The 144179-nt window shown below is 39.7% G+C and overlaps 3 protein-coding genes across 5 annotated transcripts; all 3 read left to right on the top strand.

Moving 5' to 3' along the window:
• The first annotated feature begins 8991 nt into the window (after positions 1 to 8991).
• Positions 8992 to 22584, top strand: RAB21 (RAB21, member RAS oncogene family). The gene is made up of 7 exons (XM_080612473.1): positions 8992 to 9399; positions 16588 to 16647; positions 16812 to 16919; positions 18396 to 18459; positions 19395 to 19449; positions 19875 to 19963; positions 20870 to 22584. Exons 1-7 carry the CDS (start codon positions 9253 to 9255, stop codon positions 21007 to 21009), a joined length of 663 nt encoding a protein of 220 aa, XP_080468599.1. The 5' UTR covers positions 8992 to 9252; the 3' UTR covers positions 21010 to 22584.
• A 10400-nt stretch (positions 22585 to 32984) lies between these two features.
• Positions 32985 to 67221, top strand: TBC1D15 (TBC1 domain family member 15). Of its 3 annotated transcripts, none has more exons than XM_080609574.1 (17): positions 32985 to 33121; positions 43003 to 43101; positions 43333 to 43407; positions 44148 to 44286; positions 45891 to 46101; positions 50569 to 50671; positions 51671 to 51868; positions 53398 to 53526; positions 54617 to 54720; positions 55020 to 55114; positions 56722 to 56838; positions 59559 to 59659; positions 60928 to 61027; positions 61403 to 61500; positions 64404 to 64520; positions 65083 to 65169; positions 65857 to 67221. In XM_080609574.1, exons 1-17 carry the CDS (start codon positions 33098 to 33100, stop codon positions 66061 to 66063), a joined length of 2004 nt encoding a protein of 667 aa, XP_080465700.1. In that variant the 5' UTR covers positions 32985 to 33097; the 3' UTR covers positions 66064 to 67221. The 3 variants fall into 3 exon arrangements, with proteins under 3 accessions (XP_080465700.1, XP_080465702.1, XP_080465701.1); XM_080609576.1 differs by lacking the exon at positions 32985 to 33121 and adding an exon at positions 33134 to 33667; XM_080609575.1 differs by lacking the exon at positions 32985 to 33121 and adding an exon at positions 42866 to 42918.
• An 8801-nt stretch (positions 67222 to 76022) lies between these two features.
• TPH2 (tryptophan hydroxylase 2) lies at positions 76023 to 128265 on the top strand (the record flags this gene model as incomplete). The annotated part of the gene is made up of 11 exons (XM_080635541.1): positions 76023 to 76127; positions 79573 to 79725; positions 80906 to 81089; positions 81198 to 81298; positions 84079 to 84146; positions 89394 to 89590; positions 91349 to 91484; positions 96966 to 97092; positions 120411 to 120506; positions 127867 to 128000; positions 128091 to 128265. 11 exons carry the CDS (start codon positions 76023 to 76025, stop codon positions 128263 to 128265), a joined length of 1476 nt encoding a protein of 491 aa, XP_080491667.1.
• Positions 128266 to 144179: the final 15914 nt, after the last annotated feature.

Raw genomic sequence — 144179 nt, 5'->3', positions numbered from 1 at the left:
TTTATATCAATGGTAGGAACAGAATGATATTATTAAAAATGGCTTCTAATTCCCCCCCTCCCCCCTTGTTCTGAAGGTTACTTTAAGATAAATCACTTCAGTTTAAACCATACAATGTGGTCCTAGGATCGCTTCACTCATTCCCATGAAGTATATGTTTAGAATGCAAGTTTTTCTCCAAATTTTAAAAGTCTGAGATGAATGCACTGCATTTTAGTGAGATGTGAGTCCCATTTGGGCCATTCATAATTCTAACTGGCCTTTTTCAGCAATAAATATGATTAATACAATACTAAAAATAAATTACCTTAAAATTATTATTTAGTGTCAGAGCTGGCAGAGATGGTCAATATCGTGTGAACTGGGCCTGCTGACTGTCTGAAATACAATCTGTATCCTGCCAAAGTCATGTCATCAGGCTCCCCATCAATGCATTTGGCTTTGGATTCCTGCTATTAGTTCCTTCCTTGTGCCTGTGCCTGCTACAGTATTGATGAACTGACCAAAGGGAGCTCTTCCCTGCTCTCTGCCCTGTTTTAAAACTCTGTGCCAAATTTCAGTATCAGTTTTATCAGTGCTATACACTGAGATAAACTCATCTCTTTGGTATTTCATCATTTCATATCCAGGAATTACCTCCACCCTTCTGCTGCAGTCATGTACTGAGATACTTGTTAGGTTTTTGACTCTCATACTCTTCATATTGCCTAAGAGTTCTCTCTTATATATACTTTACAACGTTCCTACTTTTCAGGAAATAGCTTTTCATACAATTGTTACTAGCTGCCTTAATCTTATCATCGTTTATCACATTGACAGTGACACATCACATGAACTTTGATTAACACTGATTTTATATTTACTTTCCAGGCCATTCAGGAAACCCAAGCTTCAAAGAAAACATCAGTTTTCAAAGAGGATTGTCACCAACAACTACTTTGAAGCACTCATCCAGTTCTTGATGCGCTGAATCTGTGCTTTATTGCATTACAAAGCACTTTTTTCCTGATCATTAACCTGCAGTGCTAAGTCAACCACCTTAAAAAATTAGTACAACTATGACATTACTTTATAACAATAAAGCCTGTAATCTTATCTCAGGTTTCTCTGTGAGACATATTTTCCCATTAGTCTTTGTTGACTGGCACACATAATATCCAAATGTTTCATTTAATTGCTAGCCATTCTTTTGTGTCATTACTTTTCTTCATGTCATCATCTGCTCCTCCCCACAGCTGAAGGTATGAATGGCATGGTGAGGCTGGGTGTATCAAGGCTTGTGTGTACAGTGTGCTGTACAGACCTATATGCAACAGGCAATTATCATTACCAAAGAGCTGGACTGCAAACAGGCTGGTTGCTGTTATATAGATGATGATTTGGAGGAAGATACATACTGGATTAAGTAAGCTTTCCATGATCCAAAGGAGATTGGTTTTGCTCAGAGAAGCTCTTTTCTTTCCTTACTCATGCAATTATCATTGCTTAACTGCAGCTCAGCAGCACTGAACTAGGTGGATTGTAGGATATCCTTGAGGAACTCTCTTAGCACCTACACTTCCTTGCCATGTTCTCATTCCCACTATAGGACCTCTTGGAAAATTTACTGGCTGATCAACCAGTAAATACAAAACCTTTCTTCTATTATTACAACCATGACTGACCCACAGTCAGCACGCTGCAAGATATCACTGGGGATCAGCTTGCACATCACTGTCAGAGGGAACCCTACGGTGCTCCTGACTTTCCCATCTTCTGCTGCACCACGCAGCACCAAGTTAATTGGGTAGAAAGTTTCATCCTTCATACACCCCAGGAAGTACTGGCATGATTGCTTAAACAAGGCTTGCCAGGGACTGATGTAGTCTAGGTAGTTTGTGATTGTATTGGTCCCACTTTTACTTTTTTAATTTTGACATAATCTTACCAGTTCTGACTTCCTCTGGAATTTCCTTGGTCTGCCAGTTTGTGTTAAAAATGAGCACTTCTGCTTTCTTTATACACTTGCATTCTTAACGCTGTGATAGCATGTATCTACAGAACAGACTTTGGGGGAAAGGAGGTATTGGCTTTTGTAATTATGACACCTTAAATCCTATTAACTTTATAGGCACTTGGGTTTACTGTCTACTGTTTGGCTGCCCTGCTCATATTCTGCCTGTCATTATCTTTCACTGCTACTAATTTATTTCTACTTCCCCTGTCTTCCGTCTCTTTTTTCCCTCTCTGTTCTGAACAATCTGATCTAGCTGAAAGTGTCCCTGCAAGAGGGCTGGACTAGATGACTTTTAAATATCACTTCCAACCCAAACAATTTATGGCACGGGGGTTGGAACTGGATGATCTTAAGGTCCTTTCCAACCCAAACCGTTCTATGATTCTATGATTCTAAATCCAAACTATGATCCTACTAACTGTTAGTGTTCTTCTTCTGCCCCCGTTAATGTCGCTGATGCCTAGAAAACCATCTTCAGTGCCATGATTCTTTTTAAGCCTGAAGTCCATCACTTCAGGATTGCCTCATGCTGTGTGCTCTACTGTTTGTTTTAAGAAATGAAAGATGAGGCATTCGTGAAATTCAGCTGAGAGTTCATAGCTGGTCCCCAGGTCCTTCCATACAGATTTTCTAAGTGGACTGCCACACCATTTCCTCTCATTCCCAACTGTACAGGTAGAATACAAGACAGACAAGTTTCTACGAAGAAATTAAAACTAATTTTCTGTTTTATTTGGTGGTCTTTAATTGATCAGGTCGAAGGAGGTGATCCTGCCCTTCCACTCTGCTCTCGTGAGACCTCACTTGGAGTATTGTGTGCAGTTCTGGTGTCCACAACATAAAAAGGACATGGAACTGTTGGAACAAGTCCAGAGGAGGGCCACGAGGATGATCAGGGGACTGGAGCACCTCCCATATGGAGATAGGCTGAGAAAGTTGGGGCTGTTCAGCCTGGAGAGGAGAAGGCTGCGTGGAGACCTCATAGCAGCCTTCCAGTATCTGAAGGGGGCCTACAAGGATGCTGGGGAGGGACTATTCATTAGGGACTGTAGTGATAGGACAAGGGGTAATGGGTTCAAACTTAAACAGGGGAAGTTTAGATTGGATATAAGGAAGAAATTCTTTACTGTGAGGTTGGTGAGGCACTGGAATGGGTTGCCCAGGGAAGTTGTGAATGCTCCATCCCTGGTGCTCAAGGCCAGGTTGGAGAGAGCCTTGGGTGGCATGGTTTAGTGTGAGGTGTCCCTGCCCATGGCAGGGAGGCTGGAACTAGATGATCTTAAGGTCCTTCCCAACCCTAACTATTCTATGATTCTATGATTCTATTACCCCCAGCAATGTCCCTTGATTGGGTTTTAATAGTTGAAATGCTGCATTCAAGGTTCTCTGTGTCCGAGTTGTTACTAATTTTGATACCAGTTACAATGTGTCCAAAACAAGTTATAGGGCCCTGTGTGTAACTTTTCACTATTTTATGCTTGTTGAATAGATTATAGGCTGCTGTTATTTTTATATTCCATCCATTCAAACTGATCATGCAAGCTTCAGAAGCACCATTCATAGCACGTTTCTTCTTACAAGTAATTTTTCTTTTTATTCCTCTTGCTCGTTTCTTGCTGCTATACAAAACAGTGAGGATGTCGTTGTAATGTATTTATTCTATCAGAACCCTCTTCTGATTTCACCTTGGTTGCCAACCAGGAGGACTTATCCTTATATATGAAAACTTCCGACCAGCCCAAGTGCTGGAATGCTGACAAATGCTCCACAAAGCCCCAGCCTCGCACTTCTAGCAGCCAAGGACCCAACAATTCATGTTGTATGTCTTCTTCTGGCGCCTCTCCCCAGATTAAAAGTGCTGCCACCACAGTGCTCTATACTGGCTCTGTGCCTCAGCAGCCAAACCTCCCGGAGCATGGCTGCTCTCAGGGCCCCCACACAGGGCTGAAGAGTGGGATCATGAATTAATGCTGGAAGGAGTTACACTGCCATTTATCTCCTCCTCATTGCTTTGAGATTCTGTGTAGTTTTCATGTGATACCAGTATTTAAAGCATGGCTTCAAAGAAGACAGAGACTCCCTTTTCGCAAGGAGTCACACAGGAAAAACAAGGGGCAATGGGCCCAAGTTACTCCTGGGGAGATTCTGACCGGACTTCAGAGGAAAAATTTTCACAATGAGAACAATCAGCTACTGGAATGATCTCCCCAGGAAGATCATATATATTTCATAATATATATTTCCTATAATAAATAAAACATATCCACAGATAATTTTGAGTAATGTTGTCAGAGAACACATGGATTATTATTATTACAGCTTAATTATTAATACAGCAAGAACTGCAGCGACTTAGATGGATGGCTTCAAAAACATACACTAATCACAGAAGCATATTCAAGGTAATGGCCAAATTTGCCAAAACTGAGGCACCTGGAGAAAAACTGTAGGTATGACTAGGAGAGCAAGAATGTAAAACAGAGAGGGGGGAGAAAACGAGGGGGGTTTACTTCCTTCTCATTCTTAGCCCAGATCATTATTCCCTCTCCTTTCCTTCTTATCCTAGGGAATAGCAGAACTGCAATAAATTAATAAACCATTTACCTGACTACTTTTGAGTCCCTCCTTTTTTCTTACTCTCTCCCCTCACTCCTCGCCCACCCTCCCCCCCTTCAGATCTCCAACGTCTTTCTCTGAGCTTACTCTAAGCATGCTGATTGCTCCACCTTGCCATCAAGATTTGCTCTTGCTTTCACCCCAGTGTTCCTTTGCTAAAGAGTTCAAGGGATGTTCATTTCAGGGAGAGCAGGAGAAGAAACAATGAACAGAATATTTAGAGCTGGAGCAGAGCCTTTGTTCCTGCAAGGGAAAATGCCAAGAGCAGGGGAGAAATGAATGGTGAAGCAGCATGCTGCTTGCTGTTCCCAGCACGTGTCCAGGATGCTGCCTGTCAGTGAGGGGATCTATCAGGATCGCATGGGGATGGTATTTGGCATTGCCATCTGTGCTGCTGTGAATGCACGAAAAAGATAATCTGAAGTGGCAAAGGGCTTAAAACTACTTATGCCAAGGGCGATGACATTTACAATTCCTTTTCAACACAGAGAACTGAACTTTTAAAAAATAACCACCATTTTCATGACCAGAAAAAATAACAGTTGTCCCTTGCTGGCACTGATTTCTAGCCAGAAATCAGATTCTCTGATTTACTTGTTTCTACAAATTAGAAACAAATTTTATGCCACATTAAAGCCTCTAAGGACATTACTGAACCTGTCAAGAACACCCTCACAGGCACATGGAGGCTGTCAGCGGTGAGTGGATAAAGCATGTTCAGAAAAGTCCCTCTGGGTCAAGGTTCTTCTTGAATTAATTGTTCTTTTCAGGTTCATATGCTTTGCTCTTCATCTTTATTCTTCATTTTCAGAACACGAAAAGTCATTTTTATTTTTGGATGAAACTGCATCTTTGCATTACATTGAATTTTCTTCACATGTGCTTACTGAATTATCACAGATTTACACAACCCAAAGTACTGATCTCACCCTAGATACCTACTGTTATTTTTGATTGATAGGTTGATGTTACCTGTGATTACCATTTGGCAGAACAGTGTTCACTGTCTGTCTAGACAGATGTTTTTATCAGTCATGTCAGAAGGGCAAATGCACACATTTCATTCTGAGCATCTCTCTTTCCAGAGAGAACTGCGTCAGTATTGCTAACTTTTTTAAGTGTTCTGAGGTTTTGTTCTTGTTGTTGCTATTTTTTTGTGCGTGTTTTTTTCTTTTTGTTTGTTTGGGTTTTTTGTTTATTTGATTGGTTTTTGTTTGTTTTTTGATTTTCCTGATTTCTTGCTTTTATGGACATCTATGCAGTTTCAAGGAATCATTTATCTTATGCAACTATACATTATTTGGCCGAGATTTCATTCTATCTTTTCCAAGTAAATCTGACAAAATCAGAGGATTTTACTGAAAAAATATTATGCTCAGAACTACACTCCAAGGAAAAAAATGCAAATACAAGAGTGACATTATCTGCAAAAGAACTGCCACCTTTGTAATTTACAGGAAACTTGTAATTATCCCAGAAATCAGTTGTGTGTTGCCAATGGCACAGGAGGTGTTCAAGTTGTAGATTTGACCAACTACGGTATCCCCTCCATACAGCTACTACAAGCACTTAAGTTTACAGTGGAATTAAAACATCTCATACTTTTATAAGGACACCTAATAAAGCAGGCTGAAAGAAGCATATGATTTTCACTTTCAGAGATGGTGCTGCCTGTGAAGTAAAAAGCTGGAGTAGAGTCTTACCAAGAATGATAAAAAGTAATGGCAATGGATACAATGGCGCAATTTGTTTTGGTATAATAACATATGGGGTATTGTAGTTTATTTGTGAAATAGAAAATATGCCTCAAAAGGCATTTTTCATGCAGATATCATCAGCAACATATTTAAAACAGAAGGTTTGTAAAAGTATTTTTAGGAAGCTATGTAAAAAGAGGAAGCACACAAAGTTAAATGAAAGAGGCATCATCTTCTCAAATACGTTGAAATAATACGCACACTTCACAGTGTTTACTTAATTGTAAACACTATTAAAATAAAGCAACTTGATATCTTCCACAGATGATTAAACCTGCAGATTTTAATAAGTCATAGGTATCAGATTACAGTGAAATGCGATGCTTCAGGTAGCTCTGACGCAATTTTCTGCTCTCAGACAGATGGGCCTTTTAATTTCATTTAGTATTGACAGCTGAAGTTTTGGAAGGCACAGGACTTCTCATACAACAAAACAGTAATCACAGGCGCCCAGTGAGAGAGAGGAAAACAGAAATGATGGAATACAGCAGTTATTCAAAGCAGCCAACTGTCAGTGGGATGAGGCATCCTCTGGCTGCACCACAGCAGAAGATCCTTGGAGAAACAGTCTGCAGGATAGAGCTTCAGTTGGTGCCTCACACTTTGCTGTGCTCTCTCTTAGGAAAACAGTGTTTACAGGCGCATTCAGCATATGGACTTCACAGATGGTGTCTCTCCTGTTCCCTTTTTTAAGCTTCAGCTTTTTTCTCTCTGGAAGATATGTAAAGAACCTGCTTTTGTTGAAAACAGTAAAAAGCTACAAGAACAGGAAGTTGTTTTGCTAGCAGTTTTCCAGACTTCCTTCCATACAGCCCTGTGTCTCAGCAGATGCACTTGTCACCGGCTATCCAGGAAAGCCTCAACCTGCTGGGCCCTGCAAGCACCTCCTCCTCATGAGCAATGATTTCCATTATCTCTGGCAATCTTAATCCGAGCCCGATTTTACCTTCTCCTTCCATTCAGCCTGAAAGAAGAATAACTAAAGTGCCAGTCAGTTTTACTGCCTATACACAGAAGGCGTGACTGGCAGACACAAGCATTGCTTTCCAGCAAGACAGTTTTATAGTAACTTGTTGAAACCCCCTAAAACTGGGAATTTATTTAAAGAGAAGATAATCCTGAGGGGTTTGGTTTTTTTTTGTTTTTTTTTTTTTTTTTTTCCCATTGTCCTATTCTCTTTATTTACAACTGGATAAAATAGAAAGATTTACTTTATTTATGTCTCAAGAAAATAAAACCAATCCACTTTGTATGTGAACATAACGCTATCCAGTAATGAGGCTTCTTGCTTCAGGAAATTTGATCTTTGTTCTCTGTATTTTTCTCTACTCTTTCTCACACAACAGACAAGATAAAAAGGAAATTCCACTATGGTGCCTTTCCATTAGCATTATTTTTCATACCACTAAATGATCTGTAAATAGAAGCTGCAGCACTTTGGTTTGTGAGGACTGCTTTTAACTAAGGAACGATATCCAGTTTTACAAGGCAATTACCTAGCTCTTGAATGAATGAAACACTACCAGACCCTTATAGTCACGGAACTCAACAGAGCATTTTTTCTTGTGCCTTATTCATCACCTGCTCCTACATCTCTGTTTTTAAGCACTTAATCATGGGCTAGGTTCTTTGCAAACATTTAGAGACTCATATAACTTAGTTCACATGAATAGGGCCACTGAAGTTGGAACAAAACCTGTGCTTGTTAAGTTTATAATCTGTTTTTAGAGGCTTTGGCCTCTGCCCACAGGGAGATGCTTGGTAGATATACTTCATGCATTAGAAAGCCTCAATATGACATGTAAAAGCAAATTCACGTGCACCTGTAAATCTTGCATGGGTTTCCATCTCTACCAACAGGATTTATATTAGATATTAGCAAGAAATTCTTCCCTGTGAGGTTGGTGAGGCGCTGGCACAGGTTGCCCAGAGAAGCTGTGGCTGCCCCATCCCTGGCAGTGTTCAAGGCCAGGCTGGACGGGGTTTGGAGCAATCTGGTCTAGTGGAAGGTGTCCCTGCCTACGGCAGGGGATTGGAACTGGATGAGCTTTAACGTCCCTTCCAATCCAAACTGTCCTATTATTCTATGGTATGGCACAGCTCGGGCTTGCAGTGTTCTCCCCTCGGCACTCCGCCCATCGCTTGCTTCCCTCACGGCGCTTCCTGACACAGGCCTGAAGAACAGCTCCCCCCACCCAGCCCGGCCTCTGCCAGCAGCTGCCTTCTCCCCAGCCGCCGTTCAGGCTGCGCTTTACGCGCAATGGAAAAAATCCAGCCGCTGCCGGAAGGTGATTCACCCGCCGCGTCCGCGCCGGACGGCCTGCCCCTCCAGCGAGAAGGCCGCCGCCCGCAGAGCTGCCGCCAGGCACGTACACTTACTCGCACCGCTGCTCCCGCGGCCGTGCAAGCACCCACGCAGCAGCGCAGAAACGAACCGAGCCCAGCCCGGCCACCCGGGCCGCCTGAGAAGGAGGAGCTGCCGCCCGGCTCCACCTCGCTCTGCCGGAGGCCCCGCCCCTCCCCGCTCCTCGGCCCTCTCCCCAGCGGCCCTTGGGCGGGGCCTTTCCCCGACGTCGCGTCCATCCCTTCCATTGGCGGGCGGGGTGGTGCGCGTGACCGGGCGGCGCGTGACGTAGGAGGAAGAAGACGCCATTAGGGGGAGCGGGGCCGTCGGTTGGGTGCACCGTGGTGGTTCTCGGAAGTCTCCCCCCCCTCCGCCGCCTTCCCTGGGGTTTGTCGGTTCCTTCCCATCGCTCCTTATCTCGCTCACGTTCCTCAGGCCCTACTTCTGTTCCGTCGCGGTTTCCCCGTCCCGGTGGGCGGCGGTGAGGGCGGTTGATGTGAGGCGGCGGCGGCCCGGCTGGACGAGGCGGCGGGGCGCGGATGGCGGCGGGGGCCGGCGCGGCGGCCGGGGGCCGCAGCTTCTCTTTCAAGGTGGTGCTGCTTGGGGAGGGCTGCGTGGGGAAAACCTCTCTGGTGCTGCGCTACTGCGAGAACAAGTTCAACGACAAGCACATCACCACCCTGCAGGTGCGGGCCGAGCTGGGGGCGGGCGGGGGCCCCGGCCCGCAGCCACCAGGCTGAGGCGAGGCAAGGCGGGGGGGGGAGGAACTCATTGCTTTTCTCCTCTTGCCCTGCGCACCTTCTAGGGCTGCTGGCCGGTGCCAGCCGCCCCTACGTCGCTGTGTTTGGCGCTCACTGGCCTGCCCCTTCCGCCCTAGTGCGCGGGGAGGGTTGGTCCGTAAACACGCACTAGGGTTTCGGTGTTTGCCGTCTTGTTTACCGCTTAACGGTGGGCAGAGTGATCACTGCTGCGCTTTAAATGATGGCTGTCTCCTGCTGAGTTTGCTGGAATCTAATTTCCTGGTGCTGTTTACTCTTCAGACTTAAGCTTTCGATACTTACAGGCCGTGTTTCTGTTCTGAATACTAGCTGCTCGGGTTTTTTCCAGTTATGTATGTGAATGTCTTCGTTTGAATCTTGGGAAGTATGATTTGAAAGTAGTGTTATTGTAGTCATTGGTATAGAGCTGATGACTAAGTGCTTCATATGTACTGCGTTTCTGTTAATTACAGTCTTCTTCATGTTCTCGGATCTGAATACTTGGGCTACTTAAATACTACTGTTTAAAGAGAACAGCTTTTACAAAATGGGTTATGAGATCAAGGCTTATGATCTAGTAATAGAAAAGATTCTTAAAGCTTGCTTGTCACGTTAGCTCCACGAATTTGGCCTGATTCTCAGTCTGCTAATTTATAAAGAACTAAAAATGTGGTGGGGTGTCTGCTTGAAAGTAGTGTTTTTTCATTACCTACTAATGCTGAATGGTGTGTATGCCATGATACAGAATAAAATGCTTATATTGTACATGGTCTCAGAAAACATGTTTTAACATAGTACCCACAGTGTGAAGTTTAAGTCTTTCAGGATGTCTCTGCTGTAGTTCTTTATTTGTAGTTACACTAGTGGTACAGCATCTTTCTTAGCAGTTGTATGTATATGAAAGTGTGGTTTTAGCACTATAATGTTTATTGCTCTTGGTACGTTTTTGTTTTGTAAATAAAGAAACAAGCCCTGCCACTGTGTGGGCCACTAGTGGCTTCTGAACACTTTCGGGGATCTGTGAAGTAGAGAATAAATAGTAGGTAATGCCAAAAGAGCCTTAGGGTAGTTGTGTGCTATTCCTGTATACTTGGGGAAACTCGTGGGTATTTAATAGTGAAACTTTCCCTTAAAAAGCAAAGGAACATTAGAGATGTGCTAGAAACAATACAGCAAATGTTTCATAAACACATACCCATTTTTGCTATAAAGAGCTAAAAAATTAATGTGTTTTGAAGCTTTGTTACCCTATGTTCATACTTCACTGTTGGATGAATCTGTTCATAGGTTTAGTAGGCATGGTGTGGCATTTATGGAAAGCTGATTGTAGCTCTGATTGCCATAGAGGTAACTGAGATTTGTTATGCTATAGAAATGACTGGTAGCCCGTAGGAATTACAGCTACTGCTGAAGTGTAGCATGAAGCAAACAGTTGCTTAAAGGCCATAAAAATGATTGGGTATAGCTGAATTCTCTTATTCCGTATAAAAAGAGAAGAGCTGAGTAGTTTGTCATGTTAATGCAAGTCTGTAGTTTGTGGGTGGTTTTGTGTGTCTTTTGGGGGGGGTTGTTTGTTAATCATGTTCTTTAAATCTGTAGTGGAAAATCTAAAATTGGAATACAGACTTGGGTCACAAATGTCAGAAAACAGACCTTAAGTATCTCCAAAGTGCAGACAGGAAAACATCTCTAGATAACTGTGGCTGTAAAGCTTTTGGTTTCGACTCTCTGGAGAGAGGGGTGTGTGCTTGTAGAGGAGTGGAAGCACATGCCCACACCTGATACAGAAATGTTGGTTCTCCACTGTGATTAGGTTTCTCATTGCTACCTGTATCTTTTAACTGACTGCACTGTGTTTCTCAGCTCATTTGCTTTTTTTATTCTTGGCTTCCTTAGCCACATATACTTCTTAATAATTGTAAAACACAGTGTCAGTTGCTGTTGAATCTTGCCTTACATAACATAGAGTTGTGAAATATCTTAATTATTCTTGTTTTCCTACATCTTACAGTTCCAGGAAAAAGTTGGACTAAGTTCTTTCACTAGCAAATTAAAGCAGTCTTTTTTTCAGATATCCTAGTTTCTCATTTTTTAAGCAGTGAAGTGATATTTTTGCAAAACATCCTTTTTCTTAAGATAAAAGTCTTAATCTGATAAGGTGGCTTTGTTTCATGGCATCAGTTCAGAGTTCTGCACCAAATTATTTTGTTCCGCTAAAGCCAAAATTAGATAAATACTTAGCTCCTGATTCAGCAAAGGAGCCACAGTGATGAATCATATGAAAAGATCACTAAATATTGAGACAAGAGGCTCTCCATATACAGTGTTCTCTCTTTTAGAATAAGAGAAACTATTGTACAGTGCTTAGTTCCAATATGACCACAACAAAAAGGGTGGTGAGAGTGTAGCCTTCTGGAAATTTTATTTAGTGATGCTGGTTGGTGCTTCCTGCAGTGTGAGCCCAGTGATGGGGGTGAGCACAAGAAGCCTTTAAATTGGTCAGTGTGAATCTTTAATGTATATCTGTACTTTCATATCTGAATTCTAACACTTAAGTATTATTCTGTTGTGAAGTGAACCTGTGTACCTGTGAAACTCACCAAATAGGAGAGTTTCTTTCTATGCTGGTTACAGATGGCTTTTAGTGAAAGGGAGCTGTTTCTCTTTTTCTCTGTGTCCCCCTTCCCTAAATGCTAGCTAGAGGGAAATGCTGAGCTGGAACTTCTTTTGAGGTTAGGAGGCTGTTGGGATGTGTTAGCATCAAGTCATGTGCTTAGGTATTGATGACCTGCATATTGAAATTAAAATTAAGGTAGCTACTGATTCACATAAGCTGATATTCTTTTATTTAGAATAATGTGAACAAACTGATTCAGAAAAGGTAGGGGTTTGTGCAGGCAACTAATGCAATCCATAATGTGTTTTCAGATCTGATGGGCCAGTTAAAATTGGTTCCCATTGACTGAAATACTGAGATCAGTGCTCTTGTTTTGATAAAATAATTCTGAGCTATAAATTAGTATCAAGTGAACTATGCTGGAATTGCTCCAATAAACCTACTGGCAATTTTTTTTATTTGGGTAGACACTGTGTTAATTATTCAAGATAAATAGGGCTTCTGTGTGCTAATCTTTCAAATGTGTGGTGCACTGTGAAATATCCAACCCAAGAGAACCACTGATGGTATATGGATTCTGATTGCTGTGATGGACTTGCATAACCTGGAAAAGCTGTCTTGGCTGTCTAAAAGAGCTGGGGCTGGAAGCAAAGGGATGACAGTGCAAGGAGGTTCAGTGCTGTATGTAGTGTTTGTATGCCTTGGTTGCCTCTGCTGAAGATGAAGCAGTCAAGGGGCAGGTGACATACAACTGCTTTGTTTAGTGACTTTCAAGAGAATCTTTACCAGCTGGGTCTTCCTTATGTTCTACTCAGGCTCCTTTATCAGCTCCTAACAGGGCCTGATGGACATGTGAAACTGAGCTCTTAGAAGAAAAAATGAAAATAAAAAAAAAAGTCTTTCTACAGGCACATGAAGACAATGGAATTTTAGCTCTTATAATTGCATTATCCTTTTCTTTTAAATGTGTAAGTAGTCTTCAGACTAGTCATAACACACAAGAGCCAAATACCAAAATTAGTACCTTGCTTCAAAGAGCTGTTTGAGTTTACTTATCTTTGAATTAAGTGTGGTCTGATATATTTGTGGAGTTTTGAAAGTCCTAGCAAAAATGAATTGTCATAGTAATGAAAATAATATGGAATTTTATTTATGACTTACTGATTGTAAGTCAAGACACAACTTGGACTTCAATCTGTAGGCACTCAATTTAGTAAATTCTTGGGAGATTAGGAAAAATGTTGAATCCTCCTCTATATGTAATAACCTAATGCTGTCTAGACTGTCTGGGCTTCAAAGGCTTTGACCTCTTGGCAGCTGGCTTTTTTTTTTTTTTTTTTTCCTCCCAGACTAGCTCCTAAGCTATCCCTAAACAGTTGTTAGGCTTTTCCTTCCTTTTTGGGTTCCCCCCCAGTGGTTTCAATCAGTTTGCCCGATTCAGTTATTCGGATTGAATAGTCAGGTGAACTGACTATTCAATCAGAGTTATCAGTCCACCTGATTATTTTTTCCTTTCTAACTTTCTAGTAAGTAAAGTAGTGGTAACCTTGCTCTTCTGTGAGACAAAAGGAAGTTGGGGAGCGGGGTGTTAGCAAGTAAATATTAGTTTGTTACTGTGGCTGTAAAACCCACTTTACTGATGGTAAATACAACAAACTTGCCCATACCTGTTAATTCAAGAAGAGAATCTGATGACAGTATTCAAGTATATGAACACAGTAAAGAAGAATGAAACATGTGATCTGTAATGTAGTATTGACTGTTTCTTGCAACATGTTCACAAAGCCTTCTGTTCGTTACTAACCATGACTACTTCAAGCTGGGTTCCAGTCCTGTTGTCTGGCAAACTTTTTAGACAAACTTGCTTGTAATCTGGTTAATTGATACAGGATAGTCACTCCTTATTTTTTTAAGGGCCTAAGACTTAGTCTAAACTTAATTGATACAAATTCATCAAGTTTTAATACAAAGAGCAACTACAATAGCCCAGTGCTAAATACTCTTGCCCTAGTCTCTTTAGTTTTGTTTTTTGTTTTGTTCAGAAGATACTAAAAAGCCTTACTTGAATGTATGGGTCTTCTAATACTTGGGTATATAGCAAAGGAAATACTTAGTGCTAAAAAGACAGTATTGCTATCAAAACCTGTGATGACCTGAAGGACTGGTGATACCGTTATCTGACAGAGCAAATGTTGAAGTAGTCTTATCTCCATAGATATTTGTGATATTAATTGGGCTAATGTGTAAAGCCATGATGATGTAACTTTATGGATATGGAGTTCTGTGTGGGTTTGTGTTTGTTTGTTGGTTTTTTTTTTTTTTTTTTTTTTTTTTTTTTTTTTTTTTTTGTATAAACTCTGTTCCTCTGAAGGATTTTTCTGCCTTTTGGTCCAGAAATATGATTCTTGGTCATTTAGGTAAAATTCATATCAACTGAAAAGATTTCATTGTCAGTGTTGTGACAAAAGCAAACAGTGCTCAAATGAGTTTTTTGTTTGAGATTCGCAATAGAATATCAAGTAGTGCGGTACAGCAGTGTTAGGTAAGCTGGATTCATTGTGTCTAACCGTATCTTCTCTTAATACGGCCCAAGAGTTGATGGATCAAAACTTCTGAAGTCACCTCTAAGCTTTTGGCTTTTAAACTGTGATGTAGTAGAACAAATTATGATATGAAGACTAGGCACTGATCAGATAATCCTTAAAGACAGCTAGCTGAAAGCCATAAACTTCTCAGAGTTACTGATTAAAGAACTAAAGCTTTCCTGATGTGTAAGATCTGTTTAACTTTGCTGTTAAGATGCTTGTTACGAGTTGGCTGGAGTGTTAAATACCTTTAACATGCTGTCTAGAGCTTTTTCTGAACCTGACTTATGCCTCCTCGCTGTAGGGGTAGCATTAATGCTTTAGTTATGTCTAATACAGTGGCTATAATGATTAGTTCTTTGCTGTCTGCTTTTGGAAAGTTGAAGTGTTTTTTGTTCTTCTAGTCTATCTTTATCTGTTCTGTTTATCGAACTTCATGGAAAGCTTTAGAGGAATGTACAATTTACTTTGAAAAGAGAAGTTTTGTGAATCGTCTCACCTTAGGTCTTACAGATGCCAGACTTGATGTTGGGGAAGTAGCTGAAGACCAGGACCTCCTCTAGCAGCTGCGTGTTGGATGACTTTAACTGTAATACAGGCTGCACTCCAGAGAGCCACTTTGATAGCAGTTTGGGCTGGTGTGAATGAACTGCCATGTAAAATGAACTACTAGTATGTGTGTGTACTGGTTGCTTGTGTAGTTAAGCAGTAAGCTGGATCAAGCAGTTGATGTGGCCTATGACGCTTGCTACATGCACATGAGTTAGATCAGTGTCTGGTCAATGCTGATACAGAGAGCTCATGTTGAGCTGTTACAGTCCAGCCTAAAATCATCTGGGATGAATGTTCTGTAAAATACCCTGAGCTCTTGTTTGTATCCAAATGCAAGTTGAGGTGAAGCTGAAAGGAAAACTGGGTATGATTTAAGTCAAAAGTTAGAAACCCTTGGCAACTGAATTGTATGATGATAACCTGCCACTGCTAGTCTGCAGAACAATGGGAGCAGGTTCCAAATGCATTGACTCCTTCAGACCCTGTTCTAGCCTATTAAACTTGTATTAAATTATGCCCCTTTTTAGCCACTGAATTATACATTTGGTAACAGAGGTGGTATTTAGAAATGTAGATTATGCAGGCTTGGAGAACAGATATACTCTTGGGTTGCTGAAATTGGACAAACCTTATAATATGCTCTGGTCCTTTAAAACATTTTCAGAAGGTAATGTAGTAGAACTCTTAGCGAAGTCTGAATGCTTATTCTGGAGCTTTTCTTATCCTGCAGTTTGCTTTTGAGAAGCATATTGCTGAGCCTGCATGAACAGTTGAGGGCCGGGGGGGGGAGGGAACATGACCCATACCACACCACTGCTTCCAAAAAAGCTCCCCAAAACAGATGGGGAGAGCTGTGGGCTCACTTCAGCAAAAGGAACAGATACAGACAAGGAAATGTGCAGAATGCCAGTGTTCTGAGACTTTTAGTGAAAAACTTCTATTTTGGTTTAGTAGCTTACTAATAGTGAATTACTTGGTCTGATTCCTCCAAATCAAAAATCCAGTTGGGCTGGTTCCTACCCAAAGTTTGTGCACTCTTGTGAAATGCTTTGAGGTCAGCTTGGACTTATCAGTGTTTTGAATTCACAGTCTTTACCCACAACTCTTATCCTCCCCAAATCATTCAAAACAACAGCAAAAAGTTGTAGTAAATCATTGGCTTAAGACAAATTTATTTAGAATAGACTCTTGGCAAACTATAGTAAAATGACTAACTGGCTTAGTATTGCCTCAGCCTTCTGGCTTAAAGAGTATTTTGATCTAGAAATCTCTTATTGATTCAGATGCTTTTATTAGTAAATTAATCTGAAGTCAAATGAGGCATTTGTGTGTAAAACTTACCTCATCTGTTTTGCTTTCCAGGCATCTTTTCTTACAAAGAAGCTAAATATTGGTGGGAAAAGAGTAAACCTTGCAATATGGGTATGTTTACTTTCCTGTTTTCCCTCCCCTAGCTAAATACTCTTATTTTCCTGAAAAATTACTTGTGCTTATTAGAACTCAAATGCTAGGCACTTCTTAATAAAAGTAAAATTTCAAAGTATTTGGAGTTTCTTGAAGTATTGTTTGCTTTGTATTAAATGCAGGATACAGCTGGTCAAGAAAGATTTCATGCTTTGGGGCCAATCTACTACAGGGATTCTAATGGTGCCATTCTAGTATATGATATAACAGATGAAGACTCTTTTCAAAAGGTACTGTACAGTTCTCACCTCCGTGGGAGTTGTAAATGGCAAGATAATCTGTGATATGTGTGTGTAAATGGGAATCTTCTGTTTTCAGCAAGAGCATTATATATTTGTGAATTTATTAGAAGTGTATGTCTTACTAGCCATCTTTTGAAGGCTGACTTTATCAGTTTACTGAAGTTCTAGCAAGGTTATTCAAAGGCCACCAGAAAATTAGATGTGAGCTACCTCCCATCTAATGTGACAGGCTACAAACATACACCAGAACTGTTGTGGTAGTACACAGTACTGATCTCTACTGTATAAACCAAATTACTGAAAGATATTAAGTGACATGACCTTGTTCAGATCTGAACTCTGAAATTGTAATACATGATTGTGGGAACATTACTTTTTCAGTGATAATAGGTGTTTGGACTTCAAATCCTCATCAAACCCTTAAATTTGATGGCTAATTATAGCAATATTAGTTGATCATTCTGAGCAGGTGAGGTTTTTACCAACCTTGTGTCAAATCTGTGCTGTTACTGTAAGATGTTCCAGCTGAAAACTGGTGACAGTTTCTTAAGTGAGTTTGTCTCTGATTAACTTGTGGCAAAACTAGTAGGGCTTCTGTATAGAGGAGTAAGAAATTGTGGTTGTATGGGCAAGGCTTGGGTTAGCAGTGATAGAAGTAGTGTAAGGCAACAGCTTAAGTAATTCAGATAGTGTTATGCAGGGCAAGTAAAGTGTTTGTGCTGAAAGTTAAACTCTTGCCTTCCATCTGCAGAATTGCAATGACTTGAGTACTACTTCAACATGTACCTTTTCATGCAGAGCCCTACTTAATAAAATTCTGCGGTTCTTGGAAAAAAAGAGGGAAGGTTAATTGGCAGAAGTTATTGCATACCTCTGTACTGTATATCCTAACTATTTTTAGGTTTTTGATCACCTCTTGTCATGATTAAATTCCTTAAAATAACAGTCCCTAAGTCAATGCGCTGATCATACAACCTCAGAGCATGACAACAGAATTGATAACAGATAACTTAGCATCACCTAACTTGACACTCTTGTCCCATCTGTTTTCTTGGGAGACAAACATCTGTTATAATCTAGCCTGAGCTACTCAGTTCAGGTACCTCTACCTTTAAAGTACCATTTGTGATCTGTCAGTAAGTGCCTGTTGATAAAAGATCTCATGCCTGACCTAAAGTGGCCAGTGCAGTGAACTTGTTCTTTGGAGTGGGTCTAGCACACGTGTGGTGAGTTGTATTTCTGGAGTAATTGAACTGTTTTATTTAAGTCATTTGCTCTTAATTTCAGCTGCTTAACAAGAGCCATGCATAGCTATATAAAGAATATTTTGTCCATCTTTGTTGCTCTAAACACATTTGTTTCAAGTTTAGAGTAAATGATTAATGAAGGAAATCTGTCAGTTCCACAATATCTAAGCCAGTAGTAAGTATATCAAGTGAGAATGAACTTTTGTTCTTTTTGCAGGTAAAAAATTGGGTTAAGGAATTAAGAAAAATGTTGGGAAATGAAATCTGTTTATGTATAGTAGGTAAGTCTTTTTTTTTTAACATGAGTCTAATGGCTGAATCAAAAATGTTTCTTTTAATTAATAGCATCTTCCAAACACTGCTTTGACAGCTTGTACATGTGAAGGGATGAAGTTTATGTTAATTTGATATTTAAAGTTCAGTTGGAGCTAGAAGTTTCTGCAGATCACATTGAGGAATGTAAGAGTTAATTTGAGAAAAAATTAGCTGTTTAATGATACACCATGTCAGAAGCGCATGGTACAGACACCTTGTCCTGGGTTCAGCAGTAGCAGTCATTTTTTCTCCTCATTAGTAGCTGGTGCAGTGCTGTGTTTCTGACTTTCGGCCTGAGAACAGCACTGATAACCCCAATGGTTTTAGTTACCAGCTTTAGACTGTAGTCCAACAGAGAAACATGAACCTCAAATGTGTATGATCATTTTTGTAGGTACTCAAATGTCATGTTTTCTACTGTTTTCAGTGGCATAGTGGATGTTTGTCCTCTTTCATGATCAGGTGGTTGGGGAGTGTAGTAAGTCTTAAAACTTGAGTATTTCAGCTCAAACAGAATGCAACAGAAATATTGATTTAGGTTTAAAATCATATTTAGTCATTAAAATACTTTCAGGAGGATAGTTTTTGTAGGATATCCTTACATCTATCTCTGTAGCATGGATAAGCTGCTAATAAATAATAAAAGAAAAGCAGAAGGCTGAATCGGTGGTTTATATGGAGTTACTTAGCTATCTTGATCTCTATAGAACTTCCTCTTCATTGCCTGTAAATGCTTTAGTGAAGGGAGATTTTTAAATCTTATCATTGTGTTCCAAATTGAGACCTGTGTAAGAGTTAATCTTTACTGGGATAGCTTGTAAGAAGATGATGGGGTACAGTGATTACCTGATTACTTCCTTTTGAAGTACAAAGACTTGAAAGATTGAATTGTTTCCAACAGGTAACAAAATAGACTTGGAAAAAGAGAGACATGTTTCAGTGCAAGAAGCAGAAACGTAAGTCACACCAATTACTCACAGAAACAGTCATTGTAGAATTATGCTGGAGTAATAAACTTGTGATGCTGTCAACAACCAGCAATATAAACCAGCAGTGCCTAGCTGGCTGCTGTGTTAAATGTTCTGTTTGTATCAGTCCTGGAATGTCCTTATTGACCAAAGCATCATTTGAGAGTTGTATATGGTTAAAGTCAACGCTTTTAGTTTAAATACATTTCTAAACATGATTTTTTTCTTTATTTCAGCTGGTGTTTTTCATCAATCACGGCAGTTTTAACCACATAATTCCCTTTTTACAACACATGTAGATTAACTCTGAACTTGGAATAAAACCTTTTGTGATCATCTCCTTGCTTCATGCGAAATAGCTTAGAAAGTTTTAGTCCTTTTAGTACAATCAAGTTCTGTATCTGTTCCTACAGGTATGCTGAATCTGTTGGAGCAAAACATTATCATACTTCAGCTAAACAGAACAAAGGAATTGAAGAACTGTTCCTTGACCTTTGTAAAAGTAGGTATTATGTAGTTTGCTGGTAAAGAGCTCATTCACAAAATGCTCAAGGCTTTGGAATGCTTAAAACCATACAGAAGAGCTTTAATGTAAACTATTCTGAAGAACTTACTTCATCTCAGTCTACTTCAAGCCACTTGTGTACTGTAACTGCTCTGGGAGCTTGATGTATGAGGTGCTTACAATATTGCAAATTCATGCTCTACTCCAAAAATGTCTTTGTCATTTGTTGGAGCACTAACTGATGTTTCACTTGTGTTAAATAGTAACCTCAAATCAGACTTTATGTGATGGGTCTCACTATTGCCTGCTTCAAACCCTCAGCTTCAGCTTCTTTCAAGGACTTTCTCAAGTGATGTCAATTACAAATCATAAACTTGGAAGTTGTGGTGATCCAAATTTTACATAGCAGTCTAAGCAAATGGTAAAAATCACAGTGTAGGGTAATGTTGTAATGCAAGGAAGTTGTCATATTGATTGTTGTCTTATACAAGAGTTTAAGCAAAACTTCACCTGAATGTCTGAAGAGTAGGTTGAAGGTTTATTCTTTTGGGGTGGGGTGCTATGTGGATTGGGTTTCCTGTTTTCTTTCTTAACAGGATGTTTCTGATATGGGTGGGTAAATCTAGCTTTTGAAGTTGTTTGCTCTAGAGCATCTGAGCATCTAAGGTGTCCCTAGTCAACATCAGCTGTGACGTTTGGTGCTTTAGGAAAAAGATTTAAGTATGTTCTTGCAGCTATGCCATGTGATACCAGAGTATCACTTTAAGAAATACTTACTTCCACATAATAAGTAGGAGAACTGGTCTTGCAGAACTTTGTGCATGCAAGTCAAATGGATTAAGATCTCAAAGTCTTGGGTCAAAATGCAGTGGAATATCATCTAATACATTTCTTCCTTTACAGGAATGATAGAAACTGCTCAAGTGGATGAAAGAGCAAGAGGCAATGGCTCCAGCCAGTCAGGAATAGCAAGGCGAGGTGTACAGATCATTGATGATGAGCCACAAGTACAGAGCAGTGGAGGGTGCTGTTCTTCTGGATAATTATAAAACTGTGCATCACTGCCCTCTCAATATGAAGACTGCCATATTCCAAGTCACGTGTTCTTTACCAATGGAGTAATAGAATTAACAGTATTTAAAAGTAATCACATGTAACACTGCAGAGACCTTAAGTGCTAAACTAGTGGCATCTGTGACCAGAGAATTGGCATTTTCTACAGTGGTTAACAAAGCAATTACCAATGGCCTTTTTACATATTTTTCTTTAATGAGGAATAATATGCATGTAGAAAAGACCTACTTAAAGGCTTCATTTATATTCTTTTAAATCAGATCATTATTTAATAACTTATATACATTGTTGTTGGAATGGTATGTTTTGCAGCTCTTTGTATTTTTGTGGTAGATTGAATTGTATCACTTCTAAAATGCAAACTGATTTTTTTTTTAAATTAGCAGATATCTGAAGTCATATTTTTGCAGGGCCTCCACAAGCCTATAACTGTCAACTACTTTGATATATTCTGTTCATCCTGTATGCCAAGCTGGTAAAATACATTGTAAATTACATATTAAATATTTTATCTGCTTTTACAATTGCAGGTGCGGAAATATGTACGTCAGTCTTGTCAGTAGTTGTGAAGTGAGTAAGTCAGTGAAAGATGCAAGCTTTTCATGTGTATTGTTGAATTGTTCATTTTATTCCCCTACCTGAAAAAAACCAGCTTTTCTTCTTGGTACATCCATAGCTACAGTTTTGTTTGTTTTTTTTTTTTTTTAAGCCTTTTCTGGCAAGCAGCAGTATTTAGAGTATCGCCTTAGTGGGAAGAGAATGCTTCCATAGACTGCTGTTTATCATTGAGGTGTTTGACTCCCAGCTAAAACACTTGGTGCATGCATATATCTTGCCTCTGAAGTTACTTTGGCCTCTCAGAATATCACCCAAAGTCAAAGCAACTTTAGTCCTCATCATCTGGTAGCCAGTAAACCAGATGCATGGGAAGTTCTGAAGCTTCACTAATGCATTTGTCCTCAACACAGCATTACTTATTATTAATGAGCATATTTCCCCCACACACCTTTTATTGCAGGGCTTGAGTGAACTAAAGAATTGGAATTAACTAGGACTGCTTCTGATTTGGAGTGGTTAAATGGAAGATATGAAACTTGCAAGATGTAACTCTGAGCATACTAGATGGCACTGAACTTACTCCTGACTTGCTGTTTCTCTTGTAAAGTGTTTTGAAGCCAACTTAAGTTTTGGGAGGAGGGTTTTCAGAAAAGGTGTACAAAGTACTCTCACAAGGGACACAGATAGTAGTAGCTGGAACTTCAAAATGTTTTGTGCTGACTTTTTTTACTTAAGTTGTCATGCTTGGAAAAACAGTAAAGGTGATGTCTGTGACAAAGTAGAATATTCCTTGGCCTTCCTTTCTCTGAAGGGTAGAATTATTATTGCAAGTGAATGCGTTGAGTGTTGTGGGTATGTTCTGATGCACAAAAGGGGTAGTAGTAACTAATCAGTTTGTGTAAGAGAAGTGTGCTGTCTTCAACCTGATTTTTTTTTTTAATTTTTTTTTTTATTTTCTCTGAAATAATAGATGGCTTTGATACAGACTTCTCCTGGTGCATTTTTTCACTTTCTGCCTAAACTGTGGTGTAGATACTTTCTATTAAGCCACCATTGTTGTGCTCTTTGGCATGATTGTGTGCATGATGGACAAAGGTGGTATGTTCACACTAGTGAAGATAGTTTCTTGACTGCACAAAGCTTTGGTGTGAATCTAAAATTCATGTGTGCATATGTAGCAACCCTGTTAACATTCTTGTGTCTAACTTATTGGTGAGCCTTGCCAAAACTGAAAACCAGGTCAGTTTCATCAAAAACTGGTACCTTCAAATCAATACAGACACTGATAGGAGGAGTGAAATTGGCAAGACTTGATGTGCACAACTAGAATCTCCTCATAATAAGAGTTCCAGATTTTCTGATTAAAATATTCCTTTTTTCCAGTGATGGAAGGGGAAAAAAAAAAAAAACCAAACCAAAACCCAAACAACAAAACAAGCAACCCAACCTTACCTAGACTTGATAAGTGGATGAGTCAGAAAGGCTTAGGTGCACCAGAGCATATGTGCTCTCTCCAGAGCAGAGCTTTTTCCACTTCATTGAAGTGGGCAGATGCGGTTCTGGTCTGGAAAGCAATACTAGGTATTTACCCAAGAGAATGTTATGTTTGACTGCTTTGGAGTAGAAGCAGTGTGTAGAATATATTTTGTCCTGCAGCTAGTGTTTCCTATGGTGTATTTTGTGGTAGGGGCATTCTTTGTGACTTTTGTCAATTACAAAACTAACAAAGCCATGTTGATACTAACTCTTAAGTCTGTTGCAAAACTAAAACTATTACTGCTGAATATTTAAGTGGGGATAAGAAAGCTTACAATTTTGTATGATTTCATTTGTATTAGCAAAATATTTTTTAAATAAATTCTCGTGAGTTACTTACAGCATGAAGAATACTCCCTAGTAACCTTCCTTTATTCATGGAACTTAAAACCTGTGCTTAGCAGGGTATCATTATATTAGCTCACAGAAGAAATACAACTTCATGAAGACAGGGAATTTGGTTTTCAAGACTCAAAACCATGGATTGATTAAACTGATTAACACAAGACTTCAGGTAGTCATTGTTAGATAAAAAAGACAGTTACAGGAAAAAGCATCTTTACTGAACATATCTAGAGTGTTCTTTGCATTAAATTTATAGGAAAGCACAGATAGCTTGGTTTGCTGTATTTGAGGAGGTTCTTAACTCAAGTAACCTGGTATTACTGCTGTGAGGCTTGAGTTTCAAGAATCTTGCATTTGCTGGGAACTGTCTAGATTGTATGTCTGTCTAGATCATATGGCTTGTATGTCTTAAGGAAAATTTGTTGTTGCTAACTTCTGTTGCTAGAAACAAGTAAGCTAATTTTCTTCTGAGAGTGCAAGAGAATAATTGTATCTGTCTTTAGAAAGTGCCTCTATTGTGGGATAGATAAAACCAGCCACATTTACTACAGCTCTTGAAGAATGTGGTAATTCAATTTCTACTTCAGAGTCCAAGCCAGATGAAGAAAACTTTGGAAAAAGGTATGAGGTCATGGAAGGTGGCGGAGCTCAGATGGAGTTTTCTGAAGTGTTGGATGATGTCAGGAAAGAACAGTTTAAAGAAGCTAAGAGGAATGGGAGTCCTGCTTGAGGACAGATGGAGGTTAGGAATCCCCACAAGCAGTAAGTGATCTGAATGATGGAGTATGGGAATAAGGTGGAGCCAGCAATCTCTGTTACTTCTCTACACTTCCTTGTGGAAGGAGAAAGAACTAGAAAGAAAAGCAAGTAGGAAAAACTGAAGGTGTTGCTTCACTAACAAGATACAACTAACTTGGAACAGGCTTTCAGACACAATACCAACCTACTTAAAACTTCATTAGAATATGCTAATTTATGAGCTATTTACAGTTAACTGACAATCTTAGTTTGCATAAAAGTTTAGGATTTTGTTTTCCTTGACATGTCAGGAAAGGTATCTTACAGTGAGTTTAACCTTTATTACAGTTGCATCAAGGAGTTGCAGATGAAGACCAAGATCCTTGGCCCTAGTTGCTGCACAAGTTTGACAAAGGCAGCCCCAGAACTAGTTTGCTTTTAACTGTGCTGGGCACTGTCCCTCATGCTACTCTTTGAGGGATTCTGCTCAACACCAGGACTTTCCCTCTGTTTAGGACAAAACTGTACGTCTCGATGTACCAGTCTACTGAATTTGGGCTTTTTTTGTCAAATAATGACTATGTATAATCTTCCTGCTTGCATTTTCTGGAGTTGTCATTGCCCACTGTATTGAACAGAATAGATATTGGAAGTGACTTAGAAGAAATTGAAGTATAGAGGGTTGGAGAGTGTAAGAACTACTTTTTTGTCTGTTGCCAGGTAATTGATATGCTGTGAGAGATCCAAATTCATGTAACAGACCTTTTTTGAGCTGTTGGGACTGTTAAATTATAGACCCTTTAAGTTTAACCATCACTCCTTTCTGAAAGGCCAAAAAGTCTGGGACTTTGTGTAAAAGAACAAATAGTTTCTCATTTTCAGAACAGGAAACTTGAACTGCCTCATCAGGCTTTCCTTAGTGGAAAGAGAAGAGGAAAGCACTTGATACCTAAAGATTTAAGTGGTGTCAGTGCTATTTGATCATACAAGCATTACAATGATTGTGTTCCTGGATTTTTTTTCATTTGATAAGCTCATTTAGCTTACCAGGCTCAATCAAATAGAATCCTTTCTTTGAACCTAGAGAAAATGTTAGCAGGGCAAAAGCCAGTACTGAAAAGGACATGGCATTTTTAACATCAGGTACCTTGATGTTGTCAAATGTTGTAGGAATATTCTATTTGGCATTTGTGGATAAAAAAATATGGAGGAAAAAAGTATCTAACAGAGGCTTCACAAACCTTAACTTTTCTAGTGCATTGCTGCAGTTCTTACAGTTCTAGAGTTCTTAAGTACATGTTGGAGATTTTATGCATTAGTACATTTACATGAAGATAATTCTGTGATGTTATTTCCCCAGTTGAATGATCATTTGGAATTGACCTTCTTTAGCATGACTGCTGTTCTATCAATGCCTAATATTAAAAGTGAAAAATGCATGTGAGTGGAAATGGATCAACAGAAAGGGGGCAAAATGTGTACTATAAATGTGTACTAAAATCAACACAAGAGAAGAGAGCTGGTAATTCTTGTTACTGTCATATCTGAAAATTATATCTTTCAGTTTGGGAAGTCACACCATTTGAAAGTTGATGAACAGTCTGTAATGTCCCTGAAAAATGCTGGTGGTTGTTGGCAGTGGCCTGGCTTAAAAAGATTTGGTAACAATTGAGACCATGGCTTGTTTTTTTTTTACAAATACAGTAACAAATTTCTGAACCCGTCTGAGTGTGATGTGATGAAAGGTGGCTTTAAAATGCCAAACCAGGCTCAGCAAAGTTGCTTTATGTTATGCTAGTGCCTATCCCAGAGGCTGTAGTGTGAGCAGAGACCCATCAAAATGCAGCTTTGATTCTCCAGACTGGTATTATACAGCCCAGATTGGGAGGAAGAAGCAGTTGCTGTTAAACTATATTTGCCAGTTCAGTGATAGCCCCAGACACACTGCCTGTATGCTAAGGGAGTGGCAAAACCAGGTCAAACATGGAACCAAAAGCTCAAGAATGGGAATTTTTCACCCGTTATGTTTGTATTGTACTGGTGTCTCACTTCCACAATGAGTGCTTGAGCACACTTTCTAGTGAAAATTGCTGATCAGCTGATGCTCTGGATTTGAACTGGATGGGCACTGCAAGTGAAAATAGGAAGCAACAGGAAAGGCAGGGCAAGATAAAAGGAGTTTGCGTAATTCCTGATTTGGCTGTTATTAGCCCTTTCACTTGCGCTTTTAAAAAGTCAGTATCTATATCGTACTAGTTTTGTGTCAGTGTATTATTTTTGTTTGTTAATTTTTTAGTCAAGAAACTAAATTCCTAAAGCGCTTTTTTAGGGTAAATGTATTTCCTTTATCGATTTAGTCTTTCCAAAGGCTGTCCAGTATCTCACTAAAGTGGCTGTATTAAACAGTGAAGAGCAAGTGTGCTGCCTGTAGTTACACCCTGCAGTCAGAGTCCTATGGTGAATGTTTCAAACAGCAAGAAGCAATAGAGTAACCAATACATGCCTCTTGTTGCCAATATACTCTTCCATTGTTTTTTGATGTAGAGCAATTGCAAAACAATCCTCAGCCATAAGATGTGCCCATACTGGTTAGAAAAGTTGGCTTGAGGCTTAAAATTACACTAAATTTTACTTTGATTTGAGCCTTCAAGGAATCTTGACCATCCTTCAGTATGTGAATAATGCAGTGGTTGGCACCATGGGACACCAAATCTTTTTCAGGGCCTTAGGGATTTAAGCTTGTATAGGAAATGGAGCCATCTCTGAAGTGGATTATGATGGCAAGTGAAGAGAAGGAAGTCTTGTATTAGAAACACAGACCCATCCTTAGCATTGCTTTTTGAACAGCTGGGATGAAATACAGCATTGACTACTCCATCCTAAAACAATTGTTCTGTTAGTTTCCTGCTCTTTCCAGGAAATGTTGCCTGTTGGGGGTGTTGTAATACATATGTAGAAGTGGTGGGGTTATTACTATTTGTCTCTGCTTGTTCCTAGCTCTGGCAATACTGTGACAATTGCATGCAACAGATCAGTTTCTGTTTAGTCATCACTCTTGGATATCTTCCAGTTAGCCTTTGTGGAGGCTGGTGTGGTCATGAATTTCCCTTGCACTGCCAAATGCAGAGCATTTCATGTTGATATCTGCTCTGTTTCTTTTATATTTTAAAAGTTTCTTGTTCCACTTGGAGAACAAAGCTATTGTAAACTTGTGATCAGTTGTACCAACCATAACGTTATGGCAAATCTTGTATGTTTTGGGTTGTTTCATGTTCTGGAATTCTATTTAATACTTGATATGCATAGAGTAAAAAAATACCAGGTTCACAAACAGGAACTCACAGCTGTGGTTATGGATACACAAAATGTGACACAGTGCAAACACTTGAAGAAAGTTCATCATTCACTGTACTGCCTACATGTCTTGTTGCATCTCCATGCCTTCACACTCTGAATACAAATAAATGCTGCTGGGGAATGGGATTTCCTTCCTTTTACTGTCAGTCTGTGCATACCTAATTTCTTTGTCCCTGTCCTTGTCTAACTGTGGCAGAAGGCAGCCAAGCATGGAAAATCGTGATACTTGCAAGATCCACTTGTGCAGGTTAGGTTTTTTTATGTTTTCTTAGAGGTACAGGCTAAGGCTATCGTATCTTCATTTCTCAGTTTCTGCATTGTGGTAGAGACAAGATGCTAACTGGTCACAGAGATTATGTTCTTACTGGCAAATAAATTTGGCCAGGGTGCATAAGGAGTTCTGGCCTTGAGAGCAAATAGCACAGTACAGTCTTCTTTCAGGTGGTTAAGTCCTCTACTATGTTTTAAATCATATTTACATGCTGCCTGCTTGGATTGGCTGTGTTGTTCCCCATGCTGTATCAAGACATCAGTCTGAAGAACCTTAAGTGGTATAATTATACAGAAGAGCATGCTCGTGACTAAACAGCAGCAAGGCTAACAACAAGTGCTAACAGCAAGTGCTAACAGCACCCCAGGCTTACTTGGTTGACTTGAGTGATGTAGCCACAGCCCAATCTCTCTCCTGCTCTCCTAATTGTGGAGTAGGGCACAACGTTTATCTTTTCCTCTTGCATGTGGAGAAGAGTGTGACATCTAAATCCTTGGGTATCTCCTTTATTGTCTAAAATGTAATTCACACTGAGGACTGGTACCTCCTCAGATATGAGGAACTCAAGAGAAGCCTGATCTGCAGCTTCCGCCTGGGTGTCTTGCTGCACCCAGAGTCCAGCACAGCACCCCATTTACTCGCTGGTTGTTAATCTGTGACAAGCTGGAGTAGCCTGCAAAAATTGTAGACTGCATCTGTCAACAAAAGGCTTGGAATATATCTGTTTCCTGTGTGCAGGAAAAAAGGTCAAAGGGAAAGATTTTTTTTGGCACTGTTTGTTACTCTGCTGTGCAGGTTTTGTTTGTACAAATTAAGCCTGTGATGGAAGGACTTGACAGAATCCACACTTGTCTTGTGTGGGCCAGCTTTTAATGTGGTTGAGCATGTGGGCAGCTGACACTGAATACGGGAATGGATCTTGAAACTCTTGAAATAGCTGTGTGAACAACAATAGCAGCTGCTGTAGCTCTTGGCATGGCATAGCAGTAATAGCTACCATTTGCAGCTGTGATGGCAACAGAAGCGATGGGAAAGCCTGGAACACTTTCTGGCTTTGCACTTGGTGCTAGCTCAGGTGTTGTGACTACCTTTATGTGGCAGAAGGTTCCTTATTAGAGTAGTTGGGTACTTAAAATCCAATCAAGAGTGAGCCATTAAGCTGAAGACGCCATTCTCCTTAGGCTCCCACCTGTGTAGAGTGTGAACAGTTGGACTTAAGTATAAGAGCTACAGCCTGCCCTATTGTTTTTTTAACAAGCTCATGGAAAAGACAGAGGAACCTCCTAGCACAACATCAGCCTATGGAACTTGGAGTTGTGAAGGATTCAGGTCTATAAACTGAAATGCTGTAATACACCACTACTGACTGGGAATGGACTGGCTGGAAAGCAGCTTTGCGTAGAACAATTTCAGTGTCATGGTGCACAAGCAGTTGGTGATGAGCCAGTAAAGACTGCCAGCAGTATCCTGGCCTGCATCATGAAGAGCATTGCCTGCAGGCTGAGGGAGGTGATCCTTCCCCTCAGCCCTAGTGAGAGACTTCTGGAGTCTAGTGCTGGGCACCCCAGTACAACAGAGCCATTGGCTTCCTGGAGTGAGGCCTGTGAAAAGTTATCAAAGGTGATTAGGAGATTGGACCATCTGTCATACAAAGCCCCAGCTGCTGCTTTGCTTAGGGAATAACAGAAGCTAGTTTTGTCTCTGGTCAGGTTTTGAGCTGCAACTCCCTAGTACAAGCACTGATCACCTTAGCACAGGTCTGGCAACAATAACCAGTCCTAACAAATTAAATAATCTTTATCTAGATTAAAATGTTTAAGGAAATCAGTCTAGACACAGCTCCCTTTTTCAAAAAAATGTCCTGAGTTTCTCTGTATTAGCCTGTTCCCTGCTAAGTGATCCTCTTCTCCCATCTTTCTTCTGAAGAGTACTTTTGTCATTATCTTGAGTCATAGTTCCATGTTTGGCAAAGCAACTCTGATTTTGTGCAGAGATACGTAAACCCACTGTGTTAAGCCCCTTTTCCCCTCATGATGGGTGTACAGTAGCTGTTCCTTGCTGTGGAGCCTCTGTTTTTTCCAATTCCCACTCTGTTTTGATTCTTCTTGACTGGCTGTACAAATGAATATGAGAATGCTGGAAGCTTAAGGGAAAATGTATGGAGAAGCACAGGTTAGCATTCAGTGAACCTAGAGACACTGTTAATTTAATTAGCATGTTTTTAGTAATGGGAACACTGACAGAATAAACTTCTAGTAGAAGTACTATTACCATAGTTCCATTAAATCTCAAAAAGGAACAAGATCCTGCTGTGACACATTCTTTAGCTTGGTCCCTAACTTAGGTAAGTAAGTTAACTTGAATGGCAGTATCCTGAACTGGCTTTCCCTTAAGTAGCCAGATTTGTTGAGAAGCAGCCATTAATGCTGTCAGGAATAAACAAAGTTTTTCACCATCCTCAGTGGATAAAATGAAAAACACTTGTCTTGTTCAGAGCAGGACATGTAAGTGTCACACAGAGCATGTCTAACCCCCACACACTGGTGTTGGTCCCTCTTTCAGTCCTTCATCTGAGAATCATGCTTCTCAGCTGATTGCAGGGTGCCTCTGCAGCTGTGTTCCTGAATCTGCCAAGAGGTCATATGGTCTGTCACAAAGCAAAAGTGACCCTGAGCAACCTGACCCAACTACTAAATTTGTCCTGCTTTGAGTAGTGAGGCAGACCAGATGACGTATAAAAGATTTTTCCAACCTAAATTATTGTATGATCATATGAAAAAAAAGGACCCTGTCCAGTCCCACTACCAATCAAAGAATAGTTAAGAAACAATACATGGATGCAGACAGACAGAACAGACAAGGAAACAATGAGAGTGTAACAGTCAGCACCATCAGTGGGGGTTTTAGGTCATCAGCCATCTACTTGATACCAATTTTATTCCCTAATCTAGGACAAGAAGAATAATAAGACAACTTGGTGCACTTCTAAGTGAGTTTTTGCTCCAGGAAGGTCAGCTTGAGGAAAAAGCTGTCCACACAACTTGCATGAAAATTTTACAAATAATAGGCATAGTCTAGCACTGTTGACTTGATGTGGAAGCTGGACTTTGACAGTGAATAAGAGTGGGAGGTAATCATCCTCAAAACAAGGAAGGGCATTTTATGTTGGGCCCTAAAGAGCAGTGAGAGTTGGTAGATGTACAAAAGGAGCTAGATGAGAGGGTTAAAGTGATAATGGGCTAGATGAATTACTTCTGCAAAAACATTCTGCAGGAGTCCAAACAGATCAAAATGGTGTCAGCTGCTGTCAGTGAACAGAATGTTACCAGTTAAAAAATGTTTAGCTGTGTGGACAGACAGGAAAAGGTACACTTTGGTGCTGTTGTACAAGAAAAAGTCTGCAAGGGAGCTAGCTATGTGAAAGAGAGAATCCAGAAAGATATCTAAGGCTGAAGCATCAACCAAGCAATATGCCTCACAGACAGAAAGATATTATAGAGAGAGATGGGTACCAAGAGAGTCTGGAGGAAGATAAAACCATCTTTTCCGTTAGCTACCTGCAGATGATAAAAGAAGATTTTAATTTGGATCAGGATTAATGGCTGTAGTAGAAATAAAGCAGTGAGTCATGGGATAAATATACACTTACTGACACAATTAACAAAGAGAGGGAGGCTTTGATTCAATATGCTAATGGTCAAGTCCAAGAAACTGGAGAACTAGAAGATGGCAGTCACACTAGTGGAGAAAGCAGACTTCAAGGAGTCCGTTGCAGACATAGGCTAATGAAGCTGATGGGAATCTTAGTTCTGAGCTTTTCCTGGGAAAGGAACTTTGAAAGAAACCTTGACAAAAGAGGTTTCCTCCAGAGAGTTACAATAGGCTCTCACAACTTTGAAGCAAGTCTTGAGAATTGCAAACCTGGGTTTCCATGGTACAAAATACAGTACGGGTGTTCATCTAGGTAAAGGAGTTTTTAATTTGAGAAGTCAGAAGCAAATTATAATGATATTTTATGACAGCGACAAAAAAAACCCGAACAGCCCAAACCCAAATTACCTTTGCTCCCTCACAGTAACAAATCACTTCCCTGTGCGCATCTCATTCATCTGCTTCAAATAAACAGTATCTGGGGATATCCTGTTTGCTAAAAATATTTCATGATAAGATGTTGACAAATGTCTTAAAAAAAATCTTTATTTATAGCTCTCAGGAGGATCAAATGTTGCAGATGTTAACTGAAAGCTAATTAAAGAAATACCACATATTATATGGTTTTCCAGGTAAAGACCAACCAAAAGCTCTTGACATCTTAAGAATTCTTCCAGACTTTATAAATCTGGGCACCTATGAAGGCTGAGTAATTGTTAGCATTGATGAGATTACCATAATTAAGATTTGGCTTTATCCTGTGATGAATATGAATGTGTCATGTGTTGAAAGCCATCATCGTCAAAGTGGTGTAGTTTTCATTAATGGTAAAAAAGTGGTCTATGTGCAGCTTAATAGTGCCTACGGGCCGCTATTTCCTTCATATTTAAATCGTGCAACTGCAGGAACAGAAATAAAACAACGACAGAAAACACCATGTGTGTTTTTACATCAATTTTTCAACAGGTTGTAATTACAATCGCCGGTGGCTCAGAAAAACTTTAAGGATGACAAAAACTCGCCTCGTTTCCCCTCACCGCCATACGCGGGATCCAGCGGGGCAGATTCTTCTCTCTCCGCGGCGGAGCCCGGCCTGCACGGGCAGGAGCACTGCTGTTACAGGGAGCCCCGGCTGGATACGCCTGTCGCTGCTGCCTTGTCCTTCACTGTCCCCGTACCATCCCCCCCGCTATCCTGTTAAATTTATGTGGAGAAGAACCAGCGGGACACCAGGCCAAAGGTGGGCCCACCAGGGCCAGTCTCGCAGACAGCTACGAAAAGAGCAAGGAAGAAAGAACCCCATCATCTCCCCTTCACCCCGGCGGCGCTCCCCAATGGACACGGGCCACAGCCGCCCGCACACTGCCCTCACACCCGGGGCGCGGCCTTCCCGCCCCGTACCCGGAGCCCCCCCTCCCCACGGCTGACGCCCGGCCGCTGCGCGCGTGGCCACGGCGCCTTTCCCCGCCCGGGCGGGGGCGCCTCAGTACGCACGCGCGTGCGCCGGAGGCGCGGCCGCGGCGGGAGTGACGGGGCTTGTTGTGGAGCGGCGGGGGAAGCACGTGAAGAGCGCAACGTCATCATAAACACTCGTAGGCAACATGGCGGCGCCTCCGAGCGGCAAGGTAACGGTGGTGCGCTGGGCCCGGCCTCCGCGAGGATGGCCCCGCCGGGGCTGGGGTCGTCCTGGTTGGCGGGAGCCGTGGGAAGGGGTGGCTGGGCCCATGCGTGGCTTGGCGAGGGCCTGTCCTACCTGTGGGGCGGCAGGGTCTTCTTACGGGGCCCGGGATCACTCCTCCGCACGCGGGCGGTCCCGCCCTCGGGCTGGCCTGGCGCTGACGGGAGACCTGGGGTCGCGGCCTTCGGGTGGGACTCGGGCCATGCCTGGGGCCTGTCGCAGCTGCTGCCGCCCCAGCTCGCCCCCGGGCTGCGTGGAGAGGCAGCCCCGGTGTACGAAGAGGCCGCTCTCCGGCGGAGGCGGACAGTCCTGGGACCGAGGATTGGTCTCGTCAGAGCAGGCTCTGAGGCCGGGGTGGGGGAACGAGGCTTGTCCCGTCTACGTGGCCGCGTGTCCCGGAGGTGCTCGTAGACGTTCCTGACGTTTCTCGTGGCCTGCGCGCTGTTAGTGTGCGGGTGTTCTCCCCGGGTGGATACAAAGCCATGTCCGTAAGGTAGTTTGGGAATGTAAAGATTTTTGCATGCCGCCGCTCCTTGCCGAGTGTTCCTGAATGAAGCAGTAAAGCTTGAGAAGGATTCAGGTGGCAGTCCTGGTTTGAGGTCACAGGAGAAGGTATTAGCAACTTTCTCTGCCTCCGTGCTCTCCCACCAGCAGGTCCGAGTTGTGTCCGTGTGGTTTTATTGTAGGAATATTTTTATTCCATAAGTCCATCTCCTGAAAGTGTCACTTTGCAGTGCTGGCCTCCCGAGCGTGTGGATCTTCTATCTGGGATTAAAAATCTCAGTGTAACATCTGACTGTATGTAGGCAGGGTTAGAGTGTGTCAGTCTTCAGTTTCACTTGTCCAGCATGTGGCAGCAACTGATAATTTCAGCTTGTGCTGATTTCGGCATAGGAGAACATGTCTGTGCTTCTTTGAGAGTGCTGAGGAGTGCATTTTGCTAGCAGCAAAATTCAGTAGAGATCTTGCTTGTGCCAGTTTGCCATCCCCACTCCAACCAGAACTGGTGGAGCAGGCACTTTGTTCAGCTGGAGTTGTTACAACTTTACTTTTAATTTCTTTGCTGCTGTTAGGTGCAATTAGTGTAAAGGTAGCCATACTGTTCTTCCAGCTGTTTCTACCTGTGCATGTCCAGTTTTTATGTGTACAGGGAAAAGTTACTCTTCTGGTTTTGCCCATTTTAATCTCAATCCAGCAGTTTATTGGATGATGGTAAATATTTTCATTTTGCAGCTTCCCTTCCTCCTGTAGTTTATCAGGATCTTCTTCAGGAAGTTTCTCCTGAAAGCAGCTATATTAGGATAGTTTATATCAGAGGCTAAACCAATTGTGGATTAGTTGTGTGTGAATTTGGTATGTACTCTTTGTTCCTTTAAAAAAAAAAAGTCTGTTTGCCTGAGGCTGAATCTCCAAGACATTGCAAAACTCCGTTTCAGTTATTCCACGTCCACAATATGAATGCAGCTTGTTAACACAACTTCTAATTCAGTAACATTCTTTGCCATATGTCTTTTGATACAGAGAAAAAAATGACAGTTCTGTTTTCTCAGGCTTTATGGAGTGGCTGGGCTGGTTTGAAGTTTCACTGCTCTCAGTAGGAGCAGTTCCATCCTCCTCCCCACCTGTGTGTTGCACTTCTGCTCGCTTGGGTGCTGTTCTCATTTGATCTCTCAGTGATTTGATTTAGCAAGCTGAAATAATACATAAAGCTGTGTATGCCTATTTTTGGCTGGATTGGTTTTCTGTTGGTCTAGGGAGCACATTGGATCACAAATTGTTCCTTTGGATGGCAGCAGGATTTTAGAAGCTCACAAATTAGCGAAACTTCAGTGCAGGTGGAATAAACACAATGTAAATTGGTACAGACCTGGCATTCTCACTTAAGGCATTTTGCAGCTCTGTGTGTTTCCAAGCTACGGGTGTCCTAAATTAATAACACTTTTCTTTCTGACTGCGCAGTGTTGTATAGGGAGGTGTTTCAGGTGACAGTTTTCTGAAAGAGTATCAGGCATCGGTTTGTGGGGTGCTTTAATCTCATTTGGCAGATCTTACCACCTGAAAGTAATCTATTTTAATGTGTACGTTCTTTTCTGCAAAATATTGCAGAAATTCCCATGGCAGTATATTAAACAGCAGCGATAGGCCTGCATTGTCTTAGCTTTTATGCAGTCTCGCTTCGGCAAACCATGTAAGGTTGTGGTTTCTGTTACTTTTTTACCCTGATTGCCTTCCCCTTCTCTATCACTTCTTTTTAATTTCCCAGACATCGCTAATATCAAGGGATTCACAACCTTGCTATTTCATGTTGTCTGTGGTTTCTGCTCCACATGTTAAGGGGATATGTATTACAAATTTGGTTACCTCACATAACTGTGTTTGCTACTTCACTAGGATTTTTGTTTTGTTTGTTTTTTCTTACTGTTTTGTGTCTTGGAAGATTCCTTTTCAGTGTTTTTTCTCTATGTGCTTATCTTGGTTCCAGAAAACTTAAGTTAATGCTGTTGAGTTTTGGAGTTATGACTCATTCTTTACTAATGCCCGTCTGCACTGGAACAGTGTGAGCTTCAGTTTTTTGCCCTTTCTTAGAGTTGTCATTTTTTTCTGCAAGTGACTTGGCAGTAAGGTCATTTATTTTCAGTGCTTTTGGCTTTATGCATGAAAACAGGTTTATTTTCTCTTTCTGTTGCTTAGCAAATGGCAGTGTCCTTAATTCAGAGAACTGACTCTGGATTCGCCCTTATAATAGAAAATTGTGTTAGAAAATGAGATTGAAGTTGTGCATGGGGAAGAGTGCAAACTTTAGTCTTAGTCTGTTGGTGTATAGGCTATTATTACAGCTGGTCTAAAGACAGTACTGGTTTTTTATGCTTTAGGAGTTCAGAGTGTCTTTGGCACATGGGCTGTCAGATCTTTCTCAAATTACCGATTGACACATGGGCTGTCAGAGAAGTTATTTTTCACTTGCCTGTGTCCTTGCTCTTGAAGTTAAAAGCTTCAGAGCTTTAAATGGCTGAACATCTGAGCTTCAGTTCTAAGCTCAGATGTTTGGCCAGTTCAGCACCCAGAAGTGTTTGAGTAGTAGTGTAGCTATTACTAAACAATAATGTTGTAAATGTTGTGATGTTGGGGGGGGGGGGTGAGTTGTGTTGTATGCTTGTGTGTGTGCTGTTGAGTGGTTTGGTTTTATTTTTATAGGCAGGACCAGCAAAGAGATTTCAAATATGATCTGGTAAAAGTAGCTTTGCATCCTTCAGGTAGTCTGTTGGCACAGATATAGCAGATTATGTTAGAGATATGTATATTCTGTGGTGCTAGGCAGTGTCTTGCTGAACCTTATAGTAAAATTTGGGGCCACAGACTCCTATGCTATGCATTGTTATGCTGTTTTATTAAGGACTTGATTTTCAGCCTTTATAATTTACTATATACAGAATAATAATCCTTTCTGAATATATTCTGTTTCATAGGTTTTCTCCATGAACAAAAACCTGTACCTGTCTTTGTGTCTTTTGAATTCAGTTAAAGCTTCATTATGCTGGAATGTAAAACAGTTCACTGATAACTGAAATTTCTGTATATTCTTTCTGTTTCTATTCATTAAGGATTTCTCTTGCAGAAGTGTTCACAGTAGAAATATTGCTTTATCATCTCAAACCCTCACTCTTGGTACCTTGAATAGACTTGCATTTTCAATGGTATCCCCCTATTGTTGCATAAGTAGCAGTAATACTTTGTGGTTCAGCTGTCAATGCACCTCAGGCAGAACTTGAAAACTTACTGTTGTTAAATAGGAAATGTTTCTTATGATATGTGGTTCCTGGTGTGAGCCTTTCTCATATTTTTCACAGTGTGAACAATATTTGTGGTATTTTCCCCAGAAGTTGTAGCATATCTTCTGTGGAGCAGAAAAAGTCATGTTGGTCAAGTAATACTCACTTCATGCTTTGCAGAGCACTCAAATGTGCCGACATCTGGTCCTTGAAAACAGGTTATTGATGTAGTAGGTACTTTGACATGCCCAGTGACAGTTCAGCACTAGATATGTGAATAAGCTCTGGGGAAACCTTAGCTATTCCAGAACTCTTCCAATGATGGAGGTGGAAATTAAAGCAACATAATGCAAATTGTTTAAATTGAGTTGTATTTCTTCTAACTTAAAGTGCAGATCTAAACTAAGATACTTTATTTTGTGGATTAAGGTCTCTTGAGACAACCATTTCCTAAATTGAATTTATTTTACTGGCCTGTAGTTGTTTCCTTACTGTGTTGCCTCTTTTGTTCTGTTTACTTTCTGTCAGATTCTGAAAAATAAGATGCTTCACAGCTGCCATATCTGTTGATAATGTTTTCACACAGATCCAGTTTTCCTTAATTTGTAGTCTGTGGAGCATTCAGACTTTCTATGATTTCTTACTCTGTCACTTTCTTACAAGCACGCCTGCGTGCTGCTTCAATTGTTGAATCCACAGGGAGGGCCTTTACCTGATTCTCTAATATGACGCAAAACCAAAGTAACTGCTGTTGCAAAGTTGTTAAAATGAGGATTTGCACAGTGCCATAATTACTTAATGATTCCAGAGCAGTGGCTGATTTACTGGATAAGTGCTGCAAGCTGTGTCTGTCATGAGAAGCTGGATGGCATCCTGGCACAGCAGAGCTGGCCGTGAGCTGTACGCTTTGGCAGAAAAGGGGACCGAGTTGGATAAGAACACAGAATGCATCTGAAAGATGGGCTAGCTAACTAGCTAGGATTGTTGCAGTGCTTCTCCATTCTCTCAAATGTCCTGTGTTTGGCAGGTGGTTGGTGCATGGCAGAAGTAAGAGCAAGAGTATAACATATGAACAGTCACTGGATGTGACATCAGCTTGTACTTAGGTGCGAGCACAGGCAGGATGGGAGACACATGGGTGAGGAGGGCAGGACCCTGGGGCTGTTCTATGGCAGCCCCAGATCCTAGCTCTCGTTTTTTGTTGCCTACGCCTCGTTGTCTTTGTGTGCAGTGTTGTCTTTCACTGGCTGGTAGCACAGGGCTTGTCAAAACAAGCATTTAATCCCCAAACTTTGCTTGTCTTCTGGCATATATTGTAATTGTTGATGGTACTATACTGAAAGCTTACTGGTTGCCTATGTCCCTGGCAATAAAGAGCTGCAAACATTGCCTGTTGTCTGCTCATTGTAAGCAGTACAATGAGCTGGAGATACGAATTGTCCGTGCGGTATCCTTACAGTATTAAGAATGATACAGTTTATTTCTCAGAAAGCATTAGTGGGACAACAGTGGGACTTAAAGTTATTTTCTCCTGGACATAGAATATAAATACTTGAACAGTTTTCCAGAACTTAACCTAGCATATGCTGTGACATGTAAATTAAGCCTACATCCTGCTGCTTCCCTCTGTTTTTTTTATGGTTGGTGAGTAGACAACTGTTGCTTCATGCAGCTTTCCTGAATTTTGTGCTGTACTTCCCTGATTTTACAGACACTGTGCCAGTATATGAGATGGAATAGCTGCAGTCTCGTGTGACACAGTGCAATTAATGACTGACTAGAATGAGCTGTGACTTTGCCTTTGACTTCTGTAGTACCTGTGGAAAAAACCCAGGTCAAGGTGGCTTAGCAGCATTTGAAAGCTCTTGCATCAATTTTTAGCTTTTGGTAGGATTCTGGATCAAATAGGCAGTAGGTCTAATTTAGAGAGCTTGAAAAATGTGTTTTAAGTTATGCTTGCATATTGCAAGCGTGGACTTGCTTGAGAAGCAAGAAAGACCTATGAACATAAGCTGCTCAGGAACATATTGGAAAAAATGAAAACTTAAAGTTTCAAGTTTATTAAAAAGGAATGCTTAAGTTATACAAACTTCTTGTTCCTAATTTCTTCATAGAAAAAGTTGTCAACTGAGTGCTTTTCCAGTGATAAGGTAGTGATGCTTCTGATTTGTGGCATTTGAGGAACTTAAGGATACCATAGATGAATAAATCTGGAAACTTTTTTGCGTTAGAACTAGCTTTAAGCTAGTGAGAGGTCTGAAAACCTTTGAGTAATTCTGATGCATGTACAGCTGCAAGACAATTAAAATTTTAAATCAAGTAACTTTTGAGGTTGTTTAGCTTCTGTCACATTACGTCTCCATTTCCTTTGGTTGTGTTGATGTGTGCTTTTAACAAAAACTGCTGTTCTTTTTTCATTTGTGTTTTTGTTGTGGGACCAGTAGGGTCTGGCTTTCACATATGTAATAACAACTAAACCTGAGGAACTTTCATCTCTGGACAGTTCAACAGATGTTTGCAAATAGCTATAGAAGAAAGCAAATCAACCTTGGTTTAAATCTGTAGTTAGGGTTTTCATGGCTTTACAGCCTTTTTGGTCTCAAGTGTCCAAGCAATATATGCTGCTTTTCTTCCCTAGCGTTCTGTTTCCATGACTGGTAGGTTGTGCAGAGCACAGGTTTCTTACTGGATGGAAAGGCATTTAGGGTGAGGAATAGCTTTGGGTTTTGATTTAAATCGTAGGCACATATCAACTTGTGTTGTTATCAACTTTTCTGGCCTTATGAACATTTCCTCATGATGGACATATTGATGTTGTGTAGACTTAGAGGAAGGGTGATGGCTCTAATCATATGAAAAGAAAATGGAAGATTGAGCTTGGCTCTACCTACTTCTCACCTTTGGAAAAGAAACCATGATGAAATATGTGAAATAATGAATAGTACAAAACCAAGGTGAGCCAGTAGTGTGTTTTACTGCCTCATAATACAAGAAGCAGAATTGACTAACTGAACAGATAATATTCTTTAAAACTCTTGAATTGATCCACACAGTGGATAGTGAGGCCTTCCTAGATTACAGACCTCTGTCACTGAAGGCAAAAAGTTAATAGATGTTTGAAGAAGATTGGGTTGCTTCCCTATGCAGGGGGTGTTGACAGGTAATGGTGATGCCGGTTTTGGTCAGGTTTAGGGGGGGTTATAGTTACTTTAACTGCTAATAAGGGAGCAAAGGTTTCATTATCCTGCCCTGCTCATATCTAGTTCCTTCTACTGTCTTCATATGTGCCAGGATCTCACTACATACGTTTTGTGTGCACACCTTACACAAGTCATTAGTATTCGAATGATGCTTCTTTTGTCCTCCAACATTTGCTGTCTGTTATCCCACATCTTATTTCAAGACACTCATCTTGCATGTTCTGCAGTAACCTACTGTTCAGGCAAGTGGCAGCGTATGCTGCTGTTGCCTGGTTTGTTGGGCTGCTGAGGCACTGAGCAAAAATGCCTTTGTGGGCCACATGGTGTGTGGAGTTGAGCTGTACAGTGTTACAGCAGTTGTCTACTGATGGATGTTTCCTTATTCAAATCTGGCTGTTAGTGTACTGTCTTTCAATTTGATACTTTCCTTAGTACTTGTATATATAATTTAACATTGCTTTCCCCTCTTTGAATTGACCAGTAGCTTGGTCAGTGCTGTAATACCAGAAAACAAAAATCTATCACAAACTACATTTTACTGTAAGGTGCATTTTTGATTCTTCAGCTTAAGAACAGTGTGTGAAATACAGCTGCCCAGTGTAGCTAATCTTCAAGTACTACCACTATAAAATCATACTCTCAAATTCAGTTGTGGATTTATCTTACAAAGTACTGCTAAACAGAGCAGCTCAATATTTTTGATAATTCAAAAATGCTAACTTCCAAAATGTTTTGCAGTGGGAATAGCTGTTAAAGCACTTCCTAGGTAATACTTTGTAAGATTAATGCTATGTTTTTCTTCAAATTAATTCCATTATCGCATCTTGTAGACTCCATCTGTGTAGACACACATATATGTGTGACTTAACGTTTTTCTTCAGTGATACAAAAATAATGGCACTTTTTAAGCTCAGTTATATGAAATGCTTCATAACCGTTGGAAAAAATAAATACAAGCTTGCACTTGTTATTGGTTAAGAATAAATCCCAACAGCTTGGCCTTCTGGCCTTTCAAACTTGGAGAAGTTTTTCTCTTGAGTAACAGCTCAATCACCTGCACTGTGAGAAGGCCTCTGTTCTACAGATACCTTCCAAACTTCTAAGCATGTTCTTGCTTCTTTGGTTTTCTCTCCTGTTTTGGTGGAGCGTGGGGCAGGGATCTGCTGTGAAGAGCAATGTAGAAGTTTTCATTTGCATGACAACTGTAGTGTTGGGAACATGTTTTTGTTTCCTTGAAAGGAAGCATTTATGCTGAGAAATTAATGGATGGAAAATAATAAAACCAATTACTAGATTGCATACCTTCTAGACTGAGAAGGTATACTCTTTGATATTTACTAACATTGTTGGCAGAAATACACTTCTATCAGTGTAACTCTGATACAAATATGCATGATTGATCACTTTTGTTGATACTTCTGACTAGTTGTGGTAATAAATTAGGTCCAAATAGCCAGAAGGGAAAATTTGCATAAATTCCAAAGTTACTCTGTTTAAACAGGGACTGAACATAACCACAGGTATTTGGCAGAAATAGAAAGAGAATATTTTTTGATAGAAAAGATCAAAAAGCTGTAATGGAGAAGAGGAAAGAAGGATTCCAGTATTTGAAAGGTAACTTGATGTTAATAATCCTTCAAGAGGGAGATTACACTAAGTGACCTCTAGAGGTTTCTTTAAAGTGATATTTTTTGATTAAACAAAACACTTCAGAATTGTGTAAAGTGAAGAGAAATAGAAGTAGTAAATGTGCAACTGAAAGGACGAGTTAGCTGGCTCTTATTGGTATTTGTAAGCTCTGTATTCTTGTCTGGCTAGTTAAGCTTACATACCTAAACTTTTAGTTTACTGGCCTGACTGCAAATGTGAGGATTTAAAAAAATCTGACAAACAAGTAAGTTGAGAAGGAGATACTGTTATGTTAGTAGTAAAGAAGTATAATATCTGTCTCTGATTAGTCAAGTATTATTAGGTTTTGCCTTAAAAAATATGTAATTCTTGAGGAGGTGCTTGCGGCTTGGTTTGAAAATTAACATGGTTATAAAAAAATTACTGTTACTATTTGATGCATTTAACTTCCACAGAATCTAAGGTTGGTATATTAGGGACTTTTCATGCTGCTTTTAGAGAGTTGTTAAAAACAGAACCCATTTACATTGTTTATAGAGCTTTTAAGAGTATGTATAGCATATAGCTTTGAAGCCTGCTGAATTTTGACAGACAAGAAATCTCTGATTTTCTTTTTTTGCCTTAAGAATACTGTGAAGAGTTCTGTAAATGCTTAAATATAGAAGTTATGTGGGCAGTGGGTACTCCTACAAGCCTCTTTTAGCTGACTGTCACATATTCTGCCTTTGAAATGGAACCTTTGCCATTCATGTAGGCAAAGAATGTAGGATCAGGTCATTATTTAATCTAAGGCTGCAATTTTTTATTTCTGTGGAGCTCATCTTGTGTACACCAGACTTTCCATTTTTAATTTAAATTGTGGTTATCATTTCAACATGCTTAATGGCAAGTGGGGGAAGGCAGACTATGTAAGAAGGCATTTTAATGTTTTATAAGCTGTGTAGTATTTCCATATGAACCTCTGCCTGCTGCTTTAAAAAATAATAGGTACTGAATGCATTTTTTGTGATTTTGTGATGAAGTAATAATAGTCTAATTGTTGCTTAGAGAGCAAGTTTAACAAGTTCCATTTTCTACTTGATTCAAGTGAAAGACTCAGCTCTTGAGGGTGGGAAGGAAGGAAAGGTAGCAGATCCTCTAACAAGGTAAAGGTGTTCAACTTATGTAGGTGAGTGAAGATGATGAATTAAAATACTTGGGTTTTTCTTTCATTGCTCACTTTGTTATAGGTTGTGTATGAGCAAGAAGGAGTTTTCATTCATTCATCCTGCAGAAAAAATGATGACCAAGACAACTTAATGTCAGGAGTACTCCGAGTCATAGAAAAGGTACTTGCATAATACATTTGTGGAAGCTTCATCTTTGTTGGTGAAGCACACAATGTGTCTGGGAAATCTTAAGTATCTTTTTAAGTATAAGATTTCATAAATGAACAAACACCATGTAATGTTTAATCTTAATAATTTTTATGTGTATTTGTATATGTCACTTGTACCGTGATCATACACAGGGAGCTTTGTTGTGACTATTGAATTTTTTTATGATGGTTTGTATTGTAGGAAAATGAAGTAATAGTAGACTGGAGACCACTGGATGATACTTTGGATACTTCTAATATCCTCTGTGCTGGAAAGGTATGTTTGTTAGTTATCAGTGTTCTTCATTCTGTTTCTCCAGAGATTTTATTTTGTATTAACTTATGCATAGGTGATCTTATAACTGGAGGCAAAATCTATTAATGTGATTATCACTGGTATTAATAGCTACGTGTAGGAATCATTTGTGGACTACAGCCCAGTTCAAGTTATTGCCGTACATGTGTAGGTGACTGTATTTATATTTTACTTGATTCGTATACAAAATAGAAGGGAACTATCTATATGAATAGTAAAGACCAAATGAATATGTGTATCACGGTCACCAGTCCCCCGCATCTACTATGTTGATTTGCTCTTCATAATTAGACTGAAAACAGAGAGGTACTGTTCTAATGCAAAATAAAAATTGGAGTGTATGTGGGTTCTAAGATGCAGTGGTGTGTGGTATTTAAGCAATATTAAGAGGATGCAACTAAAGAAGAAAGATTTAAGTTTTACATTTAAATAAAAGGTTTGTTGTGTTGGTAGAAGCTGCAAGAGAGGCTGGGATATTTCAGTACCATGTTGAATTTATTATGTAAATCTTTTCTCTTAGTCAGAAGTCCATATTTCTTGTATTGAACTGTATTGTGTTTCTTAGGATGCTAGTACTACAGATTCTTTTAATTTGTGAAAATGAAGATGCTTAGTCTTGTTAAATCTGAGAAACTAGCTCAATTTTCATGCCTTTTTTTTTCTTTTTGATAGTAACTTTTTTTTTCTCCCACCCTCCTCAGGATTCCAGTTCTGTTGTTGAGTGGACTCAAACTCCTAAAGAAAAATGTTCCCGAGGAGCAGACCGTCCAAGTAGCTATGAAGCAGAATGGGACATGGTCACCACAGTCTCTTTTAAAAAGAAACCTCATTCAAATGGAGGTACTTAAGATACAAGTGGGGTTTGGTTTTGTTTTTACTTTATGGTAACTTTTAGGTGAAGAGTTGCCTTTTAGATACAGTAAAATTAATTTTATTAGGAATTGAAAAGCTGTCCGTTGTTTGTGGTATGAGGTGGATCTTTGGGGGGAAAAAAATCACGGTGCAATAGCTGCCATCTGCCTCCAATCTCATTTTGTTTACATTGGTGGAGAATTGTATTGAAAATAAATGTTAGAGTTAACTTCTTGCTGTGACAGTCATTAGATGATGTAGCAGTTTTATCTGCATTGTGCTCTTGCATTCTCCCAAATAACTGGTATGAGCTAGATGTCAATATTAGAAAGGAAAATGAAAACATAAGTGGTTTACTACTCAAATGCCTTTCCATGGTACAACAGCAGGGGGAGATGGAATGTACAATTATGTGGTATGTGGGTGTTTTTTATATGATCGTTTTTACTTCAGCAAAATAATATTACAGCTACATCCTTTTTGTTACAGTGTCTCAGTAGAGATGTTTGGGGTGGGGAAGAGTGAGGGAGAAAGGGCAGTGATTCTCAAATAATCTTTTTTTCCTCTGATTTTCCGATAGTATTTTTCTTTATAATACTTCTTTTCACTGTATTATTTCTCAGCCTGTAACTGTGGAGATCATTGTGCTTGTCTCACCGTAGCTGTGATGGTTTTAAATGTCATCTATGTCATGTGTGAGTGCAGGGTTTGAACTTTAGTTTATTGATGGTTTTGGGTAAAGCACAGTCCTTGCTCCTGAAATGCTCCTGTGTTTGAGAGGAGCTTTTAGTGCGAGCACAATATAAAGCTAAAATCAGCATCTATGTCAGGCATAAGATGGTTTATTATGCCACTGGTTTGTATTGATTTTTCATCTTCAGGTGTTAGAGTACATCTTCATCCAAAGTGAGTGTCAGTGAGCACTACTGACTTGGGTTATGCTCTTTGCTGCTTCTCATTTCCAGTTGCTGTAGTTTGACCGGGACAGGCTGGGTGGGGGGAGGATCAGGTTACCTCCAGGCATGCTGGCAGTTTTGTGTCCTCTGGTGAAGTAAAATGTAATCCTTTCTTTTTGAATATGTACAGTCTTGCACGGAGTGTATATGTGCTTGCACAGTATGACAGAGGAGTGGGTAGTGAGATTTTCAGTTTCTTCTCCCTTGCTTTGGTAGCTGTCTTACCACATATCACCTGTACTGTTTCAAATATGTAGATTACAGTATTGTAATGCATACCATGTTTAGTTTGAGTGAGTAGTACTACCTGGTGGAGGTGCTGGTGGGATTCAGCTTTCTGCTGGAATTTAATACAGCAGTTGTACGTTAACTGCTGGATCCTTTTATAAAGTGTAGGCACAGCTTTAGGGGAGCAGTCTGATCTACTTGCCCTTTATTTTAGAAGTCTATTAGAAGATGAGGAGGCACAAAGAGAAATCCAGAAATACCAGTTACAGTAGTTACGGTACACATTTCATCATCAGAATGAATGCTGGGTTGTGTGTTTGTTTTTTAGAAACAGTGACAGATACAATACATTTTTAATTGCTAACACTGGAAGTCAAACTAAAATTATGTGGTCATTTTGTTTTCAAGATACTACAGCTCATGCAAATGGCGAAAGCAAGTGGTCATTCGTGTTCAGTTTGACAGATCTGAAATCAATCAAACAAAACAAAGAAGGCATGGGATGGTCTTATTTGGTGTTCTGTCTGAAAGATGATGTGAAACTACCAGCTCTTCACTTTCATCACGGGGATAGCAAGCTATTGATTAAATGCCTTGAAAAGCATGTTGTCCTGAATCAGTAAGTATCAGGCAACTCTTAATTCTGATTTAAAATACAGATCATTGGTTTAATGAATTTCAGATTAAAGCTTCCTGATGTCTTTTGAATACCCTTTTTTATTAGTAGAATCAGTTTTCAAGGTGACTCAAACATATGCATTTGGAATGTAGGCTGAAGTTTTAAAGTTGTTGCATCAATTTATGAAATAGTTTAGAATCTGTTGAAGTGGTACCAATTCCATAATTCCTCAGTAGCTCCCTCTGGCGGGTACAGAAGCTTCTCATGAGCACTTTGTAAAGTTAAATCCTTCTTCCTGAACCACTTGTATTAAATTGGATAATTTGCGTTGAAGTTTGCGATCTTCTACTTTGTGTGAAATATCTGTATTGACATCGATGTGTGAGGTAACTTACAGCACTGCCAACTAAATCAACTTGTATATAAATGTTTTCCCTTAGGGTTCTGTTCCCTGTAACTTCTTGGCATGGGGAATGTTTCATGCTTGATCTTTATTTTTCAATCATACGAATATAAACATAGTTAGACCTTATCATGGTGTTAAATACTTGGATTTTGTTGGAGGTGACACAATATAAATATACAAGTTTTTCACTTAGAAAAAATCCTTTGTGATTGGCAAGCATGAATGCAGAATGAAATAAAATGTTCTGCTCTCACCATGTAGGCATAAGTATAATTTAAGAAAGCAGCAGAGTAAATAAAAGTAGGTAGAGCATGAGGAAACAATAAGGAGTAACAGGTACACCTATAGCAGGTGTAAGATCAGTGTAACAGGTAATCTGTTTTCAAAAGTGTTTTGTTATCACTTACAACATAATATTCTGATGACAGATTGTAAGGTGGATAGTGAAATGGCTGTGGAAACACTAGGAAAAACCACTATGTTGTATGGCGAGTTGATGAAAGCTTTATACCCTAATGTAATCTGTTGCCTATATAATGCAGCAATGTATTTCAAATTTTCTAACTAATTCTGTAATATGTATTTAATGGACAGGATCAAGCTTTAAGTAGGCTTACTGAGTGCATTTGACAGTGTAGCAAACTGGTTTGCATTAACTTAATCAAAACTTCTTTCTTGTGATTAAATCTCAACTAGAAACTTACACCTTCTTTCCAGTTAGTCCATTGGAAGCTTTAACAAAAGCAATTTAAAGCTAATGAGTTTATGCTGCTGGGTTTTTTAGGTGCCAATATTTAAAGAGTTAATTTTATAATATACATGTGTGTGTATGTGCACACACATACATATAAAAAGCAATAAGTAACTGAAAAGTTGATAACCAGAATGCAGTACTGAAATACCAATCTGTAGTCATTCTTGAATTAATTTTGTTGGAGTTCCATGTATTTAGTATTGAGACACCTAGACTAAGCTTGTATTTCATATTTTTTTGCTCAAAAGCATAAAATATTTACACAATACTGCTCTGCTATGTAAGGAGTTACTTTGTCTTTCCATAACCAGGAAGTTTTTTTGTGTCTTTTGACTTTAGGGTTGAAAGTTTTTAAAACCACAGGAATCTAACTTACTGGAATACCTTAAACCATTTTATGAAGTTGAACACTTAAGTTCCTCTTAAGCCAGACATCTAGGTTCTGTCCAGTGTTTGTCAGTTAGTTATTGCACATAATGTTGAACAGTTTGTGTTTCCAACAGGCATTTTTTTCCAGCTTTATTGAGTCATGTGCTGTAAATAATTATACTTCACATTGCTATGCAAAATTAATGCTTATTGGTGGGTCACTGAATGAAAATGAAATAGGTACTGATTTTGGTTCCTGTTTCAAATACTGTCTGTTTCAGATAGTCTGCCATGAGTGAGTGCGTGGTCATCATTCTTCCTTTATTTGACCCGGTGAATTTCTAGTTCTTGTCCTTTGTAGCCTCTTGCCAGGTGGACATTTCTCTATGGACAGTGTAAACCAGTAGCTCTCAGGTGGGGAAGGAGCTGGATGAAGAGAGGCAGTCATGTCCTCAGATGCCTGTTTTTGAAAGAAGGCAGTGGTGTAGAGTTTGTGTGGTCTGACCCAGCAGTGGTACCCTGGGGAGGTCCAGGAATCCTTACCAGGTGGTTTCTTGCTAAGGTAACACGGGATCTTGAGGTGATGTTCAGGCATCTAGGATATGCTGAGCTGCTTAATATTGCCAACTCAATGCAGTTCTAAGTACTGATGAACGCAACAGCAGATACTTAGGGAGCTTTAAAGCAAAAAGCTGAGGCAGTTATGGAAATGAAATTTGAATGAAGTTAAGCATTTAGCTGAGCAGGAACTTCCAGGTTTAGTTTTCTTAGCTTTCTGTCTTGCAGTTAAGGTCTGCTTCTGGTACCAAGTTCTTTTCTGTGGTCTAATCATGAATTATGATGATTGTTTTTTTAAGAAAGAGAAAAGAACAAACGTAAGTTGTGGAAATGGCAGACTTCAGTGGCTTTACATTTCTTTTGTTTCCTAATTGTTTCCTTATTTGTGCTTTAGTAAATGATATATCTAAGCTCGAAACTTCTTTTCTTTTTTTCAGTGGCTGTACATTTCTTTTGTTTCCTAATTGTTTCCTTATTTGTGCTTTAGTAAATGATATATCTAAGCTCGAAACTTCTTTTCTGGATGCCAGAAGCAAATACTTCGCAGCAAAATGACTTGTTATCTCAGCCTCTAGTTTGTAGTACATGGGATATTGGTGTTAAGGCAGAAAGTTCAGCTTTTCTCTAAACCAGCTTTTTGTCACAGGTGTTTTCTTCCTGTGTTCCTATCACCTCAAAAGTTTTTTTCCTTATAAAATGGAACATGGTTGCTGAAATCAGTGTGTGGGAAGTTGCTAAACTTGAACTAAATATTTATAATTTGCTGCTTTGAGGATACCCAAGTTACCCGGGTCACTGTTGATACCTAGCTGGCTGTCCAGAGAGAACATTTAATTAAAATGGAGATAATGGTACAAAGTTTTTTGTTTCTTTTGTTCTTTTAGTTAAGGAAAACATAATACATGACTCAGCCTTTGTCCTTGTCCTGCTTTTTAGCAAAAGTCAGTTGTGCTTCATTAACTGTTGCTGCCTCAGAACTATGACTCTGATGTCTGGCTGTCTCAAAATGGGATCGCTTGTTGCATTTCATATCCGTCTGTGTTAACAGTGTCCTGTCCTGTTGGAATGGGAGAGAGATAAGGCTTATTAAAGTTCTTATCTTTGACTTTAATAACATGGTAGATGATGCAGGTACTAAGAAAAATAAAAGTAATTTTTCTGTCAAAGATGAGAAATAGTGAATTTGAACTTTGGGAAAGAGCAATAAAAGTAAGGCTGTGCAATGGATTAGTGTCAGATGGCAAAGTGTTTGGCTTTCCCTTGCCTAGCTACCAACTCTGAGGCCTGAATGTCAGCCTGGCTTCTGAGCTATTCTCTCTTCTGTCACATACTGAGCTGTAAATTGGGAGTTCAGGAGCTGGTTAATGAATTGATGGGGTTGGCAGGGGAGTTGGAACTAGATGATCTTAAAGGTTCTTTACAACCCTAACCGTTCTATGATTCTATAGTCTGTGCTGGAGGAGGGGAAAAGATGGAATGTTGGGTTGAGGGAGTGAGAGCAAAAGAACAGATTAAGTACTAGGAGCAGTGTGGTTCCACTGCCTTTGTTGTTACTGTTTTCATCTGCCTGTGCAAGCCTGTCAGAGAAGAAAATGGTACACTGAAGAACAGGAGTATACAAAGACCTTGAGTTAGGCCAATTTTGGATTGCGTTCATTTAGCTTTTGGATTCTACACAGAAATACATTTGCAGACTGTACTGAGATGGTTCTGTTTCACAATACAATGGCTCTGGTGTTTTTTCAGCTCCTGTCAGTATGAATCTTAGAATTATTCTAACAGTAGCTGTTTTAATACTGTTGGTTAAAAATCCATTGATGTGCTTTCATACATTGAAAAGCAGTTTGTATTCATTTATGTAATGTTTTACAGGGCACGCTAATGTAAGACTTAGTAATTGGTAAAAAGAATTCCTGAACTGTATGTGGTGATGTGAGCTTTTTTCAATTCTTCTGTTACATTAAAGGAGTTTTGGCAATATATTGTGTTGAGGCTGACCGTGTCTCACTAAATTTCCTTACCTGTGTCACCTCTTTTTTTGTCCGTTGTCAAATACAGAAAACTGTAGTTGAAGAAAATTATTTACATATGGGTGACAAAGGTAATCTTCTAGAGTAATTTCTCAAAAGCATCATGATTTTTCACAGTATGAAAAAGTACAGTTCAGAATTAATATTACGACTAATCTTTTGAAAAATCAAAGTCCTGTTTGTAGTGTTTTATCTTGTGAACTTGTACCAAGAACTAAGAGTGATCTTGCATCAAACCTGCTTTCATTGTACAACACCTGAAATGTGACTTCAAAAAACAGTAAGTGTTTTAAAAATGTTTTCAGGAAAAACTAGTGGTGCTTATAGAAACCTTTTTATTTTTATTGCAGATCTCCCCAGGATAAACGGATTCTTCTTGTGAACTCTCAGAACAAGTCTCTTTCTCAGTCTTTTGAAAATCTCTTTGATGAACCATCATATGGCTTATTACAAGTATGTATTATCTCTGAATTTTTTATTCTGAAGAAATGTATTAAAAAAAAACACCTACAGTGTCACACAGATATTGCCCGAACCATTGCCATTGTAGAAGCATTGATTGTGTCCTAAAATGAATGCTTACTATAGAAAGTAAACTTATTAGTTGTTCTATGTGTTCTAAGAAATTCTTAATATCCCTGTGGTATTATTTCAAAGCTATTCAAGTTAATGTTTCCTGCTATTCCATACATTTGGATTCAGATAGTTTTATAACAGGGAATAAGGAACAGTTTTAGGAGTTACCAAAAAAATATTAATTAGAATTCTTAAAATTTTCCTTGACTACGTATTTTTTTCCTTGATATTTTCTGACAGTTTTGAAGTGATTTTGGAAATACAGCAGCAAAGAACACAATATTGCGGAAAAGAGGGTTTGGGTGGGGTTTTGTTTTTTTTTTTAATGCTAAAACTGCTTATCATTTAGTGGGGTTTGTGGACTTAGGAAAGTCAGCAGCAAAAATTCCAATGACTTGAATGAGGCCAGAGTTTCAACCAAGTGATTTATTTAATTAAAGAAAATATTCCTGAGTGAACTGCATTAGTTTCTGGATTTACTTGTCAAATGAATTTTTATGTGAGATTCCTAACAGAGTACATGATGATTCAGGCTGCTTTCTCTGTGAAGGTAGAGAAGCTAGGCGTAAAGATGATGTTTTGTGGCATTAATCACTGGAAAGTAAACAGTAAATCTGATCCACTTGTACGTGTAGATCATGCTTACTGAGCGCTCTGCTATTCAGTTTTTCAAATCAACCAACAGTATTATCTTAATACTCAAGATACATTTTTTTAATCATGTAATGAATGTACAATATGAAACCACTGATACATGAAACTTCAGTAACTTTGAGATGTGTGGTATTTGTCCTGTTGTTTTGCTTTCTTTGAGTGCAAGAATTCCAAATAATCTAATTTTTTTGTATTTTACTTGTTTTCCCTGTTATAACACAGAAATTGAAGAAAGATCCATACACAGTAACAATGGGAAGATTTTCCAAAGTCACAAACTATATTTTTGACAGTTTCCGTTCAAGCGACCCTTCAACTCAAAGGCGACCACCATCAGAAATGGCGGACTTTCTCAACGATGCTATTCCAGGGCTGAAGATAAATCAGCAGGAAGAACCAGGATTTGAAGTCATTACACGAGTGAGTGTGTAAATGCATATGAAACAGATGCATTGATTCTTTTTATGCACACCTTTAAAGGAATGATAAGAGTTGAAGCTTGGCGAGTTACAGTGTTTATGCTTGGTCATTGTGGCGTACGCAGCCCTACCATTTTTTCACAAGAGAAGATCATTGTCAGCTACATGTAGAATATGTCATGTTTATGACTGCAAATATGAGGTTTGCTTTGAAAGAAAGTTTGTCATTGCTGAAATGAGGATTATCATTACACAGAGTCACTACCTTGAAAAATGACCCATTTCATGTTTAGCGTTTCCTTTGTGGTCAGCTAGAGCTATGTTAAGTAAAATTGGGATATGGATGTTAATAACGATCTTTCTTGGCTAATCATTTTAACATTTCAGTGTGCTTCAAGAGGACTAAAAAGATTAAAACAAAGTATTTAATTGGATGATTAATGTCTGGGGTGCATGAATGTACACATTTATGTGTGACTTGAACCAAAGCTAGAATGAGTGTGTAATGGCATGAATCACTTTAGGCTTCTATTAGTGTCTTTTACAGACAGGTAGAAAAGATTTTTCTAAATGCTTGTGATTACTATATAAGCAGCTTACATGTTTTTAAGTGTTAAACTGGATTGAATGTTATTTTTTTCTTGAGTTCAGAATAGTGTTATTAACTTAGCAGTAGCTGTATGAACTATGTGATTCTAAGAACTTGCTGCCTAGCACTTAGTTTATTAATGAGAAGAGATGTAATGACTGCTACATACTGAAAATAATATTAACCCTAATCTGGTAAATGCGTTAGGTTTCTAAAGAGTTAAAACACAAATTGACTTAGTGGTTGCCTTTATCAAAATACTTTTTAGATAGTAAAGAATTACTGTATGATGAATTTGCTGTGTTTAAACATGCAATTTGGGAACTGAGAGTAACCCCAAACTGTGAAACTTTAGTGGGTGTTAGGAGTTCTGAAAGCACATACAGTCTTGGGTTTATTTTTATTTTTTAAGGCCAGTGTACATAAATTGATCTTTCAGTCACGCTGCAGTCTGTGTGAGTTTAGCATCTCTGAATCCAAGTTGGTTTTCTGTTCTCTCTCAAGATGCGCTAGTGTGTATCAGGAATGTGCATTTGACGTGAAGCTTCCTATTATCCTTGTTTTGTTGTGTTGCATGTACCTAATTGCATAATGGCTTTTAGTCCATGGTAAGCTAGCTTGGAGGTGTCTGTGGGGGTAGAGGTTATTTAAAACACGCACATTCTGTTCCAAAATCTGAAATACTAGTATGTATACCCAGGCCCTCAGCATGGAGTATCTTGCTTTAAAGATCTGCTTGTACTGGTTCACAGTACTTGCTAATGTGGACACAATCATAGATCCTTAAGAGTTGCCAGCTGAGGTATGCACATGTGAAAATGTAGTTGCACTCAGTGTAAGAAACTGACGACCTTAGTACTATTTGTGCCATTGTTTATAAAACTACTGAAGCACTTCAGTGGGATTCATACATTGTTACATTGTATTTGCATATGTTTCAGATCGATCTAGGAAAACAGCCTGAAGTTAGTAGAAGAGAGCCCGTGTCGGCTGAAGAATGGGCTAAGAATATGGATGCTGAAGGAAGAATTTTAAATGTCGATTACATAAAGCAATTGATATTCAAAGGGGTAACTTGTTTTTCTAAACTCAGCAACACCTGTGGCTTGATTCCAGACCCTTTTTCTGTCCTTCACAAACTATGTTTATGCTGTTTTCATTACGCTTGTAATGCTTTGTGCAGGACTTTGAGCCTCAGTATTGTTGGAGAGACTTCGTAAAGCATGATCTGATCAAATACCTCAGCAGTCTTGCAACCATACAAAGTGCTCTACAAGGAGAGAGATCTGTGTGGCTGGCTAAAGTGACTGAGTTGGAAACACAAAAGCTTAAGTACTAAAGAAGAGAAATCAAAGTGCTTTTTAGGAAGACACCAGTACTTCAGTGTTTGGAAATAAGTTTTTGTTTGTTTGTTTTGTTGTTTTATTTTAATTGAACTGAGGGTTTTTGTAATATGAATGTGAACTTAGTCTCAGTGTTGGAAATCTGAAAACTTTAATTACAGTGAGGAATTAAGCTGGCCTTGGACTGGTAAACTGGGGAATCTGAAAGCAGAAGTGTATCATTCTCATGACTAAACTGCAGGAGTTGAAAGAAACTCTTTGGATGAGTGGGATGTAATTCAGCTAGTACGTTTTCATCATCTAGAAATGATAAGCATTACTTGGAAACATTTCTGACAAATAAGCATCCTTGAGTGGACACTGGTGTTGATTGCTTGGAAGATTCATCTGTGTGTTGACTGTCTTGTTAGATCAAAATGTTTGAACAAATAAAAAAAAAATGAAGTCTAGCCCTCAAGATCAGTTAAGCAGCGAGATGTTTAAATATATAAATTTTAAAGGTATTTTTTTGTTTGTTTGTTTCTTGAAGTCTCTGATGCCTGCAAGATTTTTATTTCTAGCAGTGAAGCAAAAATGTAGGAAGAAAAGTCTTTTGTAAAAACTTTCTTTTTTATCTTCTGAGAATCCAGTGCTTCTGTAGTTTTCAGCTACTCATATTCTCTTCCTGCTGTTTCCTCCAAGTATGGTACCTAGATAGCAGATAAGATTTGGCTGCAATGTGAAAAGGAGGCTTAATTACAAAAATTCTTTTTTTCAGTTGTTACTTTAAGAAGTGTTGTATCACTTTAGGAATGTTTCATATCCATTTTTGCCTTAGGGTCTCTGCCATACTTTAAGAAAAGAGGCGTGGAAATTTCTTTTGGGGTATTTTCCTTGGAATAGCACTAAAGAAGAGAGAGCAAATCTGCAAAAAAGGAAAACGTGAGTACAGTGTGGTTGTTTTTTTAAAAAAGATTTCAAAGCTGCCTTTTTACTTGAGGCATGCAGTGAAGTAGAAAGGGGTTTGGAAACTTAAAAGACAGCTGCTAAAGGCTGTGGAATGCAAAGAAATGTGTGAGACTTTCTTAAAAATTACTGTTATATGAAAGTAAAAATACTATGTAAATGGTGTTGTTATCCCATTTATGCCAAATAACAAATGGAATTAATGAATGCTTAAATAAAAAAGAAGTGTAGTAATTGAGCATGTTTTGGTCTCAAAATTATCTTTTCTTCTTTAGGGATGAATATTTCAGGATGAAACTGCAGTGGAAATCTGTCAGTGAGGAACAGGAAAAACGAAATTCAAGATTGAGAGATTACCGGAGTCTCATAGGTAAATTGAGATTTAGAAATGGACCTAACCGTACAAATGTGCACATTCTTACAATTCAGTTGTTGAAAGAATGTAAGCTTTTGAGTAAGCTGTATGAAGAGGCACTCAAAGCTGACATATTGCTGTCCTAGAGGTGTCTAAACTTTATGTACTCAATATTAAAACTTTCTCAACCAGAGTAATTCAGAGCTTTACATGCCAGTGTTACAGAATGGCTGGATTTTTTAACTTCTTTCACTTAGTAACAAATAGGATCTTTATGTCATGTTACTTCCTGGTGTAATTTTACTTGGAATGACATTAGAATAATGACAGTATTAGAATGTGAAAATGCACCCGTCCATATTTTAAATTTTATTATAGGGATTTGTATATGTGCATTCTGACTTGTGGGGAGTTTATACCTGCTTGTAAAGATTTCATCAAGTTCTGCTGACTACTAGCAGTTTGTATCCTCAGATCTCTTTGGTAGTGAGATTTGGAAACCACATTTAGGATTGCTAAATAGTTGTTTCAGAAAACAGGGTAAGATTGTTTTTGTGTTATTCTGAGTTGTGTACTAAACTTGTTTCAGCCAGTTATTCAGTAGGCAAGCTGAAAGGGTTGAGTCTAAGTAGATCAGTCTTAAAGAGTGTGTATATTAACAGTTTTGTTTCTATTGAAGCAGTTCGGTTCCTTTTTAAGTGTTTGAAATCTAAATGACAGTATTAGGCTTACATTGTGAAATAGATCCAAAACTGCAAATCACAGAATCACAGAATCCCGAGGGTTGGAAGGGACCTCAAAAGATCATCTAGTCCAACCCCCCTGCAAGAGCAGGGTAACCTAGAGTACATCACACAGGAACTTGTCCAGCCGGGCCTTGAATATCTCCAACGTAGGAGACTCCACAACCCCCCTGGGCAACCTGTTCCAGTGCTCTGTCACTCTCACAGTAAAGAAGTTTTTCCTGATGTTCACATGGAACCTCTTATGCTCCAGTTTAATTACTACTTTTATTAAAGCACATTCAAAATTTGGCTTATTTCAATATATCAAATCCTGAATTTTTATTATTCAGGAGTATGCAGTATGCTTGCTATGTTTGAGGCATGAGAACTCCCTGATAGAACAAGCAGTTTCAGCTCACTATGAGTTATATAAGCTTAGAAGAATTTATAAACATGCTGTTGTGAACTGTCACAATGTCTCTGAGCTGATCATGTTTTAACTTCCCTACTATGGCTTATGCTGTGTTGCGTAAGTATTCATAAATGGCATTGCATAGCTAACTCACGTAAAATTGTTCTTAATCCATGTAGGTGTAAAACATTTTAACTGAATTATAATCAGGAAGTTTTCCATAAAAAGTATTAACAAATAAAAAGGGGCGAAAAGCTTTAAAATCTGTTTATAAGCAAATCTTTTTACTGCAGACAGGAAGGATTTTCTTTCTTTTCAAATATCCTTTATTTTGAAATGCCATTCAGTTATGCGGTTGTCTTAAACACTTCAAAGCTTTGCAGCATTGAGGAAAAAAGCAGCTTAAAAATAATTCTGAACTCATTTGATGCTGGCTTTGTAGAATTTGCTTTGAAAATGTTTTTAAATCTGGACTGTTTCCTTAGAAAAAGATGTAAACAGAACAGATCGGACAAATAAATTCTATGAAGGTGAAGATAATCCAGGATTGATTTTACTTCATGACATTTTGATGACCTATTGCATGTATGACTTTGACTTAGGTAAGTTGTGTTCCTCTGAATGTAAAAGCCTTTGTAGTTTCCAAAATGCAGCTTTGATTATGTTAAGGCCTGTTAACACAGTTCAACTTGTTTTGATTACAATGCTTTTTGTAACTGTTAAGATGTATGATTTAATGATGTAGATAACTATTCAGTTTCTCATCCTGTTTTTTCCTTTTATCAGATGCTTGTCATGGGCATCTGAACTGATCAGCTGAGGTGGGACTGGGAATTAAGTGACAGTTTGTCTTCACCATAGTCCTGTTGCCTGTTGTGTTTTTTTGTTGTTGTTTATTTGTATTTTAGGATTGAAGCAGGTTTGCTTTTTAGAGTTTTATATTGGTTTGGGTCTCTGGAGCTTGAGTGTTACATCCATTTTTATGACTGATATATCAATAAAAATGATAAACCAGCTGCCACTGCTGTAATTAAAGCTTAGCATACTGAAACAGCTGTTTGTAAACATAGATGTTTGCAATACTTCAGAAGCTGGTTCTTGAGGACTACACTTACCAGTCTGTTGAATTACACTTTATTGTACACATCTGTTGCAGAAGGAAGAGCATATAAGGCTTTGCTTTAATCACAGCGTATATGAGATATATTGGTTGGGGATGGAAAAGATATTTCTAGTTGGTTCTCCCCTCCACTCCTGCTATGACATTTGGCTGTTGTGTACTTTTTTGAGTGTGTATTCTGTCTCAAAAAAGTGTGGGGTTCTAAAAGCTCACTTTGTGCCAGATTTTGAAGGTAAAAAGTTGGAACAAATGTTTGATTGCTAGTAAACTTGCTGCAGAGGCATAGTACTTGGTAGCTTTTGTCCTTTCTGTCAAGTCTGTAGAGGAACTAGATCTTTGGCATGGAAAAGAAGGGGAAAACTGATTTAGACTATTTAAACACATAGCTCTGTTCCACGTTTCAACCTGTATTAACACACAGTGACATATAAGTGAAATTAAAGAACATTCACCACCCACTATTAAAAACATTGTTTAGATGGCATACGTGTATGCAGTGGATAAGTATTCTGTTTTCTAAACAAGCGAGAATAATGGAAATACAGTACATTTGACATTGTATCTGTTCCAGGCTTCTAAGCTACTCAAACATTTGTACAATGCTGCACATAATCGTTCAACAGCAGCTGTAGAGAGGTTTGAATAATGCCAAAAAGTGCCAGATAGGATAGGGGACAGAACAGCTGTTAATACTGCATTTTTCTGAATTAATTCCTCAAGTCTGCATTAATAAAACTGGTTTTATTCTTTAAGAGGCTTTTAAACTGTTTTGGACAGAACTTTCTCTACATTTAATTGGCAATTAGTATGAAATGTGTGGGGAATAAAACTTTTTTCTTTTGACCTTTTAATTGTTTTCTGTTCCTTGTATTTTTCTCCTCACACGTGCTCCATAGTCTCACAATCATTGATTCTAACCCTCTTGTCAGTTATTAAGTTAGAATTACGTGATTAAGAAATGGAATCAGTCAACTGAGAAACATTGTGCTGAACCAACCACTGATGGTAGACGTAGACATATAAGTCATGTTCTCCTTTAAGGATGTCTGCAGCCATAGGGCAGTAGATGAGCTGACTTGAGTGTCAGCGGTATGGTAGTTGCAAGAGTTGAGGAAAAATAAGCTCCAAAGCCCATTTTCCCCCTACTCTTCTTAATTGGGCTGTTAATTACAAACAAGGGAGCTGGAAAAAGTATTTAAAAGCTATAAAATTTTTAAACTGTTTTGCGTACAACTAAAATTTTCTAGCTATTTGTAACATTGATGTGCCCTAAAAATCAATATTTTACTCTCCAGTTTAAACTCTCCAGTTTAATGTAAGCTTTTCTTCTAAGGCATGTGAGTGTGTTTTACGGCATATGAACTTGATTACTGTTTATAGGCACAGAAACCTTAAGGTGCTTCCTTGAATCAGGTCTGGATATCTTTCATACTTCTCACGAGCAATTAATCCCTTTCTCCAGTTTGATAGGTAGTAGTCTTTTTTTTGTTGATAACTGCTTGGTTACATAGATGGTCTTGGGCTTTGGTTTATTTAAAATATCATCCTAGCAGAACAGTCCCGACTTCCCTAAATACTGGAATCCTTCAAGCATATTCAGTGCCAGAAAAAAGAAATGCTAAATGCAGAATTTTCTGCATAAAAGCTATTGTACCGTATGTTTTTGTGGGATTGAAACTCAACATCTCCTCTTCTCTTTGAAAAGAATATCTTCAGTTGGGGGTGGGGGAAAGTGGGAAGACATTAATAGATTTTTAAATGTCTAGAGGAAAGTGACCAATTCAGATAGAAAGGAGAATAAATACAAGTCTGTATTTGTGATGGTGCAAGGTATATATTTAATCTTCTTAAAAATATCAATATATGGTCCTGAGTTCTAAATGGGTACTTTTTAAATTAAAATTCTATTCTGATGTTAGCTCAGTTTGTATGTATTTTAACAACTCTAAACCTAATGTTTTATATTCTCTGTAGGTTGGCAGAATCAGCTGCTATAAATCTTGTTAGATCTGCTGGATGTTGGTGGTTATTAATGCAAAAATGTCTTTACTGGTGGTTGAGTTGGAACACTATAGTATCTGTACAAACTTGGAATGCTAAAATTTGTTTCAGTCATTCAACACCTTGAAAAATTACTAATAAGCTGCTGAATTTAACTAAATTCTTATTTGCCTTTTTTTTTTCCTCTTTTTCTCTTTCAAGGTTATGTTCAGGGGATGAGTGACTTGCTATCACCTGTCTTGTATGTTATGGAGAATGAAGTAGATGCCTTTTGGTGCTTTGTATCATACATGGATCAAATGGTAAAAAAAGGCTTTTTTAGCCCACTGAAACATATAAGCTACAGACAGCATTTGGAGTTAATTTTATTTCATACATTTCATTGGGTTTTTTCAATTCTTTGAAAGCAGTCATGTTTCAAGTTATGTTTTCTTTGATTGACACGCCTTTTGGTGTGTTTGTGATACTGTGTAATGCAGACAAATTCAGCTCCTTGGAAATTCCAAAGTAACTTGAGCCATCAGAGATAAATTTGTATTAATCGGGTCCTCTTGCAGGATTTTGTTCAGGGTAAGGGTTCCCTGTCACACATGCTTTTCAGCATTTGTTAAATGTGTCCTGGGTTCAGCAGTAGCAGTCATTTTTCTCCTTCTTAGTAGCTGGTGCAGTGCTGTGTTTTTGACTTTCAGCCTGGGAACAGTGCTGATAACACCGATGTTTTTAGTTGTTGCTCAGTAATGTTTACGCTGACCAAGGACTTTGTGAGTCTCATGCTCTGCCAGGGAGGAGGGGAAGGCAGGAGGAAGCAGAGACAGGACACGTGGCCCAAACTAGCCAAAGAGGTATTCCATACCACAGCATGTCATGCCCAGTATATAAACTGGTGGCAGTTACCCGGAAGGGCTAGATCACTGCTTGGGTCAGGCTGGGTATCAGTTGGTGGGTGGTGAGCTGTTGTATTCTCTTCCCTTGTTATTTTCCTTATCATTATTATTATTGGTGGTAGCAGCAGTGGTTTGTGTTATACCTTAGTTATTAAACTGTTCTTATCTCAACCTGTGGCGGTTACATTCTTTCGATTCTCCTCCCCATCCCTCTGGGAGCTGGGGGAGGAAGAAGGGGAGAGTGAGTGAGCGGCTGCCTGGTTCTGAGTTACTGGCTGGGCTTAAACCACGACAAAATGCAGTTTAGATTTTCTGCAAACTGAAGCTTTTGCAGATTGTTCATGTGGCAAAAAAGTATGTGACTGGTAGGTGAATAGCAAAAAAAGTTGTCTGTTGGTTTGAGTGCTGTGGTGCTGCTTGGAGGTATAGATCACAGGCTAATATAAAATCATCACTTATTACATACAAATGTGTTATCAAAGGAACATAGTTCACTGCATTAGTTAAACCATTCAGTAAAAGGCAGACATTTCACTAGGTAGAAGTACAGTTAAATATCCATGTTATATACCTGAAGGGTGATAACCATTATTACAATAACAAAACTTTTTTAAAATTAAGAACAGCTGTAAATATCAAAGTTGTCATTGACAAAAATGACAGTGCTAATGTTTTATTCCATACAGCATCAGAATTTTGAAGAACAGATGCAGGGGATGAAGACACAACTAATTCAGCTGAGTACTTTGCTTCGTTTACTAGACAGTGGATTTTGCAGTTATTTAGGTAGGTGTATTATACATGCACATTAACTGAAACAATATACTGCATTCTGTATGCACTGATGTGCTTGCGAGTCTTTAAATGTAATTCCAATTGTAATATATGAATACAGGACTTAAACATTAATAACACCTAAAAGATTTCAGTAACTGCTTCGTGCCTATTGAAAAACATGGTCACTTGTTGCTGATGTTAAATATATGCCCTCCTTGGGCAAATATCTTTGAGTATGAAACAGGACTACTGTCTTAAAAATGAGTGGTATGATTCTGTACCTGTAAAGCATGGTTTGTTCTGGGTTGGTTGGTTTGTTTGCTTTTCCCCCCCGTTGTCTTAACCAAGTTTGTTGTTTATGAAATGTAACACTTTTATTCCTAGAATCTCAAGACTCGGGCTACCTATATTTTTGCTTCCGATGGCTTCTCATCAGATTTAAAAGGGAATTTAGCTTTCAAGATATTCTTCGACTCTGGGAGGTAAGAAGATGTTTCATCACACAAAGTCCAGCAGTCTTTGGACTTCAGAACAAAAAGCATGGATCATTCTGCAAAGCGGTTAATACTCTGATAGATTTTTTTTTAAACTGATTCCATACGATGAGCTGAGGACAAACTAGTGTACGTTACATGTTTTTAGCCAAAACAGCAACTTGAGAACTAAATGAAAAATACTCCTAAGAGCCGGTGGAGATAAACTGGCTTTTTCAGAAGGTTTGGACAGGGTCCTTCAGATGAGGGTCTGAAGTGGAAGTAGTATGTGGAGAGTATTGATTACCTTTGACTGCAAAACAGCTTATGCTAGAAGAAGCAGTGTATGTGTTTGATTAATTCTTTGATATTGGTAGGGCTTTATAGATTAAGTGGAATGAAGCACTGGCAGGGTAGTTTCTGTGTTAGCCAAAACTATAAAGAGGATGATGTCAGAAGGTCCAGTTAATCTTAATTATGAGGCCTCAAGATGCCAAATAACATAATTTAAAGCATCCAAATGTAGAAGTTCCAATAGTTCCAGGTTAATGAATTCTTTTTTTGATATAGGTAATCTTGCAATCAGATGGAGTAATTAAGGTGAACTAATATTTTTGTTGAACATTCTTTAGTTCTTTATTCCAAGAAGGTTGAGAAGTGTGTCAACAGTACAGGTTTACTGTCTAAGATGCATTTAACAAGAGCACAGTATCCACTGAAAACTCCCAAGAGAATAAATGTTAAGATGAATGGAAGGAGTATTTTTTAGGACATAACATCCCATTGAGTTGTGTTGGGGAACAGAAGGGTAATGAAAAGAACAGGACTGAGATACATAAAGTTTGTACTATAATGAAAAATAATGTTGTTTCTGGTATAATGAAAAATAATGTTGATGCTTTTATTCACTTTTTCCACTAATGAAAACGTAGTCGCATAAAAAGGAGGGCCAGTATTTAAAACTGTCTAAAGTAAATCTTTTTTAGCTTTTTATTATCCTTTGGTGGAATTTACTATCCCAGAGTAATGAGGTGGTATTTCAACTGAAGGGGACTAAAAAGTTTGTGAACAACATTCATAAATAAGGGAACCAAAATGTACAAAACCAAAAGAATCTTTTTATTCCAAGGTATAAATGATAATGATTTTTGGGAGATAAGGTATTACCGATCTCGCTTTCCCTCCTCAGTGTGCTATGTCGTCATCTTAGTATGTTTTTAAAGGCTAATTTTTCTTTTTAAATTGACAGTGTTATTTTTATTTATAGTTTATAGTCCCAGGCTAGCATGTTTTTATTGCCTCTGCTTTAATGTGTGTATACATCTGCATACAGAAACACACTCTACTTCTAGCTCTTAAGTACTTTTTTCTGGCGTAGGAAGATGATGGAAACCTATTGATGTATCATAGTCTTGTAGGTTCTTTCTAGTATGTCATAATGTGTATTTACAAGTATTCTGTTTCTTTGCTAGGCGATATGGAATGAGAAAGGGGGTAACTTGGTTTTCTTTTAAGAACAAACTAATTAAAGAATGGTGTTCATGTTTTTATGTGAAAGCTAGTGTCACCTTTGTCACAGTTGGAAGTCCAGCTTCAGTTATGAAGAGGACACAAGTTTCCTATTCATAACTATGCCACTTGAGTGGTATTAGTGAGTGTATATGTGGGATTTCCACAGGCAAGCTGTAGGCATAGGAGAGCACTTCACCTTTGTAACGAGCACAGAGAAATTAGCAGCTTTTAGGGTATTTCAGTCTGAGCAAAGTTAATGTGCTTTTTTGTAATAGCACATGAATTAAGGGAACCCGTTTGAAAGCAGTGTTACCCTATTGCAGAGGGTAGAATGTGAAGAAGAGGTGGTACCATGTGAGATGCCATTCCCAAGTTGTAGGACTTCTGGAGCATTTTTGGTCTAATCTATGAATTTCAGGGATGTTCTTTTGGATCTCCATTTCTGTCTTCGGCGTTGCCTAAACTACTAGGGTAGCAGTGGATACTTTTTGCCTGTTCCCAGCAGCTGCATGTCTTCCAGTGTTTTCATCTCAAAAAAAGGAATGAAGAAGATTGTTCTTTAGACTGGTTATTAGACATGCACATTACAGATGTGAGATACCAGTCCACATCAGCTGGAGTAGAGGCTAAACCCAAGCCATGTCTGCTTACTGAGCAAGAGCTGTAATCAGATTGTGGTAGAAAATGTGGGTGGTTAAATCATTGCTTTATGGTGCAGCAGTGCACATGCTGGAGAGGTGGCATTCCACCCTGGGTGGGTAAGTTGAGAGACACTGTGTTTGCAGTTATTTGCAATGCTGTATGCAGCACCTTTTTTTTGGTCTCTGTGGGACCAAAAGCTAATATGTCTGCAGTAAGTCAGAAAGTAACACCCACCACCCACCCGCAGCACCTGCAAGGGCTTATGTTTGGGCTTTTTTAGCAAGGGATTGGGAATAACTTTAGCACGGTTTTTTATAACCATCCCTTCTGTAGGGATTGCTATGCATGACGTAGTTCTACCAATTCACATGTAATGCAGATACATTAAGCCATGCAAATAATTTCTTAATTTTAAAGACTTCTGTGTAGTTGGTAATTTTAAGTAGGAGAATTTCACATGAGCTGAGGCAGAACACACCCATTCACAAGACTGCAAGCTCAGGCAGCTTAACAGCATTATAGTGGACAATCTGGTAGACACAGAAGTCTTGAAGAACCAGATGAGCATTTGGTGACTCAGGCTAATTTTGGTCACTGATTGGCCAAAAGAAAAATTTCAAATAATGGTATGTACTTAGTTGCCTTCAAAAATAGCTTATTGTTAGTTAAGGCCACTTGGCTTGAGGGCTTATTTTCCAAGAACTACTTTCTGGAGGAAAAGCATAAGCATTTCAAAAGTGGTTTTTGTATTTTAACAGGTCATGTGGACGGAACTGCCTTGCCAGAATTTTCATCTTCTCCTTTGTTGTGCTATCTTAGAATCTGAAAAACAGCAAATAATGGACAAGCACTATGGCTTTAATGAAATATTAAAGGTACTGAATTCTTATGCATTGTTTGAATATTGATTAACTTTTTGGAGTTAATGCAATATGTTTATATTTCCTGCTGGTGTGAGGAAAAAGTGAAGATTTGATGTAGATGGATATATCTTCCAAAGGGTTAAATGCGAACTGAATGTTTGTGCATTCAAAATGGCTTATTTGATGTGTGTATTTAGGAATAAGATCATTAACAGATCTCTCTCTTAGACTGCTTAATATGCTTTATCTTAATTTTTGCCTTTTCTTCCAGAATCTTACTTGTTAACTCTTTGAAAATGTGAGCTGGGGGTACCTAGGAGGGCCAGATAGTTTGTCACATTTAGAAGTACTATAGATTCCTCTTGCAGGTCTTGGTGTCAGCCAGCTGCTGCATACTGCATCTTTCAGTACCCATTTGTCAAAGCAAATGGAGCATATTTAGCATTTCATAGCTTAAGGGGCAAGCTTATAAAGTGATACTTACTAGCAGTGCAGTACAGTATTAGTGTATTTTATAATAAAACATATTTACCATTTATCACATTTTTACTATTCTTTGTGAATATATTTTTAGCATATCAATGAACTGTCTATGAAAATTGATGTGGAATATATACTCTGCAAGGCAGAAGCAATTTCCATGCAGATGATGAATTGCAAGGTAAAGCTATTCTGAATATATCTACTGTGAGCATTTATAGACAGTAAAAGTATGTAGTTAGCTGTAAGTATGCATGTATGACTTGCAAAATAATGACTGGGTATGATCAAGAATGTGCTGTATCTTTATAGTACTTATAATCTAGAAGTCTGTGAGCAAAAAGGATTAATTTTACAGAGTAACATCGTTCACTGGGGAAGAGCAGGATCGTGCCTTTTGCTCGTGATTTTGTAACTCCTACTGGTTAACCACAGTACAAGTAATTCGATCTTCAGTGTGCTCAAGAAAAATGAGGTGAAAGGTGCATTGCACTAAAAGCATACCAGGCTTATTAGGCAGAAGCTAATGGTTCACTCAATAAAACTAATTTCAATAAGATGAAGTGCAATAGTTGTTTAGACTTCTAATTTTATAAAGAAGAATATATTGTTCATAAGGAATTGATTCCTGAACCTGTCCCCTTTGCTGTTTTTTTTGAAAAGCCAGATACAGGAAATGGTAACTTTAATGGAACTAATGCTGAGAGAGATGGTTTCAGTACAGCTAAATTCAGATGAATGGTTACTTATAGGCCTGGGGCATGGGCTTTTGGGGGATCATACCTCATTGTAAACGTATTTTTTAATTATTTATCCATTTAATTACAGTGATTTTTAGTACTACTTGGTTTTTTTTCCTGCTTTTTAGGAATTGCCTCAAGCAGTTAGTGAGATCCTAGGGATGGAAAGCAGTTCTGTAACACCCGATTCAGATAATGGAGAAGATGAAAGCGGAGCCATGTTGAATTGTCCAACGTCATTATATCAGAGTATGTCAACACCTGTAATTGCTGCCAATGGTACGAGAGACAGCACTCAACAGATGTCGGAGACACAGAGCCTGACACCTGCGTAATCACAGTTGGTTACATTGAAGAAAGACTTTTACTGAGCACGTTTTTTTGAAGCACTTGAGAGATGGATATTTAAATTTGGTGTTGATTAAGCTTTAAGGTCAGAAAGAAAATCTGTACTGTAATGCTCTCTCATTAAAGCTTTACAACATGACTCAACTTAACTATTTTTGTAGTTTCTTCTACCAAAATAGCCTTTTGTTTTCAATAACATTCCTTAATATTTTTGTAGCCAAGTGCATTTTTCTTTTTGCTGGTGAACTGGAAATGGATGGTGATTCAGCATGAATTTGCAAATTCTGCATTTGCTGAGCTTTCACACATACTGATTTAAGTGTGAGCTCTTTGGAGCAGATTCACAATAGGAGCTGAAGCTGCTGTACAAAATTTTCAAGCTGAAGAGATGCTGATGTGTTAAAGAAGGATTGTTTTGTAAATGAATGGGGTTTCCCTATCTCAAATGTTTACAAAAATACTTCTAAGTATTTGTTGCTGGTTGAATGTAGATTTGAAGTGGACGTTTATACTTACACAGTTGAATGTCCAGAAACTGAATTTTGTGTAATTGGGAGTGGATGAACAGTATATTTTTACATTAACATATCTTCCCTTTATATATGCATATATATATTTACACACATACACACACTATATACATAAATGTTTGTGAATACTAAAAAGGATAGTCATATTTTCAATATCTGAATAAACTTGACTGTTCATTCTTATGAATCAGTTTGACCAAATTAATGCAAAGCTCCAACTTGGGCTCTTTTTCAGAACTTTTCTAACTGAAGGTAACTTTCATGTGAATACATTCAGTCCTACACTTGAGATAATTTTGCAATTGATTTCTTTCAAACTTTACTAATGTTTATCTTTGCTAATATATTAACTGATCCATTAACTACTTACACTGTTTTTATGGCAAGATTATTTGGAGAATTAATAAGCAGATAACTGAAAAACAAATCACAAACCAAACCAGTAATTGCAATTAACATGAATGCATTTTTTATTTTGTACATGCAAAAGGCAGTGTGAGTTTATTCCATGCCATGCTGATGTCTTTTGACGTTATGTGAAATTTAACATAACTGATTCAGTGTATTTGATATTTGGTAACTATTGTACATATATAAAATAAAAATCAAAGCTGATTTAGTGTTTTTAATTAAATCCTATTTAGAGAAAAAAATCTAGTTGTCTGATTGTTGATATAAGAACGTGAGATAGAGGGGATAGCTAACAATGATTAGTCCATTGATATATTTATTTTGTGAGTAATGAAGAGCAGTGGGAGTATCTGTTTATTGCAGAGTGGAACATGCCTTTCGTCTTTGGGCAGCTGATGTGTGGGATATGGTGGAGCTCTTCTGGAGCAGTTTTACTTCTACAAATGTTATTTGTGCAATCTAAAGCAAATACAAGTAATACAAAAAGGCTTTAATAGATAAATCAAGTTGTTACAATAATTTGAGACCTGATTAAACTTCTGTCACAAGTTGTGAACAAACACTGGAGAGCTGAATCGGCATAGATTTTGTTTTTAATATCGTCAATGTGCTATCTCTCATCAGTTAATAAGAAATGTCTGATGTGGTGGAAGTCAAGGATTGACAGCTCAGTGTATCTGTAGCCTTTCATTTCCTGTCCAGGAAATTACTGTGAAGCATCGTGCCTTTGTTCACTGTTGAGCATTGTGCTGCTTGGCAGTTAGTTTAACGTGGCATAGAATGCATAAAAGCATTGGAACTTATATAATCAACACTTTGGTTCAAATACACTAAGCAAATTAGTTTCAGTATTTTTGGAGCACCTAGTTTACTTTGAAGTGTACTTGCAGAATGGTTTTGTCAAATTAAGTTGAAACTGTAAGAGGGGAGGGAAATGTCTAAAACAGAAATGCAGCGGGCGAGTCTGTCAGTTAACTGTGCATGGTTCTTGGTTATTCAGGGTATACAGCCACAAAAATATCTTGTTATATGCAACATATTAAGATGTTGAAGAAAACCATAACTGACATAACATGAATATTCAGATGTTTAAGAAAAGAATGTTTAAGTGGATTTCTGTAATTTCTTGGAATTAACAGCTATGGCTTCCTAGAAATACTAGTATCCCTTAAAGTCTGCCTTTTCATTTTGGGTATGATTCTTGATCTTTTTCCTTTGTATTAAGCACATGAATTTCAAGGATGAGATGTTTGTTCCTGAATTAACAGTGAGCAGCTGCTGTGGAAGGCTTGGAGTAGGTATGCTTGCTCTGCTTCCCAACAATATGATTAAATCCCCCTTGCAGCATATGTTACCTGTAGTTTCCTTCCTGCCAACCTTGCAAAGAGCTGCAATCACGAAGAACCTCATCCTCCACTGAACTACTCCTGATTCTTGGGGATGAATTTAGCCTAAGCTGATGAGACAACAAACACTAAGAGGTCTGAATCAGGATCATGATGGCTGAAGAAATGCCAAGTGTTGGAGGTTCTGGATGTGCGATTTTGTTTTGTATGTGAATCATTTAGATGGCTTAGAATTAAGAAATATAAACTAGCTGAATACATTTTTGGTTATAGTTGTCAGGCTATAAAAGAGGCAATACTTGCTTCGTTCCAGCAAACCCATTTTGTTTTTAATGCTTTTCTGGAAGATAATTTTTTTTTGGAGTGTTTTAAAGCTTTATACTTTTCAGTCCTAGTAGTATACCAGTGTTATCTGCTCCAAGGTAAAAATGACATTTATGTAGGTCTTCTTGAGAGAGCTTTTTCTTAGTTTGCGTATGTGGGCAATTAAATTTGTTTCAAAAGTACATTCTTGAGGTCTTTTTCTTCTGTTGGAAGGCACTGGAATGGGTTGCTCAAGGAAGTTGTGAATGCTCCATCCCTGACGGTGTTCAAGGCCAGGTTGAACAGAGCCTTGGGTGACATGGTTTAGTGTGAGGTGTGCCTGCCCATGGCAGAGGGGTTGGAACTGGATGATCTTAAGGTCCCTTCCAACCCTAACTTTTCTGTGATTCTAAGAGGATAGCTTACAAAAAGGAATGCTGGCTGAAGCTTCTTGGAGGTTTGGACCAATGTGAATATTTATAGAATGTTTTTGATACTAGGAGGTTAAAATATGAAAGGATGATACAAAATTGCCCATAGCCATAGCCATCACTTGACATGTCAGTTGTATTGACTACATTTAGTAAATATATGCCTGTCCTTTTCCTCTATGATGACCATGTTTGCACTTAGTGAATGTTGTAGCCAGTGGCCTTCAAATGTATGTGAAGTGTGGAGGTTTGTATTCATTGTTGTGAGTAACCTTCATGAAGACTACATATATGTTATGTAGTTCTTGCTTTAAGAACCAGATGTGGAAATACTGTATTGTTTGTATTAGGAATTGGGCTTATTTTTAATCTGTAGTTTTATTAAAATTAAGGTGTTAAAAGTTTCACAAGCCCAGTTCTTAAAACCTTTTGAGTTTTTCTAGTGGAGAAATTTAAGATGCTGTTGGTGCTTTTTCAATTCTTCTTTCTAGTTTTTTCTTACATATTACACTATGAAATTCTTTAGCCTCACTGATTCCTCACTACTTTCAAATACACTCATTAGCACTGAATCAAAGCTCTATTGTTGCAGCTTTTCAGGAAGCCAAAAAAAGTATTCTCTTAGCTTCCATTTTTTGATATATTTTAATTCAAAATGTGAGGCACTTTCTCCTCGCTTTTCTAAAGAATTCTCTGTTACAAGATTCTAACATGAAAAAAAGATTTTATACGTTTATACGATTTTATACGTTTATACTATTTGGCATTCAGAATTTGGACAGTGAACGAGTTTTGTGTTGCTAGCATGATTCATGCATCCTAGTGTGATGCAGATGAAGTCTTACCAAGTTTGGGACTGAAATTCCATAGGTGAAAAATAGCTGTTCTCCTTAGATTGTTCCATGTCAGACACCATCAGCATTGCTGAAGAGGTTAGTGAAATGTTAAAAAGTGCATCTGTGAATTTATTCACGTTACAAATGGGGGTAATGATTTGTTTCGGAGATGTGTTAACTATTCCTCAGACTCAAGTTTTAGTCAGTATTCTTATAACAGATGCAGCTTAAACTGGAGTTTTGTCCATGGGCTGTAGAAAACTGGCTGGTAACAATGGTTTTGTCTGCGGCTGGCTAAATACTTTAATTATCTATTTTTCAAACCTGTTGACTCTTCTGAACATTTCTAGTCATTTGCTGGTGCCATCTCCATCTATGTGAAAGGCTTGCTCTTAGGAGAGAATTTCCATGATCTGCTCCATGGTGGCTGAGATTAAAGCAGGAAATCCTAACCCTTGGTTCTGTATGTGCAGTATCTAGCTCTGCTGTTGACATGACTGTATATGAGCATGATAAGGTGATGAGATGCAGATACCTAACTGAGCACTTAACAGACATTTCATCTAAGCTTTCTATTATATTTGATTTAAAGATGCTTTCGAATGCACTTTTTATGGTGTTAAAAGATGAGTTGTGCTTCATGTTTAGTGGGACTTGAAAATGTCTGCTATTCAATTAAGTGATGTTATTGCAGTGCAGGCCTTGTATAAATTCAGCTTGAATTTCATTTTTCATTCAAGTGGGGATTTTAAACTTTTTTTTTTTTTTTTCAGATAATAGGTGCAATTTTTTTCATGTTAAATCACTATACTCTGGCACAAACTAATTTTCTGATGAATTGCAAACAAAAAATATATTGTAGGCTGTCACTTTTTGCCTCATCCAAAATTAATTTCACAATTGAATCAAATAGATATTTCAAACTGTCTGTGTAATTCAAGTAAATGAGGTCTTCTAGATGGGTTACATTTGAAGGAATTCAATTATAGTATATATTTGGATTATACAGGCTACACATACCCTACATTAACATTAGTTCTCAGACTGTTTCTACATACATAACCTTGTTATTAACCAACTAACTGCAGAGCCCTGTTGTGAAGAGCTTGAACTTCTGGCCAGTCTAGCAGTTCAGCAAATGGTGGTCACTTGTTTCCCATCTGTGTGGTGTGGTTGACCCCAACCAGCAGCGAGCACCCCCCCCAGCTCCTCACCTGCTCCCCACAGGATGGTGAGAAAGTAAGAGGAAGGCTCATGGATTAAGACAATGGCAGTTTAACAAGGAAGGCAAATTCTGCTCCCACAAGCAAAGCACAAAGAGGATTTCATTCACTACTGCCTCATCAGCAGGCAGATGTTCGAGCACTTCTGGAAAACAAGGTTTCAGCACAGGTTCCTTGGAAAGATGCATGCCATGACCATGAATGTGCCTGCTTCCTCCTCTCCCTGAGCTTTTATTGCTAGCACAATGTTATGTGGTATGTCCCTTTGGTCAGTTTGGATCAGCTGTCCTGGCTGTGTCTACTCTCAACCTCTTGGGGAAGAAGTGACAGCATGTCAATAGTGTGCAAGCACTGCTCGGCAACAGCTGAAACACTGGTGGAGTGTTATCAGTGCTGTTTTAGGCACAGACCCAAAGCACAGCACCATAAGGGCTGATACAAGGAAAGTTAACTCCATCCCAGCCTGACCCAGTTTGGCATGATGACACGTTCTTGATGGTATCTGAGATCATGTTAGAAAAAAGTGAATCCTTCCTGCTGAAGAGGACACTTCTTAAGTGCCCATCTAGACCTGATGCAACACACAGTTGTATTGCATCTAAGCAACTTGCATTCAGCTATTCTGTTGCTTGTCATAACTCAAAGTGATGAAATACCAGAACTTCCAAAACACTTTTGGTGTATGAATTGGTCCAGATGTCCATTAGGTTACAGGGATGCATGCCACCTTTGGGCTTGGCGCTTCGAGAGCTTTCACATACTCTTCTGGTTTTATTGTTAAAGTAACCGATGGAAGAAACCAAGAAAGTCTTTAAAAGTACAGATATTTGGGTTCAGGGACTTCATAATTCCTCAAGCAGCAAAGCAGTGCAGCTACTGCTACCAGAAGTGGCAGTCCTGGTTCCTTGTTCTCTACCCTGTGCCACTACCTCTTTTATGCTGGTATGATTAATTTGTGCATTATATGGTGAATCATATGAAGGAGCTGACAAATTGCAGGCTTAACCAGTTCTTTTAGCCAGATCAATCATACCACACATTTTTTCACTATGAAGTATATACATAGAGCAAGTTAGTTAAAATCATAGGTTTACAATATTGGAAGGCACTTGTAAAAGCTTGTCAATAACAGACTAGGCTCAACTATCTCCTGCTGGAAGGTATGACTGTTTTCTGCCATTATGTCCATCCATTGAAGGTATTCATTTGGAGGATAACTTCATAGATCCTGCAGCCTATTAGGCAAGCACTTTTCAGGTGCTTGTGGACCTTCAGGGCAGTTTGAATGAGAGCATGTAGCTGGGGATTTTCTGTAACTTCTGACTCCCTTTACATGAGCTCTGCCTTCTCTTGTAAATGTGCAGCTGGTCATCTACAAGTAGCCTTTCCCCTGCCAAAATCTGTTTAAATCTTCTAACTGTTACAGTGTCTCTGAGGTATGCACAGTCTGGAAATTTACAGGTGGTCTCTACACAGTCATTTAGGCTATTATTAAATAGTGCAGGAGATGAGGGTAGGTACTTATGGCTCTCTGTTCTCCATACCCTTTCATTTAGCAGTGAAGCCACCCTTTCGCCCAATCTATTAGCTCTATCTGAACCTGGTTCCTTATCTGTCTTGTGAGAATGTTATGACAGACCACGCCAAATGCTTCACTACCAGCAAGATGAATGACGTGTATCGTTTTCCCTTGGTCCACAGAACTGTCATAAAAGGAAATGAGATTTGCTTGGCTCAATTTATTCTCAGCAAATCCATCTTGACTGTTTAATCATCTGTTATCTTCTAGGTCTTTACAAACAATTTTGGTACTTCTGTTTTCTCCAACAAATGAAATTAGACTGGTCTATAATTCTTCATCCTCTCCAATATCTTCTTGAAAATAGACATGATTTTGTCCTTTCCCCAGTCTTTTGACACTTGTCCATTCCCTGGGTTCTTAAAATAGTTATTGATGGTAGAGATTTAACAAGCCTACTCTGTAAGTATGGTGTCTGTGCCAAGTCATTTGCTATCCCAAATATCCCAGACTTACCTGAAATGTTCTCCATCGTTTCATCTTGTTCAAAGCTAAAAGCTTACCTCTCTGCCCTTCCTACTAATTATGACAGAACTATGGTCACAGTTGATTCTTTTAGCAAAGAATGATGTTAAAAGAAAAGAGCATTACATACTTAGATCACTTAAAGTTTCTTCTTCTGTCCTTTCCTTGTGTTTGGTAGTGGACTAATACTTCAATTCTGATGGCTGCTGCTCTATTTATAGAAAAAAATTGCTTTGAATGTCCTATACTAATTACTTTGAATTTTGCACCGTAGTCTTTGTCTGTGTTATGCTTCCTGTATTTAGTAGCCTAGTTCTAGTTTTCATCTCCTGTAAGCTCCTTTTTGAATTGAAGGTAATGACCAACTTATGATAATACTAGTGACAGCGTAGTAGAAGACTATACCTCCTCTACACTGAAAGTTTCCTGATGAAACCTTTTTCTTCCTGAAACAAGGAAAGAATTGTCTTTTTGCTCAGGTTTCCTCCCCTTGGGGGCTGTAATAACCGAATTTATTGAAGTCCTCTTTTCTGAAAGTATCCGTTTCTGCTTTATTCTCGTAACTCTTTTTTGCTGAAGAACAGAGATTTTTGAATATCTGCTTCAATGAACTTTCAATTCAAGGGAGAAGCAATCCCTCTGTGGGCTTAATGGGCAGGCAGCATAGTTAAAATAGTTCAATCACTTGAGTCTTCCCCACCTGTGGTATAGTACCTGGTGACAGAGGGTACCTTTGTTTTTGCATTCATGAGTCATCCTGAAGAGGTTATGAGAGACAGAAAACCTTTGCCATGCTCTAGTTACCGCACAGAGCTGTGATAGATAGCAAGGCTACTGGGTAGCAGGGTCATTGATTTGTCTTGATGTCCCAGCTGCAGGGCTAGCATCTAACAGTAGAGGAAATCATGCTCTGTCATGACAGTAGGAGAAAAGCCAGCCCAGTAGGGCTTGGTTTCATCTTTGGAGCAGTTGGAGAGCGCAAAGCAATCTCGCTTTCATAAATTGTTCAACTGCAGAAATTGTGTATCTCAGGCAGAGCAGGTAGGAATATCGAAGTCCAAACCTGCTTTCCCATCATTAAAAATAATGAATAACCATGACTGAGAATGTCTCTTGCAACCTCAGGATATGAGACTGAGCTAATACATGAAGACATGCTTTCCTCTGACCTAAAACTTTGTAGGCTAGTGTAATTAAAATGATTGATCTGCATTACAGGAGCAGGTGGAGGAACCAAATATTACTACAAACTTATTGTCAAACAGATGAAAAGGAGCCTTATTACATTTTACACATGGGAAACGCTGGAAAAGTGAAGCTAAAAGGGCGTGCTTTAAGGCCCCTCTCTGAGTTCTGAGGCAGCTCAGGACCAGCTCTGTCCTGGTCCTGAACATAAAGCACAACCATCCATTTTAAGAAAGGGGTCATCTAGCTGAGAATGACCCATTTGGACTGGAAACTTTTGCTGATTTTTGTTAGTTGTGATGAATGGGAAGATTCCATGATACTCCATGGCTGTCAGGTATTTATTCAAGTAGCTCATGGGGGAAGTTTTGGAAAATGGAAGAAGTGGGAAGGAAAATTACAGGGGAGAGCAAGTGCCAATGGTGGGTGACAAAATGAGTGTTTGACCTCAGAATGGTAGCGTAAGAGAAATTAAAAATCCTAAACCAATTTCGTAAGTAGATTTGAGAGACTGAGAATGTACCTTAACACTGCAGTCGTTACTGTTTCAGCAGATGCCTTCTGCGCACTGAACATTTCTGAGCTAATAGTAGCCTTAAGCAGTAAACAAATTCTTAAAAACAAACAGAAAAACCCCAAATCAAACAAGGAAACATACAAAAAAAAAAAAAAAAAAAACCCACCAAAAAAAACCAAAACCAAAAAAAAAAAAAAAAAACCAACCCAAAACCCAACCCAACCAACCCAAAACCAAACACCATGAACAAACCCAAGAAACTTTACCCTGTGAGATGCATTTCAGAGACAAGTGAAGTTGTCATATAAATGCAGAAGATCTCCAAGATCCATACAGGACTGTTTTACCCCCATAGGTGTTTAACTGCTTTACTGATGTTGTGGTTAGTAGCAGTTCTTAGGATTGCAGTCTGACCCTTACACAGCTGATGCACAAACCACAGCCAGTGCTGCCTTGATGGAAAAGCGTTCTCCAGTTAAGCATTCTCTCTCAGTGGAAGCAGGCTTTGCATGTTGCTCATCACTTTTCAGTACATCGGGTATGTTAAGTCTTTCACTGCAGGATGTCATTTTTGCCCCTTAATGCCTCTTCTCTGAACCAGCCTGTGTTTTTCAAAGCAGTACTATACAAAAGGGAGAGATGCGAAGTTTTACATCAAAGAATCTTTCACATCACAACCTATACCCAACTCTTCTGTGTGCAAACTCGGCCCCTACCCTTGGCACTCTGTTCCCTCAGCCCCTCCCGGGCCCTGTCCCCGCATTGCTGAGGCCGTGGCTCCTCAGATCCCCGGCAGCGCCCTGGGCTGCACGCCCTCCCCTGCCGGCCGCGGGAGAGGGCAGGCTGGTTTGGCTTCTCGGGTTGGGTCCAAAGCGGCGCGAAGGCGAAGGCAGCCTCGGAGTTCTCCGGCTGTGGGGGGAGCGGTGGGGCTGGGCCGCTCCCCGCCCCGGCTGAGGTAAGCGGGGCCCGTGGGCGTCGCTGGCGGCGGCGCTCGTCACCCGTTGACGGGTGTCCCCTAATCGCGTTGCCATCAGCCTCCGCCGGGGTGTATAAAAGGGGCCGCGGCGGGTGAGGCGGACAGAGCGCGGCGCTGCCCCCCCCCGCCCGCCCGGCTGGCCCCATGCAGCCCGCCATGATGATGTTCTCCAGCAAGTACTGGGCGCGGAGGGGCTTCTCGCTGGACTCGGCCCTGCCGGAGGAGCGCCCCGCCGTCGGAGGACTCACCGTGAGTGGCGGGGCTGGGAGCGGCGGCGGGCCGGGAGTGGGAGCCGCGGGGCCCGGGCAGCGGCTGGGCGGGTCGCGGCCGGTGCCAGGAAGCAGACCCCTTCCTTGTAACTTTCAGGGGGAGGGAACAGTTCTCCCGCGGTTGCAAGGGCCGGTAAAGCCGACTTTTCAGTATAATCGGTCCTCGCTGCAAACGCTGCCTTAAAAGTGTGGTTAAATAACTGCAAAAGTTTTGTCAGACGTACAAACCTTACTGCAGAAATGAACCGGCTTGTTATAGGAATAATATAAAAGCACTCGGGTCCAGTTCAGGTAGTTTTGAGTGCTTGAATTTGTAAGGCTTTGATTAGTTCTCGGGACTGTACGCTCCAGCAGAATCTGCCCTTTCAAGACACTCAGACACACGATATATAAAGCATTCTTGGCACTGTGTAGATCACGCTGCGTTGGTGCCTGTGGCACTTTCGTTGCAGAGCATCTGGGTTTGAGGTTTCCCAGGTTCTAACAACTCGCAGGGACACAAGGACCTGCATGAGCATTGTGCAGGGGATGTGCATCTTCCTTGTTGGAAACCCTGTCAGGGGGGAGAAGCGGTTCCCTGTCTGCGAGGTGATAATAGTGGTGCAACAGGTGATCTCAGCCATAGGGTAAACTTCTGTATACTCACAGGTAACTGTATTTGAATAGGTGTACGTTAACAGGAGTAAAGAATGTTAGTTGGTGCCACTAATGTCATCTGCTTTGAATATGTGAGATGTTCAGGATTATGAAGATTTTGCCTCCTGTACAGTTTTGCAACACATGAAAGTCGAGATCACTTGAGAAGAACCAACAGAATGCACTAGTTTGTACCAGTTGTGAACTGTCCAGTTGCCTTCATAGTAAAATGTGAAATATCACGATTTGTGTATGCTTTGCTTCACTTGGAAGTACTGAATTAAATAGGATAAATTTGTTTTACCCTCTTTAAATTTGAGTTACTTCACTGAGTTCTGCTGTAGATGACTTATTCCTGAGTACTTGTACTTGCTCTAGATAATTAATTTTCATTATGGAATTTGATCTGTTAGTCTCTATTTAGTTATGAAGTGTACTAATGAGCATGAGTTCAGAAGGCTGAACTCAAAACCTTATCAGCCTTCTCTACTGTGTTTATAACAAATAGGTTTCTAGTTTTTATATGCTTGAAAGAGTTTTTTAGCCGTCACTTTGGGTAATGTTTGCTTGAAAGTATTAGGGAACCTGGGACAATCTTGAAAGGTGCCAAGTGCTCTTGTTTCCCAGAGGAGTCAATGGTGTTGAGGTTCTCAGACACTCAGTTGACTACATGATCCTCAGTACAGAACTTCTAGGAAGCAGCACACAGTGAAAATTCATGGATGCTATAAAAACCAGCAACTTTGTCACTTCATGCGAAGGTTCTGTGCTTGATGGATGTGAAAAGGACTCAGCCAAATCCCAAATATTATTGAAGTTAAAACAAAAGTGACCTTCCCTTAAGCTTTCCCTAAGGAAACCTCCTACTGAGCAGAACCCTGTAAGCTCAGTTACTAAGAAATAAACATGTTTGAAACCCTTCATGTATCATTCTAAAAACATAAATATTTTTCCAGATGGTTTCTGAGAAGTTTAATAGATGATGAGAAAAGACCTCAGAGACTTTTTGGCATGTGCAGTAACTAGTTTAAGAGTGGCTGGTTTAACCTGTGCCATTTAAAGAGTGGGTTTTTGTAAGATTATGCATTTTAACTAGTTCTTTTTTAATTCAGTGCATTCTTGTACCTTAAAAAAAAAATAAATCTCAGAAGATCCAGTGTGAGCTGAGTGGATACCTGTGAGCTCTGTTCAGTAGGGGGAGATATTTCAGAGTGGACTAGCATCAGGTAAAAAAGTGAACCAATCTGGCTTGAAGCATATGGATGCATTAAGATGTATGCGATTGGAATACCTTGTCACTGCCAGCAACACCCATTTTTAAGAAAATCACTTTATATAATCCATTTTGAAAAGGAATCACGCTGAGACTCAGTAATTTTTTCCTGGGTCACAAAGCACTTGATAAAATCTTGTGAAATATAGAAGTACAGGGAGACCCTTTGCTAAAGTCCATGGACATGGGTCCACAGATATTACACAAGTGGATAACCTACCTCTAAGGAGAAAATAAAAATATGGATTTAACTTGGCTTCCATGAAATGTTATGAGACCTGTTTAAAACTTAATTTTTGGATTATTTTCTGAAAGCTGCTTTACAATTTACTGAAGGACAGTTTAATCCACATGCAATAGTTGGACATGATTCTTAACTTCTGTCTTCATGTATCTTTAGTGACTATTATGGATGATAAAAAAGCAGTTAGTGTCTCACTGGAGATTTGATTTCTCCAGGAGACACAACCTGGGTACTGGAAAACTCAGGATGTTTTTTGAAAATCATGGTTGATATTATAACAATTGTCTATAAATGCTGTACTGTTGGCATCTCAACAAGATTTAAGTTGAGAAAATAACATTTTTTTTGAAAATGCTGACTGAAATTTGGCCTAAAGCAGTCTTTGATCTCCAAATTGTGAGAAGAATGTAGGAGTGGCCAAGGATGGTGTCATTTTCTGTATGTTTTTGAGTTCCTGGTCCAGCTCATCTTCAATGGGAGGTACAGTTTTTTACAATGAGAACAACCAGCTATTGAATAATCTCCTCAGGGAAGTGGTGGGTTTCCAACACTGGACACTTCTAAAGATTCACCTGGGCAGGGTGCTGGGATATGTGGTCAGGACTGTGCTTTCGCCAAGAAATGTTGGACCAAAACATCCTTGAGGTCCCTTCCAACTTGGTGTTCTATGGTTCTGTGATACAGTCTATGCGTGTGTTTCTGTCCTTGTTTGTATAATCAACAGAGGATTTGGTTTTTCAGGAAAAATGGCATTACATGAAAACATTAACTGTACTAAAACAGAGAACATAAAGTTTGTGTTTTAAATGTGATGGTTAATACAAACATACAGACCAGTGTAAATCAATGTAAATTGACTGAAATAGGATCACTGAAATTTTGAAGTGCAATTTTGCAGCAATATTCAGGTTAGACTAGCATCACTGCAGGCTTAGCAGTAATTTAAATCATCTCCATTTGCTTCATATTTATTATTAATGATAGCATTGCCCTAATAATATAATATTTGTATCTCAAGCATTCCTATGCTTTTCCTTAAGCCTTTTTTTATGGACTGGCCTCTTACATGATCATCTTTAACAGCTGCCTTTGATTTGTGATTCTGGTAATGTAAATTACCAATTTACAAGTAAATGCATTACCATTTAAATTAAGTCTGGATGAGTTCCATTCAGCTATTTTCTAATAAAATTTCACTTTGAGTAAAAAGACTTAAATTTGGGAAATGCCTGTTTGCATCTGAGATGATGCTGTTTCTTTATACATTTGTAGCTAAACAGATCAAGCTCTGGGAAGAATGAGGAAAAGAAAGGGAATAAGGGAAATGGCAAAGGTGAATCTGTTTCTGAAGGTGGAAAGACAGCCGTAGTGTTTTCCTTGAAGAATGAAGTTGGTGGATTGGTGAAAGCTCTCCGACTCTTCCAGGTAAAGCTTGCAAATCATTACGCTGACCGGACTGAGGAAGGCTATTGAGGTCAGGTTATTTGTTGGTATAAATCTAATGGACCATGACAGAAGGAATAGAGTGCAGCTACACTTTGCAGAATTGAATAAAAGTAACTTAAAATTTAATGGACCATTCAACAAAGCATTTTGGGCTTGTGAAAGGTTTTCTGGAATAGGGTTTAAGGGCAGTACTGATGTTTGCGCCATTCGCTTTAGATTTCTGGAGTGTGATTCTCAACAGCATAAATTAGATTTGAAGTTGTCTGTGCAGGCTACAATGAAAGGAGGCATTTTCAGAGAGCAGTTCAGAATCTAAATTATATATAATCAAGTGGTGGTGGCAGTCCTGCTGCAAGACAGTGTTCAGTCATTAAGTTAAATGCACCTTTAAGTGCTTGCAGGGTCAAGGTTTCATGCGTCTAGCTAGAATGTAAATGGTGAAGTATTGGCTCCCATATGGATCCCCATGCAATCGACAGTTTTTGGTCAGACTGCTGGTACTGCACCTAGTCTGCTTTACTTACTAATGATTGAAGAGGGCTTTGAGGTGTGTCTGAGGATAGTGGAGGCAAAGAAGTGTGATGAAAGTGTTAGATTGTTAAGCCTGTGCTGTGCAGTGAAGAGAAAGTGAACACACTCAAATCTAGTTAAATTAACATTATTATTATGTACATTGTGTAATAAAATTGCATTAGAATTTAGTATTTATAGCAAATGTAAGTATAAAATTTAAAATTTAAGTATAAAATGCTCCACCCCTGGCAGTGTTCAAGGCCAGGTTGGACAGGGCCTTGGGCAGCATGATCTAGTGTGAGGTGTCCCTGCCTAAGGCAGAGGGATTGGAACCAGATGATCTTAAGGTCCTTTCCAACTCAAACCGTTCTGTGATTCTGTGCAAGTTATAATGTTATACCTCCTTCTGCAAGAGGTTATTTTGATAGATGAAATGAAATCATTAGTTAACTTTCTTCATTAAGAATAATAGTTTTATTTTTACTTTCAGTCTGTAGATTTTTCTGTTATTGTGTCACTAATTGCATAAATACAAAGTAAGTACTTTCAATGCAAACACATTTTAATAACTAGTAAAAGCTTTAATGAGGAATATGCCTTCTAGCTGGTATGTCTGTATTTCACCTGTTATTTCATCTTTCCACAGGAGAAACATGTAAGTATGGTTCATATTGAATCACGAAAATCGAAGAGAAGGAACTCGGAGGTGGAAATTTTTGTGGACTGCGACTGCAGTAAGAAAGAATTTAATGAACTAATCCAGTTGCTCAAGTTTCAAACAAATATTGTCTCTCTCAATCCACCAGAAAACATCTGGACTGATGAAGAAGGCAAGGCTGCTTTTGTATCACTTGATTTAGACACTGACAGATGTTTTGCACAGGTATCTGCATAGTCTTACACTCCAGTGCATTCAACTCACATTCTGTCTTCTACAGATCTTGACTGTGTACCCTGGTTCCCCAGGAAGATATCTGAATTAGACAAATGCTCACAAAGAGTTTTGATGTATGGATCTGAGCTGGATGCAGATCACCCTGTAAGTGTAATGTAAAATTGTCTTGTAGATGATCTGTTCAGGTTATTTGCCAATCAAATAAAAAGCCTGTTGACTGCTGATTCTGAGTGCTCTTTTGAGCATACAATTTTCAGAAGGTGGGGATTTAGTTCTATTCAGTAGTTTCAGTGAATTAATTTTTCTGTAGTAGGACACTCAAAAAGGAGATCTAGAAAACTTCACTGTTTAACAACTATATCCCCTTTTGTACTGCTTTCATTTATTTGTTTTTTTTAATGAACTAGTTCATAGAATGGTTTCAAACTTTGAAGAGCTTAGGTCAATATGACCTTTGGTTCTGCCACACGTAGCTCTTAGGTAAGAATTGATATTGACCTAGGTGTCAGAGAAGAAAGAATTATAAAGGAGTACTTCCTTGGGCACTCAGGAGGTAATTACAAAACAAAATAGAACAAGATGTTCCTGTTTCTGCATGAATACAGCAGATGGGAAGGTGCCTCACATTGTTTTCGGACTTTGGTGACAGGAGACAAGCCTGCTTTTCACGCAAGCCGTATATGCAGCCAAATGCTCAACGCAAAAGGCAGAAGATTTGTTATTGTTTTATTTCATATGTCTGATGTCCATAAATGCTTAACCTCTGAGTCTTTAGATGGCAGATGATTGCAAGGATTTATGTTACATTTTCATGTGTTGCAGATCTAAGTTTCTACCTTCGGACAACTTGGCTGACAAATGCTGGTGGTAGCTAGTTATATTAATTCCTAAAATAGGCTGGATTAAGTCAGTATTGTAGGAAATTTCCAACTGAAGGGAAGTAGGTAATGAACTAAGATATCTGACTATAAGAATGTCTTGTAGTAGAATCAGATTAAACTCTACCTGTAGGTGGTAATCTCCTTTGGGTTTTGTCACACACATTTTTGCTGGTATTGTCCAAGATGGTGAAAAATGGCTGTTTCTGCATTTTGTGACTGCAGAAAGATCAGTTTGGTGTAGGGGACTTTCTGGTGATGCATCTGTATACCGTGGTACTACAGGGCTTGTGCGGACACCTCCCTGGTGACTGCCTTGGCTGAGGAAGAGCAGGTACCCCTGGTGGCCCTGGGTCTGGGGCTCTACGTCAGTGCAGAAATGGCACTCAGGCTGCTGCCTTCTGTCCTATCTGCTCCACAGCTCCTACAGCAGCTATGCCATGGTGAGAACTCAGGCACAGACCCTCACATCTGTGCACACAAGCAAAAGGACATCATGATGTCCCCTGGCAGCCCCACTTCCTTGTCTCCAATGTCACCTGCCTGCCTATCAACCATGATAATTGTCATCAGCTTGTTTGGTTCCCAGCCATCTCTACCATATGTGAGTCCTTCCCCCACCGTGGGCCCACATTTGGGGAGTGCATTCCTGAATTCTGGTTTCTGCCATATACTTCTTGATCACAGAATCACAGAATCCCAAGGGTTGGAAGGGACCTCAAAAGATCATCTAGTCCAACCCCCCTGCAAGAGCAGAGTAACCTAGAGTACATCACACAGGAGCTTGTCCAGCCAGGCCTTGAATATCTCCAACGTAGGAGACTCCACAACCCCCCTGGGCAACCTGTTCCAGTGCTCATCACTCTCACAGTAAAGAAGTTTTTCCTGATGTTCACATGGAACCTCTTATGCTCCAGTTTACACCCATTACCCCTTGTCCTATCACTGGACATCACTGAGAAAAACCTAGCTCCATCATCCTGACACTCACCCTTTACATATTTGTAAACATTCATGCGATCACCCTTCAGTCTCCTCTTCTTCAAGCTAAAGAGACCCAGCTCCCTCAGCCTCTCCTCATAAGGGAGATGTTCCACTCCCTTAATCATCTTTGTGGCTCTGCTCTGGACTCTTTCAAGCAATTCCCTGTCCTTCTTGAACTGAGGGGCCCAGAACTGGACACAATATTCCAAATGCGGCCTCACCAAGGCAGAGTATGATAAACTAGGATTTACCTCACATTTTCTCAGAATGGAAAAGCCTGTCGATTACCTTCAACTATGAACAGTAATCTGGTTCAAACAGAAGCTGTAGTGGCAGCTCATTCCAGCCTTGAGTCAATGGCTGTGACGGGCCATTTGATACTCTTATGTTCTGAGCTGGTGCTTTCATTAAATACTTGAGTGCTCTGCTGAAAATCTGCCTTCAGTTTTACAGACAATGAAAAAAGACATTTACATTTAATATATATTTTACACTTGAGGGAACTCCTATAAACATAATTTACACGCAATTTCTTAGCCTATGTGGCATGCTAGGTGTTAGAGATGGGGGGAAAAAAACCCTGTGAAATCTGTGATGGGTCTTTCAAAGGCTGCTTCTGGTGTCTTCTGCCTTAGCGGTGGTGCGTGGGTGCCAGAGGACCAAAGAGGATTACCCTGTTACAGAACCAGTACAGCACCACTTCAGCAGCAGAGCCCTAACCCACTCCGTATTGGCTAATGGTTTTAGTCTCAGTTTCACTACACGTGACAGACTTTTAAAACCCTTGTGCCATCTTTTCAGCTCTTGAATGATCTTCAACTGAGTAACTCAACACTTTTGCCAGAAGTTATTGGTCAGACAAGGAGGAACTCAAAAATACTCCTGTGGGACTTTGGTGGGGAAAAAAGTGGAGAAATCCTTATCTTTTCTTGCAGTACAGTAGATAGTGTTAATCAAAATACAGTATAATTTGGTACTAAATAAACACTTTAATGATTTATTTTGTAATTCTTACAACCAATTTTCTGTCCTTATTGTGAATTACTTTCTTCCTTGCTTAAGGGATTTAAAGACAATGTCTATCGACAGAGAAGAAAGTACTTTGTGGATGTTGCCATGAGCTATAAATAGTAAGTACTGGCATAATTCTTCCCTATGCTGCTGACTATTTAGGATTCATGCTTTACTTAATTTTGTAGGATGGAAGTTTAGCAGTAGACAAAGTCATCCTTTAAACTTTGACTAGTTTAGTATAGGCTATAAATGGCAAACCTGATGCTTGAAATCCTGTTATTTTTTTGATACAGATAGAGGCAAGTAAAGCGTTTGAAAGGTAAGCACTATCTCTTCAGCATTTTATTCATAGCTGCTAAAACTGAAGAAACTCGTTTACAAATACTTGCATGTCTTAATGACAGACTGATGCACTGCTGAGTTGCACATATCTATCATACCTTTGTAGTTGGACAAGCTCACTGTAAACGAAATTAGTGTTTTCTTTTCATGTGCTTACTATCCTGAATGCTGCAAAATGCCATTTATCTATTTTGCTAACAGAGCTCTAAATTTCTCAAAATTCAGTCAGTGGATTTCTCTATAGTTAGTGGAGCTGATGTTGTTACCATGCCTGGAAATTAGGAAACTTTCTGTGCTACCTACAACCACCTACTGTGTTGCAATTTTCTTGTCACAGAAGTATTCAACTAATTCTAATCATATTCTAGGTTTCATTTGCAACAGGCCTAAGCTCTCATTCTCAAGGGAAAAAACATGTTAGTTTCATGTTCTTTTCCATTTTACCACACTTCTTCAGGTTTTAATTTTTCTCCTTTGAGATTTCTACCTATTTAAAGAACATGAAACATAATTTTTTTTTCTCCTTTCATAGAAGGCACAATGTGTCAGGAAGCAAAAAAAAGAGGTGAAGGGTTTTCAGTTCTGTTTTTTTGTTTTTCATATAAGGCTAGTATATGGGCTGCAGAAAGGTGGGGGAACAGGAGGATTGACTCTGCTTTGTGATGTGTAATCCTGATTGTATTTCTCCTTTATTTTTGTCCCATTCCCATTGTTAAGCTATTACCAATCTAATAAATTGGTAAGTGCTAGTTCTGGTTCCCCTTTTTTCCACTCATGGTGGCATTTGTTTAGCTGGGGGATCATGATATTCATCCAGCATACTTAGCTGCTGCATGCTGGGAGCAGGGTGCTGGTTGGTAGAGAAGCTTCCTAGGTTGACCAAGTAAGTCCTAAGTTTTACGGCTTTCAGATGTAAATTGAGACAGGTTTTTTTTGTCTGTTTGTTTAGAGAAGATTGATTTATTATCTTTTTTTTTTTCTAGTCTAATGCTGGTGGTAGATTTAGCTTCTTGCCTAGCATTTATTGCAGTGAGGAATGGCAAGCAGGTACCTGTGGGTGAGGGCAGACTGTGTGTTCCTAGAGCTCTTTTGGAAGTTGGACAGTTCTCCATTCACCCATGACGGTAATAGTAGTGCCATGCATTTCACAGCTGCTAAGTTGCTGGAAGTATCTTCCTTCCTTCTCCCTCTCAGCTGGTTAAGTGCTGGTGAGATCATGCAGCTAGCTCGCTAAGCAGTGGTTGGTCTTCTGCTACAAAGAGGTGTTTTTTTTCCCTCTCTGAAACCAGTGAGAAACATCTTTTCACAAAAATCACATTGAGTAAGCCTGCATACCCCAGAAAAACAGATAAAGGAAAGGAAAATCTTTTCCTTATTTAGGTATTCAAGGCTCAAGAACCATTTCTGCAGGCACATTGCAAAAACCAAACAACCCAAACCAGATGTTATTTGGGGGTCAGATCTTGTACTTCAGCAAAAATTCTCTGAAGTACTCCTTCCCCTACTGATTTTTTCAAACCTTTAAAAGATTTCAAACTCTCCAATTATTACAAGCAGAGGGAAAACAAAATGCTTCAAATATTTTTAGCCAGGGACTACAAAATGCCTGGGAAGCCAGTGCTTAAAGCAGTTACTTAAAAATGGCAAAAGCTCATTTATACTCCACAGGTTTCATGCTGTGGTTATCTTAACCCCAGGCATGTGCCATGTCTACTGGGCTGTACTGTCAGTCTGTCTCTGAGTATGCCTGTAGAGACAGCCCAGGGAGACATGTACCCTCTACATCTTGCAGCTCAGCTTAAGCCACACTGAGGGAAAGGCAAATCAGCTCAGGGAAGATTCCATGCTGCTACAGCTAAGCTGTTTCTGCTCCCCATGCTGGGGAGCTCAGATTTAATATAGGTGTCTTGACACTACACTATAGCAGTCTCATCACTAATGACTATTTACTTACTTATACAGAAAGAACAGCTCTGTTGTAAGGACTGCTTCCCTTAGGGATAAATTTAGAGCATTGTCTTGAACTTCTTAGTGTCTTCCAGGTGAGTGACCTCCCTAATCACTTGCTGAGGCTTGATTCATTTCTATTTTCCTTTGCCAGTGTTAAAAAAACAAAACCAAAACACTTGTTTCCTTAACAAAATAACAGCTTTGGCTGAAAAGAATTGGCTACAAGGAGTTGGCTCTGTAAATAAATTGTTGAATTGAAAATCACAGATCAGCATTTCCTTTATGAATTGCTACAGTTCTATAGTGGTAGATGCTCTGCTTTGTTTGAACATAAAAGAGGCCTCTGTAGTGGAGAGAGAGAGAGAGAGAAACACTAAGAAGGGAACTTGGAGGAGCAGATATTTGCTGGTGCTGGGTGTTAAAGAGAAAGACACATTAATAGAGCACAGCAGTAAAGATCAGCTGTATGAAATAAATGGACCAAAAAAAAAATTTCCTCCTTCCTTCGCTTGGCTTCTACCCTAAAGATAGTGAAAATGTGTTGATGTTGCTAATTAATCCTTTGAGACTGATTAGGGATTGAAAAAGTGTTGAGAAAATTAAATCAGGAGGAAAAATACTATGTTTAAGAGGGAATTCATAATATAAGTTGATAGCTCATGACCATGGCAAAATGGAAAGACCCTATTTTCATAAGGGGAAATAAAAATTCAGGATGGCTTAGCTTGTAGAGTCATCTTACTCAGCCCCAAGAAAACTGGCTATGCAGGATGGCCATTTATGTGATTTACTGAAATGTTTGAGTGCAAGGTGGGTCTTGCTTGCTGAAATAAGAGGGTGAGAAAAATGAGCTTTGCAGAGCTCAGTGAGAAGGGTATAGGTCCTCCCTCAAGTCTGGCTGCCTTGATCCTTTAGATAAAGAAAGCAATGCCATGATCAGCTAGAAATAAGATCAGCTCTGCTAGGCATAAATCCTATTAAGGAATTAATGTTCAGTGAACCTGACTTCAGTACTAGTGAATTAATTGAAACAATAACTAAGTTATAAACCTTTTAGTGAGCAGGGACCAAGCTTCAGATCCATGGTTGTGTTATACCTCTCTAGTGACAGGCTAAATAGAAACCAGAGTTTTTCCCCTGGTGCACACGCTTCTTCCTCTTTGCTGGGCCAGCGCTGACCTGTACTGGCAATATCCACAGTAGAGGTCAGGTCTGAAGAAAAGGGACAAGGGTACTGAACAGTATTCTGGCAACCTCAGGTGGATGGAGCAGTAACCTGCTTACATCTGTCATGTTTGGTACAATTTAGAATAGCTGTTACGTTTTCTGTGAGCTGGCAGACAGCTTAAGGCTGATAAAGTGTAAAGGTGAAGACAGATACTAGACCTGAAGGACTCACTCCTGCTGCAGAATGGGCACAGACCCAGTACAGCTTCAGTTGATGAGAAATGCTTCACTGAATGTGTTGCAATTCCTGTCATGTCTGCAAAAGAGTGGCTGAAGAGGAACTTGCGGGTGTATTGTATGTTCAGTGAGTCCTTAACAAGAATGAGTATCTCATACAAAATAGCCTTTGACTGACAGATAACTGCTGTGGATCAAAATTCTTTGATACAGTGAAAGGCAAGGGGATTAAATGGGGAGTTTTCAATAAAGATGAGAGAGCAGCCACAGTAAGTGTGGGGCAGATGATCCTCTCTTGTGCACGTAGGGACTGCATAGCAGCAATCACCATATGATATGAGGGCTCATTCCTTGTTACCTTGTACGATGGAGATAGGCAACTCTATGAACTGGGCAACAACCAAGATGGAAAGTTAACGCCCAGCAGAAGCCCAGCACTGCAGTTCTACTACGGTAGGATTCCCCATGCCCAGTACACCCGTTCAGCTGCTGTCCGTGGTACTGGGGAAGCTGCAGCACTGGGCTGGGAGCACCCATGTCGCCAGCCCTGTGCAGGGGAGTGGGAGATAGGAACTGATGGGGAGGAGAAGGATCCTCTAAATCCCTTTGCCAATGTGTAGTACATTACAGTGCAGGAGAAGAAGATGCCTGCGGAGAAGGCAGATTGTACAGGTTACATGCTGTAACGTGAATTTTAAATCCAGAGGAAGATTATAAAGCGTATTCTAGGGAGACCTGATAATGTGAGATGATGGCCCATGACCATGTCATGGGAAATTCCTTGCAGCTAAATACAAGGTAGTGCAAATTGGAAGGATCCCTTCATACCCTTCACATACCCTTCATATCAGTTTTGAATTAGCTATAACCACTCAAGGCAAATCTTGGATATCAGAGACAGGTTTACAAGTACTCTGGAAGGCTTTTCTGTACATCTGTGGAAGGGTGAGGAGGCAGGGGAATGGTGCAGAAGAAGAAAAAAAGTAATTAAAGGAAATATGTATTTAGAGGCTTAGTTACACCTAGGATAGGCTGCTGGCTCTGAGGTGAGCTTCCTCATGGTGTTGTCCTGCATGAATTTGGGGTTCCAAACATATCTGGACATGTAAGCAACCATCTAAACAATAAATACGTATATTTTAGCTGGATCCACGCATTTCTAAACATCCATGTAATTGCCTGATCTTCAATTTGTAAAATGCTAGGTAATGATGCTGTGTGAATATCAAGTATTTTAAAGAATGCATAGTAAGTGCAGTCTGCTGATGGTCTTACTGAAACTACAAATTAGACTAAATAAGGATCTTCAGCTAACCACTTGCTAAGGCATCAGTGGCAATAAACGGAGAAATATTACTCTGGTATAGGAACATGGCATATAAGAAATCCGTCTTTCTACTATGATATATATGAAGATTAATAGTTTCATTGTTTAGTAAGAAATACGATTCTTAAGGAATGAATGTAATATGTACAACGTAACATCAATAAGAAATTCTAAGAAAAAAAGCATCTAGCTGTAATTTCAAAATAGTTTTTAGTACTTTTAAAAGTTTGTGTCTTCTTTTATTTATTTAAATAATAATTTTACAGAAATTTTGCCATCCTCAGTCTGTCCAGAATCTGGTTGTATTCAGATGTATTCTGCATTATTTTGTTTTTTACAGTGGTCAGCCCATTCCCAGAGTGGAGTACACAGCTGAAGAAATTAAAACATGGGGGGTGGTATTTAGGGAACTCAGTAAACTCTATCCCACCCATGCTTGTCGTGAGTATTTGAAAAACTTTCCCCTGCTGACCAAGTACTGTGGATACAGAGAAGATAATGTGCCTCAGCTGGAAGATGTTTCTGTTTTTCTTAAGGGTAAGTTCTGTATTTGGTTTGTCAATAGATAGGTAGAGTTCCATGAAAACACTCTTTTTTTGTTAGATACAAAGCACATGGAGTGTGCATTGTCAGTGGACTTTAGTTTGGCCTGAAGTATCATTCTGTTTTTGACATTCTCCATGGCAGAAAGTTTGTTGAGTCAAAACAGTTGTGTTTGTGTATTTGCAAGTAGGAATTTGAGAGGAATTAAAAAGCTGAAGATGTATTACATAATGTTATCACTTGATGTTCCTCTCTTCACAGAGAGAAAAGTCACTCAGTACAATGAAAAGAAAGAGCAGAGTTAGCTCTGCTTTTCTCATTGTACCACAGGGTGGGAGTTCTGACAACTGCAAGTGGGCATCCCCCTAAACATCCAGGCAGGTAAAAGAGGGAATAAAATGCCAAGATAATTGAATTTAAAGAGGAGAGCAGGTTTGGAGGAGAGGAGGCTTTCCTGAGTGCTCAACGCCTGAAGTCATATTTATATATTGAAAAAAATCAATGTGACTGCATAGGTGATCTGGTACCTCTCTGTAATCTTATTTTTTAAGTAACCAGTATATTACAAATTTAAGTTTGAAAATACTCTTATTTTTCATCTGTAATGGAAATTTATCCCATATGGAAGAAGTGGCAGACATGAACCTGCTATTCTTAGCAGTAGAGGAAAAGCCACTAAAGAGTTGATTTAAGGTTTTCCTTTCTTCTCACGGATCTTTCAGATACACGTACTTGTTCCTTAATCCTCTTGCTCAGCAGCTCCAGGAGCTCCAGAAGTAAAATATTGTAAAGATGGGTGTTTGGAAAAAAATGTTATGTGTTGTTAAATGTTATGAGAAGAATTAGCAATGCATTTTGCCCCAAATATGTGTCGAAAATCTTCAGCTAAGAGAAATACAAAATTTGTAATGAAAGGCTTCCTTTCTTCATCCATAATTCCTGTTTGTGAACACCTGCATTTGGTAATAACTGACTTATCACTCTTAGAATTTGGCTGTGTCCTTCTGGGTGTCTCATATATTGTATTACAGTCTCTAAGGAATGATGCTAAAGTGTACAGCTTCTTTCTCCCTGACTAGAAACTCAAACCCTCACACTCCTTCAGAGCAGGCTTTCAGGCTAAATACAGCAATAGTAGCGTCTATTAAAGAAAAAATTGGAGCATCCTCCTGTAAACACTTGGAAAGAATAAAGAATGAATTTGGGAGAGAAATGTGCTTTTCAAAGTCACTGAGTAAAATTATTTCCCACTGGGACCTGGGAATCTGACAAAGGAACACTTCGTTAAATATTTAAATGAGGATCTCAACTGTGAAAGCCAGTATTTTACTGTCACAAACAGTAATTTATCTAAAAATAAGGGCAGATTTAATTCAATGCTGCTCTGTTCTGTTAGTTTTTAATATATATATTACAGAAGACATCTTCTGTTTTCAAAATTGCTCTCCCATTTGGTACCAGACATAAAAGCCTATGATTTGAGAACATCACTTATGGTACCTTACCATCTTTTCTAGATAAATGTATTCAGACAGACTTTGAAATACTTCAAACTGTTTTCATTAAACTTATGCTAGCAATGCAAGATAGTTCTCCTATATAATAGGTGAAAATTATGTGTCGTGATCTTCAGCCGTGATTCTCCATGTCATGCTTCTGGTACAATAATTAACAACATATCACTACCTGTGCTCAGAAACTGACACAATGATATATATATAATGTGGTATTTTATTATCTCCTTCACTTCAGAAAGGTCTGGCTTCACAGTGAGACCAGTTGCTGGATACTTGTCTCCCCGAGACTTTTTAGCTGGCTTAGCATATAGAGTTTTTCACTGTACTCAGTACGTACGACATGGCTCGGATCCTCTCTACACACCAGAACCGTAAGTTGCTACATTTGCTTTAGTTTTGAGAAAATATGCTCACTAGATTCTTCAAGGACCTAACTGAATTTATCAAGACTGAAAAGAGGAACCTTCCTTCAAGTGTAAAAATCTACTTATACCGTGGATGACAAAACCCTTTACATTGGTGAGCCAGAATTTTATTCAGAGGCTTCTTTTGGACTTTTTACAAGGCTCTTAAATGACTGGGTTGTTTATATGGTGGGTAAAAAAATTGTATCTGGATTATATTTCAGTGAAAAATGGAGTTTTCAACTAAGCATTTTGAACAAGTGTCTAAAATTTTGTTCTCTGGTGGACAGCTAAGGAAAGAAGAAAAAAAAAACCCTGAATCAACTGAAAAAAAATGTTTTCAGAATTACAATTTGGTCTTCTTATGTCCCCATTTATCTTTCTTTGGGTCAAACTCCACAGCTGACCTTCATTTATCTCCGATAATACAACACAAGCAAGTCATGAGGCACTATTCTCTCAGCCAGGGAGGATATTAGCTATAAAGCCTGTTATAGGAGACATGTTAGAAATAAGAGACTTTCATGGGACAGCATTGCAGCTTTTCTAAAACAGAATATTGTGAGTTTGGATGAAGTATTTTGGCATTTGGTCTCTTGATGAAAAGTGGGGGGAAAAAAGATCAAAGCGATTGTAGTTCTTGTCCTGTATTATATATGGTGTGCTCTGTACAGTAATAACAGAACAATATGTGTCAGTTAGAGAACATGGAAGTAGTTTTACCAAAGTCATACACTGATCTTGTAACCACAAGGAATGACATTTTCGCAGTGAGTCAGTCATCAGATGGTTAGCATGAAATTGTAGCTGTTGTTTAGTCAGCTTGGACTACTTGAGTGTTTTTTTTTTTTTTTTTGCCCAAATTTACACAAAGGATTCATACATATATATTCAGCTCCAGCCTTGCAAACATTTGGATGCATGCCTAATTTTGATTTCATGAATAGACTGCCAAAACCATGGAGTGATATTTTTGGATATGAAAGGATTAATGAAACCGCATATGAAGCTGGAACTGAAAATGCTCTAACATTATTCTAGCAGGAGTCACCAGGTGGTGCTGTTATACACTTATCTACTTTTTTCCTCAGCATGTAAACTGCGCAAAGTATTTGCTGAAGTGCTGTGAGGTTAGTTTTGTGTGTATGTTTTTCTTTAGGGAAAGAAGTGGTAATCCCTGAAGAAATTAATTCATTTCTGTAACCTCTGTAATTGTAATTTATAATTTGTAATTATAATTTTAATCTTAAATCTGTGGGCAAATTGCTGCAGTGTAAAAGAAGGGCTTTCATATATGATGCTGGGCCTCTTCTGATCTATCTGAAAATATTTCTAGATATTTGAAAAAAGAAATCAGGAAGTACCAGATTTTGCACCCATGGTTTCCTCTTGTGTGGGAAACCAGTGTCTCAGATCACAGCACCTGCCAGTATTCAGTAAAAGAAGGATGACATTTATTAACTTAATGCAAACTGGAAGATCATTTTCATCTATTGATAGGGGATTTAGGTACATAACTCCAACAGGAACAAAGGAAGGAACATCTTCCAGGAATCAATTAAGTGTGTCTGTGCTTTTGTTGATATTCTCTGGTTCATTGATTTGTATATTTGAGACCCCTGTAGTTTTCAGGAGGATGCTGCTTACATTCACGATTATGCAGTGTATTACAGCTGATCCTTAATAGTAATGGCAGCTACTTTTTTTGTAACCTTTCTGGTCATGGTGTCTGCAAAGTCACTGTGTAGTAATAATAGTTCAGTTAAAATGAAGGCTTTTTGGGGGCTGAACTTAAAAATCCAGGTTATGGTCTTAATACCTTTAAATTTAAACTGACAGTGGAATGAAGCTGTCATTTTCTAATGATGTTATTCTCGTTTTGCAGACCTGTTTCTTCACATAAATTAAATAGTGTGTACTGACTATTACGAACTCCATAGAAAAATTCTGAAAATACCTTTTTAAATGTGTTTATTTTTTCTTTTTATATATATAGTTAGAGCATATAGTAAGTGTTATCAGAAATACAGAGTGAAATCCTGTTTTTTTTTTAAATCAATGGCAAAACTAAATTGACTTGAGTGGGGACAGCTCTTCGTCTTCTGCAATAGCTGCAATGCCCTGAGATCTGCTGGTTGATATACGGGGCCATAATGAGATCTGCTGCAGGTTCCTGGCTTGGTGAATGTTGCATTTCAATGATATAAATCTGGTAAAAAGACTCCCTTTGACTTCAGTGGGCTTTCCATCAGATTTAACACCCAGGCTATAGAGCTAGATACAAATTAGAGAGTTCATTTGGTTTGATCTGTATCACTACTATATGCATTTTGGAACATTTCTTTCTGAGTTTCATTATGTTTCTACTACATTCACAGAGCTATATAGATTTCCTCTGCTCTGCTAACTAATTTACTCCAAGAAAAATCTTTTGCTGTGAAAAGTGCATTACAAAAATCTTATTTTCTCTGAGCAATGTGTGTGAATAAATTAAAGGAACTTAATTATTTTCTGAATAAAACAAAACAAAAGAATCAAGCCTTGGTAGTTATGCGAAGAATTATATTGTTTACACTATCTATAAAGGGCCAGGCTGGCAGGGACATCTAAGAGACTCCAATGACAATACTGAATGGTGGTTCATGGTTCTGCCTGGAAGATTTTGGTTTTGTTGGGGGTTTTTTTGTTGGCTTTTTTTTTTTGTTCATATGCTTTTTGTTTCAAGCTCCCCTCTTTGTAACTGCATGTTAAAAGTACTGTTTTGCATAGTTTTAATGGAAGAATCTGCAGGCTAAAGGCACGAGACAAATAACTTCTGCCTCCTCATCCTCCTCCCCTTGTCAGGAGAGACAAGTTAATAAGGCTAGGCTTTGTCTGTTCTTATTTTGTTTGCAAGGGTAGAAGTGACACGAAGAGCCTGTTTCCCAGTTCAGAACTAGGAATAACACGTCTTTGCTTATTTGTTTCTGGGAGTTGTGGCTTTAGCACAGGAAAACAGAGATGTAGACACTCACGCTGGTACCAATAGCAGTGATGCTGCTGTAGAAGGCTTACCTGAAGCCAGGAAAATGAAGCCAGTTCCAGTATATCTTCTTTGCTCTTGTTATTTGAACTACTGATATGAAGTTAAATACATGTGGACTGATGCAGTGCAGCATAGGTGAAGTACTCAGGAACCAATGTTGATTTCATCAGTGAAGATGAGAATTGGAGTTCAAGCACTGGACTTCCAGAGAATGGGCTTTGTGGCCCATTTCTGTGTTGGAAGGTGATGGTTGGAGGAGTTAGGTTCTTCCAGTGAATTGTTTGATCCTGGGAATTCTCTGGGTATATCTATCAGACTACAAACTCAATTTTACTGCTGTCGTTTGCATTGTTAGCAAGCTAAATCTTTCAGGAGATGACAGAAGAAATTGTTATGGCTGGAACTGAAGGAATTAAAGAAAGGTTATTAGCTGTTGATGATTATCCATTCAAGTGATGCAAACCATCTCCTGAACAAAGAGACAGATACCATGCAGAGGCAGCCAATTCTTCAAGTCTGAGCTCCAGTGAGGAAAGGAGTATTATCTAACCTATGGGTCTTGTGGTAGGCTACTTTGATCATCTCGCAAGACTCAGAGCATCACCAAAGGGATGTGGAGATCATAAAAGAAAAGCCTTCTTACCAGCTGCTTTTGAAGAAATTGGGAATTTCCAGGGCTCTGAAAGGACATGCAATGATGTAGAAACAAGGGAAGAAAGATTACTTTCAGGACAAGCTTTATCAGGCAGTAGAAAACAAATGCAAACAGTTTTCCTTATGTAAGTATGATGTCTGATACCATTCCTGCCCAGCTGTACATACCAAACATGTTTTATGGGTGCTGACTAAAAATACTGGCACGCAGTAAATTTGAGCACTCAGCCCATATTACTACAACTGAATCTTTAGTCAGTGTCCATGGACCATGTTTGTTTTATCATGCCAAGAGTACTTTTTGTTTTATCAGGAGCAAGATTACCTATTCACCTCCCTTGCTTCTTTGGGAAATACCTATGTCTAGGAAGGAAGAGAAATGAGACTTGGTAATTTCTCTGTACCAGTGAATGAATTATTTGTATATGAAATTGGCTTAAACTTGTCATGCACAACTTCAGAATGGTGCTTGTCTCACCAAAAGGCGTGAATATAACATGAGCAAATGTTGCTAAGCATCTGTCAGTGAGGCCGTCTGGGCTGAGAAGAGAAGCTTGTATGTCTCTCTTCAGTACTGAAACTCTATTTGATAAGCTTTTGGTGAAGCAGCCTAGGAATGCCGAAAATGCTAATCTTCATTTGCATGCATTGAGAAACTAACTACTACTATCTACCTAGACACAGTTGCTGCAGCCTTCTTGGTGAAGAATAATGAGTAAGGAGACTTTAAATAATACAGAGTGTTGTTTTTCTGTTCATGATTTATCTGAAGTGTCAGGTTCTGTGTCTTTTCAAACAAAAATAGTTTATAAAAGACAAATTGGATGATTTTGGATAGAAAGCAGAAAACTTGATGTTTTCTCCCTGCCTTTAAAGCATTTGTTTACAGCTCAAGAAAAAAAAAAAAGATAAAAATAAAAGAAATGTCTTTGAAGAGACAAAAGCAAAGGAAATGTCAGATCTGATTTTTAAAGTGAACTTTACTACCGGGTCCATTATTTTCTGAGAACAAATGCACCAAAACTTTCAGAATTGTTTGAGAGCTTTTATAGATGATACATGTGCACTTCTGTTAGGTTGGTTGGCAGTTCTTTGTACACTTATATCTGCACTTTGTCATGGCTAAAATGGACTTACAGGTGTGGACAGCAGTTCTTTCTGAAATGATTTGGCTTCTCTGCTTTTTCTGAAACCTGCTTGGTGAAAAGCGGACCAAGTAACAAAAGTACCCAGTAATTGTAGAAGGAACTCAGGACTAAACAAGAAAACAAGCACACAGAAGCCACTGTAAATATTACCCTGAATTTATAGCAGCAAGTGGCAAAATGCTTGGTTGTGAAGTTTTACCCAGATGCAAAAAGAGGAATGGAGAAGAGGAAGAGGGAATGTGTTGGATTTGAACTTGATTCACATGGAAATAAATTATGAAAACTGTACTTGTGAGACATCTGGCTTTCCTTTGGGCAGTTCAGTCTTCATGGTACTAAGCCTGGAAGATAACAGTGATTAGGCCTTTCCATTCAATCTAGAAATGATGGGGATGTCACAGAACAGGTGGGGTTAAATGATGTATAATCCATTTAATAGAAGCAAACATGAATATTTCTACAGAACCATGTACGGGGAAGACCAATTACACTGTAAAAAAAGAGTTTCATGGTAACACTTTTAAAGTAGAGGTCATGTAAAATGGCTTATGTTAAATTAATTATGGAATGATTATGGCATTAATTTCTGTAATGACTCTCTTTTACTCTCCATTCCTTCAGGGATACATGCCATGAACTCTTGGGACACGTGCCTCTACTTGCTGATCCCAAGTTTGCACAGTTTTCACAGGAGATAGGACTTGCTTCGCTGGGAGCATCTGATGAAGATGTTCAGAAATTAGCCACTGTGAGTCAAAATCTTTTTATGGCATGCTCTCTCATCTGTCCTCCTCTTTGGTTGATTAAGTGATGTGCATTATCTTATTAGAGCTTGACTGCATTTTCATGTTGCAGATGACTATGATGTGACAGTCACAGAGTTTTAGGTATTTTTCCATTGATTTTAATAAGAGCAAAGCTGAACGCACTAGTCTTCAGGTTGTCAGTTTTATGTTTTACATGAAATAACCACTGATTTTCAGGGCTGGATGAGATGGATTTTCCTGAAATCACAGAATGGTTTAGGAAAGGGACCTTAAAGATCATCCAGTTCCAAACCTCTGCCATGGACAGGGACACCTTCCACTAGACCAGGCTGCTCAAAGCCCCATCCAACTTGGCTTTGAATGCTGCCAGGGATGGGGCAGCCACAGCTTCTCTGGGCAGCCTCTTTCAGTGTCTCGCCACCCTCACAGTGAAGAACTTCTTCCAAATACCTATCTAAATCTACCTTCTTTTAGTTTAAAGCCATTACCCCTTGTCCTATTCCTATAAGCCCTTTTAAAATATTCCTTCCCAGATTTCTTGTAGGCCCCCTTTAGGTTGAACTTATGAGGTTTTCACTGGCCCACCTCTTCAGCTGTCAAGGTCCCTCTGGATAGCATCCCCCCCCTCCAGCATGTTGACTGCACCACACAGCTTGGCGTCATCAGCAAACTTGCTGAGAATGCACTCAATCCCACTGTCTGTGTCACCAACAAAGATTTTAAACAGCACTGGTTCCAGTACCGGCCCCTGAGGAACGCCACTTATCTCCACTTTCACATTGAGCCATTTGTCTACGTAAAGGTGCTGAAAACAAGTAAGCAAGGTAATTTTGAAAATAAAACTACATTTTGGTGTGTGCTGTCATCTCTACACTGTTAGCTCCTCCACAGGTGGCCACTTTGGCTCTTACCACTGCTATTTCTGTACTCACTGTTCTGATTTGCAGTTGTTCAGTGTATTGCAGTGTGTGATGGATTTTGAGATGATGTTGCATCCTTGCTATTGCTCCTGTTGGAGAATATATAGTTACTAACCCAAGGCTGTGCAGTAGTAGATCTAGACTGAGGTCAAGTGCCTCAGCTAGTGGCTGTGAGATGGATTCTGTATTGCATCAAATGAGGCACATGCCAGTAAATAGTGTGAACTGGAAGACATGGTGCATTAAAGATGTTAGATGTTAGATGACCTGTGTGTTAAGCACCCTCAGGTTGCACTGAAGGGCCCTGTCAAGTTGCCAGGACTCTCAGCTCCTGCCTACCTGTCAGCCCTCTTGTATTGCCATTTCCAAATAACTCATATGCAGCCGTTTGCATGATGACATAGGTTAGTGATCCCGGTCTATACCACTGGCTCAGGTCAGTTCTTTTAATTTATGTATGCTTCCTTTTGTGGATCCTGTTAAAACTGATGCTGCAAATAATTTAATGAATGATATTGTATTAAAAAACAACTCCATATTTAAATATTTTTTTGTCATGAAATTTTTTGTGAGATCCAGTAGAAGAATTGGCTGCTTAAAAACTTACCTAGCATACTAGCGCTTTTCTGCGCAAGAAGTGCAGTGGGGATTTAAAGGGTTGAAAGTAACTTGGACACAGTTTGAAGGCGGATTCAAACTGTAATGGTTTTGATGCACTGGCTTAGCAGTGGCTTAGAGTCCCATCTGCTGAAAAAGGCATTTGTACCCATTTGTTTGATTTTAATCCTGCAGCCCTCTTGAAAAGGCTAGTAAATTTGTTTAAGCAGCCATGCTCACTCCTTAGTTAGACAGGCTCAGTGTCTTGATCACGGCCAGTTCCTCTCATATGCTTCAGGGTGTGTTCCTTGGTTTTCTAATGAATGTTGACTGAGAATAAACTGTTGTTTGTACGGAGGAATCATGAAAGTTGTGTGTCTGTTTGCATATTTGCTAGGAAGGGACTTAGTAGGAAGCAGATCTACCTTGTCACAACCTGCAGCCTCAAGAGAAACTACCTATCTGGCTGTGCCTGAAGGTACTTTGAGGAAAACAGTATCTCCAAGTCTTTTACACCAAAATAACCTTGGATGACATGGGCCTATCACAGAAGACAATGTTGGGACTGATCTCTACGGGGAGAGATATTAATATAAAGTGACATCTAAATAAAATATAAATACTTTTGCTCCTCCCTGTCACAGAAGTTCCGAGTTATGAGAGACTCTGTTCCCAGCTATGACGCTGTCATCTGAAAAATGAGTTGCTCCTGAATCACAAAGGCAAAAAGAAGACAGCTGAATCACTTTCCCTTATCACATTGAGAATTTGATATCTGAGTCAAAGTTGATTCCTTCTCTTATGCTGGAAATAGCTCTTTCAGGTGGAAGAGACATTTAGAGAATTAAGGTAACCCAGGTGGTGGTGTTTTTCATAGAAGCACAATGTGGGCCTGTACACTCCTGGGGCAGGTGCTTGACAAATACAGAGATGTTACTTACCCTGAAATTTGCCATGTAAACAGCCAATTTGAGAGCAAGTAGAAAGAACATCTCTCAGCAGTGAGGGTGAGGAGGCCAAGAAATTCATTCAGCTAGGCACCAAATGTCACCTGAGCTGCTGTTAACTGACTTTTGCAACATTTGGTCCCATTTCCATCCTAGATAAAAACCAGAGACGTAGCAAGCTGAGAAATGCCAGCCAAGATTCTGAACACAGAAAAACAGTGCAGGTTCCAGTGAGGCAACTTCAAAGTAAATAGAGAAACAAATGAACAGAGAGAGAACATGCATATTAATGAGCTCAAAGCAATATGCCCAAAGCAAGCTTGCCATTAGCATGACCTGTTTCAAAAGATAGTGACATTAACAGCTGAGCCATTAGAGGAAGGACAGTGGCTTTAGGAAGAGAGGAAAACACCTCTTAGGAACTTGGACCAGAAAGGGAAGAATTATTACAGGTGATTTTGTAATCTTTTGCTCCATTCTGCTTTCAAAAGTCACCGAGTATTGGCTTTGATAGATCTGCTCTTTGTGCCCCGTTAGTACTGAGGTGCAAAGGAAACGTGCTGGTTTTGTCCCTGTAGAGCTGACACAGTGGATGTAGAGCAAGCTGGAGCCTGGTCCCTGGGCAGACTAGGAGTGTTTAGTAAATTGCAATTAATCACATCTGTGCAGTCCTGCTGAAGGCAGGGTTGAAAAGGGAGAGCATTGCAGGGACTGTGATGTTGGCCACCTAGAGGGAGAAGGATGGTTGCAGAGCACAGGTGGCTGAATAGAAAGGATGCAAGCTCCCCTCATTCTCTTGTTTGAGTCTGATAGTCAGATGGTGACAAGGAGAAAGAAGTTGCTTTTGCTCCTTTTAAAACTTACTTATTTGTATCATGTGAGGGGTGTATTAAAAGAGCCGAAAGACTGGCTTTGCAGTGTTTTTTAGAGAGATGCCGTTTCCCTTACCATGTTTTAGGAGAGTAAGAAAGAGAGAAAGAAACGACAAAAAACAAGTGACTGAGAGGTATGTTACTGAAACAAAACAAAATATTTGCATAACCCATGTTTTTGTTTGTAGTATAGTATGATGGGGTTACTAGTTAAAGAAATACAGTATTAGCCATGCATGTCTTAGTGCTAATTATCATCATCACTAATGTCTTGTGGTACTCTGTGTGACTTTCTAAAAACACTTTCGAGTTGATTTTTCAAGCATGACTGGTCTTTCTTCTCTGACATAGTACAAAAAGAAACAAAGACTGTCTTTTCTGCTTACCTATCAAACCATAAGCTGTAGGGAGGACTTGACATGCAGTGTTTCAACTAATTTATATAATATATCATTTCCAACATATTTAACAGCATGTAACATAAGGTTTTGTCAGGAAAATTGTACAAAAAATATATCTTGGTTTACACTTCAGTATTACCTTGTAATTTGTGGACTTGGGAGCCAAAGCAGCTGTCTTTATAAAGCTGCAATGAAATGACTCCCAGCTCCTGCTGAGTTGTTTCAGTACAGTCCAGGTTCGTAATGTGGTATGTATAGGATGTGTTTGCGTCTATGAAATTCAGTGGGGCACATTAACTGGTGGTGATTCAGAAAAGAGGTTAGCAGGGTGTGTTTGTATGCAGTTTATCACCAAATCTTTCCACCAGGAATTTGGTAATTAGGGCCTAATCAGTTGCACTAAGTTTTTTTCCAAATTGTTTCTTAATGGAAGTTTTGTTGAAGCCTTCAGTTCTCTAGAACTGTAAAATTGTCATCGTTTCACCTTTCTCAGTAATATTTGTTCTGGTATTTTAATAGCATGGGACAGTAAAAATCAAGAAATTTCTCCTGGTTTTGCTGTCCTTTATGTGGAAAACTACAATAGAGAATTGCTTCTGAATTAGAAGGAATTGTGTGTTATAAGGTCTTGTAAATGCATTTCAGTCCTGTTAGGAATCTAAATGTTTTACCTTGCCCAGATGATGACTGAGGCCAATGCTTTATTTCTGAAGCTGACTTTAATTTATCTGTCTAAGTATCACAAGCAAAATATTTTAAAGATATATGCTGGGATAAAAACAATGTTTAGAACTGCCTCCCTGGTAGAAGTCAGCAGTAAGTCCTGTGATCTTACTTGCCTGTCTTCCCTCAGGATCTATGTTATCTGGTCTTGTTGGCTTCATTCTAGTTCTTCTCCCACGCTGAACAACTGGGACATAATTCAGGACAATTACACATTGTGTTTGCTGAGAGGAAAACCAGAATGGAAGAAATAGGAGCATTGCAGATAAAGACTGAGTTGCATTTAGTAACTTAGGCTAGATGTAGCATTTGTGGTTTCACTAGACAGAGCAGACTTGTTGCAGTCTCTCATCTTCACAAACAGATTAGATTTCCCAGAGGGGCTATTTGATAGTGTTAGGCTATAAGTACAGCTTGTGAACTGGATTGCTGTCTCCCTCCACGAATGAACAAATGAAGCCAAGGCGAAAACTATGAAAATATTTGAGATTTTGAACATTCCCACTGTGCCTCTGAAAAATCAAGATTGCTTGCATGTTTCTTGTTTATAGTTGCAAAATGATAGGCACTGAACTAACCACTGTTGTAAGTCTGCGATCAGCTCCCCTGCTGAAGCTATTCTGCCATATGAAAATAATTATATATTGGCCAGCTGAAACCTGGTATTATAACCCAAGAGCTATGGCAGTCACTGAGCATACGGAAGTTTACCATTCAGATCTGATCAGTCTTTTTACTGTATCTCAATCGCATGCCAAAATTGTGTGATGAATGCAAGAGTGAGCACAGTGAGTACCTTAACTCCAGTGTTGACATAACAGAGTTTCTTGCTGATGAAACCTTGTGGCTTTCTTATTCACTACAGAGTCATACAGGCCTATTTGAATCAGGAGAGAAGCATAACTTACCGATGGATTACTTTCCTTTGATTGGTGAGATGTTGCTGGGCTGCTGCTCTAAAAGCATTCCCTAATTCGTGGGTTTGCTCTGTATAATGTTCTAAAGGAATTAATAACAGGTAACGGTCTCCATTTTTAAAGGGTTTCAGCAATACTTTCTGATGAAGTAGCTGAACCACTGATGTCAAGTGCTTCCTACAGCATGCATAATCAAAGAGGTGAGCAGAAAAGATAGTATGTATATCACAGAACAAGACTAAAGGCAAAAAAACCTCACAGATTCCAGGGATCAATATTTAATATTTTAGAATACTGCAGTGTTTCCCTGCAGAGCATTTTCACAGTCATCATGTCAGCAATTCGTGGCACAAGAACAAAACCTCAGCAGCAGTACCTCACCAGTTTTGTAGCTCAAAACCTGAAGGCTCTGTACTACATAAAAATAAGCTGGCATTCCAGAGAAGTTACTACAAGGAGAATTTGAAGAGTTCTGTTGCTGAAACGAGAGCAAATGCTCAATGTTTTTTTTTCAGGAATTGTGACAGTTTGTTGAGGCCTTTGTTCTGGCTTTGGAGGGAAGTTTGGATCTGCCAGAATTGCTGTGCTGGTCAGGCTACATGCAGTCATCAATATCTGCTTAGGAGGGATGCAAGAACAGGATGAGAATATATGATTATTTTTAAATGTTTCCCAAGATTCCGACCAGTCAGAAACTTAGGGAGCTCTTGAGCCAAATGTGGTTTCTACATATTTAATTATCCTGACTGGATTTCTATCCAGAGACAGCTGTTATCTTTGAAGACATGCACATTTTTAGTACCTATTTTAGTAACTTTGACAAAGAGCTCTGTGGCTCAACTGTTCAATGTCTGGTGAACTACCTATTTCTGTGGTTTTAACCTGATTCCTACTAGCTTTTTTGTATTGGAAGAGAGAACAATTTAGTCATCCCTGCATGCTTTCCCTGCACCATCATGAATTTACAGAACTCTTTAATTTTCTCCCTTAGTTGTCTCCTTTTCTAGTTTGAATCATTTGTTTAGTTATTTATTATGTGGATGATGCTCTGTAACTTTGAGCATGTTACTCCTTCCCTGAACCCTTTCCAGCTAGAACTGGAAAAGAATGAGAGGGAGTGTCTCAGTCATCAGGCAGGGGAGTGGGGTAAATGAGCAGCTTGAACCCTAATCCAAGTTGGTTAAGAGCAGCATTGTGGAGTTAAGCCAGTTTTGGATGTACTTGCTATAGAAATGGGAGCCTTTTGCATGGCAGGAGGAGTGGACCTGGTGGTGTCGATCTGATGCTGTTTGCTGCTTAGAGATGGGAGAAATGGGCTGGGCTGCATGCAGGGGGGAAGTAGGATTCAGTGGATCCATCTTCATCAGTCAGCATTGTTATTCAAGGATATGAGTCCCTGCAGTTTCTGATCAGCAGAAGTACAAAGGGGTGATTCTGCTGCTGCAAATTCTGCGATGGTGTAAGAGAAGTAATATGGTGGAGAAACTGTGTGTCAGCAACTGCACTGAAGGTGGGGACCTGAACTGCTGATGTTGGAATTGTGGTGGATTTTTTTTATCTCTAGAGGGTGATATAGAATACTGGTTTGCAAAACATTTTTAAACATCCTGCTTTAACTCGTTTCTGGGCTACATAGGTCAACAGAGAACGTGTTAGGTCTGGAAATAAAGCATCTTGTGCTTTGTACTATGTTACTCAAGGTTAAGAAGGTGATGCACCATGAGGATGCCCAGTTGATCAAGTCAGCGACCTGCTTCTTGAGTGGATCTCAGGATCTCCCTGAAAGACAAAATTGTGCACTCATAAGTAACTAGCAATAGTGTTGCTCTGTAACATGCTTGTATGTTTGTATGCTTGGGCCCAACCCTGAAATGAGGAAGCTAGATGAAAGAGAGAACTAATTGGGAGCAGAGAAGGAATTAGAAATTTCACTGTAGAAATAATATGGCTCCTTTTAGACAGGATGCAACTTATGGAGATCAAGCCCTGAGCAGTTAGAATCACTAAAGAAAAAGCCTCTAATAAAATAACAAATTACAGCCAGGCACTAGGTTTGCTTTTATTTCTTGTAGCATTATGTTTCCAAAAGTGGTTAGATCATAATCTGTGAGGTTACTGAACTGCAAATGCAAATTTACATGCACACAGTAATACATTTTGACATATAGGTTAACAAGAGAATGGTGCAAATTTCACACAGCACTGACTTGCTAATTATGTTTGTTTATTTTCAGGAGCAACTTCATTTTCATTAAGAAATTGCAGATTCTGCAATAGTAATCTTTGCTGGTAGTTCAATAGATCACACTCTGAACATTTGCTCTGCTACAACAGTAATGAAAATGAGCATCAAAAAAAAGCCCAGGAAGAATTTGTGGAATTCAAAAGTGTACACAAATTGCAAGCATCTACCATTTTGATGTTGGATCCTGTTGAAATAGGTTGAGAAGTGGGTGGAAGGAGTCTATGAATTTTAGAATCATAGAATAGTTTGGGTTGGAAAGGACCTTAAGGTCATCCATTTCCAACCCGCCTGCCATGGGCAGAGACACTTCCCACTAGACCAGGTTGCTCAAGGCTCTGTCCAGCCTGGCCTTGAACACTGCCAGGGATGGGGCATTTACCACTTCTTTGGGCAGCCTGTTCCAGTGCCTCACCACGCTCACTGTAAAGAACTTCTTCCTTATACCCAACCAAAATCTCCCCTTTTTAAGTTTGAATCCATTACTCCTTGTCCTGTCGCTACAGTCCCTGATGTAGGGTCCTTCTCTGGCATCCTTGTAGGCCCCCTTCTGATATTGGAAGGCTGCTATGAGGTCTCATGCAGCACTATTTTGTTAGGGGTTTTTGCATATTTGTTTTCTCTTTTGACCTAAAGTAGGAAATGTATTAGCAAAAAGGCATAAAGTGTCTCTTACAGAACATACGTAACAGGGACAAAAGAAAAGACCCAGCATAAGCTTCCAGTTGTCCTGGGTTCAGCAGTAGCAGTCATTTTTCTCCTTCTTGGTAGCTGGTGCAGTGCTGTGTTTTTGACTTTCAGCCTGAGAACAATGCTGATAACACCGATGTTTTTAGTTGCTATTCAGTAATGTTTACTCTGACCAAGGACTTTCTGAGTCTCATGCTCTGCCAGAGTGGAAGGGAACCTGGGAGGAAGCAGAGACAGGACACCTGACCCAAACTAGCCAAAGAGGTATTCCATACCACAGCATGTCATGCCCAGTATATAAACTGGGGCAGTTACCCGGAAGGGCTGGATCACTGCTTGGGTCAGGCTGGGTATCGATTGTAGGGTGGTGAACGGTTGTATTCTCTTCCCTTGTTATTTTCCTTATCATTATTATTATTGGTGGTAGCAGCAGTGATTTGTGTTATACCTTAGTTACTGGACTGTTCTTATCTCAGCCCGTGGGAGTTACATTCTTTCAGTTCTCCTCCCCATCCCTCTGGAGGCAGGGAGAGGAAGTGGAGGGAGTGAGCTGCATGGTTCTGGGTTGCCGGCTTGGCTTAAACCAGTGAGCAACAATAGCACAAGCATATTGGGTAACAACTACAAAAGTAACAGGAATAATGGTTTAAATAAAGAAAATGTAGGAGGGGGGGAAGTTGAGGAAAGGTTTGGAATATGTTGCTAGTGCTGTTTCTGACTGCCCAAGTGCTTTCACTGATATATTGAAGGAAAGAGATAGTCCTAGGCTCTGTGTAGATACCATTCATACTGACACTACTACACTTACTTTTATTTGGTCACAGCACATATATGTGAAACTCACTGCTAAAATGGATTCTTGTACAGTCCAGAACTGCAGGGCTCTCATGATGCTAAAGCTTTCTTTATGTACCATAGAACATCTCATACTATGTTAAGAAGTATTCTCAGAGGAATATATAGGTGTTGAAACAAACTAACAAAGTAAATTTTATAATTTGCTCCTTTTTTTATTGTGTTTGTTTACGTACTTCTGTATGATTCTGTAACACAGAGTGGTAATTATTTGAGTCATTTGTACAAGTTGTGGAGGTCCTTCATCAGCATCACACACGTATATGGGGAGGTGAAGGAGTTCAGCACGTGGCAACTCATTTCAGCCATGTCTAGATCTTAGGGCTGAAGGAATGTCTGTGCTGTGTGTGCACAGGTGAAGGAGCTGGCTTTATCCATACTTCACATGGAGCCAAAGCAGCTGAAGAATGCCGTGCAAAAACAGCTTTGGTGGCTGCAGGTAGTAGCTCTCTTGGGAGCAGCTTCCTGAATGCAGGTGCCCAGTTGTCTGGCTGGAACCTGCAATGCTGTTGGGGTGGGCCAGCTCTAGGTTCCCCTTGCTCAGGGATGTGCCACACTGCACAGTACAACCATGGCTGCAACCCTGCACACCCAGCCCTCCCTTTGGGGGTCTGTGGGCCCATCAGTAGAAGAAAGCCAGGAGATTCTGCTTTCAGGCAGAATCCAAAGCAATTATGTGTAATGAAGAAAGTCCTTGAATCATGCACTTACCTTTTTATTATGTAGAATATTTCAGTAAATAATTTTGCTTACAGAAGGGACATTCATACATGTAGCTACTATGCATAAGCCAAATACCATCTTATGGAAAGAGTCTTAAAATTCATGTCTGTACAAAGCTGAAAAGATACTAACTTAATATTCACAACTATGCACTAATCTGCATTGTTTTAAATACTGGTTTAGGGACTGAGTGTACCATATGTGTTCAGTTTAATACTCTCATCCAGCTTGTTCCTGGATGTTTTCTTTGTATGCACGGATAGAAGTATGGAAATAAGACAGAATATGGTTGGTATCCATAAATTGCTAACTATGCCTAGGGCTTTATTACTTAATGCTGCAGTTTTGGAAGTGGTTCTTGTGCCTGTCATCATCTTTCTATCAAAGTGCTAGATGGAATATGGTCCCATAAATTTTTAATTGTGATATTTTTGGTGTGATCTACCATAATGATTTTGTAAGTATAGCTGAATTATCTATTTATAGGTCCAAGCCTGATGCTAAACAAGACCAAGGGGAGGTTTGCCATTGCTTTCAATGAGTTTAGGTCTGTGGGCTAAATACTACCTTAATTTCCATGTATACGGCATCTGAAAGGTCAGTAGGGTTGTACACATGTAAATGAAAGTAGGATTTATTGCTGTAAAATTAATGTTAATAATTTACTTGCCAAAACTTGTTATTTTGGAATATGGATTTCTTCAGGGAAAGAATTGACTCCAGAAGACACATGACTTTGCAGTTTCATCTCTTCTTCTGTCCAAACCAAGCTCATGTGGTACAGCATGCAACAAATTTTGTTGGCTACGTCTTAGAGCTGGCAGTCCTGATGCTATTGTATAAAAGTTCTTTTTATTTGTTAACAATTTAGAAAAGTAAAGCAAGTGCTCGGCCCGAGAGCACTGTTGAAGCCAAAGAGAAGTTTAAAGAGAGGGGCCTTGTGTCCGTTAATTTTGATTGTTTTGGTTTGATTCTAGCTGTGGCTGAAGTTGTTGCAGTGCGAGGTGGGACAACATCAATGTGACAGTGCCATTTCAGGCACACTTTGAACAAGTCCCCCACTCCATCAATATGTTTCTTAGATTCAAGCTTACTTTAGGATTTTGCTTTTGCATCAGACAAAGCATTAGTTTTGGCAAAATAACCTTGTTTCAGTTAGCATCAGTAAGCTTTATAGTTTCTGTAAGTTATAAGAACTTTCTATAGATCATCATAGTGTCATTGATAAAGATGGTGTCTACTAATATTGCTGGATAAAACAGTTTGAATTCAGAGCTGTTTCAAGACATTCTGGAAAGAGTGGGTATTCCAGATTACCTTTTTTCCCCCCATAAAACATAGTACTCTTTTCCTAATGGTTTTTCTCCCTCCTTCGAATCAGTAGACTGTAATTGTTACAATTACAGAGTTTGACTATAGAAAGTGTCTAAATTTATATTTGACAAGACATTTAAAACTTCTAGAATGTAAACACCTTTATGAGATTAATTTTAATATTCAATAAACCTATTAGCTTATGAGCAGATACATATTACATATCTGCAGTGAATTTAGGACCTATATGAGTACAGAGATCTTACATATCAGTGCAAGATCACTAGTGACCATTTCAGAGTGATCTTCATGTCTTCCCTTCTAGACCACAGCCTTGGACTTGGTTCAGTGAAGAGCTGTGATCTCTGCTTGCAGGTACTTGCTCAGTATAACTTTTGTCTACCTTGCTGAATACATGTGATTTGCTTTGTGGTTACAGGCTTCTGTCAGGTAACTCAGTGGTGACTCAGCTGACTACTCTGTGGTTACAATAGATTCATTTTACATGCCCTCACTGCTGAAAATTGGAGAGCTGCAAGGAGATGCTCAGCTACTTGAAAAGGATTCTGTTTGGGGCTATGAAAACATCTTCAATTTGGATATATTTTTAGTATCAAAATTAATAGATATTTAAAATTCCCTGAGCTACTTTTCTTTGATCTGCCTGTCAGCTTGACAGGAATAGAATTTACACTTTTGTGTCAATGCCTACTACCTTTTTTTCGGGGGTTTTGTGCAAAGCAGGCTAAGCAAATGCATTAAGAGCCACAAAAGCTTTTGGGACTCCCTTTGCATTTATGTGATTAAAAGAACATTGAGTTTAAATGCAGTGTTGCTGTTGGAAACTGTGATGTTTGAAAGCAAGTTTTATCTATTAAATCAATATTCAGTACATAGATGCAAGTAGTTAATTTTCTGTCTTAAATGTTTAGAAAATTGGTGTGGATGCTGTTATTTTTGGAATGAGCTACCTTTTTTGCTCCTCAAAAATAAATCTGAAATGGATATGACTGTAAAGAAATAGTTAATTTTTTCCTTGAAGTAAGAATTTTGTACCTTCAGTGCCATTTGTCCCTGTCTCTTCAATGTGTTTCTGCCCCCAGATTTCAGGTCTTGCAAAAGTTTTGAGATCCTTCAAGCCCTAGGAGGCTGCTCCCCTTTCTGAAGATGTGACTTCCTCCATTAGCAGATACATTAGGACTTTTGCTGCTGATCATGGACCCAAGAACCTCATGTCCCTCATCAGCTAAAATGTCATAGGAGGCTCAGTGGCTCTTCTGCACCACTCCTTGCAGTGCAATTGCCATATGCAGTAATTGGCTTGACAATTTCAGGGGGGCACAGCCTGCTCTAGGGAATCACATCATGAGAAGTGCCGTATGCACGTGGTGCCTTACTTAGAGGAATGCCTGTTAGGGAGGACAGTGGGGCCTGTCTCCAGGCTGGCCAAGGATAGTTATTAACGAGGCCTTGCAGCCCGCAGTAATTAATTCTGACAGTGGACTGGGCGGTGTTTCTGTAAACTCTCTGCTTATAGAATAAGGATTGCCTGTACTGTGATTTTGCTGCACCTTGGTTCTTTTTTAATCTGTGAATTTACCTTACCATTCTATCAAAAGCTTCTCCCAGGATAAGTGGAAGAGACCCCAGTGCCAGTTTTCTTCTTATGCCTTTTTCTTAGAGCATTGCAGCATGTTCAAAAGGACACACTGCCTCCCTAGCCTAAAGTGGTATTTCAGGGAGTGTTGTAACTATGTTTTCTCTTCTGAGTCTCCCTCCAAGTTTGCTTGCTGGGAAGTTGATCTTTTTAGAGAGGAGGAAACTATTGAACCAGTGCTGAGATCTATAGGTAACTGTGGGAAACAGATCCTGAGAGCTGGCCTAGGCTTTCTGTAGAGATGCTGGTTCTGGATGCCAGAGGAAGAAAAGTGTCTGAGGTTATTCTTGTCTATTCTCCGGGTATTCTTCTAAGCAATGCAGTTCACAACTGTGGCAACAGTCTTAGAGTCAATGACTACCCAGAAAGTGGGGGTGTTCTCAGGTGAAGGAAAGCTAAATGATCTCTTTTAAGTGTATTGGTTCCAAATTCTGCTCTTACTTGGGTCATGCCAGCCTGTCAGTGTTCAAGTCCTTAGCCCTCTGCTGCAGAAGTCATACTCTTCAAGCTGTAGCATAAGCCGCAAGGCTGAGGGAGCACTTCCAGGGTGCCAGTCCTTGCCTATGTAGTGTATAAAATCAGGATGGTTCTTCCTTGGATATGTTTTCTTAATGTAAAGTTCTCATGTGAAAGACTAGCAGGACAAAGATGTGGAAAACAGGAATGGCAGATCCCAAAAAGTCCCTGCTTGCAGACTGTGAATTGTGAAGGATCATGGTGGGTCGAATGTGTCCCATAAGGCAGCACAGACTGGAGAGTGTGGTTGGACAGCAGTGATGTGTGTTTACTCTGCTTTTCTTTCTTTTCCTTTTTTGTGTCTTTTTAGTTTGACTTTTGGAGGACCCCATCTCTTGGAGTCCCAGCTAACATGTTGAAAGACCTAACTGTGCCTCTTATGTTAGCTGTATTAGAATTGCTGAAATTTGAAGCAACAGCTTGAAAAAGAAAAGAAATGAGCAAATACTTCAGCTACCGTAGGGAGCGCTGAACATGAATTGATGTTACATGTTGTAAAATAATATGGAAAGGGAATGGCTCATTATTGCACATCATTTGTTCTTAATAACTGCATATGAAATTAATAAACCTTAAAACCCCAAGTTTTAGAAGTTGTTCAAGGTAAGAGTCAAATGACAGGGAAGGGGAAATAGGAAGGATGAAGCATTAGGGCTTCAATGCCTTATGTTCAACAAGTGATTTAAGCAGCAGTTCATAGGTTTGATGGTCTCGTCTCCTTAGCTGCATATTAAGCTTCAGCACTTAATTATGTTTAAAAAAGCTAGGAGGTCTTTGACTGTGTTGAGAAAGTTGAGGCAAATGTGCTTTTGTGGGATTGATATTTTTGTATCATCTCTTTGGCTACTAGCTTTGGTGGAAGGGAATTGTTGCCTGGCCAGGAAACACCATCTTTTTAAAACAGAAAGAGTTCTTGCTTAACTGTAGAGGTCCTTGATTCTGCGTCTCCAAAGGCCTCCAAGGTTTTCAGCTGAGGAGTGGACAGACATCATCTTTGTACAGAGCAAGCTTGAATTCAGATTATTTAGGAGCAGTTCAGACCTGGAGTGGTATATCCATTGGCTCCAACTCTGTGGGAGCTAAGTGGAGTGGCAGCAGCAGAAAGATCCCAGAAGTGCTTCATCCTCCATTTTCCCTGCCTGCTCTTCAGAGTAGCAAGAGGGCCTTCTTTATGTGAGAATGAGCAACAGAAAGATGCATTCTCTTGAGTGACATAAAAATGTTAGTAAGGATGTCCTCCAGATCTTATTCCGGAAGGCATATTGCACCTGCAGGGTAGGCAGCTGCCATACACATTTTCTTGTCTTGGCTGGGTTCACCAGTATTGAAGATACAGCTTTATTTCTTACCAATATCACTATAGCATTTTGTTGCTTGAGGTATATTTTCTGCTTCCTTACAAACTCATGATGATAATTTTATTTTGGTTGCCATTACAAGTTTTTCTGCAGAAATTCCTGAAAAAAAGAAACATTTCATTTCAAACTATTCACAAGGGGTTAAGCCTTGCTGTGCTCGCTGTAGTGCATGACCTCTCTGAGTATGCCGAGCCTCTGCATTAGAGGAACTTGTATGTAGGGATACTGTGTGCTATGGCTGTCAATAGAACTGCGAGGGCTGGTCTGCATCTATCCCTGAGTGCTCTAATGAGTGGCACCACATCTACTCAAATTTCTGTTTATAAAGAGGTTGTTCCAAGTATTCACCCTTAGTGAAAGGTCTGAATGCAAAACAGTCAGATGAGGAGAAAAGGAGAATATTATTAAATATATACACTTTGAAATCCCCAAAGGAAGCCTCATTTCAGTGAGCCTAAATACATTTCAAAGTGGCACACTGAACAAAATACTTCAGGAAGATAACTCAGAATAATTAAACTTTGTTTTCTTATTTAGAAGCGCTGTTGGCTGTGAGTAGGGTCACTGCCTTTGTTGGAGGTAGGTGAATCATCTATAATGAGGCTCAGCCATTGAATTTTACTTCTTTTCTGCTTTTGATCTATTCACAAGCTCATCATGAGATTTATTTGTTGTTCAGAAATCTCCCTGCTTTTCTACTCAGTAATGTTCCCTCATGAATAGCTGTCAAATAGCCGGCATTGCTTGATGTCTGGACTTTTAACGTTGGCTGTACTGGCTAGTTGCCTATGTTACCTGTGTTATATCTATCTGTTCCTTGTAGTGGAGATTCTTGATACTACTCAGCAGGCTGTGTATTTTGAGTAATTCTAAGGTGAAATGCCAGGTGTTTTTTCAGTGACTATTGATGTGTTTAAGATAAGATTGAAAAATAAGCAACTATTGACAAGTTTATTTGCAACAGCTATGAAGAAAGAAAGCACAAATAAGGAGTCAACAGTATCTCTGAATCAACATTTGCTTGCAATTTGAACAACTTTTACAGAGGGGAAGAAAACACCTTCATCAATTCTTAGAATTGATTTCTAAAAATGGGATTTTTAGAGGTCCTTCAGTTGTACATAACTATATTTTACAAGATAATTAATTGCAACTGTATGTGTGATTTAACCTCTAGGTGAATAATTTTAGAGGCCTCCTAAAGAAAAAGGAATTATTCTTGCATATTGTGAACGTATTTTGCATATTGTGAACATATTTGTGAAGCACAAATACAGGCTGGCCAGAGACTGGATTGAGAGCAGCCCTGAGAAGGAAGATTTGGGGTGTTGGTTGACAAGAAGCTCAACATGACCTAGCAGTGTGCACTTGAAGCCTAGAGGGCCAACGATATGGGAGAGTGGTGAGGCACTGGCACAGGTTGCCCAGAGAAGCTGTGTCTGCCAATCCCTGCCAGTGTTCACGGCCAGGCTGGATGGGGCTTTAAACAACCTGGTCTGCTGGAAGGTGTCCCTCCCCATGACAGAGGGGTTAGAACTAAGTGATCCTTAAAGTCGCTTCCAACCCAAACCATTATGGCTCTATGACATAACACATATCTGAATCAAGAATGGTTCATTAAAAATCTTAAATACAATAGAATGAATGTAGAGATATTTTCTGAAGTATATTTATTTGCCACTGGATATGCAATTATTTACACACATCAATAGTTGCATTGTGTTCATAGCAACTAATTTCATACATATATATAAAGTGATTGTGCTACTATGTGTCAGTTTGGGGCTGTAGCACCATCCCGTTACCGGTTCCTGTAATGGTGAAGCATATCCTATCCATATGGTAAGGTTGCAGTCATGCAGTTACTCAATCTCACCTTCTTTCCTCTCCTGACAGGGAGTGCAAGTGAATCAGGTCTTGACATGTTTGGTGTTCTCAGGACTCATGCTGACAGCATCTTTACAACGTACTTTTAGAGAACAGATAAAATCTCAAGTTACACATGATGCTGAAACTTGCCAAGTGAACACAAATAATGGTCTCTATGCTATACCATAAGAAAACTAAGCAAAGTGGAATGGCTTTGCAAGGCATTTTTATGCTATCAGATTTTGAACTATTGACTTTATGACCTTAGCACCCAAAACCCTGCACAAACTGCATATGTCCCAGGAGGGAGATTCCCAATTACAGAATGGTGTGATGTGAGGAGTGATTTTCAAAGGCTTAGAAACCATTAAGATGAAGGGAGTTCAACTTCTCAGTCCTCTTCTCCTGCCTTTGAAAATGTCTAAGCAGCTTTGAATAATTTATTATTGTTATTAGTCACTTTTTTTTCTTTTTCTTTTTCTTTTTCTTTTTCTTTTTCTTTTTCTTTTTCTTTTTCTTTTTCTTTTTCTTTTTCTTTTTCTTTTTCTTTTTCTTTTTCTTTTTCTTTTTCTTTTTCTTTTTCTTTTTCTTTTTCTTTTTCTTTTTCTTTTTCTTTTTCTTTTTCTTTTTCTTTTTCTTTTTCTTTTTCTTTTTCTTTTTCTTTTTCTTTTTCTTTTTCTTTTTCTTTTTCTTTTTCTTCTTTTTCTTTTTCTTTTTTTCTTTCTGGTTGACTAGTTTATAATGCAGGACAGTACCTGAACATGAAGAGCAGAGATTGTATTTACCCTGGAGACCAGGCTTGGACTTAGCCAGGGCTTTCCAGGCAGATAGTAGGACAACTATCTGACTCTTACAATTGCACATATATGGGGCCAGACCAGGTACTCCAGTATCTTGTCTCTGATACTGGCAGACTGCAGACATCTGGAGGACAGTGTAGACCGAAAGCCATATGGTGGAAATATTTTCCTGGTATGCTGCTTCAGTTGCTAATGACTTTTGCTTCAGGCAGTCTGAAAGAAGAGATCTACTCTATTAGTAATTAATAGCCGTTAAGAGGATTTTCTTCCGTCGATCCATTTAATAGTTTTTGGACCCATGTAGACAGTGTTTCATGCACATGACAGTAAAGTATCTTTTGTATACTTTCATTAAATATGAGAAATAAATTAATATCATATTTGTTGCTGTCTTATGCTCCTGGCACAGTCTTAGTCATTACAATGATGTCTCATAGAATCACACAATGGTTTGGGTTGGAAGGGACCTTAAGATCATGTAGTTCCAACCCCGCTGCTATGGGCAGGGACACCTTCCACTAGACCAGGTTGCTCAAAGCCCCATGCAACCTGGCCTTGAACACTGCCAGGAATGGGGTGGCTGCAACTTCTCTGGGCAGCCTGTGGCAGTGACTCACCTCCCTCCCAGTAAAGAATTTCTGAATATCTAATCTAAATCTATGCTCTTTCAGTTTAAAGCCATTCTCCTTTGTCCTATCACTACATGCCCTTGTAAAAAGCTCCTCTCCAGATTTCTTGTAGGTGCCCTTTAGGCACTGGAAGGCTGCTCTAAAGTCTCCTTGGAGCCTTCTCTTCTCCAGGCTGAACAACCCCAAGTCTCTCAGCCTGTCTTCACTGCAGAGGTGCTCCAGCCTCTGATCATCTTCGTGGTCCTCCTCTGGACTTGCTTGAGCAGGTCCACGTCCTTGTTGGGGACCCTGGAGCTGGATGTAGGTGCTGCAGGTGAGGTCTCACGAGAGCAGAGCGGCAGGATCACCTTCTTCGACCTGCTGGTCACACTCCTTTTGATGCAGCCCAGGATGCAGCTGGCTTTCTGTGCTGCAAATGCACACTGCTGGTTCATGTTGAGCTTCTCATCAACCAACACCCCCAAGTCCTTCTCAGGGCTGGGGAGAGTCTCTTGTCTTAAAAATTCTTTTTAATCCTTCATTTGGCACTTTGATTCTTCATCTTACTTTGCTGGTTTGGGTAATGGAGGTGCATTTTAGGTGAAGGCTCTTCAAGTACTACAGAATTTTTACAACATACTACTTCAAGAGCCTACCTGTGAGTAGCAAAGCCACACTTCATCCCAAAGATGAGGTGGAGCTGGAAGTAGGAAGGGACAACAGGATATTGTAGCGTGTAGAAGGGCCACATGCCTGGGGCTGCAGGTTGGGGAGTATGCTAGAGACATGTCTAAGATTTGAAATCAGAACGAGAGCCTGTGTACCCCGTTTTGCTTGCATTCAACATAGAATCATAGAATAGTTAGGGTTGGAAAGGACCTTCAGATCATCTAGTTCCAACCCCCCTGCCATGGGCAGGGACACCCCACACTAAACCATGTCACCCAAGGCCTCATCCAACCTGGCCTTGAACACCGCCAAGGATGGAGCATTCACAACTTCCCTGGGCAACCCATTCCAGTGCCTCACCACCTTCTCAGTAAAGAATTTCTTCCTTATATCCAATCTAAACTTCCCCTGTTTAAGTTTGAACCCGTTACCCCTTGTCCTGTCACTACAGTCCCTGATGAATAGTCCCTCCCCAGCATCCTTGTAGGCCCCCTTCAGATACTGGAAGGCTGCTATGAGGTCTCCACGCAGCCTTCTCTTCTCCAGGCTGAACAGCCCCAACTTTCTCAGCCTGTCTTCATACAGGAGGTGCTCCAATCTCCTGATCATCCTCGTGGCCCTCCTCTGGACTTGTTCCAACAGTTCCATGTCCTTTTTATGTTGAGGACACTAGAACTGTACACAATACTCCAAGTGAGGTCTCACGAGAGCAGAGTAGAGGGCCAGGATCACCTCCTTCGACCTGCTGGTCACGCTCCTTTTGATGCAGCCCAGGATACAGTTGGCTTTCTGGGCTGCGAGCACACACTGAAGCCAGGTCATGTTCATTTTTTCATCGACCAACACCCCCAAGTCCTTCTCTGCAGGGCTGCTCTGAATCTCTTCTCTGCCCAACCTGTAGCTGTGCCTCGGATTGCTCTGACGCAGGTGTAGGACCTTGCACTTGGCATGGTTAAACTTCATCGGGTTGGCATCAGCCCACCTCACAAGCATGTTGAGGTCCCTCTGGATGGCATCCCTTCCCTCACAGCGTACCAACCGAACCACACAGCTTGGTGTCATCGGCAAACTTGCTGAGGGCGCACTCAATCCCACTGTCCGTGTCACCGACAAAGATGTTGAACAAGACCGGTCCCAACACTGATCCCTGAGGGACATCACTCGTTACCGGTCTGCAGCTGGACATGGAGCCATTGACCACAACTCCTTGCATGCGGCCATCCAGCCAGTTCTTTATCCACCAAGTGGTCCACCCATCAAATTGATGTCTCTCCAATTTAGAGACAAGGATGTCATGTGGGACAGTGTCAAAGGCTTTGCACAAGTCCAGGTAGATGACGTCCACTGCTCTACCCCTGTCCATCAGTTTCATAGCCCCATCATAGAAGACCACCAAATTGGTCAGGCAGCATGTGCTTGCATTCACCAAGTAACCACATATAACAACAATAATCAGCTATTTGCCTTCAGGTAAGGCTTTAACAAATTTATTATTCTCAACAGCCATTTCTTTGTCCTATCATTCCCACTCCAGTTTCAGTTATAGTTATCTTATATAAAATACAGATTACCACAGTCAGTGTGGTTTACCATACAAAGAGAGTGATTAAGTGGATATTTCTGCGTCTGGTCTTACAAAACGTGTCTCTGTATAGTTAACATTCAACCTCCTTATCAGTATGCCTCGGTGTTTGTAGACGAGAGCACAGCTTGCCAAAGCCTGCGGAGCCTTGTAAGGCACCGGGTAAGTCTGTGAGTGGAGGCGGGGGGGGGGAAATCGTGTGTTGCTGACTAATGATCTGAAGATGGCAGTATTGGGTGAGCTATCGCGTTTTCTTAGCTAAGCAGAGGTCTCTTCAATACAGAAATTGCAGTTGTTGCATATGGCAAATTTATCAAAAAACCAGCTTTTCATCTGAAGGGCTTTTCTTAATGCTGTAGCTTAATACCAAAAGTTAGTAGTAGGCAGACGTATTTTATCATCTGGTCATTTTGCATACATTTTATTTGAGTTAGTTATCCCGAGAGTGCAAGTTTTATCAACACTGAAGATAGGCTGTCATCAGCGAGTGTTGGCTCATAAATATAATAATAGTATGTTTTCTTATTGTAGTAAAAATTGTAATAATTTTTGAACTTAAGTAAAAAAATGCGCTCTTTGTGTGCTGTGTGTCCATCAAGGAGGAAGTGCCATCGAGGTCTCCCTCTGTCTTATGCACACCCTGCTCCATGGCAGCAAGGATTGCTCGCACCCTTGCCAGTGTTAGCTATCTGCCTTCTGCCCCTTCCTTCCCCAACAGTGCACCTCCTCAGTGGAGTGGAGAACATTTCTCTTCCCTCCCTCCACTGTCCCTATGGATTGCTAAATGGGAATTCTCCTATGGGCAGCGTGACTTTGGTTTGGTCCTTCTCAGCCTGAGAAAGGTCTACAGTAAGTGTCCCACATTGGAGAACAAAGTCATGGCTGCTCTTACAGATCTATAACAGACAAACGCTAGACCATGCCGTTTTTAGCTGCAGTTAGTTTGAAGAACGGAAGTGACTGTGATCACCACTGTGTTTTATCAGGATCCCAGTCCTGCTGTGTATCTGTCAGGGTGTTCATGTTCAGAGCATAATGACCACTACCTGATGGGTTGTTTTAAGAGAGTTGATGGGGAGGGGTCAAATTCAAAGGTGTTAATGGGATTTAAAGTGTAAAGCTGAGTGGTTCATTGCTGACAGTGCCAGCATGTACAGAACCAGGACTGTAGGTAGCCTCCTGAAGGTTTTCCTGGCAAAATATTCAGACAGGGAAGCTAACTTTTGTACTCTTTTTGGCAGTAGGTCTCTCAGCTTCACTCATCATTCCTAGTGATGCTTTTGATATTTTGTGCACCTGGGTATTTGTCCCTGAGATGTCTCTTTTAGAAACCAGTTGTCTTGGCCTTCTTTTAAATGATGACACCAGCTCATTACATCTAATGAAGTATTTTATGCCAGTTTGCCTTATCTGAGTCAAAAGCAAGGCCAGTGGTGGAACTTAGATTTTTTTTATTGACATGTTTTTGCTGGTCAGATTGTGCTTTCGCCTCCCCTAGTGTATATCCGTGCCTTTGCTGTGAGAGAATCTGACTCAAGGTATTTGAAGTCAGCACAACCTTTTCTTCTTCCCAGCTGACTTAACAGCTTTAGATTAGACACAGGGCTCATATTTTTATTCTTTTTTATCACACCCTTCTATATAGTGCCATGCTGCATGAATCACTAGCTCTACAGGAACTTTTATGAGGCAGAGAAATGAATCATTTCTCAATTTCTAAACATTTGTTGGACTTAAAAAAGCTGTTAATTTCTGCTCTTTTGCGTTTAGTATGATGCTTAACCTGGAAGAGTGGGGGTTTAAGAGGGAAATGGATGAAAAAAAAATCATCATGTTAGGATCCATTCTCAAGTAATTCAGAAAAACTAAAGACTTGTGCCAAATACTGGGTTCTTATCCTAAATTCGTATTTCCTGCAAAGACTTGTAAATCTGTTCAGTTCAGTGGAGTTATGTCCTTTTGCACAAAACCTGAAAATTGTCAGATAATGTAATAAGCACACATGTATATAGATACGTGTGTGTGTATATATGCAATATATGTAATGTTTTTGTTCAAGTTAGAAATCAACTTCCTAAAACCTTCATATGTAGAAATAGTTACTAGCTTAATCTCAACTGTTTGATCTAACATCAAAAAGTAATCTTGATGTGTCATAGCAAAACCAAACTGAAATGCGTACCATAGGAGCAGAAGTGACTGTCTTCTTTTGCATTTAGTGGTCAGTGAGCTATCTGTGCTTCTTATGGTCTTCCTAACATTTAACTTTGTTGGGTGGATACAGCAAAGTTAGTTACAGTACTTTTATGCCGGTTTAGCACCTCTCTTTCATAGTTCCTCATCAGTTCATTATCAGATATGTTACCTGATTGAATGTAGACCTAAAGAACAATTATAATGGATTGGTCAAGTGGACTCATTCAACTGACTGTAATTTTTTTTCTGTAATTCAAGAAGCCAAGTGGCATATTAGTTCTTCATTTATGACAGTGTAAAATCAAGTGAAGTCTAAGGCCTCGGCTCAAGAATTCTCTTAAACACAGACAAGTAAGTAAGTTAATTCTAACTCAAGAAAGTACTTAAGTATGTGACAAACTTTAAAGTGGCATCAGCTTGAGCTTAAAGCTGCGTGCTCTGAACTAGGTCTCAGAGATATTCAGAGGCTTCTAGACAGGCAGACCAACTACCTCACAGGATTTTATTTTAAGGCACCTCATTTATTTCAGGAGGTTTCAAAAATCTCTGCAGATTACTATCAGTGCTTTTGATACCTAAATGATCTTGCTTGTCTGTTCCTAACTGGCCGTTCCTGTGAACTGATTGGGTTCAGAAAAAAAGCCAAATCACATTTTTGTGCAAAGCTCTGCTACTGCAGGCCATGACATTTAAAGTACTTAGCAGTAACAACATACTTTATCTGAATTTATATGAAAGACATGAAATTCTGAAGAAGTGGGGCAATCAAGCGAATATGGTACCAATTGTCATTGCTGAAGTGCCTGTTTGCAATTGCACTATATGTATCTTTATGTTTTGCAGTGCTATTTTTTTACGATTGAATTTGGCCTTTGCAAGCAAGAAGGGCAGCTACGTGCTTATGGGGCAGGACTTCTGTCTTCTATTGGCGAATTAAAGGTATGTGTCCTTGAAGCAGAATCAACTTTTTTTTTATTCTTAACAAAATAATAGTTGGATGTAAATATTTTGACTTTCAAATAACAGCTAAAGTTGTCAAGATAAAAAGCTTACTTTTAAAGTATGATATTGACCTAAAAGCTTTGTTTGAAATATCAGCTGCCACTTGAAGCGTGAAATGGATTTGTAAGGCCCAAAGTACCAAAGCAACTACAAACTACAGAACTAATTTCTGTTTGAATTTGCATTTCTTATAAAAGGAGGCTAGTAGGTTCTAACAGGTTCCTTGAGCTCTGAAAACTTTGTTTAGAAGAGAAGCATATAATTTTAAAACATAAAAAAAATGTTTTGAAATCAGATGTGGTTCTAGTGTAAGTAATCCAGTGTATGTCAGTTGATTCATTATTGATATTAAAAGAGCAACATTTATTCAGATCCTGATTCAGTAGTTTAATCATATTTAAAGTTAAGGAATGCATATGAACTCATGCTAGATTTGAAGTACATGCCAGTGTGACGATACCTAGAGCCCTATTCTTATAAAGGTGAAAGTGTTTAACCTTGCATGGGGTGAATAATTGTAGTGGATCATTTATTGCCTCTTTTTATGCCTAGAAAACATAGAGAACAAGCAAAAGGTATTTTGTCACAAGTCCAGTATTTTGGGGCATAATGCATCTCTCTCTTGGCAAGATGGGAGGGAGGGAGAGGGAGGAGTTCTATCTTCTGGCACCTAAATGAACTCTTGGTGGCTTTTTAGGTAAAGATTTGGTTTTAGAAAGCATATACAGAATAGTATATATACAGTATATGTATAATAGTCTTTATGAACTGTTTTGCAATATATCTGCTGTCTATTTATATTTAAACTTCTCCCCACCCTCCTGCGCTGGCTTTTTCAGTGAACTACCTAGCAGTTTAATAGAAGAATCTCAGTCTCTTTTTTAATGTTTGTTTCACCTGTAACTGAGAATATTCACGGTGAAGCTCATTTGTCAAATTGCTATTCTTTCATTAGTAGAAAAAAGGTTGAAGAAAATTGCCTTCTCCAGTATTTTTTCTTTGGTTGCATTACAGCTGCTCTAAGTTCAGTGCATACTTCAGCCACAGTGCTCTGTATCAGCCTAGTAATATTTTATACCAACAGTGCAAAGATGGTTAGATGCAGAGAGATGAATATGTCCCACTTTTTCTGGCCCTACAACATTCAGTGCTAAGCCTCAAACCCCGTGCAGGAGTCTGCAGAGAATCAGGCCTTTTATTTAAGCTAACAGTTACAGTCATTAGGTAATGACCCTGAAAATACCTGTCACATCATTTACAAAATCTAAGGGCATAAAAGTGAGGAGATGAATAGTCAAGAATTAAATAAATCTTCTACCATCAATGTCATAAACAAACACATTATTCTTGTCAAGTGTGCATATTTTGTTACCTTGCATTTGTGGTCCCAAATCTGTGTTCTTCACTCAGCAGTAATCTCACAGTATAAATGCAAAAAATAATCCTTTTGAAAAGCAACGGTAAAAATTAAATAATGTGCCCATTAATAGACTATATTGATCTGCTTCAAAGGTATGGCCATATATCATAATAATTTTGCCATAAATCAATAAGATTATATACTTTTCTATTATACTACATATATATTTCATAGATGTGAAGCCAGAAGGGAATATTTGATCATCTGATTTGACCTCTTGTGTATTGTAAGCTATTAAATTTTTCCAGATCTTGCATATACTGAGCATAGGGACTTAAGTTGGACATTTCAGTTATTGAGAAACTAAGGACTTGTGTGCTGCAGGCACAGAACAGCACCATACCACAAATAGCCAGTCTCCATGAAGACAATGATAAGGTGGAAAACATCTGGGGCTGTGCTCCATGGTAGAAAATAAGGTAAAAGGTAAGGAAAAAAATGCAAAACACTACTAAGTTTTCTGCTAATATGACCATAGGAGAAGCTGTTTCTAGACCAGAATCCTGGCAGTGAATGTGCTTCTTCTTAACAAGATACATCAGGCAAATGCTTAGGAAGGAAAATGTCTGGCTGCCCATGGGATTGGTGCACAGTCTTGCATCTAGCCATACAAGTTTCTGATGTTTCCTGGGAAAGCAAACTCCCTTACTTCTACCTCCTAGCACCTACTGGGAGGGAAAATGTCTTCTTTAACCTGAAGGTATCTTGAAAGATGATGCTAATATAACAGACTTTGGTTGAGATCCCGTATCAACATTCTGATTCTAACTAAAATCCTCATGGATGGCAGGAACTGCTCTCAAAATGATAACAACAATACTGGATATTTCTGTGGTGAGTGGGGATGAATAGGAAGCTGAGATTGCATGGTTATGAAGTCTGACCCTCGTGTGTGCAGATCCCATACTTCTCACAGGAGTCAGAGTGAAGAAGCCCTTTCAGAAATAAATACTGCCATTCTTAACACAACAGTGACTGTGAGCCTGTTCTCCAATCTCTGAAGAAGTTCAAATGCTTATTTATCCTTGCCACTAGGAAGGTAGATTTTGTGTCAGTGTTAAATTTTGCTGCCTTGATTTTATGGGCATTTGATAATAATATGGTTTTGTCACCAAGAAGAAAAGCTGTTCTTCAGCTGCCCACCCTATCAGCTCTCTTTTCAGTGCAACAGTATTATTTACAGGATGCAAAACAGTGCCCAATTTTATGGATAATTTTTAGAAATTTCTAGAAATAAATGAGTTGCCTTATTTGCAGGCTGGAAGTGGCCTGCAGTATTTGGGCCTTTCAGATGAATGAATGGCTTGTTCAGTCATCCCGATTTCTGTATTACATGGCTCCAGTCTGCAAATCTGGTCAACAAGTTCAGCAACAAAGAACTATAAAAGCTAGAGAAATGTGAGCACCAGCCTATCAATATAGGATTTTCTTCAAGTCTTTTTCCTCACTCAATACTTAGACTTCAAATTTCAGAAACTGAAAAATGCAGCTCCTGATGTGCATGTTATGGAAGCATGAGGCAAAAAAAAATTTAAAAGCACAACAAAATAAGGAGAAAGAGAAGATTAAGAGTGAAGCCTGGGGGGAAACAAATAGTACAGTAAGTAGTTATAAAATGTTCTGCCTAATATAGTCAGGTTAACTTGAGCTAACGCTATTACACAGTATATATTTGGGGCTTAGAGATAAGGCAGAAATAATGTACATTTCAATTATTAAAACTATTTCTAAAAGGCAGTCCAAATGTCTTTGGAAACTTTAATCCATTTGCTTTGTATGATGCTCTCTTGAATTCTTTCATTAAAGGAGTCTCCTATCAACTTCAGTTGGCTGTAGATCGTCGTATATCCCTGTTATATGCTTCTGTATCTAACAGAGAGGTAGACTTCAGATCTTTCTGTATAGATTTTTAAAGTCAAATGTGATGTCCGTATACGACGTCATATTTTGTTTTAATGATAATTTATGTTAAGGAAAGCCCGCCTTAGCCTTTAGAACCAAAATGATTCAAATAAGGGCTTTGATTCTGTTTTCTGAAGAGTGTGAAGATGATGGAGAAAACAGCTTCTGGATCCCAGATGCTTATTTTAGTGCCCTTTTTAAATAGAGAGTCTTTCTCTTATTTGTCTAAACAATATAGAAAATTATACTGATGAAAAAAAGAAAAAAATCTGGTAAAATCAGGACACTGTCAGATTTGCAACCTATATTGTAGATAATCAGAAAAACCTGTAAGAGCAAGTTTTCCAAGACTCTCTTCCCACCTTGAAATAATAAGGCAGTAAAATCAGTTCTGGCACACAGACAACTTCTCATCTGTGTCTTTATTCTGCCCTCCTCTACTCCTCAGACAGTGCTGTATTTATAACTCATCTGAAGTTTTCTCCTTGCCAGCTGAAGATTTTGCTTTTTGTTTTGGTGTTGTTTGTTTGGGTTTTTTTGGTGTTTTTTTTTTGTGGAACTGGAAAACTCCAAGTTATATTATTACACTCCATTTTTTGTACTCAGAGGAGAAATTGCAAGACCAAGCTCTTCCTTCATGTGTCAATGGTAGTGGTCACTTAGGAAGTGATTAATGGTTCTCAGCTCAGTGTAAATGCCTAGTGCCTTCTGAGATACCCCGGTATATCTGACCAGCTCTCTCCAGCTGCCACTTCAGAAACGCGTAAGTCTTCGTTAGGACTTGTGCTATATTTTCCATCCCTATACAGATGCATCAAACATCCTAGCCCCTAGAGACCTGTGGTTAGGTACCTCAGTCAGTGTCAACCTTTGATCTAGCAGGTCATTGAGGCATTTCTTTAGTGCTGTGCTTATTTCCAATATGGCAGTTATCTGATTCTTAAGTTGTCTGGTTGTCTGATAGTGCTGCTTTTCCTGGGAATCAGAGATGATTCGTTTGGAATTTTCACTCCAAACACTTTTTACTTGAACTGAATGAGAATCACCAGTGGCCATATTAGCATAAGCAGTACAGTTTGTATGAATGGGCCCTTAGAGACAGTTATCACAAATGCACAAGACAGTAAAGTGTTCTGTTTGACCAAATGCTGTTTTCCTTGTAATTGTTAACCTTGACATTTCTTTGGATAACTGAAGAGGTCTCTAATGGAGAAATCTGTATTGGATACTTACTTATTTGTGTTCAACAAAGAACTGAATGTCCAAGCAGAACATAAGTGAATAACATGCATTAAAAAATATAGCTTGGAAGCTTTTGGACTCACCAGACAGTTTTTTATTGAGATTCTGTGCATCATAATGTTGAAAGTGCCAAACCTCTAGTTTGGCTTTGAGTCAGTGTCCTGACCACTCTAGTTTGCACCAGACAGTTTATGTTCTATCTGAAGGTTTGTCTGCAGGCTCAGTTCAGTTTTTGAACTCTGCCGTTGCTGATGTGAGCATATCAAGTCAATAGTAGACATCAGAGGCACTAGGCTGCAGGATTTGAAAACACCTAGGTTCACAGAGATGTTTCCTGTTGCGTTAGAAGGCATGCCAATGCCTGCTTGATGCAAGAGCCAAAAGATCGTATCGAAGAAGGAGATAGATAGGTATCTTGGGTGTGAATTCATCAAAATGTAGGCACTTCATTCTTAAACTGCATCCCTAAAAATAACTGATCAGTTGTCACCTATCTTTGAAGGCATGTCTGAGTCCTTTACCCTCTGCTTCCAGGTTATATGTTTCCTGGTTTCTGCACATCCCAGTCTCTGCAGAGTTGCTTTGTGAAGCAGCACCTCTGCTCGTGCATAAACTTAAATGGGATCCAGAAAGTAGGAGTCATTTCATATACAAGATCTGAAGAGAATAACCAGAAGGCCTTTCTCAGAGTGCATCCACTGTGATAAAGAATTAGCTTTTTCTTCTCTTCAAACTCTTCCTTTTTATAAAATCAGTGCTAAGTGACCAGAGCAGTTGTTCATGATGTAGGAGCCACAGGCTGAATCCTTTCTCTCCTGCGATGTCTTATATCCCAAGGAGTAGGCCTAGCCCAGCAGAGGCCATTAGTGAGTGAAAGAGAAGAGGAGATGACAACACTGTCACCCTTTCTGCTGAAGCTGTCACAGCATAGGAAAGAAACCATGAGCCAGAATCGGTCACCTACAGATTTAGTTCCTAAGAAAATGTGATCCATATCACTCTCAATCCTCTGCAAAGCACTTCACCCAGAGTTTTAAAACTTTGTGCTTTAGACATTTGAGGCATCAAGTCTCACCTGGAAGTATGAAGGCACCTTTAGAGGAGATGTTTTTAGCTATAGTTAGCATCCCAGGGAGTTTTAATTCCCAGTCAATAAAAACACATTCATTTTGGTAGAAGGAGGTAAATGCCTAAATTTACAGGCACTCAACCACATCATGGCTCTGAAAGGAGAAAGCGATGACAGATATGGACAGCGGCCTATGGTGAGCCTGTTTCTGCAATCCATTTAGAAGAGGATGCTATTCAAGACAGGCCATTTTTTACTTTATTTTTCCAAACCTGTTTAACTGATGTCTGGCTAGAAACTGCAAACCTTGTGAGAAGGAAAAGATATATGTACTAAAGAAAGTTAATTCCCTGACATTTTAAGTTTTCATACATTAATTTTTCATGTATTTATTTTTGGAGATAGAAGAGGTGGGAGGAAGAGGTTCTTGTTCCAGTTTTATGTCCTGTTATTTGGAGACTGCAGGTTGAGAGTTAGTGTGATATTTTCAGAGCCTTTCACAGGGATTTAGAAATGAGCATAAGCAAAAGCTTGGATAAAAGGTGTGGTGAATACCTTAATATTAATACCTTACTCTGCTATAAAGAATGTCCATGAAGAAAAAAAAGTAAAGAAATAAGAGGCACCTTTGGACCTCAGGGATCTGCTCCCTCCCTGTCATTTCTCCATGCTTTTCATGTACATCTTCACTATGGGTAGATATTAGAAGACTTAAAAAGGTTGAAAGTTGACCTAAATATGCTCTCTTTCCTTAGCTTATACTTCTGTACAGAGCACTGAGAATGAAAATACATGTGCTCTAAAAGTTAGGGTAGATCCAAAAGCTAACACAAGTATTCAAGTGGAAAGGGGGGCTAGAAAAAGATTGTGTTGGAAAACATCTCAGTACCTGATTCTCAGTTTTGGAACTTCTGTGTCCTTTCTAGTGGTTTGTGCCTGTCCCATGAAAAGAAAAGCTAATTGGAAATTTCTTCTCTGGGTAGCAGCATTTGATGTATCATCTACCCATAGTCTGCTCTGTACTTATTTGTGCCTGTTTATTTAGTTATTTCTTTTTTCTTTACAGTATTATATAGAACATTATTGCTCAGCAGTACATGGCAGAATGTAGTGCATTTCGTCAGTGTGCAATAAGTGGGCATTATTTAATTGGTTTTCAGATATATAGTTTCTTAAACTCACTGTTAAGAAAATAGTATATGATTTTGGCCTGGAAATGTAAAGCACAGATTATATGAATGGTTTGGTCAGACTCAGTTCACCCACCAAGATGATCATCAGTTTTGCCAGTTAAGTGACATTTTGGGCATATACATATTTGTAGTTGTACAGATAAATTTGTAGGAATGGTTATTTGATGACTTTCCTGTTTCCAGCTGAGGATTTATGTTTGTATGCCTATATGGCAGGTGAATTTCTAATCTCCTCTGTATTATTTTAATAATCATTTTTGGGGAAAAATTACTCTTGTAAAAAGAGCTTTTTTAAGTAACAAATGATTTATTCTGCTCAAACTGAAAAAACACTGTATGTAAAATAAGAGAGGCTATTAACCAAAGGGAAACACACAGCACAGTGATATAAAAGCTGTATATATGAACAGTTGTATAGATGCACAGCAGTATCGAAATATGGTTTAACAGATCCTCTGGTGTATTTTGCAGCATGCTCTCTCTGACAAGGCCAATGTGAAAACATTTGATCCAAAGACAACCTGTTTGCAAGAATGCCTTATCACTACTTTCCAGGAAGCTTACTTTGTTTCAGAAAGTTTTGAAGAAGCCAAAGAAAAAATGAGGTAAAATATTTCCCTTGACTCAAAAATCTAGTTTTCTCTTCTTTAGCAGTCAAAAAACCCCAGATATGTTAATTTTCTTTTTTCTTCCAGGGACTTTGCCAAATCAATCAATCGTCCCTTCTCTGTGTATTTCAATCCATATACACAAAGCATTGAGATTCTGAAGGATACCAGGAGTATAGAAAATGTTGTTCAGGACCTCCGCAGCGATCTGAACACTGTATGTGATGCTTTAAGCAAAATGAACAGATATTTGGGGATTTGATATTTGTGGCACTGTAATTTGCTGTTAGTTGCTTTTTTCTGTAGCCAGTCTTGTAACATCACATGATATGGCTAACTTCTCAAACCCATCAATTTTCCCTTTGCAGCTTGGCCTATGGCTTGCATCATTGTGTAGCTCTGATTGTAATGTGCAGACAAACCAAGGCAATGCTAATTTGTAAATGCAACATGGAATGTGGCAAAATATAGTCAATTCCTCAATACAGTGTCGTGTATAAGTACACCATTAAAAACTTACCTGGCAATGGTTTTGTTTCCATAAGATGTTTCACTTCAGCGTATAAGAAATAGTTGCTGATTTCATTAAGTCTGAGTTTATTTCTTTATAATCCTTTTTCTCCCATAAGAATCCAGAAAAAAATATTTGCAATGTTTTAATTTTCTTTATAAGAGAATCTGTATTTCTTTCTGTAGTGGTGAAGACAATGTTTTGCCCATATATCTGTAACAGAACTGAGTGTCTCTTGTGACTGAACAATACAATTTATATACCAGTGCTGAGATCAGGAAGGCTATGTATCAGTACTAAAAGGTCCATGGAGATTACAGATTATGAGCTCTCACACCTGACAAATGTTCAATGTGGCTGAATAATTGCAACATAATAAAAAAACCAGAAAACCTCTGACAATTTGTGTAGAAAGGTAGTTCTAGTTCCTGCCTGTGTTACCTGTGAGAGTCCTGAGCATACTTCCTCTACAAGGGCCATATGGGAATAAGAGAAGAAGTGCTTGTTATTTCCGGGTTATTAGATGTGTACATAAAGCCCTTCTACATCATTGTGTGCCCTCTGCATTCCCTTGTCTTTTGAACATACTCCTCTTGCATTTCATGCATAATTTGCCTTTCCTCATTATGCCACATTCAACCTTGACATGGCCATGGATGAATGGGTCTATGCTGTATCAGTATCAGCACATATAAAAGGGTGAATATGGAAGTTGTTATTTAATTACAGCCAAGGCAATTATCAGTTAGTAGATTACTTGTGGGGTGATTAAATCATGGAGACACCCAAGCTGCCTAGCTTGCACCAGATGGATGCAGGTAATGCCTGAGTTAATAAAGTCTAAGTTAGCAAGCTCTGACAGAAGTACAAGCTCTGTCTGGGGAGCACAGTGCAGAAATATTTGAGCCGGCTCTTATCTGGAAGCAATAATTATGCATGTCTTTCCTTTATCTGGGTTATTCTCTTCCCCTATTAGTCAAGATAATGGAGAGTTGACTCTGTTGTATGAACCCTTTTTAGTGGAAACCACATGGCTTATGCAGATCATGTCAGTATAGGTGAAAGTATCATAGCTTACATGCATGGAAAATAGGTATCTATTGAAGCTGCACTCACAGCTGAAAGAGTCATGCAGATAGATACTCTTAATTGTTGCTAGCAATTTCAGCATAAAAAGAGCACCACTTGATAGTACCAGCATATCCTTAAATAAGAGGCAGTCTATAAGGATAATTTTTCATTGGGAAATCTGCCACTTCCTCAAAGATAACTATGAGATAACAGAGAATGCTCTTTTCTCTGTATGATCCCTGCTGCGTTCCAACACTACTGTTAATAGGGTGTGGAAAAATCTAGTTTTAGATTTAACTGTGACTGCCGTTGGTACAGATGAAGAGCTGCTGAATTATCCCATGGGGATCAGCATGCCGGAGGAGTTTTTAACTTCCTGACGTTAGTGCTGACTCTGTTAGCTAGCACTTATCACAGAGGAATTGCTGGCAACCTTGGCATGGAAGTTTGTCCTTTTTTTTTTTTGCCATGGAATCTGATAAATCCCTTTTAGCCCTTTCTGGAGAAAATGGACTATATTGAGATTTGCTTTACGTGGTCTGAAAAAATCATTGTACAAGGAATAGTAGATCTTACTTGGTTCAAGGACTAAGTATTATTGCTTGCTTAAGTAGAATAAAGCTGCAATGAGCAACAAAGTTCCAAAGCTTACAAAGTTACTGAGGCTTTCCCTTTAATCAGAATAACGCAGGAAAACTTGAAACACTTATAATATCTGGATTTATTCTTGACTTTTCTGAACAGCTTAAAATAAGAATTCCATAGCAATAAAACAATAGAAGCATATCTTTGTTTTGTTTTGTGCTGTTACCAAGTGAATCTTATTATGGATTAGGGAAAAACCCTTGAAATCCAATAGTCATTTTAGGACTAATGATGGCGAGGAAACTGTCTACAATGAAGATATAATGTCAATGAAACAGAACATTGTCAAAGGATAATGGGCTCTTGCTGCTAGATATATGCTTAATCCAATGATTTTATTTCTATTATACAACATGATTAAAAATAAATTAAATATAATGGGCTAAGGAATAATAGTGATTTAGAGTGACAATTACTCATTGTTTTTACATAGCAAAGCTGCCTTCTTACAGGCTGTAGAGCAAACTGGCTTTGGGCTTCAGCCAGTCAGGAGCCAGGACTGGGAAGAAATGCTTTAAAAAGTGCACTATTGCGCTTTTATGAATCAAATAGTTTCAGCTTAGCTGAAATTCGTCTCTGCGTTTTTTATTAGCAAATTAAGATCAGCCGTGCAGCAATCTCCTTGGATGACAAGCTCATTTAGGCATAATGAGAGAATTATTGACAGTTATCAGATTACACTAATGTTTCATTTAAAACAGGCTATATTTATCGAAGATGCTTGTTTAGCTGTAGTGAGCTGGACTCTGGAAATTGGCCTTCTGGCTTAGGCTCATTTATTTCCTGTGTAATTCTGAACTGATGCTTTATGGGTTTAAGATATATGCACTTGCTTTGCCTGCACAGAGTAAATGGGCCCAAGCTTAATGAATGTAAAGCATTGCAGTGTTTGCTACCATGGAAAGTCTAAAATGAAAAACAACACTCTGAGACATGGCAGCAAATACAAATACCAAGTTTCATTTGCAAACCAAGACATGGTTCATGCATTTCATTTCATTTGTTTGGTAGAGGGGATGGAGTGAGAAAGGTGTTAACACAATATATTGTGTTTTCCCTCTACTTTTTGAGACCTGTTTAGAATCCTGTTTTATGTTCAGCCATTCAGGACACTGTCACAAGTAAGGTCTTTTCCTTTCTTTTTGTTATTATATTGTAATGTAATGAAGAAAATTCCAGAAATTCACTGCACTATAAGGTATATTTATGGCTGCAATGTAATGAATTACAGAAGAAAGTTTCCTATCTTTGAAAGGACAGCCTGGCTCAGAGAGCTAAAGCTGCTGAAGGATTTCACCTACAGGCTGCTGGTACAAATCCAGCCCAGTCAGCAGTTACTGAAAGCTATCACCAGCCAGCAGCAGCCTAGCTTCTGTGTGATGAGCTGGGAAGCTGGGATTGCTTAGTTTGGAGTAGAGGAGACTGAGGGGAGACATGATAACCTTTTTCAAACACATCAAAATAGCTGCAAAATGGAAGGGACAAACTATTCTCCAGCCTCAAGAGCTAATGGACTTAAACTGCATCAGAGGAGCATTAAGCTGTGTAATAGTGAAACATGGGGGATAGATTGTCTAGGAAGAGCAGGTTAGGCTGCTATCTCTCAGGAATGATATTAGCACAGTCAGTCCCATCTTGAGACCAGGGGAGAGGCTATAGACAACTTGGAGTCCCTTAGAGCAACTGCTAGGAAAAGTCTTCAGCCTCCTCATGAAAAGGCTCCAGCCAGCTCGCGAGAACAGCAGTGGTCAGCAGGCACCATGGCGGGGCATTGGTACTTCACCTACACCTCTCCCTCTTCCTTCAGGCATTGACCAATACTAAAAGTGATTCTTCATCTTTCCGTCTTGCCTGAAGGAATTAATAGAATCACAGAATGGTTTGGGTTGGAAGGGACCTTAAAAATCATCCATTTCCAACCTCCCTGCCACAGGCAGGGACACCTTCCACTAGACCAGGTTGCCCAAAGCCCCATTCAACCTGGCCTTGAGCACTGCCAGGGATGGGGCAGCCACAGCTTCTCTGGGCAACCTGTGCGAGTGCCTCACCACCCTCATGGGAAAGAACGTCTTCCTAATATCTGATTTAAATCCACCCTCTTTAAGTTTAAAGCCATTCCCCCTTGTTCTATTGCTAAATGCCCTTGTAAAATGTCCCTTTCCAGATTTCTTGTACTGGAAGTTGCTTCAAGGTCTCCCCTGGGCCTTCCCTTTTCCAGGCAGGGCAAAACCAACTCAGCCTGTCTTCATAGTGGAGGTACTCCAGCCTCTGATCATATTCGTGGCCCTCTTCTGGACTCACACAAGCAGGTCCATGTCCACGTCCTTCTCATTTTGGTGGCCCCAGAGCTGGAGGCAGTAGTGCAGGTGGGGTCTCACCAGAGCAGAGTAGAGAGAGAGAATCCTCTCCCTCAACCTGCTGGTCATGCTCGTTTTGATGCAGCCCAGGAGGAAGTTGGCTTTCTGGGCTGCAAGTGCACACTGGTGCATCATGTTGAGCTGCTTCTTCAGAACTTCTGGAGTGTGACCAGCAGGTCGAAGGAGGTGATCCTGGCCCTCTATTCTATGCTCAGACCTCACTTGGAGTATTGGGTGCAGTTCTGGTGTCCTCAACATAAAAAGGACATGGAACTGTTGGAACAAGCCCAGAGGAGGGCCATGAGGATGATCAGGGGACTGGAGCACCTCCCGTATGAAGACAGGCTGAGAAAGTTGGGGCTGTTCAGCCTGGAGAAGAGAAGGCTGCGTGGAGACCTCATAGCAGCCTTCCAGTATCTGAAGGGGGCCTACAAGGATGCTGGGGAGGGACTCTTCATTAGGGACTGTAGTGATAGGACAAGGGGTAATGGGTTCAAACTGAAACAGGGGAAGTTCAGATTAGATATAAGGAAGAAATTCTTTACTGTAAGGGTGGTGAGGTACTGGAATGGGTTGCCCAGGGAAGTTGTGAATGCTCCATCCCTGGCAGTGTTCAAGGCCAGGTTGGACAGAGCCTTGTGGTTTAGTGCGAGGTGTCCCTGCCCATGGCAGGGGGGTTGGAACTAGATGATCTTAAGGTCCTTTCCAACCCTAACTATTCTATGATTCTGTGATATGGTCTAGTGTGTGATGTCCCTGCCCATGGCAGCGTAGTTGGAGCTAGATGGTCATAAGGTCCTTTCCAACCCTAACTGTTCTATGATTCTGTGATCTTAATGTACTTTCTAACCATAACCATTCTATGATTCTATGATTCTTGTTAACCAACACCCCCAAGACCTTTTCCTCATGGCTGCTCTTAATCCAGTCTCTGGCCAGCCTGCATTTGTGCTTTAGATTGCCCCAACCCAGGTGCACGACCCCAGGATCCCTGATTGGAGTGTAGCCTTAAATGCTGACAGTGGTGCTCTGTTTTAAGTTCTAGTTACAGCTACCCAGAGGCAGAAGACTGACAGCAACCAGTCTTTGTTGTTTTTGTAAACAAGGTTTAAAGTTTCTCAACTTTATAAACACAATGGAAATGCATATTTCATCCTGTATGTGCCTGCATTTGGGCCATCAGGAAGACTGTGCTGCCTTGAACAATCTGAAGAACCTGGAGTTCTTCCAGGCTTCTGAGCCTGATTGCTCCAGCCACACATCAATCTTGTGTCTTGGTGAAATCTGGGCACAGAACAGCCTGTTCTCCCTAACTCCCCTGGTTCCCAAGGGAAAGAAACCCACTGGTGTAGTCCAGAAGGGAGTTTTGGTTCAGGCCCCTGACACGGCTGGCCAGGGAACCTGGGGACCAGACCTGCTGCTAAGCTCGGTGTCACATTGAGGGTTAGGTAAGGATCAGTGCAATGCTCTTCCATTCAGGAAATCAGCTTTCCACCCCAACCTGGAAAATTCTTGTTTCAGCAGGACAGACTATGCATTTTTAGAAATAATGGCAGCTTCCCTTCTATCTCAGGGGAAGCCATTATGGTATTTCCAAATGATTTTCAAAGGGGGGTAATTCTGGTACTGTGATATAATGTCTGTGCTCTGTGGTATCAATCACTCTAGCTCTGGAGATGTTTCACAGATAAATTCTTGCCTTCTCTGTGAAGGGTAGGACAACAGTGACAGATTCCTTTTCTGGGCTTCAAAGTATGTTTGAGACACAGAGTTAAGAGAAATTCTGGTTATACTGGTGAATATTTATTAGTAATGAGTCCCCCTAGTTGACATAGTGAGGACTGTAGAGATGTCCTTAGCATCTTTACTGGCAATTTTTTGTAACTTAACTGATCTTGAGGCTAAATAATGTCCACCCCAGTTGAAATACTCCATGAAACCTCTGTTGTTTCATTTTGTAACTCATCCTAGAGTAAACCACAAGTAAACACGAAAATAACCACAATTCGGTGATGTCTATTCAAAATAACTACATTTAGTTTAAAAAGGCCCTCCAACACCTTAGAGGAAGAATTCATATTTCTTTGCTGACAGCTGAGATGGTAAGACAAGACTAAAAATGCGTGCTGGCATCTTCTTGGGATTTGGCCTGGAGTGGACTATTCAGGTGGAATAAGTGTAAAATGGGTTACATAGTCACGTACTTCAAAATGCAAGTAGGTGATGGAAATTCAGGTGGACATCTTTTAATGTGCTCAGAAATTTCAGATGTCCAGGAAAAATAATGGAGAAGAAGCTGCTGTTGCCACGCTCCACCTTTGGAGTAAAAACGTTGTTTGCAAAGCAGCAGGAGGTAGATTTCATTTTGTGTTAAACTGGCACATGACCTGAAATTTAACCCAAATACACCTACATCACTGCCTTCTGCATTAGCTTCAGCATGAATACGGTTCTGATAACAGAGCAGCAATAAAGCACTCCAGAGCCAAACAGTCCTGCTTCTCCACAGGAGACAAAATGGGTGATTTGAGACCAGCATGGCACAAAAAAAAATCACTTTTATTTATTAATAAATCAGTTCTATTTTCTGTTTCTTTTGCAAAATTCGTTTTGAAACATGTTGCTGTTTTATTTTTCCATAAGAATTATAAAGAGATATGTTAATTATGGAATGGTTGATGCTCTTAGCACTTTCTGCCTTGAGCTTTTCTTTTGGTTGCCACTAAACTCCCTTTCCAGTCTTGCTACTTTACATGAAAGTAGAGTAATGCTGAAGATGTGATGGTGTCATTTCCCGTGGCTTGATGGGTACACCTAAAATGCTGTCCTCCCTCACCATCCCTCCTTGTAGTGAATTGCTAGCCTCACAGATGTAAATACAACCAGTTGATGGTAAATGGTAAATTAAATGGTATTAAAATGGTAAATTAAAAAAGGTTATGCACACAGTGGATTTGCCACTCTAACAGAATTTGTCTGGAGAATCAACTTGCTTTTGGTTGAATTCCCTTTTAATGATTGCCCCTGACAGATTACGTGCAGGTAAAGTGAAAAAGCAAGTGTCTTGCACAGGAACCGGGGAGTGAAAATCTCAACTGCTGTAAAACCAGCACATTCCAGGAGGCATTTCAGTGCTAATGCCAGCCAGTTCAATTATAAGTAGCTCAAACAAGATTTCATAGTTGCTGGACTAAAATGCTACATTTTACCTTCAGGTCTCAATCCAGTCACTGTATTCTGAGATAGATCTGTGTCTGCTGGAGCAGGAGCTAGAGCCGTAAGTCAGGCATACGAGGTCTGTTCCTTATTTCATTTGCTGGCATTTTTTAAAAGCCTCCTTTGCAATGTTATCTCCAGAATAAAAATGCAGTGCACAGAAGATGCAGAGACAACAAGGTCTGATCTTTTCCAAGATCTCATTGCTTCTCCCTAGTGTTGGTCAGCACAGTTCATGTGTCCAAGAAAAGACACTTGGCCCATGGTCATTGACAAGAGCAGAGGTTAGGAAGCCACTTGAGTCTCAAAGCAGAGCTCCCACTCCTTGTTTCTCTTGTGGCCTCACGTGACCACTTTTCATCTTCTGTGGGTTGCTTTTATAGAGCAACCCCTCAGGCTGTGTGTGTGGGTGTCTGTGTAGCAGGATCAATTAGTGTGTGCTGCCATATGTGCAGGGAAGTTAGCAAAGAGAGGTTGGAAAGTGCCACGAATTTTATTTCATAGCTCTCCTTTCAGATCTTTTTCTTCTCATACCTCAGTTTGGCTTGAATAAGACCCAACACGATGAATGCCAACCGGCACCATCCCTGTAAGTACCAGGCATAGTGGGAGGTGTCCCTGCCCATGGCAGGGGGATTGGAGCTAGATGATCTTAAGGTCCAATCCAGTCCAACCCGCTCCATGATGCTATGATAGATGACACAGTCATCCTTTCCAGGTCTCCCTCCCATTGCAGTCACCCTGCAGAAGCTGTGCCGGTGGTCATTCTCAGCTGCACAGTGTACTCCCTCTTCTCTGAGGTGAGTAGGTCTTCTGTGGGTTCTCACTGCTGTGCACACCCAGGCCATTGCCATACAGAGGTGGGCAGCCTACTGCAGGTCTGAGGATGAATACAGTTGGCAGCACATAGCTCTGCCTGAGATGCTAAGCCCAGCCTCATTGCTGGAGTGAAGCTCTCCAGGAGAGTCAGAGCTCTCAGTTGTACCAATGCACTTTTCCTTGCCCCACTTCAGAGGCACAATTGCATTAAGCAGCTTGCTTAGGAACCCTTAACACTTGGGGGATTATTAAAAATGTCAAAGGCTCCCCAAGCTTACAAACACAAGGAATGAGCATGAGCAACTGTGTGGTACCTGTGGGCAAGTATTGATTTTCTCATCACAATGTCAACACAAAGTCTAGCATACTAATGTCGTGTGGTTCATGCGAATTCAGTTTTGATACACCATCTCTCAAAACGCTCAGAAGAGCTGAAAGGGGGGCTGTTTGAAGCTCGATAGGCGGAGGGGCATCTATATAATTACCTGTGTTTTCCTGCCATTACCTTATTTCCAAAGGAGAGGAAGAGCACTGTGTTTGTGAATGCTGTGTAAAAGCTGTTGCATTTTCACCGAGCAATAGCTTAGTTTGTCAGAGTTGGGAATGAACGTGGTTAGAGGGAGCGAATTAAATCTCAAAAGTAATGCCTCTGATTTGCAGAAGGGAAAGAGGAAGTGCTAAGTGAATATAGGAAATTGCAGCATTATGCGTTGTGAGAGCAATTCTTTCCATCCTTGTAGCTAATGGACTGAACAGAAAGTTAACAATTTGTTTCATACAATGATTCACCAACACTCTGACAGGGTTTCCAATTCTGAGCTCAGCTTCATATTCAGCTCCCTGTTTACTAGTGAAATAGTACAATTATCTGTCTACTTCTTACATTTCATAAACAGGCAAGGCTGTGGTATCTGAAAAGAATAAAAATAACTGTATAAATCCTGGTTGTTTAAGGCTGGAGGGAAGGGAAATGAAGCAAATGTTATCTTTCCAGCAGTCTATTGGAACACTCCTCTGAAAATGAAGTTAAATTCCCTGGGAAAATAGGTCTGAAAGAAAAATGCCAATGGAACTTGGTTTTCAATTTCTATTTAATGTTTTCCCCATCCAGGTTTGTGAAAGGAAATCACAAAATGTTTCCTGTTTGAGTCCACTTGTCAAATTGTCGATAGTAAAGTAGCCAGAACTGTTACAGCTGAATTGGCCACATAAAGCTCTGGTGAAAAAGGGATGCATCTCCCAGAGGCGTTTAGTAAATGTGCTAAGCTGCTTTACAAGACAGGATGACATTTTTCTGCCTTTAACCCCAGTTTTACTGAGAGTAGAAATCACTTGGACTATAAGGAGGTTCAGTTTTTAATCTGAAAATGATTGTGAGCCAGCCCTGACCACGTACGTTTCTTGCTCATGGGATTGGTGTTGGAATGGAACAGCCTTCCAGAAGAGTATAATTAGCCACTTGTTAATATTGACTATTTATGATACATTAGTGCTTATCAGGGCTATTTGGAAAGAGATTCTGGACAAATATACTGTAAAAGGGCAATTGCTGTCCCAAACTATAAATTCAGTAGAGCTCTTAAAATCCAGTGAGAGTCAATGGGTTAGGTGGAAGAAAGCAATGGCTATAAAAATGAAAGCTATTAATAAATATAACGATCTGAGCAGTTGAGGATTTAGGAGTCTTACTTCAAATTACATAGCTAAAATGTAAAAAACCCAGCAATTACTTGTTGCTGCTAGATAGTGATGAGACTGTCACTTCATGGGAGAATCTGTGTCTACCTTACCCTATGTGCTCACTGTAAGTATAAAGTTGATACTAAAAATGCTTTTAGTCTGAAAGCCACTTAAATTGGTGGTGGCAGCAGCAGTCAATGTGGGTGCTGAAATCTAGGATCTTGCTGACGAGATAGGGCAGGCAGCAGAGAGAACCTACCTTGATGGGAATGGCACCTGTCAGTGGCCTCAGAGCAGCTGAAGAGCATGAATTTCGTAGCACCCATTTTGCACATTTTTCCTGGAGATCCGAGGGGAAACTTTGCATAGCAGAAGGAAAGTACCTGTCTTTTTCCTATAGATATAATGGAAAAGGGATGGAAGGTAGACAAAAAACAGAACATCACTTTGCTAGGGGAAAGAGATTTAAGATTATCAATAGCAGAAGAACTACCACATCTTACCATATTAAGAGAAAAAAAAAAAGTGCCATTTTTTGTTAGTTTCTTACAAATGCTAAGCCATTAGTACCTCTGTCCAGGCTCAGGAAGAGAATCGTCAGTTCCAGGGCTACGTCCCTCAATGGCACTGGGACAGAGATGCCCTTTTACATGTCTGCTGAGTCTCAGGGTGATTTTACTGCTGCCCTTTCTGGGAGCAGTACACTGGGCCTAGCTGTTGGCAAACCGGGCAAACCAGGAGTACTGGCTTCATAGTTGGGAATTTGCAGTGATACAATTATTCCACTCCTTATAAAACACAGAAATGCAGCATTCATTCCCTTCAGATTGCAGGAGTGAATATGGGGCAATTTTGTTCTATGAGGTGTTTACTTACGGATGAAATGAAATGTAGCCTGTGAGTGCTTTTCTCTGTAAAATTAGCCTTGAGTAACCACTGCAGATGTAGCGTGACTAGGTGTCTCCATGCAGATGGGCAGCTCTCACCCCGGATCTTTCTGACCTTATTAAGTTCCAGGCAAACCTTGGCAGTGGTCTGAGCTTAAGTGAAATCTGCCATTTTGATTAGCTCTGGAATAAATCGCATCTGGAGGAGCAGGAGGAATCTGCCTCCATGCTGTGATGGTCATTGGCAGTTAGGTGACTCTTTGAGCTAAGTATAGATCACGGTAGCTCCAAGGCTGTCTTACAGGAGGTCTGAGCAAAATTTGCACAAAGCCACTGCTGTTACTAAGGAGCTACAGGAGAGATTTCTCTGGGTTCCCTTGAATTCCTGAGTTTCTGCTTTCTACTGGGCATAGCATAAGAGAAAGAAACCATAAACTGCTTTTCCTTTTGTTGGTAAACAAGTAGTGCAAACAAAAATCTTCTCTTTCCAGCAATACCAAGTTCAAGAGAGTGACTGCTCTCCTGGCCAGCCTATCTGGCAGTCTCACCCCAGAAGTTGTTATAGACAGCATCTGTGCCCTTTGATTCCATCTTTAACCTTACTTTCAGTTGCCTGAAGTGTTACAGCATGGTGAAAGATGACTTGAGTTTCCCTTTCAGAAGACGGCTTCATCTTTGCTGCTGTAAAAAGGACCTTTATTTCTTGCAGATGCCTGTACAATGTTTTGTGCTAAGATGACAGACAGTGCATCTACATTCACACATTTGCCTAAGTGCTTGCAGCCTGCACACATCTTTCACTGTTGGGCATTTCGCAGTACTGGGATCTGTAAAGCCCTAAACAAAACCTAACTTATTCTAGTCTTATTAGAACACTAAAGCAAACAAGCAAAGTAGTATTTTATTGCCCTCCTTCCCTTCTGTGTTTAAATTACCGTTTGCCCTAATTAATCTAGTATGTGGCTCCTCAGTTAGGCAATACAGTTTTTCAGTGTGTTTATGTAGGTACATGTAAATTAAAAAGAGGCCAGATTATTTTCTGAGCAGATTTTTCCATGGTCCCCTATGCTGTAGTTGCTGCCCAGGGTTCTGCAAAGTTGCACGTGCAGTTCTGCAGAAAACAGAGCAAACATAACGTAACTAACCCATACTGACTACCAGATGCCTCAAAGTGTTCAAGACTTGTAGTAAATTACTGTTTTCTTTGGTTGGTATCCACCCTGCCTTCTGATGCTTTTCCATTTGATGCCCTGTGACCTCACTGTGAATGCAGTGCCTTCTGCTCAGTGCTCACATGGACAGATGGACAATGGTGCCAACAAGGGACCTCGACAGTCAGTCCTCTAGACTCTCACTTGTCATTCCTTCGGATGATAACCGATTAGCTAAAGCTAATGGTTTCTGACAAGTGCTTAACTACACTTAAAGAAATACTGCCTCTGTGAAACCGGTCTTTTGGTAGATACTTGAGCTTCACTTCACTGCCGAATACATGTTAGTAGCTGTACTTCACCAGCTGATCACATCTCATAATTACAATTACTTGTCCTGGCCCACGGAAAAGCTTAGTTCATTTGTCCAAGTATTGATTAGCTGGTGTAGTCAAGATTACTTTACTTCACAGAGAATGGATAACCATTAATAATGTTATAATTACGGCGCAGAAAGTACAGTGATGAGGGGCCGGATTGGAACTTCAATAGATAAGGAGACAGGCATTGTTTATATAACCCTGAAGAATCTACAGCTGCTGTGTTAAAAGCGGTAATTAAGCCCAGGGAACTGCTGATGACAAGGGGCTGTTCACATCCTTGGGCTGCACCCGGGGGGCTCTCCCAGTGGGAGTCCCTGGAAGTAAGTCACTGGCTTGGGGCAAGGCCAGGAAAATATTTGCCTGAGTGACAGCTCAGGGCTGACATGTGTGCGGGAGCATGAGGAGGCAGAGCCACAGGCTGTGTTTTGGTATTGTGCAACCATCAACTACAGCCATACCCATGCAAAGGATGGGTGGAGTTTTAATTCTTGCTCCCTGTCTGCTCTAGTCAGGCAGCAGGGCAAGGAGAGGACGGGTTTTACACCTGTGGTAGGTGCCACAGCACAGGGTGGCACCACGACTTCCTTCTTCTTTTCCCCCTCTCATGTGGATGCCCTCGTACTCCAGCACAGGGTGTCTCCAGCACTCCTGACCCTGTCAAGGTGACAGCCCTACTTTATCAGCTGGCAGATACATGGGCCTGGAGGGAGGAGGGGGAAGAAAGCCCATGCTGGGATGTGGGGAGGCCACACAAGGCAGGGGCACAGGAAAGCTTCGAGAAAACCACAGATGGAACCTCATTCTCCTGTACTTCTGGAGGTGATGAAGTAGGACATACACCAAGGATGTAGCTTTATGGATGAGGTAGAAACTGAGGATATTGTTATCTGGAGTCAATAAATTCATATACTCATTCTCTTTGACCCCGTTAGCTAATTTCAAGGACCTGTTCCAAAATCAGTGTCAAAACACAATCTGCTGTTCATCCACCACATGGAAAAAATGTGACCATTCCTACAGAATAATGATTGCCCATGGGCAGTGTGCGTTGGTCCTTGTATTCCCTCACACAGCTCACTCTTCCACACAGGTCCATATTGTTTTATGTAAATTCATGTTAATCTCAGTCTCTGTGCATGTGGGCATATTTCACCCATCTGATAAAGACCAAGGGAGTCGCCCCTTGCTATATACTTTATATTCAAAAAAGCTGGGGTTAATTTGATGCCAGGAGAACAGCTTTTAATTCTCCATCTCAAGGCATTAAACTACCAACATTAACTTTCTATGCTCAGCTCTTGGGGTCTACAAGGAAATGGTGTGAGCAAATTTGATAGTAGGCATATTGGCATGTGAATGTAAATCAGGTAGGGAGTTGTAGGCAAAATGAAAATCAGGATGAGATGTGTGGTGCTTTACAAAGGAAAAAAAAAGTGAAAGAAATTAAGCTCGAGCTGCATTTTTTGTTCTCACAATGTTGATAGTTTGGGTGTTTGATCTTAATGCTGTGGGTGAATTGTTTGGAAATAGTAGGTGATGAGTTCTTTTGTTAATGAAAATGCGAAGGGTTCTTGTATCCTGCGCAGAAGTGCAAAATCTTTTTGCCAATGCAAGTCTTGCCATTGATTTGATGTATTTCTGTCACTGACTTGTGTTCTCTTCCTCCCCACTCTCCTTAAAGTTCTCAGAAAAGATACAGTCCTTCATTTTTTCTGATTTGGATGCATAATCCAGTGGTGTCCTTTTTATTTACAGATTAAGTGCTGAGTAGTGAAATGTAATGTAATAAGCAATGATCTGTCCATCTCACTAATACTGGTTCCTTTACCACTGCTATCATCACTGCAAAAGCTTTGTCAGATTTTAGGAGGTACTTGTAAAAGTCAAGAGATTCCATGGAATTTTACCTTTCTGTAAAAGCTAAGGGAAAATACCTCAAAGCTTGGAGCCCTCTTCAGCAAAATCATTGCAAGCAGGTCCTGCTCTTTCTTGAATTGGCAAGGCAACAGCTTGAGTGAGTGTACCTGCTGAGTGCCACTGTGACAGTCTGATCACCTGAGGAGAGAAGTGTCTCACAGACAGGGAGATCCCAAGCCATTCTGGTAATTATAGGTGAAAACTAACAGCTTGCCAGTACAGATTCTTGAGTGCCGAAGGTGAGTGCTTACAGTAGGAGCCTCCACAGTACGACTGCTTCATGCAGTGATTCTGCAGCAGCTTGTCCAGAGGGCCCCCTGGGGAGAGCATGTGTTGTAAATAGAATAATCAGGAGATAATAAATGTAATGGACAGTCATTTTGCTAGCTCCTGACCACCTGGAATTGAGAGACCCCTTGCCAGCTAATGCAGCTACATGATTGCCAGGTGCTGGTTGAGCATCTAACCAGGTCTTTTGGCTGCAAACCAAAGTAAGGCTCCTTCTATCCAAAGGTTGTTTATAATGTTCCTTGAGTGCTTTTCCCAGTAACATTTTCATCTTCCACCAGCCTAATCTTTCCTGCTCTCTAGCTTTCACCAGGAACTGAATAAAGTACCAGTCTCATCACAGAATGGAGAGCCACTTACAATCAACCTTCATCTCACCAGCATCAACATCAGGCATGACATCAGGCTGTCAGTTTTCTATTTATGTAGGAGTTAATTAAAGGGGTACCCCGTTAGCAGGAAAATACTCGATGTCTTCGGCGGGTCTTTTCCTGAATTTAGACATCAGTGCCAAAAAAGAGGGCATGAAAGTATTGTTTAGGCAAGGTGTAGACATCTAAGTCAAAAAACGTGGAAAATACAACCTCCTTTCCTGCTTACACCCTAGAGATATATGAATTCTTTAAGTGCCACAGGGATTGACTCTGGCATTTCGCTGTGCTTATATCTCTGGAAAGACCCAGAATTGCCACTGTCATCACTCAGCAACTGCCTAAGTCTGACTATGCTTTCCAATCAGGCATTTCCCTGAGCAAGTCTCCTGGAAGTCATGAACAGTTGATTGGAACTAGGAAGACTAATTTCACAAAATCAAGAGAGTGTTGTCTGCTCCTTTTAAAACTCAGGCAGGGAAAGTCCTTTCTGTCCTCCTCCAAAATACAGTAGCCTTCTGAAAGCAGAACTGACCAAAGCTGTAAAAGGTCTTCTGCCTGACAGAAGAGAGTCAAGCACCTCTTCTCTAGGCTGGACGTTGCAGCTGTTGGTGCGTGGTCCATCTCTGCTAAGAACTCAGGCTCTGTGCGTCAAGAATTGAAGGGAGCAAGATGAAGCCTAGTGTTAGGACAAAGTTACTTGGATTTTACTTTTCCTTTAGCTTAACTACCACTACTTAGAGCCAATATTCCTCTCAGAGGTACAGTGGGAATTTGAGTTGGCACAAGAGCAATCTTACCCTGATTAAAAAAAAGAGGAGTGAAGTCTGTACTGTTTAATGGAGATATTGGTATTTTGGCCTCCTTTGTGACTAGCGAG

Source organism: Psittacula echo (assembly GCF_963264785.1).
Source record: "Psittacula echo genome assembly, chromosome: 1".
Lineage (NCBI taxonomy): Eukaryota > Metazoa > Chordata > Aves > Psittaciformes > Psittacidae > Psittacula > Psittacula echo.
This window is presented reverse-complemented; position numbering and strand designations above follow the sequence as displayed.

Coding starts and splice junctions, on each gene's coding strand:
- RAB21 (XM_080612473.1), top strand. CDS start 9,253: ATGGCGGCGGGGGCCGGCGCGGCGGCCGGGGGCCGCAGCTTCTCTTTC. Junction 19,450..19,874: donor TCAGTGCAAGAAGCAGAAAC/GTAAGTCACACC, acceptor CTGTTCCTACAG/GTATGCTGAATCTGTTGGAG. Junction 19,964..20,869: donor GTTCCTTGACCTTTGTAAAA/GTAGGTATTATG, acceptor CTTCCTTTACAG/GAATGATAGAAACTGCTCAA.
- TBC1D15 (XM_080609574.1), top strand. CDS start 33,098: ATGGCGGCGCCTCCGAGCGGCAAG. Junction 56,839..59,558: donor CATGTATGACTTTGACTTAG/GTAAGTTGTGTT, acceptor TTCTCTTTCAAG/GTTATGTTCAGGGGATGAGT. Junction 64,521..65,082: donor GCTTTAATGAAATATTAAAG/GTACTGAATTCT, acceptor ATATATTTTTAG/CATATCAATGAACTGTCTAT.